Genomic DNA, 121893 nt, shown 5'->3' with positions numbered 1-121893 from the left:
TAAAAATTAATTTTGTTCTGTTGCTATTATTTTTTTAATCACACTTGTATGTATATAGATTTAAAAAATACTATCTTAAAAATACTTTAAGCCTTAAAGTATTTTTAAGATAGTATTTTTTAAATCTATATACATACAAGTGTGATACTGCCCATAGGTAAATATTGTGCGCGTTAACCTTAAAGTTTAAGGTTAACGCGCACAATATTTACCTATGGGCAGTAAAGTAGAGCTTGTGGGATGTGGAGAGTAAGCTAGCGGGCGCTGTATGCACTTTCGTACCCCAAAAACATGGCAGAAAAAAGAAAGAAAACGTATCTCTTTCACAGTGAATGGGAAGAGGAGTTCTTTTTTACGACTGTAAAAGAAACCTGCGTGTGTCTGATTTGCGGGACGACCGTGGCGACAGCAAAACGGCACAATGTGGAGAGACATTTCAATACGTGTCACAAAAGCTACCATGATAAATATCCACCTGCAAGCGCCCTACGGGCAGAAAAAGCCCGTGAGCTAAAGACCGCTCTGGGTAAGCAACAGTCTTTTTTTACGAGGCCGGCCAAAAACTCACAAAAAGCAACCGAAGCCTCGTTTAGAGCTACACATTTTCTGATCAAGAAAAAAAAGGCATTTACAGATGGAGAAGTTGTCAAAGAAGCGATGTTATTAATTGCTAACACTGTATTTAAAGACGAGAAAAATGGAAGCGACCTAATCTCCACTCTTTCCGACGTCCAACTGGGGGCATCTACGATGGCAAGACGAGTATCAGCTATGTCCAGTAACTTGGTCGATCAGTTGGAGCAGGATCTGGCGAAGTGCAAGTGGTTTAGCCTCCAGTGCGATGAGTCCGTGGACAGCAGCAGTACAGCGCAGTTATTGGTTTTTATCCGGATGGTGTTTAATGATTTCTCCACAAAAGAAGAACTCCTGACACTACTGCCCTTAAAGACAACTACGAGAGGAGTTGACATTTATAACACGGTGAAGGAGTTTTTCGTGCAGAAAAAGGTGCCATTGGAAAAGCTGGTAGCGGTGACAACAGACGGGGCTCCTGCTATGGTCGGCCGACAGACAGGTTTCATCGCTCACTGTAAACGTGACCCAGACTTCCCCAAATTTCTGCATTACCATTGCATCATTCACCAGCAGGCGTTGTGTGCGAAAGTGATCGGCTTTGGGCACGTGATGACTCCCGTTGTGAAAATCATAAACAACATCCGCTCCAAAGCAAAGCAGCACAGGATTTTCAAGGTACTATTAGAGGAGATGTCAGCAGAATATGGGGACCTACTGCTACACACAGAAATCAGATGGCTCAGCAGAGGACGAGTTTTGCATCGTTTTTTGTCTCTTTTGCGTGAAATCAAAGAGTTCATGCAGTCCAAAGGCGAAGATGTCTCACTGCTAGAGGACACAGAGTGGACACTTGACCTTGCATTTTTGGTGGACATTACTGGGAAACTAAACCTCCTGAACTGCCAGCTGCAAGGCAAAGGTAAGACTGTTGTCGATATGATAAGTGCTTTAAATGCATTTAAAGCCAAAATGAATGCATTCTCTGCAGATTTACAGAGAAAAAAAGTTCTGCACTTTCCCTCTGTGCAGTCAGTGCTGAAAGACAATGCTTCTGCATCTGAGACATTTGAAAAAGTGGCAGAAAAGTACATTGAAGTAATAAACAGACTTGGGCAAGAGTTTGAGAATAGGTTTTGTGACCTTCATCAGCTTGAACCATGTGTGTTCTTCATTTCCAACCCTTTCATGAATGGGGACACCACATGCTTTGCTGAGCAGTTAAGTGCAACGTTCAACTTGGATGCTGGACAGGTGGAGATTGAAATTATAACATTGCAAAATGATCTCCATCTCAAAGCCTACCAGGCTGCACCAAACTTTTGGCGCCTTGTTGACACAGAGAAGTACAGTGGAGTATGCACAGCAGCCATGAAGGTTGCCAGCCTGTTTGGCTCAACCTATCTCTGTGAATCAGCATTTTCTGACATGAACTTCATCAAAAACAAACACAGAACACGCCTCACTGATGCACATCTGAGAGACTCACTCACAGTTGCAGTGTCAAGTTACACACCAGATTACAACACACTGGTGAACAGCATGCAATGCCAGTCTTCCCACTAACCAAGGACGGATACCAGATGTAGTCAGTGACAACATGGTAGTGCCATGGCAAAGTTGAATTAAAATATTGAAGAATTGTGTTCAATTTAAAAGTGTGTTCATGACATTTAAAAGTTATAATTTTGTTAAACATAACACAGACTTGGCCATTAGTTCAAAATGTGAAATAAAAAATGTATTACATATTTAAAAATATGTAAGTTGATTTTGTTTAACATTACATAATTGTTAACTTTTTGAAACATGTTGCAACATAGTTCATGATTTGTTAACAGGGCATGTCAGTGGCTTGTGCAAATGGGATATTTTTTGCTAAAATGTAGTGATGTAAGTGATCATCTGAAAATGTAACAAATACTGTGATTAATAGAGATAAAGTGTTGAATATTGATATCTGTTTCCCACCTTGTTGTCATTTTTGATAATCATTGTTAGAAATCATTAACATGATCAGTGTCTTTACATAGGTGAGTATTACTAATCATTATAAATAATGTATAACTAAAGGCAAACTGAGCAAATTTGTTATTTCAGAAGAGCGTATCAAACTGGTAGCCCTTCGTATGATTCAGTAACCGTGAAGTAGCTCTCAGTTTCAAAAAGGTTGGTGACCCCTGGTCCAGAGGCTATGGAGGTGCATGGTGTGAATGGTTAAAACAATTTTATTCATGTGTTATGTATTTTACCCATTTTTATGTATTTATTTATTCATTTGTTTTTGTGAACTCTCACTCCAGTTAATTACCACTAACTAATCAATATGACCTTTGACATTTCTCACATTGGTTACCTATCTCCAAGGAGACACGCAGGTCCACAAGGCCAAGACACAAGTCTGGTGAGTTGCAACGCTATTCTATGTTTATTAAATAGTGAATAGTGTATAAATAGTCAGGGGGGTAATAGAGATTAAACCTACAACTTTTTCTGTGTTGCAGCCTATTCTGAAATTCCCCAAAAAAGCTGTAAACTCACCCCAGTCCTGAAGAGGGCACACCAACACAAGGTCTAAGGGAGTTTATACAGTGGCTTTAGTATGTTTTCATTGATTTACTTGTTTGTTCATATGGGCACAATAACATGTAACTTAAGTATTGAACAGTTTTACATTGAGAAATTAACACTATGAAATAATATAACTAAGCCAGGTTCTCTACTCCTCTGTGTATAAGACTTTACTACAACAGGTAAAGCTCCAATTACTCCTGTGAAAAACAAACCATCATTCTCATTAAATGTGCCTGTGAACGCCCAAGGACAGAGTTAGAAGAAAACCATTAGCATTTAGATTGTGCTTATGCTAAAGCAGAATGAGTTTGTCACAGAAAGAGATAATCCTCACACTTTGTTTGAGTTTCTGTGAGATCTTTGTAGGGTTGAGGAGAAGGCTGCAGTAGCCTAGGGAACTATAGAGTATTAGCTGTACAAGGGCATAGGGGATAGACTCAAGAATCACATCTCTAGGATTACACTGTGTTTTAAAGTATGACATTAAACTTTTCTATTGAAATGGAGACAACAAGGTGACTCCACTATGCCAAGTTATAAGTTCAGTCTGTGGAGAGGCAAGCCTGCTTTCAGTAACAATGCCACAATGTTTTCCAAGATTTTTTAGCAATAAAAAACACTTATATTTTATTTAAGTAGGGACTGTATGCAAACAAAAAAACATGACACTTAATTGTTATTTGGCAGGAATGTTCGACAGTGTAGCATTAAATTTAATCTATTTAGCAATTTTTTCCAATTATAAGTGGTACACAGTTAAGAAGTTGTCTCTTGTGAGCTCTTAGACATGTCAAAATGCTGTTACCTCATCAAAAATATACCTGGAGTTGCATTTCATTCACACACATTTGAGTAATTATCAGGACGTCTCCATCTCCAACGCTCAAAATGCTCTGTTCCACCTTGTGATGTCATGAAGTGGTAGTTTTCAAGTTAACAGCTGCCTTCTACCGTCATAATTCCAGGGCTGAGTTTATCCAAATGATTCTAGTGAAGGTGTATGGAGTTTAAAACACATTGGAGCACTTCCTGTATAACCACATGACATCACAAGGTGTTTTCTGTTTGGCAATGTGAATGAAAGTAAAAGCCAAAGTTAAATCTGTCAACTGGACAAAACGTTGTAAGAGTGAAGACATTTCGCTGCTCATCCCAGCCACTTCTTCAGTTCTGGTCAGTTCTGGTTACTATGGATCAGACCTGGACAACTGGGATTACTCAAACAGTGTGAATGAAAGAAAATACAACTCCAATCGCAATAATAGTCTACATTTAGACAGTGGAAGAAATGGCTTGCCCAAGGACACAGTGTCAGAGTAGGTCAAGTGCATGTAGTAAACACTTACAGATGTCAAGACCCTGCATTTCCACGTATTCTTATGCATTTATATATTTATTTGTTTTTTTAATGAACAGTCTCACTCCAGTTAATTACCAACCAACTAAAGCAATATGACCTTTGACCTTTGCCACATTGCTTATTGCATTTCCCCCCCTCACTGGAGAAAGCGCTTGGAATTGTAATTTTAATTTCCTCAAATTGAATAAAACCAACTAAAAATATGAATCATCCAAACTGAAAAATGTGTTAAGTCTGGAAATAACCTGTAGTAATAGCTAATAAATAATAGCCTTTAAGCATTGGAGGAAATGTCTTGCCCAAGGACACACTAACAATAGCATGATGTCTCAACCTTCTAACTGAATGCCCAGTTATATGCCACTATAATAATGTGCTTGTTAAAAGAATGTGAAGGAGCCCACCCAGGCCAGTCCACTGCTTCTGTATTATGGTCTCATTTTGTCTTGTAACAATAAGCCTGCCTCCTTTATTGGATGTATTGACAAAAGTAGCTCTGGCAATCAGGTTGTATGAACCTTGCCATTCATTTTCATTAGTGCCTGGTATTTCTCCAGACAGGCAGTGGAGAGCATACCATCTGTGAGCACTACATATAATAAAGTACAACAAATTTGAAGGATTTGAGTTCGGCAACTCATTTTGGTTTAGATTTTTGATATCTGCTGGTGCCAATATCAACAAAGTATGGGTTTCTTGCGCAAATCTCAGAGTATAAAAGATATTGCATATTACCATATTTGCTCAAATCCATGACCCTTGATGTCACATGCTATTGTCAAAGCATTATTACGCTGCCTATCTGTCTCATTTCGTTTTGATAACAGCCATTTGGACGGAGAATAGAGAAAGATTTGGAGATATAATAGCGTGGCTGCATATTCCACGTCTTTTGAATAGACAGGTTGAATGAAGTGATTGTATCTGTCACTGGAAGCTCATTCAGGAGGCTGCAAGTATCACCCCATCATGAGCCTCATTATAGCACAGCATTTCACTTTCACAGTCAATAGTACTTATTTCTTCTTGTGTAAATCTGATGTTTGGTTTGTTCATTCACGTTTGTTTGTTTGTTGTGTTTTCATTTGTAGTTCATAAAGATTGATGACAATGTAGTGATGTAATATTTCTACAAAGTATCAAACAAATGAAGGCGGATTTGTAGTTTGTGTTTAAACTTCCACACATTTGAGTCGTGTAACTTGATATAACATTATTTTACATATCTTAGTTATTTACCTTAAAGACACAGTATGTTACTTTCTGGAGTCTGGTGCGTCACCTGCATGATTCCATAGAAATAGAAAGTTAAAACTATAATTTGGAAAATTCTCCATGGAGATAAATAAGATATGTTTTATGCCATACTGCGGAAGATTATAGCCAAAGGAATAACATTTCCATGGAAACAAGCAGGAAACGATCCTCCTCCAGGCACAATAAGACTTATGTTTGTGGAGATGCCACCCCGTTCCCAGTAAGGATGCATGTTTTTGGGCTAAAAAGTTACATACAGGTGCTTTACTTTAATTATTTATTTTGGACAAAATGTGTTATGAAATATTCTACAATTGACCACATATAATCCAGCCACAAAGACATCAAAGCATGTCCTTTTTTCCTCTTAGAAACAGATCATTCCACTCACATTCCACATTTTACTAACTATGGGCACATATTGTCATCATGTCTGCAGCTGTCACTGGGCAGAATCACATAAAGCTGCTGTCAGTCAGATTTTTATATGAATGTGAGCAGTAAATTCTACACACTCTGAGACAGCCGGAGTCCTCCCTGGAGACCTGCAAAAGTGAGAACGACTGTCACACATTCTAAAGATATAGAATATACATACACGGCAGAAAAGATGAAGACGACTGAGGACAGGAGGAGACTGGGAGACCACTGTAGAAGTATTGCAGAGTTCTGTTCCTGCAGCAGAGACTGTAAAAAAAAAAATAATTCAGGAAATATTGTTTTATGAGCATATTTCAATCAAATCATTAGTAGACACACAGTACAGTAATCATATAAAGTCAAATCTATGAGGACAGCATTGAAAAAAAAATGGTGACAATATAGTTTTGGTGATAATGTATATATATATGTGTATATAATCACATATGAAATGCATTTGTCACTGTATTTTATTCTTGTATTTTATATGATTTCGCCTTCATGTCATGTCATGTTCATGTCATGTCATGTTTCAGTAATCTAGTGATCTCTCCTGAGCCCTATTTAAACCCTCACTATGGTTAGCTCTGAAATTCTGTCCAATGCTCAGTCCACACGATTGTAGTTTTGGATCAACACAAAAACCTGATAAAAAACTGTACACAACAACTTGACACACCTGATGGAATGTGCAGTAGTTTCATTAGTGAGATGCTCTGGTGATAGTATTGTGATTGCACTCTGAAGGGTGTGTGACTTAACATGGAGAGCGAAGAGACGGGAGACTTAGAGAAAGTGAAACTTATAAAACATATTAACACGTTGTTTTGGGCAAATACAGCATTTTCAAAAAACAAAAGGTAACATGGGGATCTAAATATGTTAAATAAGCAGTTACCATCACATAGAAGTAAAATACCCCCTTTTTATGGTGTTAATTTTATTGTGGTACTGACCTCGTGATGAAGAAAGATATAACCTGTATTTCCTGTCCTGGTCATAATGTTATGCCTGATCTGTGTATGTAAACAGCTCGGTTGGATGAGTGTTGAAATCATTGCTAACTGCACATAGGCCACACTTCTTGCTCTCCCATCTGCTGTTCTTGTTTGTGCAGCTTTGGGGACCTTATGGGTGCTTCTGACAGGTGCCTCCCCTCTCCTTCTCTGCCCGTGCTCAGCTGCCAGTGGATCTGTGTGTAAACAAAGCAGGGGCTGGCATATAAGAGCACACAGCTGGCATGGGCTGAGCTATAGCCTCTGAAGGTTCACATGTGCGGGCTAGACCTCCACGCACATGCTGACGATTTAATCCCAAATCTGGGCTCCACACCTGTGCCTGTAGACCTGCATCCAAATGAGTGGAGCACAAATAGAGCCATGATGTGGGTCATAGTGACAGCAGGAAAACAGTTTGAGAGATGTTCTACAAATAAGAGGAAAAGGTTGAGTTGAGGTGGGTGAAATGGTTATGATGTTGCCTGGCTTGGTTTTTTCAAAGAAAATACAAGCAGCAAAAGAACCTTTATTGTAGCCAACAAAAAGAAGTCTCTGCTTCTTTGATGTCATAGATCAATTCCCTTTCCTAGCAGCATTTTGAGAGATTAAAAAAGTAACATTTTAGTATTTCTCAGGATATACTGATCCAGTTTCTTTGAGTTCTTATACTGATACTAATACTTTGCCTTTAAGTCGTCTGATCTGCTGATGCCATGTCAACCAATACCACTGCAAAGACTGAAAATATAGCATTTATTTCTTTAAGCACAATCCATTAAAGATCAATTATGTTATGTAACTATTATTTATCCATCAAAAAATTACAAACAGCTTTGTGTTTTTACTAAACCAAAAAGAGCTTTGTGTTGCACTAAATTAAGAATTCATCCTGAACTATGTCATCAATGAAATAAGCTTAAGTTAAATGGATTTTGGATTTCACAATTTCCATTGACATCATGTCACTGGCCCCGTCTGATAGAAGCTACAGTGAGCCACAACTAAATTGTAAAAATGTGGTATCATAATTATATACAGACACTACATTGGTTCAGTGCATATGTTGTACATAGAATTCCTAATCCATCTGTCACCTTCATTACCTCATGCCAGGGTTTCAGTACAATTTCCATCTGTAAAGACTAAAATGACTGACACATAGAACCCTTTGTCACAGGGGGAGTCTTGCCATTTCAACACAATTCAGATTTGAATAGGATGCATTGCATATTCCTGAAATGAGATGCATGAGGCTTAAACACCCGTCACCTCCTGGTTTTGTAACCCCACATTGCTGTTCCCAGATAAATGGCAGAGACACCAGTCAAACAGACTGTCTCTATCTGTATTCTCTCCAACTGAGGTCCCGAGCCAGACCCACAGCCCTGTGATGGCACATGAAAGCTGCACCAGTGAGGGGAGTAAGGACAAGAAACTAGGAAGTAGGACACTAAGAAGGAGAGTAGAGAAGTGGACATATTCAAAGATTTCCCAATGCAGATGACTTGTATAGATATATATTTTCTCATATGGACAAACAATTTGACAAGCTGAAGATTTTATCTCTCTTTAGCTTCTTTTTTGTGTCAGCACGCCAATAGCATAAACATTTTAAGCTTGATGCCCTTCTGGTTGCAATCAGCCACACAGAGGGGAAGGTGATGGCAGTGTCTGGAGAACATACAACAGCATGAGCTTGGGCAGGAATAGAACTGGCAACCCTCAAATACTTAACTCACTGTGCCGCCCATAGCATTGGCACTTGTAAATATAATAAAGAGGTAATCTAAGTGAGCCGTTTACACATAAAATTTTGTTTGACTTAGGTAAATATAGTACATTTATTAGATTTTTTTCTCCAGTAGATGGCAGGTGTGATACCTGTTCCCCCTCACCTCACCTGGCCTTTGTTCAGGCTCACAGGAGTTCTTCTGTCAGGCCAAAGTCGGCACAATATCAGACAGAAACAACAGCGACAGCACCTAGTGGTGGTATATGAGAATACAACAGGGCCAGGTTGGCCGGTCTAATTAGAGATGGTAGCTTTACAAGTGCTTTAAGTAAGCTGTCAGGAGGGCATGCGTTCTGTTTGCTATTGCTGTGTCCGGAATGTTCCACAGCACGGCATTAAAGTAATCTATCCTCCATGTATTTACCTCCTTTTATTTAATTACAGGTTTTTATTGCTCAAAAATACTCAGAAAACACACACATTCTTTCAGTGTGTAAGGACACCTTTGCACCGATTTGGCCTGAAACTTGGCATCGTGGCTTCATCTGCTTGTCTCCATGGAGGTAGATACAGTTAATATCATACTGGTTAACATTCTAAGACATAGTGATAACATCTCCATGTAGACAAGCAAATGGTGAGAAAAGTTACATTAAAGCAGTTTTGAAGTTTTTATAGAAAGGAGTCCAAACAAACCAAACCTAATGGCTGTAGTAATCCATGGTGATAAGCTATAGTGTATAGATCTTAATGCAAATCCACCTTTTCTCCTGACAGAATGAAAAGACTGGTATGAAGGAGCATAGAGGAGGACAGTAAACAAGAATTAAATGATGGCTGGTGAGTCTGGCGCCGTGACATTTGTGCTTGGCGAGATTAATAATGAAGGAGATTATAGACACCTCAACTGGGACACACAAGTGAGACCAAACCGGGAAAGATTATTAGAAGAATGACAATGCATGTCAGGAAACACAGCGTTCCAGACAGCTGTTGAGGAATTAATATTTGATTCCCTTCTATCAAAGACTGCGGGGAGGGATATCACTGGGTGGTTGACTTCATATCAACCCAAGTGGAGTGGTGGAGTGTCAGAATGTAAGCTGCCGATCATTCACAGCCGTATAATGAGAGAGAGTTGGGAAGGAACCATGAAGATACAGAAATAATTCATGAGGGTTACAAATGTGATGTGTGAAGCTTTATGTTTGCGGTTGGAGGACTGAAAAGACACAAACATCTAAAGAGGGAAGGGACACCAAAGGACAATGGAGTTAGGGACATATTGTACTGCTCTGTTTCTGGTTAAGTAACTGGCAAACTCCAAATGGATATAACGGCAATGAAAAGAGAAGGATGTGTGATGTTAAGGTTTTGACAGCTGATTTTTAAAGTTGTCCAAAGTTGGGCATAAAACTACTATCCGTTCTTGGACAGTGTATGGAAAAATAGTTATTCTACTAGGTCGTACTGGGTTTCAAGATCAGATACTTGCATGGCTTATTAAATCTGGTTAAAGGGTCAGCTGGAGTGAGGTGGGTGGCACTGCTACACGGTTATTGGCAATTTTGTACATCTGAATAAGTCGTTGATGTTTTCCTCGAGAGATTTCATCCCAAATTTTGAAGCAAAGATGTTACACTGCTCTTTGGCTCATACTCAGAAGTTACAAAATGTGTTGCCCTTCTGTATATGATATATTAAGGATACAGTACAGTTTTTTTTTTGTAAAATCATGTAAAAGCTCAAGATGTGTGTTGTAATGAATGACGTACACCAACACAATAACATCACAGCTTTGTTTTCATATAAAAGAATTCCTCTGAGAACAAATCTATTGTCTCCACACTCTGGGGGTCGCTTGAAAAGTGTTCTCGTGAATATGAGTCCATGAGTTTTCAAGAACACAAGGATCCAATAGATGTGACAAATAAATTCAATTTGCACATTTCAGTTTAGCGCTGAATAACAATGCCGTTCTCCTGCTGACAAACTGCATTACCACCTCCTCACTGTTACAACATGGACATACTGCATACTTTCTTTGATTTGACCAAGAGGTAAGCGGTCATTCGGCTCTTGACTGTACAAGCCAACAGTCAGCAGAGAAATAGTGCATGTTTTGTGGTTGTGGCTCTAGTTTGTGACAGGCTGCTGATGTGTGAACCATTACGGCTCTAGAGCGTGCATGGCATTTGAGAACGAGGAGGCAGCAGTGTAAATTCTAGTGTGAAGCAGAGTCATGTGACACCGCCGAAGGTCATGTGTTCTGACGCGTACAGTTCATCACACTCTGCTCGTGTTGATACGACGAGAGGGGGATTTATAGCCTCTTATTCTTCACTGGTCTATGGGGCATATTTTATATAACATGGAGTATGGCCATTTAAGGGTATATATTGTATGCACAGTTGACAAAATTTGTGCAATCTCAAAAGTTTGGTACTGTTTTGGGGATAACAATGTACTATGTATCCTATGTATTATTGATATTTAATGCCTCTATAGCTATATAATTTAGCAAAACAGATAACATATTTTGGTGGTGCTGTTAGCTTTTAGAATAAACATTTGAGACCTTATCATTTCAAGTATAAATATATTTGAACATCTACAAAAGCTAAATTTAAAATACGCAATTTTTCAGGTTCAGGTTTCAACTTTATTGTCTCCAAAGGGAACAATTATTCTTTGAAAATACTGAAAATGTTAGCTGATTATGCAGATCACACAACACTAGAGTTTTTCCATCTATTTATTACCCCTTTGGTTATATCAAATGTTCAGATACCATTGTGTGCCAACATCTTTGCTGAAAAAGATTTCTATCAACAGCAGCCCAACCATAGGAAATGACATATGGGTTTTCATATTTGAAGAGAATAATAGGCTCTTTGGATCTCTGGTGAAATGAATGTGATGCATTAGTCCAGTATTAGGACCAATCATGAATAGATCAGGTCCCTGTGTGTTTCAGAGCATCAAAGGAAATATTAACCCAACCATTCAGGGAGCACAGTGGAAGGGAGCCTGGTTTACAATGTGCACAAACCCTTTTGAGGTAATGGCACAGACAACAAGAGGAAACATGTCCTGTCTCGGCGCATGTATGGCTTTACAATCTGCTTATTCTGTTACACAAAAAAATATGACAGTGGCTCACAAACCAGGTATCACAAAATTAAATCTTTTTGCCTGGCTAGCCAAGACTGCAGTTTCACTTATAGTTTTCACCTATACTATACCTATAGATCAGGGGTGTCAAACTAATTTTCACCGAAGGCCACAACAACAAAATGGTTGCTCTCAAAGGGCCAGATGTAACTGTAAGATAAATGTCACTACGTTTTAATCTTGTTAATTAACCGTTTCTATATTTATTACTTATTCAAGTTTTTGTTTGGGCAAAAATATTGCATATGGATTTGCATAGACATGAAAAAATGGCTTTTTAACTGTGTATCTTCTGATAAACTGACATTTTAAGACAGTCATACCTTTTAATTTACTTTGTCGCGGGCCACACAAAATGAGATAGTCTGGAACAGTATTCTTTGTCCACAATTATTCTAGAGGAGATGTCTACTGTGTTTGAGCGACATGCACAAATACACAGCTGATTGGATTGTACAGTCTGGTTGAATATAAATTATTCAGCTTTTAAGTGTAATCTTTGTAGAATCCAACAACAATCACTCTAAGTTGCATTTGGATTTGCTGTCTGTCAATGGTCATTAAGTTGTGGTTGATTGTTTCTATGTGCTAGGAATATCTGTACTACTCCGCCACAATAAAATAAGTGAACATTTTACTTCTAATGGGCAAACATGAAAGGAGTTCTATAAATTTGACATTGGTAGTTGGTAGTAGTCTATTAGGCAGTGGGTAGGATAGCACTGATTAATGATCCAATTTTCTAACCAAATATGATAGATCTCGTCCTGCTTATAATTTCAAAGATAAGGAGTAGAGTAAATGATGCAGTATAAAAACGCTAGCCTAAACAAAATCACATGCACTTAAACTAATGAGCTAGATACTTCACTCCGCGCTGGCTGTGTACTCCAATCAGTCTAAAACAGGCCCGCTCCTGCTTCGAGGAATAAGTGCGCAGCTTTTTACTGGCATATAGTACATCTCTTTGTTCTTTTATTTCCTATGGCTAAAAGGGAAGACAATACCTGAGGAGTTTAGGCTCAAGGGCATTTCAGATAATTATTCTAAAAAACTGTCCGCAGGTGACTTCAAGGTTAGATTTGCACATCAATAGCTAGCTCACTACATTCGCTAAATGTTTGGGCAAAAATGTTACAAAAACAATTCCCCTCCAAAATCTAGAATGCATGACTCGTAGTAACCAGTAGATATTGTCAGTGTTCCTGCATATATAAGAAGGGAGAGGTGATTTAAAAATGGTGGCTAGGTTGACAGTGATGTATTGCCTATTTGCTACTGGGAGCATGGTCTTCTTTGTGGCATATAGAGCCAGACTGTCTTACTTTTACAATCTACATTTTTGTTTAAGGTGGGAAGGTTGATATTGAATCCAGTGACATTTTAGCTTGTCTACTACCTGGCCACACATTCACTGACCTTCTCTTTAAAATTATTCAACTTTGGTCCTAAAAGAAAGTACAGCATGTCTAAAGGGCAAGAATATTGTGGTAGCATATGATAAAGTAAGAGATGGAAGCAGTAGTGGTGGTGGGAGTAGTAGAAGTAGTGGTGGTAGCAGCGATGGTAGTAGTAGCAGGAGTAGTGGTAGTAATAGTAGTAGTAGTGGTGGTGGTTGTGGTAGTAGTGGTGGTCGTGGCGGTAGTAGTAGTGGTGGGGTGGTAGTGGTGGTAGTGGTGGTAGTATTAGTAGTTTTGGTAGTGGTGGTGGTGGAAGTGGAAGTAGTAGTTGTAGTAGTGGTGGTAGTAGTAGTGGTGGTAGTAGTGGTGGTAGTAGTAGTAGTTTTGGTAGTGGTGGTGGTGGTGGAAGTGTAAGTAGTAGTTGTAGTAGTGGTGGTGGTAGTAGTAGTAGTAGTAGTAGTGGTGGTGGTAGTAGTAGTAGTGGTGGTAGTGGTGGTGGTAGTAGTGGTGGTGGTAGTAGCGGTGGTAGTAGTAGTGGTGGTAGTAGTAGTGGTGGTGGTAGTAGTAGTAGTTTTGGTAGCGGTGGTGGTGGAAGTGGAAATAGTAGTTGTTGTAGTAGTGGTGGTAGTAGTAGTAGTAGTGGTGGTAGTAGTAGTGATGGTGGTAGTAGTAGTGGTGGTGGTGGTGGTAGTAGTAGTACTGGTGGTAGTAATAGTAGTAGTAGTAGTAGTGGTGGTAGTAGTAGTAGTAGTAGTAGTAATAGTAGTGGTGGTGGTAGTAGTAGTAGTTGTGGTGGTAGTAGTAGTAGTAGTAGTAGTGGTGGTGGTGGTAGTAGTAGTAGTAGTAATGGTTGTGGTGGTGGTAGTAGTAGTAGTAGTAGTAGTAGTCGTCGTAGTAATGGTAGTAGTAGTGGTGGTGGTGGTAGTAGTAGTAGTAGTAGTCGTAGTAATGGTAGTAGTGGTGGTGGTGGTGGTGGTAGTAGTAGTAGTCGTAGTAATGGTAGTAGTGGTGGTGGTGGTGGTGGTAGTAGTAGTAGTCGTAGTAATGGTAGTAGTAGTGGTGGTGGTGGTGGTAGTAGTAGTAGTAGTAGTCGTAGTAATGGTAGTAGTAGTGGTGGTGGTGGTGGTAGTAGTAGTAGTCGTAGTAATGGTAGTAGTAGTGGTGGTGGTGGTGGTAGTAGTAGTAGTAGTAGTCGTAGTAATGGTAGTAGTAGTGGTGGTGGTGGTAGTGGTTGTGCTGGTAATAGTCGTCTCAAGTATATCAAATCACCCTTTAATCAATCAAAGTAATAAGAGGAGATTTTCTAGTAGATGTAGTAGTATCAAGTATCAAGGTTGGACATTGCATTCAAAACCCCAGAAATAATCATAGAAACTGTACTATAGTTAAGATTTCTTTTCCAGCTCTGGTCTTTTCTTACTGAACTTTTTTGACCCCATTAGAAGTTAGAACAATGAAGCCATTATCCTCAATGACTGTAGCCACTCCTCCATTGTGTTGTTTCATTACAATACTCAAGCCTGTCAAATGGGCTGCACAGAACTATCAAATCGCAGTCATGAATCATAAACCTGCCAGACTTCTGTAAGCCCCTGTAATAAAGCCGAATAGAGCACTCCAGTCTCAAGGTTACTCTGAACAAGTCACTGCGGAATGCCTTCCCTTCTCTCCCTTTAGTCATTCAGCAGACATTTGTACTGCACCACAATCAAGACTGGTAATGTCAAGAGCTTCACATTTTCACATACATCTGTGACAAACAGCAGAATGTACTGGGATACAGTTGAAACCAGAAGTTTGCATACACTATATAAAAAGACACATACGCTAGGTCAATTAGGATTAACAAAATTATTTCTATTTGCTAAATGCCAGAATATATATTGTTTTATTTTTCATTACTTAGATAAGTTTATACACATTTAATTAGTATTTGGTTCCACTGCCTTTAAACTCTACAACTTGGGTCATATGTTTTGGATATCCTTCCACAAGCTTCTCACAATAGTTAGCAGGAATTTTGGCCCATTCCTCCTGGCAGAATTGGTGTAACTAAGCCAAGTTTGTAGGCCTTCTTGCTCGCACATGCCTTTTCAATAGGATTGAGATTAGGCCTTTGCGATGGCCACTCACAAAAAAATTGGCTTTGTTATCCTTATCCACTTTGTGACCAGTTTGGCAGTATGCTTTGGGTCATTGTTCATTTGTGCCCAAGCTTTAACTTTCTGGCTGATGTCTTGAAATGTTACTTCAGTATTTCCACATAATGTTCTTTTCTATTCATTTATTTTGTGAAGTGTGCCAATTCCTCCTACAGCAAAACAACCCCACAACATGATGCTGCCCCTGTATTTCACAGTTGGGATGGTGTTCTCAGGATTGCAAGCTTCCCCCCTTTTCCCTCCAAATGTAACAATGCTCATTATGGCTAAACAGTTCAATTTTAGTTTTGTCAGGCCACAGGACATTTCCCAAAAAATGAAGGTCTTTGTCCCTGTATGCATTTACAAGCTGTAATCTGTCTTTTTTAATGTTTCTTTTTGAGTAATGGCTTCTTCCTGGTGAAGTGGGCTTTCAGCCCATGATGGTACAGTACTCGTTTCACTATGGATATTGACACACTCTTACCAGCTTCAGCAGCATCTTCACAAGGCCTTTTGCCTTTATTCTTGAGTTGATATGCGCATTTCAGACCAAAGCAATAAACATGGCACTTTAGGCATCTAGAAATTGCACCCAAGAATGAACCAGACCTGTGCCTGATATCTTGGCTGATTTTACTTTCCTATGATGTTACTGTGTGTACAGAGTGTTTCAGGTTTGCCTTCAAATACATCCACAGGTGTGTCTCTAATGAACTCAAATGTTGTCAATAAACCATAAAACAATAAATCTGCTGTCAACTTCTGACATTGAAGAAAGTAATGAAAAAGTGTCTCAAAAATTCCTTGTCTCATTATTCTGGCATTTAGCTAATAGAAATCATTTTGATAATCCTAACTAACCTAAAACAGGAAAAGTTTAGTCTGAGTTCATGTCAGACAGTGAGAAAAAAAGTGTATGTGTCTTTTTATATACTGGATGTAAACGTCTGGTTTCAACTATGTCACTGAATACTGAATTATAGTAGCTGACACTTCTCACCCTGGACATGGAGTATTTGAGCCACTTCACTCTGGCAGGAGGCTACGGTCCATTGGGACCAGAACCTCTTGTCATAAGAACAGTTTCTTCCCCTCTGCTGTTGGTCTCATGAACACTTTATAATATCTGCACTAAACTGGACATTTATAATACCGGTCACCTTAATAAAGTCAGGTTTGCACTGTTGTTGTGATGTTATTGTATATATCTACCTCAATGACTATTTTATTTTTAAGCATATCTTTTTTAACTTTATGCATGTCTATAATGGAGGTGCTATCAGTTTGCTCGAAATGTTTCACAGTATGGCTTTAAACTTTAAAGTCACAGGTCAGATCTATGGAGAGGTGTTTATAGCAGTAAAAATGCCAGTATGTGAATAAATGCACGATAGATCAATATAATGTCATACTGAGTAACATTCCATTTTAAATAAACCAAAACTTTTCAACAATTTTTAAATTTTTTTCACAAATGATCTGACAAGCCAAAGACATGTCCAGGGGAAGAAACCAATGCTGTCTGTGAATGCTGTCAAAACTATTAACAAGAAATGAATTAGCTACAAGCATGGATATTTGCTTTAGATTCTGAAAAAGGACTTCACCTGATGCGACCAGTGACTTCCAGTGGTAAGCAGCCCACAGTTATTTCTAGAGAAGAGGGTGAAAAACTGCTACTTTCAACTTAAACCAGAGTGATATTGTCTCTTTTCCAAAACTTTGCAAAGACCATAATGTTAAGCCAACGCAGCAAGTGATAAAAGGCGATGCTAATATTGTCACATCACCCAAAATACAGCTTAGAAACAGATTTTTACCACTGTCACAAACTGATGTTAACATACAAACATGAAATGAATTATCATCACAAAGCAAGAGTAAAGAAGTTGGCAAAAGTGCACAGGCAGAAAGGCAATCTGTGCCCAGCATCAAGGTCTGAGATATGCTACTGCTAGGAGACGGTGCTATTAGTGGTACAAGCCACAGAGAAATCCAAATATGCTACTATCCCAGTTATACTTCTGACATTACAAAACTCCTGCCAAAGGTTTTGTAAATCTGAGTACAGCTTTTGGCATTGTCGACCATGGGATCCTCTTACAGAGACTATAGGACTTTTTCTACACTAAACTGGTTCAAGTTCTATCTAGAAGACAGAAAGTACTTTGTTGAAATTGGAAACTGTCTTAGATCACATGGCCCTGACAGTGGGGTGCCCCAGAGGATAATCCTGGGACCCCTTTTGTTCAATTGTGTGCTTTTTTAGGCCAGTTAATGCACTGCAATAAGGTGTCCTGCAACAAAATATGCAGATGACACTCCACTCCGTGGATTCACTCTGCCACTGCATCAAACAGTTCAGTGTGTGGATGCAAAACAACTTTCTCTAGCTAAACTCAGGCTAGACTGAAGTCATAGTCTTTGGCCCATAGAAACAAAGAGAAAGTGTCAGCAGTCACCTCCAGTCTCTCTCTCTGAGATCTTCAAACCATCTAAACACATAGCAGAGATCAAAGGTATACTGTCTAAACCAGACTTGGAGGGACTCATCCATGCGTTTTTCTCCAGCAGGTTAGACTATAGTAACAGCCTGCTCACTGGTTCACATAGTGCCATATGAACCATCTCATACTCTGAGGACCCCAGGGACAGGCCTCCTGCTGGTGCCCAGAGTCAGGACTAAACATGGGGAATCAGTGTTTCAGTTTTATCCAAAAAAATTGGAATAGTCTTCCTAAAGATGTGAGATGGGCCTGTTTAAATCCATGCTCAAACAATTCTGTTTGATTATTTATGGTTTGATTTGTTTGTATTGTGATTTTAATGTATTTCTTATTCTGTAAAGCATTTTGAATTACTTTGTGTATGACTTGTATTATACAAATAAACTTGCCTGCCTTGCCAAAGCAATATAATCTCCATGGAGACAAGCAAGTGGTGAACTTCCTACTTTTAAGATGGTGTATTTCTATGTATAATGTTGTCTTGATTGGCTGCACTCCTCAGAATCACAAGAAAGACCTAGAAGTCTACCTCTCCTCCTTCCTTACAACGCTGTATAATGTAGCCTATGCAATGTAGTCTCAAGGTGTTTTCAAAAAGTAGTATGCTCTGATTATAATTTACAGTTTAGCCTGTCATGATAACTAGAACCATTGCCCTAGAGCTTTGCAATTTAAAACTATAAAGATATATCCTTTGAATGGGAAAAATACTCAAAATGGCACGTATAGCAGGACATTTAAACATGTGCAATATAACAATTAAAAATAATATTGAAACAACTTTATGCCACTTACACAATAACCCTAAAGCCTGATAATTACCAGTAAAAACTGTTTTTTTTATTTCTATTTTTTTCTTGACAAGTGTAATATTACTAAAAAACAGTTGCAAAAAATAAATAGCAGAATGAAGCACTGAAGTATAGTTCATACAACTTACTTCAACCCTCTACAGCTCAAATTTAGTTTACTACAAAAAAGAAACAAAAAATTCCCTGCTGTTGTAGAATAATAATAGTAACTCAAGAGTTGAAGAGATATGATGCTGGAGTTCTAACACAGAACAAGTTTATTTACCATCAGTATGGGACAACACCCAGAGACATGAACCCTGAAGACATGATAGTGTTGTCCAAACCAATCTAGTACAGTCCAGTCTGGCTATGCTTCATTATAGGAAGTATTATACCTCTGATGACATAGACCAAGATAAAAAGGACTGAGCTGGCAGTGTGCCCTCAGTACATCACAGAAAACTGTTGTAGAATAATGTTGTTGTAGCAGCCCAAGAATTGAAGAGGTGAGGTATGATGCTGAGAATTCTAACCCAGTGTGCCCTCAGTACAGTACAGAAATGAAATGTCTCTAACAGTTCTCTCCTGTTAATACTAATACTCCATCTATAATGCTAGCAGTCTCTATAATTGATTCAACTGTATTTCTATTAAGTATTTAGAAACTGACATATTTTAAATCTAATCATAGCACCGACCTGTTTGTCAACATTTATATAGGCTATCCCCTTGTGCTACTTTGCATAATTTTCAAAGTCTTTCCCTCTTAAACACTGTTCCCTCCAAACTGCGCGCGTGCGCAATTGCGCACTGCTGACACAGTCTCCGCGCACAGTAAATCTGTGCTGCGCACAAAAAAATCGAACCGGAATTGAAAATAAAATAAACACACAACAATTCATTCTGCGCTATTTTTCAGTGTGAGTGAGTGTGACCGGGGACGAGCTGCTCCAGCCAATTATGTGATTCACATACGTATTTGCTCAGCTTATCAATGTCATTGACAGGCGTCCTCATGCGCCGCTCCCAGAGTTTTAGCCGATGGCCGTGTCCCAATTCGCCAAACTGGCCTTAGGATCACGATTGGAAGTGTGCGTCGAAGGGCAATAACGTAATTTCCGGCGCGACAAGGGCTGTCCCATTTCAACACACCCTACTGAATGCGCCCACAAACCTGCCCTCCCCTTTCCACCATTTCCATGGAGATCGGACGTGGCCGAAGCGTGCATCTGTGCACACTTCACACACCTCTATATCCCATCATGCACCGCAACTACGCAAAAAAGAGAAGAAAATGGAGTCCACTGCGCAATACACATTCAAATGTTTGTACTTTACCTCATCTACAACAGTGCAACATGAAACTGTTAAATCTGAATAAAGATAAGTACAGGCTGTGTGTTTGATGATTAAAAAGGAGGGGAGTTACATGGAATAAAGGAATGTGCAGTTATTGCTAGACAATAAGAAGACATTATTATCATGAGAAATTATTATTGCAATAAGAATAATGTAAGAATGTTCGTTTCTATTGTAAGCGTCAAAGACCAAGAGACTGAAACATAAAGTCAGAAGAGTTTAATGAGTTCCACACAGGTAATGTGAACAATGAAGCAACGGACTCTCCAGAAAGGACAGAAGAGAGTCCTGAGACGTGCACAAAATCTTCATGTGTTCCAGTACATTCCATACGTCTGCGCCCCTCGTGGGCACGTGTCATTTACCTTAGTGTTAGTAAATCAAGATCCTAGTTTGATGTAGCGCTGCACTGCTAGAAAATACTTTACAATAATAATATGAAAAGAACTGGCACGGCATAGAAGGGAAACAGTGCCCTCTACTGTTATTAAAGTGGTGTAGCCACTGGCCAAAATACCGAATGTTAAACTGCAATATCCCACTTTATGTACAACTAATCAGTGTTCTCTGGTTTATAGACTATGAAAGTAAACATTATATTGTTACCTCTGTCTCTGTTATTACGTTTTCACAAGGTATATTTTGTTAAAGTTATGAAGTAGCTACAATTGAGAAAAAAATCACCTCGAAACTTATATTTGCCTATTGATATTCAATCTAAACAAAAAGAAACGGCTGTGACGACGACATCTTGACTTTTCTTCTATTAAATAATAAATAATTAAAAATAACGTACGTAATGTACGTATCGTACGTTCAAAGACAGCTGTGGAAGTGCGGTCCCTGGTTTAGGCCTGTCCCACTTCAGCAAGATGGCGGCTACACTGAGGAGGACACACTCTCGACCGGAAGCTTGAAACCACACTTTGAGGAGTACGTCGAAGTGTCCCTTCAAAAGGTGCATTTGGCGAATTGAGACACGGCCGATGTGGCCGATGTGGAGAGAAGACTCGCTAATGATTCTAAATGTTTAACCCCTTAACGTTCCCACGGCCCGCCCTCGGGCAAAGATCCGTGCGTAAAATTACGCGCGAGTAATTGCGTAACTTTACGCACTGTTTTGCAGCAGTTTTGCATTTTAAACATGACGAAACGGACAAAACAAAAGAAGTACGCGACCGAGGACACTGTGGATGTTTGTACAAGTTAAACTAGAGGCATCTCGGACCCGGAGCGGTTCGTGGAACCGAGTGAAGATCTCATGGTGGACTCAGGAGCAGAGGACCTTATGTTTTGATGGACTGGATGAAGTTCCTGATCGGTAAGCGTGGTTTATTCTGCTATTGACTTAATTGTGGGTCAAATGTGTATTATGTGTAATCATTAGCCTTAGCGCCCCCCTCCGACCACCAACAATCATCACGCACACACCACTTGGGTGAAGTGTCTTGCTTAAGGACACAATGACAGAAGTTGGTCCGAGCGGGACTCGATCCACCAACCTCTGTCACAGAATGACTGTCACACTGTCACATGTACAGTGTATTTTTAGTTTCCAGTGTTGTGTGTTTGTTTACATTTTGAAGTGTGTGTGTGTTTGTTCACTGTTTGCAGTGTGTGGTTTGTAAATATATATTTATTTCGACCCATACCACTTGTTTTGAATATATTTTATATACAAATACACATTATATATTGTGTTTTGATATGATATGTAAATGTACAGTAATAGAGCAGCTGGGTGTGCAGATACAGATTCCTCTCAGTGTGTATTGGTCATTGATACTGTCACTAGTTTATGAGTTGTAAAAATCAAGCAAAAGCTTCACACAATGGCTTATGCTCATGATACAAGTCAGAGCTTTATCATAAAAATGTTACGTGTGTTTTCAACATTGGAGTTTACAGTTGGCTTGGTTTGGTTCGAAGCTAATGTTTTGCCATAGTTAAAATTAAATATTTATACTTCCAATAGCATTAACATACTACACAGGTCATGAGCAAGATTTTTGTCATTTTCATTGTGTAAGTGCGGTATAAATGCGGTAATTTGATTCTTTTAATAAATCATTTAACTTGGACGGATGCGATGCCGATGACCACAGTGCACAGGTCTGATGTCGCTCACAGTGGTCCATGGGACTGCTCAGGGAGTTTGTGTGTTTGCTGAGACTCGTGAAAAATTAGAGGGAACATTGCTCTTAAAGTTATGAATCCACTTGTAAAAGCTGCGCTCACGCTGCAGTGGATGAGACACAAAAGTTAATGTGACATGTTATTCCCTGGTCATCTCTTATCTCAATTCCCATCTTCACGGCTCCTGTGAACATATGACACATCAACAAGTTACTATCTTCATTATCATCATCCTCTTTTGTATGAATATTAGCAAGTCTTTTGTGACTTCCAGCAGATAGATGGATAAGTATAATCTGTCATAATCACCAGCCTGTGGTCAAAGTTAACCTGGCTCACACCAGATTAATAAGTGTGGCACTCTGAATTGCGTTCTATACATTATCAATCTGGGACGACTCTCGCTGAAAGCAATTGGAAATTGTGGAATGTCATAAGAATTATTAGAATATGATTGGTTGAAGCATAACAACAGTGGAACAAATGAAAAATCTAATTTTTGTTACATCCAGAGAAAAGCACAGACATCTTCCCTGTCCACAAATGCACAAAGCCTTACCTTCTGCAACTTTGTCAAAAACAAAATAGTCCATATTGATGCTAAAATAAGATGAAGTGCCTCTGTCGGTGTTGCCATGTTTGTTTTGGTTGGTTTGAGTGCTTCACCTTTGGCTTATGCACAAACCTCAATGCTGCTCTGTGATTTGTCCGACCACCACATTAACCTTGTGGCGGGAGCACGCCAAGATGAATTCTCATGAGTAACAATAGGAATGTTACTACTTTTTTGCTTTGACCCATCGACCTCTCTCTATATCTGCCATAGAAGTACTGTTCCCTGCATGTTCTACAGCAATTTAGTGTAGTGTTCTGGAGCACAGTGTATTCTGTATGTGTATCCATGCTTGGCTTTGCACATTGGAATACCCAGTTATCCAGTAGTCCCGAAGACCTCATAATCTATCTTTTCTCAGGCAGTAGGTGAACTATAAAAATTAACCAGTTAACCAATTAGAATAACATGCATATAAATTAACCAAATGCAGATTATATATTATTCCTATTATAAACCAGGTAATCTTGCTCTGTACCCTCTGTACAAATAAACACAGGCTCTTTGTCTGAACATGAATCATGTTAACAACAACAGCATCGCCCTCCCTTCTGTCAAAAGAGCATTTGTGCTTACCAGATTAGGCTGTTTGTAGACTTTTGGTTTGTGACACCAACTGTTGTGAAATAAATTGTAGTAGCCTGAGAGTGAATGTTGGAGAGATAGTGTTGTCCATTCCGTTGTAACACAGTCCAGTCTGGCAATGCTTCCGTTGTAGGGAGTATTATATCTTAGATGCTGCTGTCCGTGTGCTCTCAGTATAGGACACAAATGGAATTTCTCTAACACCCACTAATGCAAAGAAAATGTACATGATAAATACTGAGTCAGAAAAAAAAGAAGAAAGGTTGTAGGTAATGCAGAGACATTTTTTAAAATCTATACGGCAACTACCCTAAATCTTCACAAACATTCTCATAATGACTGTAAAGAGACAAGTGTGGGTTTCATGCAAATTGAGGTGCACAACACACATTATGTATCGTACCTTGACTTGCTCAGACCCCTGTTTCTAATGTAACCTGCCCGGAGCAAAGCCTGCGAGCCCTGAAACGCTGATTGCTGACCAGTAAAGCCTCCTGGCAATATTCTCATTACAGTAGGGTACAGACTACACAGAATGCACCTGAGCCAGTGAAGACTCCAGCTGCTCTGATTCTTTACTCTGTCAGTGCACTGCAAAGATGAATGAGCACACTTCACACTTAGCATGAGACAATTTGATTAAAAAACACAGCAGCACTCCAGGAACCAATTAAATCACGGTGTCGACAGGACTGCTCATAAAATCGCAGGAAGACAAAGTAGTAGTAGTAGTTGTACAAATACACAATTTATATACCCACCAGGATGATACACAAGATTCTTGTGTTGTTGAAGGGCTGTTCAAATGTGCTATAATGCTGTAAAGAGGCCAAAACGGCAGTGGGCTATTTATTAACAATCAGCTTAAAGAGTGTGGTTGAGCAAAATTAGTTTTACCCTGTAATGCAGATATATTGCATAAGCACCTCTTAAGGTGGAACTGAGACCACTATGTGCTGTCAGCTAATTATAAAGCACTTTATCCTAAGATCATGAAATGCACTGTTAGCATGCTGGTTGTTATTAGCATTAAAGTGACGGTAAAAATCCTATCTGGCCTCTGGACATTGGAAAACATGCTTATAAACTCATTGTTGTGAATAATTAGGATGCTATAAATATTGAAGTTATGTGAAAAATAAAATAAAGTATTTTTCATGTTTTGAAGACAATAAAAATCAGAAAGTTAAGCTTTCACAGATGCACCATAATTTCTATTGGATACAGACATTGGCTCAGACTAATGAATAAGGAAAACTTTACAAGACTTTTGTTTGGTTTTATAGACAGTGGAAGCTGAAACATGTATGAAACTTTATGATTTTTACATTTTTTATGGCACTTTCAGTAAGTCATGATCCAAATTACAACCCTAATGCCTCTCTCGAAATACTGCTATATTTGGTCTTGTATGCTCCAGTCATGATTGCATAGTTTTGCAGGGATAGGCTGAATGTATTGTAATATGTTGGGAACAATATACTCAAGCTAATTGCTGGCCAAATTACACATGCTTGAAACCAGTGCAATCTGTATGCCAGTTAGGTTCAGGCCCTTATGAATAATGAATTATAATTAGTGCTATAATTAACTTTTAAATACACACACACACACACACAGGGTTTTTCTATTGGCCCATTATCCACCCCTTGTGTGCATGCGAAATAAAATAATGACATATAAACAAGGAAAGAACAGAGAAATTTCCAGATGATTCATTGAAAAATCCGCTGGAAATCAAACACAAATAACCATCTAGAAAATGTTTGGGCCATGATGAAGCAAACATGGCAAAAACAGGATTAGACAGCAGATAATCCTTTGAATTCACAACTTGTCAGCCTCTGTAATTTTCACATTTGGCTTACACTCTTCTTCCACTTGTGCCGGTGAATATTATTGCCTTGCATTTGCAGCAATAACGCTAAATGTACAAAGAGGAGCAATTCTGGTCATTTATAAATTTTGGTTGCTCCTCAGGGATCTTATAGATGAGGAAGTTTATTCTCACAACCACATAGGCTACACAGTCGTTAAAAGTATTGTAGGATAAGCATTTCTTTGTTGCATTTGAAGCTTAATGCTGAGATAAATAATGCCATACTGTGGAACATTCTCCGTAAGAATTACAAGCAGGTGGTGTAGTTCTACCAGTTATAGTGCACCTTAAACATATCTGAAGTGACAACTAGTTAGCGCAAGAATACCATTGCAATTTCAAAAATCAAAATTGTCCTTGTTTTTTCTACTTTCAGAAGAAGAATAGATGCTCTTATCAGTTTGTTCTTTACTAAATAGTATTATGCACCAAGTGGACCTGTACACCAGTCAATACAGATCAAACTGGGAGAATAATGAGACAGAATTTGTAGTTTTCTGTTTAGTGGAGTCCTAAAGGTTATCGTCAAGCCTTCATAGCAGCGTAGTGAGTAGTTCTAGTGTGTGTGGAGCACTGGAATGGAGAGAGGAGCCACTGCTATCTGTTTGACATTTCTGCCCAAGCTGCTGTTTGAACTGCTGCAGAGCGCTGACAAATGCCACGGCTGTCACTAGACTGGCTTTAATTACACCTGACTGACTGTTCCAGAGGCTGGGGATCAGCTTCATTAGATACTGAGCACACCATCTGGATCTGGGCAATTGACACAGTTTCTCCAACTTCGCAATAGTTTTTAAACAGCTGCATATATGCTAGAACTGATACTTTGCTGCTGGTCCGTGTTATTTCACTGTAGCAAGCAGAGGATGATAAATTAGGTATTTTATTAAAAGAAATTGCAGTTAAAGCCCTAAAGCAGATATATTGTATAAGCAGCCCTTGAAGTTAAGATAAATCTGCCTGTTTACTGTTTGCATGTAATTATAATGAATGTTATTGTTGGAGAATCAGGAAGTGCACAGTTAGCATTCTAGTTGTTGTTAGTTTTACTGTGACAACAAAAACTCCGCTCTCATCGCTGAAAGTTGTGAAAACTGCTGTTAGAAATGCATGCAGTATGTGAGCTTTAGACTGCAAACTGTTTAAAATGAACTACTCCTGTTTTTCAAGTTTTTAAATAAGATATTAAAATTAGATACAGCACCTTTTAAGTATAAAGTCATAAACTGGGATAAACGTAGATGAAAACATTTTTTCTAAACACTCATGCCTCAAATGCAGTACAATGCAGAGTTACGCAAACATGCATGAGTAAGTGTATGATAACATGCCTTAAAGCTCTTTACATTTTCATATGTCTTGATTCAGGACAAAGAAACTGAGTTGGGTTTCCCCTTCAATGACCAAACAGACAGTGCCCAAAGTGCATTGGGGGATGAGTGAAGGCACTAGTAGATTTTACGGCCTGTGCCTAAAATGGTGTTCTATCAGCAGTGAGTATTACTGGTGAGTATTACTGTATATGTTATTCCATTTGCACACATTGTTGGCTACAGTTTTGGAATTTGACCTTAGACATAAAAAAAAGAAAATTGTGGGTAATAGAACATGTTAGAGTATAAGTTTGAAATTAAATTGGAAATAAACTTGTAGCATTATCTATGACACTCCAATTCCAGCTATAAAATTGACAACTTAAGATAACAGTGAGAGGCCCCAGTATCCCACTAGCTCTGCCCGGCTGCACACGACAGGCCCATAGTAATGATGAAGAGCAGGGTATGTTTTAATGAACACAAAGCCGTCCAAGTGGAAGGCCATTTTAATTGAAATCTCCTTCTGTTAATAACATATTCCCAGGAGCTGAGAGCAGTGAGCCTCTCCGCCAAAGACAGGCCAATGGAGTTCAGTGGACATGCAATCCTTTTTCCCCCTACTACACTGATCACTGTATGGTTTAACATGAAAGCCCAAAAAACTGGAAACATTTAATAAGAGTTGAGTAAAAAACAATAATTTATTATCAATTTTTGCCAAAGGTCAACATTGTCACACATTTTACCTTGCTACACATTACTTTAAATTTCACATTGACTCAATTAACACAGGGTTAGGTTCAAATGTCCAAATTTACATGATTTAAATTCACTTTACATAAAACAGAATGCAATGTATGCAAACCAAAACCCAATCTAAATGTTTGGTGATAAAAGTATGTGTTCTGAGTCCTGCTCATTGAACACAAGAGGCATGAGTGTACAGTGTCAGCCAACACTGTATGTTGTACTGTATATAATGGGGAATTATACAAAGGTATGTGTAGTGGATAAAGCACTGAGATTGCTACTGCGCTCATTATCAATAAGGCTGAACTGGAAATGTAATGTCCAAATGTAAAGGTATGTAGAAAAACTACATAGAAAATATAAAAATAAAAGATGACATTACTTTTCTGAGACAAATAAAATGATTTAACTAATTTGACTTTCTTTGTTGTATACACCCCCCACTGACCAGGGACTGTTGGTTTAAGAAATCGCAGCATAAAAATTCAACAATCAAAGGTTTTCGGAGAATGCGTACTAAAATACATCACTGATTTTTTTTTTGTATTCCAGAATAATTCAAAACCAGAACTGTATTAGAAATGACTTTCCAGCATTGAGGCCACAGGCCTTTGAAACAAAAATGATGACAAAGTGAAAAGACCTGAGGCTGAACAAACATAAACATTAAGATCTTCAGTTATTAAGGTCAAGAGTGATCATCAGATGGCTATGTATAAAAGTGTCTGTAGTTATGTAACAACACAAACATGACTGAACTGAAGCATGTAAATACACAAGTAAGAAAAATAACAGTATTGTTTTATAGAAAATTGTGATTGTGAATTGATATGAAAAACCTCCTCAGAAACAAACTATTAGATCACTGATAAATCCTTTATAAAATGCTTTTTGAGTTACAAAGTGTGAAAAATATTTCTGTCCTCCTAAAAAGCCACATTGAACGAGGCAAGAATTCCGTACCACATGGGTATCCTGTACAGTAGTTATACAGTAGTCACTGAGAGAAAGGCATTGTTCACTTTAGCGCCCTCTGGTGCCTTGGTGCCATGAGTCATCAGTTCCTGGATGGTCATCCAATTGTCCAGGATCTTCTTGTTACGTTTCTTCATCATTTTCTTCTGACTCAGCTCGATGATGCTGACCTCTTTGCGGGCCTCACTGCTGCTCTGAGGGTTCTCCTTCAGACTCTCCAGGCGACTGCGCTGCATGAACTCACGCCTCTTTTTCTGCTCCTTGGCTCGGACCAGGTGCTGTTTTCTCTCCTCTTTACTCCAGTAGCGGCCCATCTTCATCTCGCTCATGGCGTCATCGTCAGTGGTCATGCCTCCGCTACGTTCCTCTTTGATCTTCAGGGCACGTTCTCTCAGGATCTTGTCCCTCACTGGTCTCTTGGTGATGTAACGAGTGCCGTCACTGCGGATCTTCACCTTCCACTCCATCTTGGGCTCGGGTCTCTGGGGCTCCTTACAGAGGCTGAGCAGACTGAGCTGGCTCTGTGCGTACTCCACAGCTGAGCGCTGCTGGATTAGCTGCATGTAGCTCTGGTAGTGGCGTGCATGGGCTGGGATGGTGGCTTGGCGCTGCTGGGAACTGTGGGACGGAGAGAAATAAGGAATCTGAGAGACAGAGGCTGTGACCTTTGAACTTTGCTTGTCCTCTTCAGCCTGAGGGGCATGGTCAGACTCAGAGGGGTTACTGTGGTCAGGACTACTGCCCTTCCCTAGGACAGGGGCTCTAAGGGCAGGAATAGGGCTTGGCTGGCTCCTGGCTAGCCCACTGCAGAGGTTTCTCTGGTTGGTCAAGCTGATTCTCTGTAGAGAGTGTTCAGGAGAGCGCTCCATCTGTAGAGGTGTGCTGCGGGAGCTCTCAGCTGTGTTGTAGGCACTGGAGCTGTCCTTGTCCGATTTCTCAAGCCGTTCATTTATATCTGTCAGCTTGCTCCTGGTTTGATTCCCTTGCTTTGGACTTTGGTTTTTGCTGCACAGGCCGCTGGAGGGGGACTCCTGGCCTTTGCGGAGCTTATGAGCCTGCATGATGTTCTGACACTCAACTTCGATGCTGCGCAATTCCTCGTTGAGCATGCGCAGCTCGTGTTGCACACTGCCCTGCTCGGCCACGCTGCACTCAATGGTGCTGCGGTGGCTGTAAAAGAGGTCGTACTCTCCACTGTTCCGGATCTGACACTTGAGCTCCAGGAGCTGCTGGAATCGGTCTCCATCTTCATCCTCGTCTTTGTCATCCAGTCGCGTGGAGCCGGGGGGTCGGTGTGTGTCCCTGTCCCGGAGGCACTGGGACAGACGCCTCTGGATCTGAGCCAGGACATTCTCTGCACTGCCTCGACGTTCTCTCCTGTTCGGCACATGGTGTGTGTGGTGAGACAAGGACGAGCAAGATGGCCGCTCATCTTCAGCTCTCTGAAGCACAGACACATTTAGAGATGGTTAAACAGTAGCACAAACACACTTCGGGGTGTAATATATTCACACAGTGATGTTCTTGAGGGATTGTTTCCTCGGTTTTTTCCTTTGATTTTCCATTTATATGGATATGGATATTTTTGCCCAATCCTCAGAACAAAACAGAATTATAAATTGTAATTACAATAAATATGTATTATTGTTATGTATTCAGTAAGTTTGCTTGAGAAAGTTATGCATTATTTATTCAGTTAAAGATTTTTCCCTTGTAAAGAACTTCACCTGTTCTTGGTCCTCCTCTAAGGCAGCCATCTCCATCTCCTCTCTCTGCTGCTCCTCCAGCATCTCCATCTTCAGCTGCTCCAGGAACTCGCTGTGTTCATCATCCAGCCAGGCCTCCTCCAACTACAAGAGAACCACTGTACACTTAATGGGTTTGGTTTGAATGTATGAAGTCCTAGTCTGAAGTAGGACTGCAGTCTCTATTGTGTTCATCTTTGGCCTAAAGCCCCCATACTATTTATCATCTCTTTGTCTGCTGACTCCGGACTTAAGTGGTTTCATATCTTGAGATACAGTTAATTACTCCACACATTTGTACAGTGCACTCTGCTCCAGGCTCCTCTGCACTGCGACAGGACTTCCTCTGCCTCTTTGCCACGGGCCTCCGTCCTGAACGCACTCAACATTAGCATGCCATTAGCTTTTATGGCTCGGAGTTGGAAGTCAATTACAGTGGTGCTACATAAAAATAAAACATGATGAGGTCACAATGGTGGATTTCAGCAGGTCTTGTATAGCAAAGGTGGAGGTGGACACCACTTACTGCTACAGTGACTGCTCTAGATGACAATGTAGTAAATCATTTAACTTTATAATGAATCTCAGACTAATGCTGCACCAGAGCGTGTGTTTTTGTACATTAACTATTTAACAAGCATGTTTACAAGACAATAACAGCTTAATGCATTAGACTTCTAGCTCTTTACACTGTGGAGGACACAGGAGAAGTCACAGATACATAGGCGCACTTTTGTCAGTTATAATGTTTAGTAAAGATACAAATTAGTGACTAAATCTAAAAAGGAATATATTTTTTTCATAAGTCATCACATACCTGCAACTCTGGTCGTGCAACTAGCAGCACGATTCTCCTGCATTCTTCATTAGAGAGAGCCGCCATTGCCTCCTCTCTGTCCTGGACATCCTGGCCATTAATCTAAAGATTAAAAACAAAAACATTGCTTTTTAGTCTAAAGCGAACACACATAAACACACATCAAAATACATCATCGTTGGTGTTAACAGCAATAGCTTAAATATGCACATAGGAGCCCCTTTTATCTGTTAACCTTATGCAAATCTCTTTAGGAAAAACAAACCACCTCAATAAAAGACCCTGAGCATATAATCCTATCTGGTCCGTCCTGGGATACACAGTAAAGAGCCTCTCTAATATAAAGCTTTGATTATGAATGGGACAGTAGCTGTGCACCGGCACTGCTGTTGTATCTCACACCATACATACATCTAACTGTACAATTAACTGGCCACTGACAGGGGGCGTCCATCTTTGTGTGGGGGAGACTAATGGCCCCTGTCACTGGTGGATAATAGCTCTGGAGAACTGGTGGAGCCCGCAAAACACCACCACAACCTCTGTTCTATATATCAGTCATACTCTGTTATAGTAATACATGTGCGAGTATATGCAATTTCTTTCAACCACCACTGAAAAAAAAAATCCATTTAATGACCTAGAAGGAAAATGCACAACATTAAGTGTCCCTGCTAAATCTATTGCTAATATTGTGATATTGGAATTTGTTTTTTTTCATCGTCAGTATGGACAGGCTGTGTCTCATGTGAAAGCCCAGAACCTCCAGAATTCACTCATTGAGGCTGTATTAGCGCTGATTAATCATTGGCATCAATCTAAAATGTAAAAAAATAAAACAGATCATGCCATGTACACAAGTACACTTTTCACTATTTAATCTGACCTTGAATAACTGTACTTCTGCCAACTTTTGAAGGAGAAATGAGCTATTATTCACCTAGCTTGGAAAGGAGCCTGGTGTTGGCCACTAATGTTGGACAGCTCAGATAAATATGGGTCATTAGGCTTATCCAAGTGTTTGTGTGGATTGAGGAAGTTAAATTAACCTGGTTTCTGTGTTTAACTGCTTTTACTGGTGTCTCGAGAGTGTCTCATTAGTGTTCCACTCATTAATGCAAAGCTCATTATGTCCAGCTTGTTATAGAAAAGCCCAATGTGTCATTGAGGAAATGACTTTCTTACCCGCGATCATTTAAAAACATGTAATATAAGTCTGTTCATTTAGTGGAGTTTAGTGGACAACGTAAAGGGTCCACGGCTCAGACAGGACATAAATAAAGAAGCATACCAATAAGTGGTAATTATGGAGAAATAAAATAGGAAGAGCATCGTCTGAGCTAAAATGATCCAAATGATTTCTCTCGTTTACCAATATAGTCAAATGAAAAGTCATAAATAAATACATTATCACTATAATTACCATGGCGGAAAATATTAATGATTAAACATGAGGTCTGATCTTGTCTGTCTTACTAATTAATACATCTTAAAGGGTAATAATCCTAAGGCAACAAATAAGAAGCCATAGTTGAGGAGATGGAATAGGATTAACTGGAGGTAAATGGATTTACAACAACTACTAACACTGTTGTTTCCACAGCCTAAACTGTGTGGAGAGGGAGAAGTGGAGGGAGTACAAGCACAATTCAAAAATGTGTAATTAGTGGAATTAATAATTTGGTGACCAAAAGCATAACAAAACCATTTCTTATGTGTCTAACAGCTAAGAAGCCAGCTCCAAGCCCCTAAACATCATTAAAGGTCATAAAAAGCTGTTTTGCTTTCTTCTTTTCTATTGCACTCATGCAGCGAAAAATAAAGCCATTAGTGCAGATATAGCATCAAAATAAGATTCTCTGACTGGAGCACACAAAACAATGATTGCGCAGGTAACCCACAGGGGGCGCACTACCAAACCCCCACAGATTAATAGCACTCCTGTATCTGGGGCTGATGACAGAGCTGCAGGGCTAAAACTCAGTATCACAGAGAACTACAGCTGTTAGCAAACGCCATTGGTGCTGAGTCTGTAACTACAAGAGCCAGGGGGGCATTTGCTCCCTTATAGCAGACACACAGGGGGTGCACTGCCCCTCTAGTGTGCTTCTGTGAACAGTGAAAAGGCCTGGTACAAGTCAGTGGTAGAGAACAGCACTATAACAGCAGGTTTAATGTTGCTGTGATGGAGGAAACAGTGGTACCTGTAAGATGCGGTCCCCCTCTCGGATGCGCCCGTCTCTGGCTGCAATGCTGTTTGGACTGATCTGTGGAAAATGACACAGAATTTGCATAATTTTATCAAGATAAGACCCATTATGATGAACGTTTCAATGACCATATATGATGTTAAATATAGAGAGTGTTTCTGGACATACAAAGTGTTGCTAACTTTAGATTTACCAACCTACCAGAAAAAAACAATGTAATTTAACAGATGAACATAGACCGAGATTCAAAACTGTGCAATTAATTATGCAATAAGACTAATTGTTACTTAAGGCTCCTAGTTGCCAGGATACAACTATTGTGACTTTAGATATTTGATTTATCATTTGTATTGTAAAATCCTTATGTAAATCTATCAATGTTTTGGGCTGACAGAAAGATGCTGGCTGTTTATTTGAGGTAATAACAATAAAAAATAAATAAAATGATCTCTCCCTTGTCAACTTTCAGTTCTTTCTCTGTACTTTTCACTACACTGTATGCAACCCAACAACATAAAGCACCTGCCCCATGTAAACAATACTCATGGACAAGAGACAGAGCACTGTTTCATGTCTAGTCAATGGCTGTCTGGGCCCATTGGTTTCACTCTCTCCTATCACACTGTGAATCTCTGGAGATGTTTGGAGCGTAGGCACTCCATCTTCATGATGGTCTACTCCCACACAGAGCAACACATTTAACCAGGAGGGGGGTCACAGACTGGAGTCAAGGGTGGAATAGGGACAAAGGAAAAATCTGCTCACTGAACAACATAAGCCTGTGCTGTAGCTGCTCTATGTCCCCCAGACTGATATAATTCTGTAGAAAGTATCATCCTCTCATATTTATGGTTATTGTACACTAGACACTTTCACTTTTTTGATGAGCACGGTATATACACCCTAGTGTAATAAGAGCAAATGACAGGTTAGATGCTTTTTAAAGTTAATTAAAACAGGTCCTATTTTCTATTTGTTTTTATTTTGATGAAGTTTATAAAAATATATAAACAATGTCTCCAATGAATGTTTAAGCTGTCAGAAAAAATGCCATGTGTGCATGTAAAGTGTCCCTGCATTTTGGATGGAATTTTCCATGTTGGTGACATAAGCAGACTCTACTTTCTGCATTTTTGTCTGTCACAACTTATTTCCACAAAGTACCACATCTGATGTAAAACTACTGAGGTACTGTCTCACCAAACCAAGAAATAATTAGAAAATAATTTGAAAACTCATCATATGCACTAGAGACAACCAACTAACCAACAGCAACAGGCCCAGACATGTAAAATAAATTACTGACGTGACATTTAGTGGAGGTGATAAACTTATTTTACATACACTATACAAAAAGACACATACACTTTTTTTCTGACATGAAATCAGACTAAACTTTTCCTGTTTTAGGTCAGTTAGGATGAACAAAATTATTTATGTTTGCTAAAAACCAGAACAATTTTTCTTTACTTTCTTCAAAGTCAGAAGTTTATTTGGTGCCTTTGAACTGTATGACTTGGGTCAAACATTTTGAATATCCTTCCACAAGCTTCTCACAACAGCTGGCAGGAATTTTGGACCATTCCTCCTGACAGAACTGGTGTAACTGAGCTAAGTTTGTAGGGCACCTTACTTGCACATGCATTTTCAGATCTGCCCATAGATTTTCAATAAGATTGAGATCAGACCTTTGTGATGGCCACTCCAAAACACAGACTTTGTTATCCTTTAACCTGTTTGGTTACAAAGTGGCTTTTATATAGTGTATGCAAACTTCTAGTTTCAACTGTAAAGCCCAAGCCAACAAAAGGAACAGGAATCAACACAAGAAACAATACGTAGGGCATCTTAAAGTAAATTTTAGGGTTAAGTGTATTTTCTATCACTATCTGAATAAATTGTTTTCTATGGGCTTCTAGTGTCAGTCATGAAACACCCAAATCCAGTCACCCCGACAACCACAGAGGTCAAGTAAAAGAGAATAAGTGAGGTGACAAATGCACACCTCGTCTTAAAGTGACTTTGTTTTGCTCTTGAAACGATGTGTCCTCCCATGGAATCCAAGCATGTTCCTCCTCCTTACTCCTCCCAGTGTATAGTGTCATTCAGCGCGCTCATCTGCATGCAGCATACTCCGTCTTTTTTGAAAGGCAACATTTAAAGATGCTGCCAGGAGCCACGCACTGAAGTAATTTGTATTCCGCTCAAAGGAAACACCTTGCAGGATCCGAGTCAACTTCAAACGAAATCTAGCACAAAGTTGTACAGAATGGAGTGGCGTTTTCAATGGTTCAAACCGCTGTGAGGAAAATAGAGGGAGGGTAGGAGTCTTTAGGCTATAGGATGTAGTGCCCTGCCAACCTGCTGTTGGAGAGGAAGGGAAAAAAACTGTCTGATTTGAGTAGCTCTTATGTGTGATGAAGGTTCCTGGGTAGTTGGATGCATTTCGCCTTACCAATGCCCACTAAGTCATATAGAGCTGAGTGAGAATGACACAACTGCCAACAATGCACTTGAAAACAATCCATGATAACATATAGCAGACTTGGATAGTTATGAAATTTATGAAAGACAAATTAGTTTTACTTATAGGCAGCATAACTTATAATTAAAATAAGAAATTCATTAAAATATGTAACTACATTATTACAGTAGATGCATATTTTAATGACCATTTCCAGATTGTGCTAATAAGATGGCATTACAGTCTTGAGGCAGTGGCTGTCCTTTTGCAGTGTTCAGCTCTGTAACTTCAAACAGTGTTACGCCTATACATCTTTTCCCATGAGCCTTGATATTTTCATTTGCACACAGCTAGCAGTGCTCTTTCAAAAGATAGAAGGAAAATACAGCATGCAGCACAAGAACACATATCTGATAATTTTTTCAAGTAGACCAAGATGAAAAGATTGAGTGCTGGAGAGGTTTCTCAAGTGCAAAACTTATGAATGTTGTAAATTCTCTGCATAATGATCAGCTGTATCTGAATATAAGTTTTTTGCCATGTGGTTTCATGATTCTGACAGATTTTAAAAACATGAAGATGACAGAGGAAATGTCATTTTTTCCCTGTAAATTTACTCCTTAAGTATGTCCTTAAGCTTCACATCTGCTATACCTGGGTCAAACTGAGTAAAATTTGAATACAGTGGTCCCTCGTGTATCGCGGGGGTTACGTTTTAAAAATAACTCGCAATAAGCAAAATCCGCGAAGTAGTCAGCTTTATTTTTTACAATTATTATGTATGTTTTAAGGCTGTACACCCCCTCACCACACACTTTATACACTTTTCTCAGACAGGCATTAAGATTTTCTCACATTTCTCTCTTGTTTAAACACTCTCAAAGTTCAAACCTTCGTAGGCGTCTTTGTCGGTGCAAAACGTTTCATTGACATTGTGGGTTTTGTCGGGGAGAAAACACAAACACACAGCACTTCAGAGTCACACTGTTAGTGATCGAACATTTATGTAACTTTGGCTGAACCCATTCTGTACTGTACAGGAGACACGGCACAGAGGAGACTGAATGACAATGGTCTACAGTCCCTTAGCCTATCAGGACGCAGAACACAACACGCATTCATACTAAAAATCTGCAAAAACAGCCAGGCTGCGAAAGGTGAACTGCCTTATAGTGAGGAACAACTGCATTCACATACTTTTGGTGTTCTAAACAAATAATCAATTGATAAATAAATGCTGTATTAAACAATTAGCCAAAAATCATGAGTTGCGGCCCTATACACACTACCACTCACACGTTTGGACACTCCCGTTCAAATGTTTTTTTTCTTTATGTTTACAACTTTCTACATTTTAGATACATACAGAAGACATCATATATATGTTGCAACATATACGGAATCATGCAGCAAAGAAAAAAGTAAAAAATAAAAATTATATTCAAATACTCAAGGCTACACTTTGCTTTGTTGACAGCATTGTAAACCCTTGGCCTTCTCTCAATGACCTGTATGATGAAGTTACCTGAAGTGGTTTTAACTTTAACATGTGTGCCTTGTCAGGGTCAAGGAAAGACAATTGTCAAAAGATAAAACCAAAGGGTGGCAAAAGTCTAAAATCTAAAACAAGTTTGATTTATTTATTTTAACTTTTTGTTTACTACATTCCATGTGTCCATTCATAATTGTGATGCTTTCAGTGAGAATGAACAATGTAAATGATCATGGAAATAAAGAAGAAACACAGGAAAAAGTGTGTCTCCAAGCATGTTTTGTTACCTCGCTGACATATATAGCCACATCTTCCTCCTCGTCTGTCCTGTAGCACAACGTCAGCCCCAACTTCTCCTGGCTGGTGAGTCGACACAGCTCCACCTCCTGTGAAAATCAAGATGAAGTTGTGTCATACTTCAAGAAAGAAAAGACAAAAAAAACACCACAAATTTGGCGAGGATTACATCATCCCACACAGAAAGAAATTGTTAAACTCATCTGCACATGAAAGCCAAAGTTTTTATTCATTACAATGGTTGGCCAAACTCTCGGGTCTGTTGGAGTGAACATCAAATAGCCGTATTCTACAGACCCAACAGAAAAGTCCAACTTGTTTTCGAGACGTTTATTGGGTGTGGATTGCCAGTTTTTTTGTTTTGTTTTTTTATACTTTTGTTTGATCATGAAAGGCATTCTCAACTCACACAGTCTGATCGGAGAGAGCTTTGATAAATGTCAGAGGACCTTCTCCCAGTGTTTTTTTCTTTCAACCTAGTGCCAAGTCACAAGATATTAGGCTGTAAATAAAGTATAATTATGCTAATGCTGCCAGATATGTGGTGTGTCTTCGGTATTCATGTCCCTCCCTCAGGTACAAGGAAGAAAAACATTGACTCGCAGATCAGTAATAGAGTTTCCCGTGAGCCCAGTGCAACATAGTTTAGTACCTAAGTGTCGATGGGAGTCATTTTTGCAGGTATAAACAAACAAGTAATCTTTCATACTTAATGTATTCTGTCCCCTCATTTTCCATGTAATGCTATGTGGAGTTTTAGTGACTTGGGTCGTGTTTGATCCACCTTTCTTTTGTTGTTTTTTTTTTTTAGTCTGTTAGCAAAAAGTATATTTATTTTTAATGAATTGAATATTTAAAGAGTGCAAAAATTATTAATTGTGCCAAAACCCAAAAGTACCATTGGGATTAAGGACTAAGCTAACTTTTATTTCTTATTCTCTTTATTTGTGTTTTCCACAAATTGCTCAGAGGACATAAAAAAAAAGAAAAGAAAAAAAAGTGGATTTGTCAAATAAAAATAAAATAAATGTCATCTGGGTATACATGAACACATAAGGAACTGTATGTAAGATGATTCTGATTTGAAATTCCATAAACATGACCTAACTGTGTCCCCAAATATGAGATGGACATGAATAAAATTACTTAGTGGTAATTATAATGCTGATTTATTCTTAATTACAAAAACATTGGACATGATGGCCAAATTATTTATGTTATAATTTGGTGTTTGGTTCCCATGATGATCATCCGATCAGAAGTCAGAATGAGCTTCACATTTAGGATGGTAGCTTCAATTAGGAAAGCACCGATCTAGCTTTTTCAGTGCTGAAATCCAGTCCGGTTACAATCTAAAATGCCTCCGTCTGACCTAAATCCTGCCTACCAGAAAACAAGCACCTCCAGTCATGGATCAGTGCTAGTGCAGCCTCTGCAGCTCAGTGAGCTTTCACATGAGACATGGCCTGTCATATACACTGAGAAAGTCTTATTTGTGTCCTGCGCAGGTTAAGGCACTGGAAACCCAGCTTTAGTTGTATATTATTATTATAGTACCTTTTTAAAACAGTAAGAGTCCAGGTTACCACTCCTTTAAAAGTGTCATATGCTCACGTGTTAATTTAGTACATTCAAAATACAATCTACATTTGGGCATTTTTCACAATGAAATGAGGCCAGTGTCAGGTCTGGATTCTTGTTTTGACTTTTACATTGAGAGTCCAAAAACATTCTTCCATACAAATGGATTCTAATTACACAAACTACACTGCTGTGCTTCCAATGTGTACTTTCTTTTCCAATTTTCTTCAAGTTCAAAAATTGGTTTGTCAACACAATTGGATCCAGGAGAAAATTGAAGTTCTGGTGAAAAGTGCAGCCAAAACTCTATTTTCCAATCTCGGCCGCGGCTCGCCGACAGTTAATGAAGATGAACCACTTTGGACTCTCATTTTCCCACAGTCTAGGCTCTCCCCAGCACCAAAAACATCAGCATTACACCCAAACATATCAAGGGCATTGGGGGTGACTCAAGTGTGAAATGGCCTCTCCACCAGAGATCTTCATTAGACCAGAAACAGCAGAGTGGAGAGAGATGGAGCAGGCAGAAAGACATGGCGGTTTGGGCGGCAGTGGCTCAGGCTCAATGGGGCAGCGCCATAGAAACACAAAAACTCATGTCCTGTCCCATGACAAGCGTGCGCTGTACATTTTTCACTATAGGGATGTAACCACAACCAAAATATCATATTGCCATAGTTTCAAGCTGTTTTGCTTAGATAAAAATACAGTTTTGTTGCAGCAATGTCTAAAATTTGGACGCACCTTTTCATTTAAGGGTTTCTCTTTATTTTCATGACTATTTACAAAGCAGATTCTCAATGAAGGCATCAAAAGTATGAATGAACATGTAATTAATGTAGTAAACAAAAATAATTACATGTTTTGTAGTTTTATATAGGCCTACACTCTTCAGTATAGCCACCCTTTGCTTTGATCACTGCTCTGCACACTCTTGGCACCTGAACAAGGCGCATCATGAAGTTAACTGTGAGAAGGACAAGAGTTTGTAGTGTTAAGAAAGTAAAGGATGGACAAATCTGAATCTAAAATATAAAATATATTTAATTTTTTTTTCTTTGCTACACAATAAGATATATCTTGCTTCATATTGTAATGATCTCATATTTTGTGTTTAGTTCAGAGTTGATACATTTTGTTGTTAATGTAACTGCTTTTGTATGTGGCACTCGGTTGCGATGCCGACAAGTTGATGTGAAGCTTCTATACCTGAGTTACTGGTCTGTGTTGGAGACTGGCTCTAGTGAATTGAGACAGCTGTTGTTTTGCCGTTGTTTTGGTGCGGGTTACGGCCTACAGAAGCCCTTGTGTGCAGAAAATAAACAACCAGAAGAAATTTGGCATGTTTCCTTACACTAGAACCCTACAATATATTTGATGTCTTCAGTATGTGAGTATCTACAATACAAATACAACATAGATACACAAAGGAAAAAACATTGAATGAGATAATGTGTCCAAACTTTTGACTGGTAGTGTAGACCATGATTCTTTGTTCCATTTCAGTGCAGACTACATGAAGAAATAACTATATTCACAATTCTGTTAACCTCTCCAAAATATCACAATAAATAGATTCAGATATCATTATTAGTGATGTGACTTTCGTCTCTTTTACGGATTCTGAATTTTTTAGATCTGTTCATTTCAAAGAGCTCTTCAAAAGACTGGCTCTTTTACTATTTATTTATATGACAGAAGCCGATGTGAGAACTCGTATAACTACAAGCTACAGCAAATCACAGAGAGAATCGACCAAGTCTCAGATCTGTTTAAAATGGTTCAAACTGAGAGTAAACGGCGTGTGTTTACCCTTTGAAATCATGCAGTCTAAATAAAACAGTGCGATAATAATTTTTATGTTATCGTAAACTATTAATATGATGCCAAATATGTTTTTTTTTGTGCACAAAGCTCTTACTCGTGTTGCCTGCATTGCTTCTGTGCTGATTCTTCTGTCGGTTCAATGTTAATCAGTATAAAATGCATACAAATTTTAAAGAAAAATATTTGGCTCTTTAAAAAAATGTTATCTGGATTCAACCATTCACACCAAGGAACCATTCAAAAGAGCCAACTCGTTCATGAAGGTCACATCACCAATCATTACATCCCTACAGTATTTTTCACACACACCACGTCATGGCTTTGAAAAACCTTTTCTTAGCCAACACCTGCCACCACTGGCTACATGTTGTAAGATGTTTACAACATCCTAATTGTTCAGGCACAACTCTCTCTGTTCTGCTGTTTTTTTTTTCTCTCACTTTGGCTGATCACTAAGGAGTTGTGTGCGTGGGGGGCTAAGGGCTGCACACACTTCCATACACAGCTAGTAGTAAATGCACTGTACTGGAGAGAATAGTGCGTCTAAAACTGCAAAAACATCACCAGAGCTTTGAGTTGTCATCTTCTGTCACAGCCAGTACCGTTTCACAATAAAAAGATGTGTTGAACAAATTGTTGAATGCTTTGTCAATGTGTTTACATATTCACATCCTAAAAATAGGTGGGACATGGGTGGTAAATATGCCAAAAAATAAATCACTATTTTTTAAAGATTCATGTACACTTAGCATCTCTACGTTGTATTTTAAATGGTTAAGTAATCTGCTTGTTCTGAAAGTTCATACTCTGTCTCAGGGAGGTCGACCAAAAGGAGGGGTCAGCACATCACTTGCCTAGGATCAGAATGCACACTTCTTCTTCTTCCTATCAGTGATACTAAGCACTAAACCGTTAATCTGAGTTGAGAGAAATGTCATTTTATTTCAAAACAATGGGTGACCAATGAGCTTTTTTGTTTCACGAGTCACTGAAAAATATGCAGGATTATGTTTGGTTCTGGCTCAAGATGCAACAGTGATGACATGATAACATTCTGGATTTGCCAGGCAACCATATCACCAAATCACAAAGCCTTAACAAGTACAATGCATATGCCTAAATACTTTATATTTATACTTCTATAAAACGTGTGTGTTCAGGCTTCGGATTCGTCTATACATTTACAATATTTTTTTTACATGGACAAAAGTAAACCAAACTTACAAAGACCAACTCTGTGTATAATAATGTAAATTAAAATAATCTCAGGGTTCAAAGGATTCAAAGTCTAAACATGCATTGAAGCTTTTATGTACAGCAATCAAGCAATAGCCAAAGGTCCAGTAACCATTATCTTCCTCATCTGTCTAAAATGTGTCTATTGTTGCAAATAGTTTTTAATTAAAATCTTGGGGCAAATTTTTATTCTGAAAAGTAGTGTCAAATGCAACAGCTCGACACAAAATCACTACTATTACTATACTTTCTACAAACTAGTTTTGGCAGCTGACAAACACTTGTTAATTACTTTTCAGGTTATTTCTGACATTATGCCAGATCAACTAATGAGTTTTCAGGGCTTTTGTAGGTATTGTTTTTGTGGCACGTCTCTGGTTTAATGATGCAACAAAGCAGCCAAGGACGTAACCGCCGTAACACAGAAACTGCTCCTCGCATGTTAAGTTGTTTTGATGTTAACTGTGGGAAACATCTTCAAGACATCATCTAAAAATAACCACATTGATGAATTATAAGGTGTGAGTAGCTTCCATATCTATCCCTATGAGACGAAAACAAGCCTGGAGTTATTTCTGACTAATTAATGCCTGGATGGTGCTGCAGACCTGTGGCTAAATGATCAGAGAAAATGGATTGCAACCATTACGGCATGTTGGATGAAAACCATTTTGTGTGTTTTGCCAACGTGCACACAACTTTTTCCCACCAGATGTTCTTTTTACTTTCTTTTGATACTAAAACACCCACTCACACTCCACAGTAAAAAGACTGTCTGAAATCCATTACCCATCTTGGTCTGGCTAGGGAATGTGTGTGAAGCTTTCAAAGCCTTGTGCCGAAAGAGCAGAGACTGGAGTGTGGTGACTGAGGGCTGAGAGTGAATTAATGACCGCCATAGAGTGTTTAGGGGAAAATGGCCTCTCACCATTAAGGCACACTACTGTAGATGCTGCCATAATAATCAAGCCTTTGATTAAGTGAAAAAGCTGCAAATGCACTGGCTGTGGACCATTATGCTGGTAAAGAGAGTAGCACGGCACCACTACAAATTGCAGTAGTTACTTGTCTGACTATATGGAATGTGGCACCAACAAAATGTAGAATATTTGTACTTCACGTAGAGATGGACAAAAAAAAAAAAAAAAGAAGTGTCTGAGTTTTCGGAAAAGCTCACTCTTCACTGTAATTGATAAAATCTACCTGCCACTCACTCAGAGACTTACAGGGGCTGAGCAAAAGAAGGAGCTTGGGTTTAAGCAGACAGATGCATTAAACAGAAAAATTGTGAATCACAGTATGACAATTAGGGGTGTCAAAAGTATCAAAAAGCAGATACTAATTGATGCTAAAATTATAGTAACGAAACTACTCATTTGAGCAGGTATCAATACTAAAAAAAAGTCACATTCACAGGATAGAACCTTTCCTGAATAGCTTTAGCTTCAGAACAAGTATAAGACCACACAGACTACTATACGCCCATGGACCACTATGGAGCCTACCTGAAAATTGTAAATTGCGGTATCGGAATCAGTAATGAGTATCCAGCCTACTCCTTAGCATCAAAATCAAGTTAACACTAAAGACAACCATACCAAAATATCAGATTGTCACAGGAGTCAGATCACAATTACATTTTTATTGCCATATCGCCCTGCCCTAATTTTAAGAGTATGCTGTATTCATTTGGAAAATATTGGTTCCATTAAGGGATTGAACTGCGGAGTGGCAGAGTTGTTAACGCAAGATGTTTTCAGCCAGTGGTTCAAATCCTATGGCAAAGTGGAATCAACATGTTTTCTTGTACCGCTAATGTTCACAGTTTATTCCCTCTACAAAGTCTAAGACCCTAAACAGTACGAGGACAGAAAAAAACAAAAAACAAAATACATACTTGCATTGCACTTGTACCTTTCTAATGTAAGTTTAATATAGTCAATCCACAAGCTGCTCCTGCTCAGTCCCTGTAGCCCTGACCACAGTGTTATGACTCATTCTAATAGCTGTAAACGCGTCTCACGCTGAAGCGGGAAGCTTTAATTACAAACCTCTCAAGTGTGAAAAGAGCCTAAACTTTTAAAGATGCAAAAGCAAATGTCCATGATCCACTGCCTCTGTACTGTTAACCGGATCTTTCTCAGTTTTGTTGTCCTTGTTTAGACTTTATGGTAAAAGTTCTGGAAATGTATCAAACTAATATAACACTTGCAGATTAGTGTGGATTAATGAGCTAATTATATGGTGCTAAATGTTTAAAACTTTGTAAGAAATTGATCGGGGAGCCAAACTAATTAATTCAACCTCGACTTATTCCTACTTAAAATGGATTATGGGTACAGTCAGTTTCATCATTTAGTTTCACATTCTTTCACTTGCGGCACTTTGCAATAAATAATTGGTGGTTTTCAGACTCTACATTGTGATGCCGTACTCCCAGATGGGGGTCAAGAGCCAGTTTTCCCTATTGATAACATACTGTAATGAAATACCTAAAATGTAAATTTACAATTGTTGAACCTGATCACGTATATTACTGATTAGACCAAAGACCTTGCCGTATAACAACAAAAATCAGCATTTTAACCGTATAAACTTAAGATGCTCCGAACTGTATTAAACATTATCAGTCTATAGAATGTTGTGCTGTCTGAAATCCAACAATACAAGCCAGCAAAAATGTTTTACTTTGTCAGAGAGAAATAATAAAAATGTATGTAAATTATGTCGACATACCTTGATGTACTTTTGGGAGTGAAAATGTTTCTACCATTAGGAGTGAATGAGATTGTAGTGGCTCCTCCAGCTCAGAGAGTTGTTTTGTCCAACAATAGGTAACGCAGAAAAATGTATCCCCTCCATTCTCCAGGTTAAAAGCAGCTTGTAAGAGGCTGCATTCTCTCCCCTGGCAGCGCTCTCAGTTGACATACAGTAAGTGGGGTTGCATTAGTCCACAGTCTAACTCACAGAGCATGAAATAAAAGATGGTGGCGGTTACAAAGCATAATAGGATTTGTTAATAGCTTCCATATATTATATTTGCTCAGATTTGACACTGGGGCTGTGCAAATCTCTTTAGGAAACAGCTTTTCGCAGCGGGGGGAATTACTGAGAGCAAATCTAAGAAAAGAAAATTAGCTAAAATTGTTTTGCAAACTGGCATGAAGTTCAATATACAGTACTGTGTAAAGTTAGCAAAAGCAGTGAGGTGGTAAAAGATTGATGCTCAGCTCATGCATCTTCAATAATATATGAATACAGTATTGTTGGAATTTCCCATCACTTATAGTTGCGCCATGGATGCCACCAGTCCTATTAATGTTGACATTTCTTTGCTATTATAGTAGCAAAACTGAAAAAGCGGATTGGATGAGCAGCAAAATGTCTTCACTCCTACCACTTTTTGTCCAGTTGACAGATTTGAATTTTTCTTTTACTATAGACCATACCTGGATGACTGAGGGATTACACATACAGCACAGTTAGGCTACATATCGCTAAAGACAAACCTATAATACAACAGTTTTCTCTGTCAACTCGTCTCACAAAGGCATCGTGTTAATGCAATTCTTAATATGTTGATCCAGGTATGCATAATCCTGTTTAGCTTCCAATATCAGACGAGATTGGGGATTCTGGTACAGCTACGAAAGGTTGAGTTTTCATCTTTCCCAGGTCCCACACTCAATAAATAAACTCCGCCTGCCTCAGACATCCAGAGATCTGTAGATATCTCCCGTCTCCCCCAGTCAAAACAAAGTTGCATTCAACTTTGTCTCCAGACCATAATAATGTTGATATTTTCTATCACAGGTGGACCTATACGTCTACCTAGCTGTGAATGTGTCAGATAACAACAAGCAACACTACCGAGCTGCAGTCACACCTTTCCCTGTTCAGTCTCTGTACCTGAAACGTGTTACAGCACCTGATCCTCACCTCTCTACACGGCAACTTTATCTTTTTCCACAGTTGTTGAATCAGTTCTCAAACTCCATGTAAAAGTGCGGTTGTCTATCTCATAAAAAAAACAGAGAAAAACATGATGGTGTTATGATTATTACGGCGAAAGTTGTCAAGCTGTCTACAGTGTGGCCGATCATCTGTCACAACTGTCCCCTAGAGATGAGCCGGGGGAGTCAATTACAGTTTGTGCTGCTGCTAAATGTTAGGCATCATTAAATATGGAAGGAAGCTGGAGAGGAAGTAGGAAATTATTTGGAGAAGAGACATTTTGATTCCAGCGTGTGGTGCTTGTATTACCAGGTATACCATTAACAATCACAGCTACCAGATGGAGGTAGCCAATGAGGCTAAGTGATGAGGCACATACAGTTTTCTGAATACTTTGCCTTAAATTAGTGATGACAGAAGCTCTGTTGGTGAAAATATTCATCCAAAAAACACAGGATTAGCAGTCCAATCAGATAAAGGGACCTGTGGCCACCCATTTTTTTCATGTGATTGAGTAGGATAAGGTTTGCGACACAGTACAGTATTGTGGATGCATATTTTATCAATAGCAAACCCAAAAATAGTGCTGTGTGTTAGCAGGCTATGGGTAATGAAAGTTAGTAATAAAATGTGCTCAAATTTAGAGGGATCAAGATGTTAAGAATATATTTAGTTTTTTGTTTCAGCCACTGCAATTTAAAATAAAATAAAGTTTTTCACAATCTGAAAATGGTACAGGGCTTCTACATCTCAAGAATAGAAACTCAAACCATCCGAAGAAAAATCATTATTTCCTGATAAACATTTTGGAAACCACTGAAAACTGGACTACATGCATTACAATGAGGCAAACTAATTACCCTGAATATGCGCTATTGAGCCACACAACAGTTCAAATGATTGGTTTGGCTATCTTCCAACAGAAAACTCAACCTACAATTTCAAACAAAAAGCTTAATTTGCAAAAACATTGTCATAATAATTATCATATATTTATTTCTATTATCTATGCCAGTTTTCAAAGTCAGTTTTGTTTTGTTTCATTCACACTTTTAACACACAAAGTCTACACATAATTATTCTCTCAGGAAGTACTCCACTGTGTTTTTAAACTCCATACACCTTTGCGAGAATCATTTTGTTAATTTCTGCCCTGGAATTCCCAATCTCTACTGAACAAAAGAGAAAAGGTAGCTGTTAACTTGAAAACTACCACTACATGACATCATAAGGTGGAACATACTGAGCTTTAGAGATGTAGAAAGAATAATAAAAAGGGTTACTGAAATGTGTGAATGAAACAAAAAACTACTCCTGGTATGTTTTTAAGGCTTAAAGTTCACAAAAGGCAGTTTTGCGTAATATAGGATTTTCAAATGAATCCACAGTTACCCATACCTCATACTCAAAATCCTCTGGTCTCTCTGCGTCTGCTGCTCCCGGGGAGAGGTAGGCCGTCCCGTCGTAGTACTCCTGGTCCATCGTGTGCAGAGAGTGGCAGCTGTCAGAGGAGTAAGAGACAGAAGAGGCGTTAACATCACAGCTTCTTTTAAATCCTTCAGTGTGCTTGCCTTTGTCTTGGCTGGGTAGAATAAAGGATTTGTCAAGGGCTTTCACTTCTGCTCGAGTGCGTGTGGTAAAAGTACAGCCCCTGTTAATAACGGCATATTATTTACTTCATGTACTTGACAGCCTGAACCCCCACATTGTACAGTGTTTGTCAAATGTGCGGCACTCATAACAAAAGGAAATAGCAGCGTGACAAAATGAGCAGCTCGCTTCCCACACACAAGAAGATGACAATAAACTTCTGCTCTCTGTTGGAATTGTTAAGATTTCGCAAAGGGTTTTGTGAAACGTCTTCAAAGATCAACAAAAATACTAAAATAGCAAAAAGTTTGACATTTTAAATTATTAAAGAAGCTTTTATTTGGCATTTTCCCACTCAAAGATATATACAGAATGTGTTAAGAGTAACCGCTAAATCAAAACGCCACACACAACGTTACTGTGAAAAAGAGGGTTAGGGTTGCCTGTTCATAAATCTGACCTTTAACTTGGCCTTGTAATGTCCCCTGCTTGATTCCACTGGGATAAAACTTAAATACATTTAAAACCATACTGTGCAACATTCTAGCAAAACAATAAATTTCCATGGAGGTAAATACGTATTGACCATATATCAGTAAAGATTACATAGTGCACATTTAAGCTCTGCATAATATAATCCAGAACAAAGGAGAATAAAAGGGGTTTATAATTGCCTTTGAGAATAAAGCGTTTGTTGTCGGCGCAAACAAAACTCGATAAAATGTTCCAATATTTTCTTACAGCTCCTTACAATTGCGATCCTCACTTCCATTTTGAACACCATTAAGCATCATTTTACATCTCTCTAATGTTGTTTATTGAAATGCACCTGTTGTCAGACAAAGAGAATTAAATAATATGGGAGTTTTATGGATCGCATTGATTACAAGTGAGCAGAGGCCTGAGGCTGCAGTAACTGGTTATAGTGGCCAATGTGTAGTCTTGTTTATTAGCCCATTCCATATAATCACCTTGTAAAGCTTGTGCGACTGGGAAAAAAATATGCAATGTAACTTCATTTACTGGATGAAGACCCGCGGGGGATAGTTAGATTAGATTGCATATCTTTTGACAATAACACATATTCGAAATGGCATTTGCACCAATGAAAAAAGCAGATGGGAAATTGACTGATATTGCTCTATAAATGCTCAAACAAGTCCCTAAAACACACAAAAACAGAGACTATATAAACGTATTTTAGATGTTTGTCATATTTAGATTTAATTGTATTGAATCACTTTTCTTCTTCCTGTAATAAAACTCTAGCAATGTTCTACTGCCTTGCACCCTGGGGAGGAAGCCTAGATATTTCTTTCCTAAACTTTTTCTCGCACACATTTTAGTTCTCCTTTGAGATGAAAGCAACAGAAACCAAAACGTTGGAAAGGGAATATAAGCCATCTTTCCTGGAAAACCCCTAAAGAAAAATGTAAAAATATCTCTTTGAGCTAAAGCACCAAGGAATAATTTTACAATATGATAATGAGAGTAGATGGTGTAGGCTTTGAAGTAACTTTGAAGATGCAGTGCTGTTGAAAAACTATTTTGCTGTCGATTCTGTTTGTAGCATGTATCATTTATTAATTTGTCTTTACTTGTCTCAGTTGAAAGTTACACATAAATAAGGTTACTCCTGCAACTATGGACTTTAGGCCTGGGACGAAAGTGACGTGAAATGAAGGAGTGAAAGAAGGGCAGTGATACGGAAAATCTGAAGTTAAGATACCAGTACATTGCTAAAAATGCACTCAATTACTGCTGCCAAATTTGTACTTAGGTAAAAGTATAAAGTTTGCATGAAAAATATGACTGGTGATTTTAAATGTAGCTAATTACAATTACAGGGCTAAAACTTTATTAGATTTTTAAACATGTACCTGTACTTGAGTAAAATACAATTACACAAAAAAAAAACACACAAAAAAACCCCCCCAAAAACTACTCATTACATTAACACGAGTGAGTATTTGTAATGAGTTACTTTCTACTCCTGGAGAATAAACATAAGGTATAAGGTATAAACATAAAATATAATTTCTCACCAAACGTTGACTTGATCTTTTGATCTGATAAACCACTGTATTTCCAGTTATGGCAACTTAAACGTTAAGCCAGCATCCTCCACAAAATGAAGTTAGCACGAATGCAACAGCTGTGTCCTGTTTATGGATGCACACCACATGTGTATAAAGATTGGAAATAGAGACACTCAAATATGGCAGAGAGAAATGAAATAAATGCAGAAAAAGCTGACAATAAACGAACTTTGTCTTTACGCTCACTCTAGCTTCATCTCACAGTGCCACAAACTTGGAATTACTAAACGTCTTTGTGTGAATCACCAATTTTGGCCATACAATTATGAGTATAATTCAGATATGATTTAGATTTTATTTATTATGAAAACATGAGTTATATTTGGGTGACATCAGTGTCTCATGTAGCAGAGCCCTGGACCTGGCCCGGAGTCTGGCTCAGGGCATGGAAACGCAACTCTGCTAAAGGGACCCAGACCAAACAGCCGCTCCAAGGCAGCTCAGAGCCAACCGTACCAGTTCAACATTAAATCCTTTTTGTATTTTCAAGACAACCATTTAATTTCTTTAGAATTTGGAGTATTTTACACTGCGTTTCAAATATTTAAGCAAATTGTGTTTAAGTGTTATAAAGGTAACATCTGTTGTTTTCTAGTGAAACTAGATGGTATTGTGTCTCAGGGCTCTTTGGGTCAGTGAAATCAATCTCAGACACCTGTAACAATTAGTTTGCCAGTTAAATCCAATTAAAGGAAAAACTACTGAAGAAGGACGTTCCACATTATTAAGCAGACCACCATTTTCAAGCAATATGGGAAAGAAAAAGGATCTCTCTACTTCCGTAGCGTGAAATTGTTGAATACCTTGGACAAGGTATGAAAACCTTAGCTATTTCATGAAAACTTAAGCGTGATCATCGTACTATTAAAAGATTTGTAACTGATTCAGAGCACCCATGCATTCGTGCAGATGAAGGCACTATGAGGAAGGTTTCTGCCAGACAAATACATCGAATTAAGAGAGCAGCTGCTAAAATACCATTACAAAGCATCAAACAGGTATTTGAAGCTGCTGCTGATTCTGGAGTCCCGCGTCAAGGTGTAGGATCCTCCAGAGGCTTGTATTTATGCGTAAACTTTTTATTCGGCCATACTTAACCAATGCTCACAAACAGAAACAGCTCCAGAGGGCCCTCATGCTGCAAGGAATACCTCTGCATCATTGGCTGCTATTGGCATAAAAGAAGAGAAACTCATGGTGTGGCCCTCATCCTCCTCTGACCTCAACCCCATTGAGAACCTTTGTATCATCCTCAAGTGAAAGATCTATGAGGGCGGGAGACACTATACATCCAAATAGCAGCTCTAGGAGCCTATTCTGACATCCTGCAAAGAAATTCAAGCAGAAACTCTCCACAAACTCACAAGTTCAATGGATGCAAGAATTGTGAAGCTCCTATCAAATAAGGTTCTATGTTAAAATGTAACTTGACATGTTACAATGTTTTCACTGAAATAGCTTTTGATTTCAGTAATATGCAAATACTTCTAATTGAAAAATAAACAAATGACATTTTAAGTTCTTTACAACAATAACATGGTTTGAAACTCTGTTGTGCTTAATAAATTGGAACAGTGCATTTAAGTTTTTATTTTTGAAAAAATATTGTTACCATTGGGAGGTTTGTTCAATAACATTCAGATTGTACTCTAAAGGTTGATGATTTGGAAAATTATGATGACTGTCATTTATACTGAATATTTGGCAAAATCGGAGAAAAATATAATTTCCATAATCATTTGGAACACAGTGTATATCTGGTCAATTTATTCTGCCATTTAGCTGTTTATCAGTGTCAGCAAGTGATCTTAATTTACAGTAAACAAAATGATTGAAACACTCTGAAGCACACTGCCTTCTTATTAATTAGCAGCTTTCAGTGTGTCCTCTATCTGCCAATGATGAGGAGAGCAGAGGATGAAGAACGGTAAAGGGCTCATTTATCAAAATAATATTATTTGTGAGGATTATTTCTGCATGATTTATGCAATTAGTCATTTACACAGATTAACCTTATAATACAAATGTGATTTAGTTTCATTCAATCCATTTACTTAGTTAATATAGGATTTAACCAGGTACACTGTTTCTACTCATGCTGTCCATTAATGTATATTTCGGTAACTATATTTTATCTATATCAACACTTGAATGGTATATACATACACTGGCGAGGTTTACATGCACGGCGGAAATCTAATCTGATTTCTTGAGTTATATGATTTCTGAAATGGTTACATCTGATATGAGTAATCTGACTTCTTCCTGACTGTTCACAACTGGACAGGTTTTCACAAGAAAATGATCATACAAAAAGGGTCAAATGATGTGGTGAGGACAGAAATGAAAGAGAAAATGATAAAGATCGAAAAAGTTATTTTAAAATTCATTGTACTTTGTTTTCCAAATACAACAGTTAAATCAATTGATTAACTGATACTGTTCCCAGGCGTTTTTGATGATAATTTCCTTTGTTTCATGTAAAGACACAACAAAAATCAGGTCTAATCATTGGGGTTACCTGATTATTCTAGTTCAAAGATTTTTACTGCTCAAATGTGATCAAGCATAACTCTAGATACTATAACTATTGCAAAGTAGAAGACAGTGGCACATATCTTTACATCATGGTTATGTGGTAAGAAAGTTACAAGTTATGATGCATTTTTCTGTCAATTATTCAAACTGTGCATTGCTCTTCAACAACAATTTCTGGAAATGATTGCGACACTACACGCATCTTTCTCTTCCAGTGGCAGCCAAAGTCTCCATTTGAAAACAAGAAGGATTTGCCTTGTTTGTCCTTTTGCCAAAGTTACTATTATGAGGGTAGTGATACTCCACTATAAAGCTCTGTGTTGTGTCTTTAGTACCTGTCTGAGAGCAGGAAAGGGCAGACGTCAGGCACTGGGGGCGTGGTGGGGCGGAGCTTGGCCAGAGCCATGATGTGTTCAAAGGTGATGTCGGTCTGTGTGCACACGTCCACCACATGGATCTCCTGAGGTGAGCCGTGAGGGCGGCCGCTCGCCGTCCTGCGGATGACCTGCACCACAACAGGCTCCCGAGCGCTGCAGAAGGACGCCACCGCCTCGTCATGGCTGCACTTGGACAGCTCCTTCCCATTCACCTGCAATCAGAAGGAAATAATCACATGAAGGAGGGCACTGGAGGGCACTGTGGAACTTAACATCTATGCATCCACCATATTGATGAGAAAATTAAAAAACAATTCAGCAATTAATTTCTAAATCTTATGACATTGCAGAAGCTTATTGAAACAATGCCACAGCAAATGCATGCCGTAATCAAAGCTAAAGGTGGTCCAATGAAATATTACAGTGTGTGACCTTTTATTTGGTGGTATTTTTTTTTTTGGCCAGACAGTGTATTTCCAGGTAAGAAATTCACTGAGGGACAGGTACAATCAAAATTGTTTCCTCAAGATGAGCAACAAGTGGGTTCCAAATATTTGAAAAAGTGTTCATAAAACAGGTCTGCAAATCTCTAAGCTTTTCCATTTGTATCAATGACAGCATACAGACACCTTTGAAAGAAAGAGGAGCAGGAGTTGCACTCTCTCAAAATCAGCCTCTTTGTAATCATCATCCCCAGTTCCAATGGTTGCTGCATTTTTGCAGGAATAGTTGTCTGTAAACAGGCAAAGATGGCAAGTCCTGGTGTGGGTGAAAGGGGATTTTTGAGTACAGTCAAATATTTTGGACCAGTCAATGAAGAGCAGGATCAAAAAGCATGGATCAGCAAACTCTGACATTTTATATCTGTCACAAATGGGGGAAGTTGAGAAGTAGATTCTTTGTAGTCTAACTTTAGAGTAATTTAGATGATGGACAATTTTAAATTGTATTAATTGATGTCTGCTGTTAGTGTTAATAGAGCAAGAGTGAATCTTGGATAGACACTGATATAGACACTTATACTTATAGATTCCGATAACTCCATATCGCCACACTCCAAGTATCTCTATCTTTACAGTATGTGCCAATTTTTGATTGGATGTAGCATCTGGCCTGTAACTACCAATAAAATGTGAATGGAATAATTAATATTAATATATCTGTGAAACCCTGCTGCACTTTAATCTATGTTGCATTGTGACTCTGGTACGAGTCTCTTGCTGATAGAGATTCCATGTCTATATACTATATACTATATACTATATACTATAAATCTCTGCAGGATGAAAAGGGGAAAAAATAGTAGAATTGAGCAAATATAAAATAAATATTCAAGGCTGGCAACAGGGTAACAGTGAAAAAGAGCACCCGAGCCACAAAACTTGGAAAAAAACAAAAAACTGACGCATAGAATCTCCTATTCATCCAAACAGTAGCTGTGGGCCAAAAATAAATAATTAGATACATTTGCAACTCTCCACCACAAGATATAGTGAATTGCATAACACTAAGAACCTATGGCTTGGAAAGCTTGGCGCCAACAGGACTGCCCAATTTGTAACATAAGAAACTATACGATTGTTTGAATCATCATATTTGTGAGTTCAAAGGCAGTCTTTAGTGTGGCAACATTAACTGAAATGAACACCCTCACCTTGTATGTGTGTTATAGAGACATCATTGCAGTCAGAATAAAACCGCTATAGAACATATCTTACTCCCTGCCGGGTGCTTTACATCAAGGACCAGGCTGCCTCCTTCAGTTCAGTGAAGATTGCCCATGCTTGCCCATCGTGTCAGTATACACAGAGCCTTGCTGGATGGCGCAGTGTGTGCCCAATCGTCTGCACTCAAAGGGTCTGCATCACATCTCATAAGGCACGACGTTGGCTCATCACTTCGTTGGTGTAGTCAGGGAAAAATCAGGACTTTGTTTCTGTAGTACTCCCATCCTTGTTGTATCCTGCTGTGCCGTAAGATCACTTTTTCTCCTTAGCACCTGCACTACCTGGGGTTGCGGTGCAGTGCGGTGAACGCGATCAACTTTCACTGGAAGGGGAAAGTGCTCTTTTCCCACCAGTTCTGGGATGAGTCTGAAGACAAAATCAGTTGGGTTACCTCCATCTGCCTCTTCTGGAATGCCGACAATCTTGATATTGTGCCTGTGAGAGCAGGCCTCCATATCCAGAAGTTTTGTTTGAGGCTGATTAGCATGCTTAGTTAAAGCCTCACACTTGTTTTATAGTGCTGTCATGCACAAGTCAAGGGCATCTGTGGTCCACTCTTGACTGCCCACAAACTTTTTTCAGGTCAATCTGCACAGAGAGGACAGACTCAAATTTTTCATCAAATGCATCAAAACGTTCATCAATTTTCCCCAAAATGGACATAGAAATGGACATAGACATCTTGCACATTTCCTTGCATATAGCATATGTCTTGTTCTACTTACGGCTAGCCTTTGGTCTAGGAGAAGGTTCACTTAACATTCACTGTGCTGCCAGCATTGGCTAGAATTAGCATTGCTAACATATCCTTCTATGGTTCTTGTCTTGCCCACGGGGTTATTCTTCGGCAGAATTTTCCAGAAAAGTACTGCGCAAAGAGTGAGAGATGTGTACAAACAAAATATCAGCCCATTAACAGTGTATTTCCAGATTTTTCAAGCTTGTGGTGGAGAGCACTTGTTTAGCACATCTACATCCTACGCCTGCGCACTCATGTCACCCAGCAGTTAGACTTTTTAACCAGAGATTTGGACCACATATTCTAATTACAAATTATTTTCACCAAATGTAACTTATTTTATTATTTTGGTGATCATGTTGCACTGAAAGAAGCGTAAAACATGATTATAATTGAATTTAAGATTAACAAACAAAAAACAAATAAACCTGCTTAATCAGCTCTGAAACCGTTGACGTTCTCAAAATAAATTCCAGGGCTCTCATGAAAAGATGTCATCAAGTGGCATCCAATATTTTTGAGTATTATATTGTTAATTTTAAGAGGAAAAAATTACAAAAAAAATCCCACATCTAACACACCAACCACTACCAGCAAAACATTTCCAGGTTCATTTGTATTTCATTTTGAGCATCAACAACAACAGAATGCAATAAAGTGCAAGACTAAAATGTTGTCTTGAATTTGTTCCCAAGAAGAACTGAGAATATATTACAAATTCTGGACACAGACCCAAACCTGCTTTGAAGTGACATTATCCGAGTGCCAGATCAAAGCGTAACCTCTGTTGGGTCCATCTTCATCCTCATCTTCACAAAATGAACTGGCTTCTCCTCCCAGATTGGAAACCCTCCTCACTATTCAGCTGGCACATACAGCGAAAATCATTGCTTCGTTTAGCGCCAGTAATTTCTTTGGAATAAGAAAGGCCTGACTGTGGAATCCCTCAGAGAACATGCTTTGGTCCAAACGCTCAGAATCTGAGATAATGATTTAGATAACGACGAGAGGAAAAAGAAGGAGCTACGGCTCTAGGTAATTATACTCACTATTGTGTTTAAATGTGTTTTGATAGAGAGCATACTGCTTAGACTGCTGACAAGTTCAAATAGCAATCTCAAAGTAAGAGGAGGATTTATATTCAAAAGAGGGGGCTTGGGAAAATACATTGAAATAGTAGAGAGAACAGCTAGCAATTTACGTGAAAAAAGGAAGCTAAAATGTCTATTTGCCGGCATCAGGGAGCTGTTTGCATAGGTGTGCACATACAGAAAAATATACAGTAATGTCTAACAAGGGATGGGTGATAATGTAGGGATCAATTACAATTTAATTTATTAATAACAAATTCATATGTGTAATATAAAAGTTTATGAATGTCAACAATGCAAACTTTTACACAATACAATTTAATACACCCACAAAAATCGGCTTATTATTCCAAAATCTGAACTGCTCAAAACCAGATGCTTTTACTGACAGATATTTGGCTGATAGATCATGTCAATAGCTGATAATTACAATTTGCAAACAAGTGAATAACAATTTGAATAAAAATTGACTCCATGATCCTTTGTTTAAATAAAAATAAATATAAATAAATACATCCATATCAGGCCATAGTGTTAATGGAAAGTGTGTTAGGTTAGAACAGGTTTTAATGCTTTTACATCCATTCTCTGGGACTATTCTCTGTCTCCCGGGACTACCATGCCCTACAAAACCTATTTATTTCCACCATAACATACCACCATTGACATAGCCCCATGTCCATGAAGTCCCGTGGTACAGGTCTGCTCCTCTGCCTCCTCCGCCTCCTCCGCCTCCTCACACGACCTTTGTTTAGAGAGGCGCTGCATTAATCACCAGTGTGCCACATAAACTGGGTCAACACTCCTCTTGAGTATCCATGGAACAATTTGTAGGAAAAAAAAACACCAGACTTCCTTTGTGCCTCTGTACCCCCGTCTCTCTCTCCATCCTGCCCGGAAACCTTTATGGCCAGTCAGCAGATATTAAATACTGCCCCACGTACATTGGTTTTAATATTAAAGAAATGTAGTGGACTATGCCAATAATTCAGGTCCCAATTCCCAGGGCTTCCACTTGGGCAGCCATCTTGGAACAGGAAACAAAGGACTTGGAGCAGACAAATGAGGTGGTCTATGGTGTATGACAAGAGAAAAATGACCGCATTTCCCAGCTATCCCTTTGGTACATCCTGTCAAATCCACGTTACTCCTCCTATATCCGATTTCAAACTACAATAAAACAACTGAACACAAAAACACTGGGCGTTTTTTTTCAATCCAATGGTTTCCACGACAGCCAGATGGAACAATTAATCCACCAATCAAGCGTGGAATATTAAATAGCCTAAACTCTAGCAAAAGGGAGTATCTGGATGGTGTCTTCCAATCTAAATCCCGCACCATCCTTTCTTTGTTTTGCCGTTGTGTACACTCAAAGTCCTATCAGACAGATGGGAAAAAATGGCTACAGCTTTCAAAACACTCTTTGAGATTCTCCCAACAGAAGAAGTGCTTCCAGCGTGGTTTGGAAATGTCTTGATAACAATTTCATTTTCGATTAACCACCTGTTGTAAGGTGCAGGGCAGACACACTTGAGAAGTAATGTGACCAAAAATGTAATAGCCGACGTTAGGCAATGTATATCCAGTATACTAGCCTAGTCTCATACAGGTGTTAATAGACTACATAATAAATGCTAAATGTACTAAACAGGGACAAAGAAAATGGGCATCTGGCTACGGTTGGGCAATGTTGACAAAAACAATCTCTACCAAAGCGCTTTACATCAAGAAACCACTTAGCCTGTTACGATAATACATTTTGCAGTACAATATATATTAGTGAAGAAAATATAGACGATAAACGATAATATTGAATACCATTATGCCCTCAACGCGATAAGACTAAAGCAGGATTTCACCCCAAAACTATTATATATGTACAGTACAGTTAATGAACAGGCGCTGCGAGACCATATATATTTACCTCCAAAAATAATTGTTCCATCTGTCATGTATTGAATCATAAGTCGATATAGTATTTATCATGACAGGCCAAGAAACCACTCATCTATTCACACCATAGATTACGCAGACCCTAGGGGCAAGATGGGTTAAGTGTCTTGCGCAACAGTGTTTATCTGTGGGAACTGGAATCGTACTGCCAACCTGTAGGTCAGTGGTTCTGAACGGTCTACCAATGATGACCTTCAGATCAGTGGACAAACACTCTACCACCTGAGCTACTGTCACTTACTGTTACTGTTTTTTTTATTTTTTATTTTTTATCTCTATACCAATAATACTATGAAAATTAAATTCCAGTTTGGACTATATAATTAACTATACTCTTATTTGAAAGAGTACACTGAAAGTTAACATTTTCATCTTTTTTGGCAGGCTGTTTATCAATCAATTTTTCAAAATGGCACCCACCTTTTCTTCTGACTGTATCAAGACCCTGTAAACTATAAGAAACACTTATTGTTAGCTAGCAAAACCTCATATCATAGATAACATTTATATATTTGTTCGTTTACTCAAACTGCAAAAATAGAAATTTGAAACTAAATCCCCACAAATTATTTAGCAGCTGTAGTGTTTACCAACCCCTTTGCGATCACTCCTCGACCTGCACTTCTCCATCCATACTCACCGTCAACATAAATTACCTGCCTACTCCGGGAAGCCACTATGATAATTATTCATATAAACTGGATTTGCTCTACCCCCGGGCCAGGAAATGATCAGGTAAATGTGAAATTTGGAAAGAAAGAGATGGAGGATGAAGAAATTGGATGAAAGATTCGTATTCTGTCTGTTTACACACGGATATGCAGCAGCTGTAGCCTGGAGAGAGCTGTGTGTTTTCAGTTTAAGCCCTTGAGACCACCAGCAGACTTGCCTCCAAAGCTAACGCACAAAAGCAGCTTAGCAGAGTGAATCGAAAGGGATCAAGCCTCCTTTTTCGCTCCCGGTTTTAAATGTGAGGCATGTGGTATTGATAGAATTCACAAGTTGTGTACTCTTGGGGAGCCTGGGTATAACAAGGTAAAAGTTATTTTTGTGGTACTAAAAGCTGTTGAGGGAAAAATTTAAGACAGCAAATTTGCCAGGAAGGTAAGTAAGTTATTTGAAGAATCTCACCCAGGAAGTTCTGGGTTCAAAATGTTAAAACCCCGCTTTACAGATAAATCGTTTACCAAACTGGACAATGATGAAAGGAGGAATGTCAGTGAAGCATCATTTTCGCCAACTGACTGAAACCACTGTTTTCAAGGTGCGCTTTGTAACTTTTCTGATGGGGTCATCTGCCAACTGCTTGTCTCCATGGCGACGTTATTGCTTTGCCCAAGTTCAACAATATGGCATCAAACTTATCTAACCTGCGTTTATTACTTACACATGTTTTTATTGCTTGGAAATACCTTACTGTGTGCAGGGTCGCTTTTCCACAGACCTGACACTTGGCCATATGTTTATGCCATACTGTGAAGCACTTCAGGCAAAACAATGACATCTTTATGGAGCAGATGATGGACTTCCTACCAGAAAAGTTACACAGTGCAGAAGATAAATGAATGGAGAAAGACTACAAAAACATTTGAAGTAAAGGGTATACAGCCACTTTGCAAGACACACAACTTTTGCTCCAGTAGTACTGTCTTTTAAGCTTCGGGCTTCCATCAATAACCCAGAATGACTCAGGGCAGAATGTAGTGTCAGAGTGAACAAAGACGGGCCAGTTTATCAGTCCAGTGTCAGCTTTGGTCAATGCCTTTTCATGTGCATTATCCCTCTGCCGGCTCACTCGCAGATGCTGGCAGCGGGGAGTTACGGACATCAGTGATTGATGGAGTTCTGGTGTGCAGAGTAAAGGCAGCCCCAGGCAGAAGGCTCTAATAGTCCATTAGCTTTTTATGCCTTCAAATTAACTGCATACATCGCTTCATGGCTGCTGTGTAGCACTTTGAATCTTAATGAAATGTTGATGTTTTTTGGCTTATGGATTTTATGGAGTCAGAATGTCTTCATTCACATCAGAGCTGAGTGAGAGGCAAATCGGTTTAAGGTCATTCACAGCTTTGGCAACAGTTGAAAGCGCATTAGATTGGTGTATTGACAAATAATTACATGAGGACTAATCTAACTCTGCATACAGGGAATTCTCCAGTGTGTGGCCACCTGCTGCTACTTGGGGCTGTGGAGCTGGGTGTTCAGGCAAATGGAGAGGGAGGGAACATGCAGGTCATACAGCCTCAGGAGTGCATTGTTTAGGGATGCTGATTACACGCCTGTTTCATCTCTACTTTTAAGAGCACCAAACATGACCCGCAGTGCTGGGACCTCCTCTGGGCTGTCTGATGTGAGGAGCACTGAGAGAATGGGAGAGCAGAGGTGGTAAGGAATGGGCTATTATTCCATAACCATGAATTTTTTAAGATACCATATTCTAACAAGCAAAGTGGTTTAACACAAAGCAAACTTTAAAACCATGAGGATTTGCTATATTAATTTAGTAGTTAGCAGTGGTGAATCAATTTGTATGTCATTTGTACTAGTCCCAAACAAAAAAACTAACCCCCAGGTCCTGTGATCCTGCCTCAAAATCATGGTGACTAGCACTCACAACTAACAATAAGAAGTTTCCAGGTCCAATTGCTGGACTGTCTGGGCTTCACTGTGTGTGGAGTTTGCATGTTTCTCCCCATGTCTGGGTGGGTGTTCTCCAGGCACTAGTTTCCCCAATAAACCAAACACATGCAGCATAGGATTGGTCAAATTTCCCTACAGGGGACGATAAAGTGTACCTTACCTTAGCCAGCACACTGCCTTATATCATAAGTACCACAAGTTACCATAAGAAGGAATAATATCTCAAAAAGATTGAACATCTACCTGACATAGCTAAACAATAATGCCTGATACAGTAATATATAGTCTATAAACTACATGTTTTAGGGCACATGTCATTTTTAAGATGCCATGACTGCCTTAGCTTGTTCTTCATTATTTGCAGGAACAGCTCTCATTTCCCACTGCCTCTAGCCATTTTATTACCAGTTGATTTCTAACCCTACAGACATAGAACAGAGAGATGGCTGTCTAGAGTGGTCAGTTATTTCACCTCTATTCATGAGGAATTAAATTTGCAATTTCATAAATAAAACCCAAGAGACAATAGAGACACTGGCTGCACAAGTGGATTTGAATATTCCCGGAGGAGAGCAGAAATCTGAAGGGACTGGCTCATCATGGCGGTAAGAAAACGTCTGGAGTCCCTCCTTACACCCAAATGTCTCATTTCAATAAGAAGTGTCAGGATAAAATAATGGGCCAAGGTCCGCCACGGTGCAGCCCTTATGACTTCATAAATCACATAGACAGTGTGTGTGGGACCTACACCGCTCCAACGACATGAAACTAAGAGAGGGCCAGAGAGGGGCACAGGGGAAATCTGACAGTCTCCTCAGCATGTCGACAGGAGCAACGGCAGGACCAATGGCTGGAGCAGAGACAGGAGCAGAGACAGGAGCAGTGGCTGGAGCAGAGACAAGAGCAGCGACCGGGCAGAACAGGGTGGCTGTGTTAACCCCTCCAGCCACATAAAACAGGACCCAGGGTGGCTGTTGCAACGGAGAACCCACATGCCACTGCTCACCTTATTTGATGAATTCTGCCCATTTTATTTAACTCATTTTATTGCTACCTTTTCCAATACTGCTGCTAGTAAAACTTTACAACAGGTTCAGTATCTCAGCGGGTAGAGTGATGCAACCATTAAAAGTTGCTGGGTCTTACCCCTTATAACTTTAGGGTAGTGTAGTATTACCTGAAGAAAAGTTAAAATTAGTTGCAAAAAACAGGACTGAATTTGAGGCCATGCATCAAACATGAAAACATAATGCTTGAGAACAACTTGAGGTATATGCAGTCAAAAACAAAACAAATGTATAATAATGTAAGAAAATATTTCACTTTAATGGGCTTTACTTTCTATTTCTTCAGCATGTCGACAGTATAAAGCAATGCTGTGCTAACTCTCCATCCCATAAACACATTGCCCCAGGGCTTTTCTCACATTAAAGGACCTATGGCACTGTTCAGACTTCATACCGTTGATGAATTCTGTACTCCCTTTACTGCCAGACCAGCTCAGTGTGGATTCCTCCTTTAATCAGTGGTAAAATTCACTGTCTGGGTTTTTATAGTGCGCAGTCACGGCCCAGTCTGAAGCTATAACTTGAACGGAGCAAGGGCAACTTTTACAAAGGACATGGACAGAAGAGATGATCGAAATCAGGTTAAAGGCTGTTCCACATGATGACTTCATAATAAAAGTAGTAGTTGTCGAGGTGGTAGCAAAAAGGTGAGTCTAGTCCAAACTTTTGTCATAAAGCGCGGCATATTAAAACACAGATGAAGCAGAGGGGAATACAAGGGCCATACACTGGTGGTCAATACAATATACAGGAAATATTTCAAATTGGTGCATTACAAACAGGTTAGACTGAGCCATCGAACATGAAATTGGGCAGAGAACTTAAATAACTCAATACAAAGACTCAGGGCCAAGTAAAACTGCTCTGAGGGCTGCACTTGGTCCTCAGGCCATAGTTTGGACAACCCTGGTCTAGATAATATCAAAATCTGCATTCATGACCACACAAGTATAATAACTATAACTCCCTGCCTCTTCTGAGAGTACACACCTCATTGTCAGTATCAAGTTATATTTTCCACTGCAGCATGAAAAATAGACACGCTGATACTTTGTCCTAACTTAATTTGGCTTCTCTCTGCATACTGGATCGTTCTACAATCCTATTTTGGGTAGATTATGAAATTATTCACAGGTTTCCTCATTTGGGAACAGCGAGCAAAGTTAATCAGCACATCCAAGGTTAATGGCACGAGCGGAGAGTATTTGCAAAAGAGATTTAGCAATGCACCGTTAATCTTTGTGCTTAACTTTTAAGATCTCACCGTCTTTGGTCGAGTTTTTGTGTAAAATGGAGGGAGAAAATCAAATTAGTGTAAAAAGGCGCGCTTGGGTGGATGAATAACTAATAGATTAGGTGCCTCGCGCTCGGTGATAACTGGTAATTGGTATTGGGGGAAGAGAGAGGAGACTGGGAGATGCTATATGTGCAGTGTAGATCAGCAAAATGGGTTAGCTGTGTGTGAAGAGATGTTGTAAGGAGTAATGGTGCCGTCCATATGCTGACTGCAGAGAATCACCGGCCCAGTGTTACGGAACTAGACAGGAAAGAGGCAGAATGAATGAAAGTGCCAACGGAGGGACTTTTAATGGGCAAAAGGACGCCACAAATAATCCCAAAGTGTCTGTTCACTGCACTTTGCAGGTACTTATTTCTACAATAATGGCTCAAAGTAAATGATAGGAGCTGGTGTATGAGCAAAAGCATGGATAGTGAATGAACTGAAGATGCTTCGGCCAGTAGTGATAAACTATGGTTAAGGGTTCGTGTTATGAATTTTTGCAACCTGGTAGTAATATCAGATGGTTACTAAGCTGTTCTGAAGTGGAGGTTGTAAGCTTAATGTCAAAATGTGGCCGTATCTGCTTGTTAATGCCTGATCTCCTCAGATCTTGGAAGCTAAGCAAGGCCAGGCCTTATTAGTACTTGGATAGGAGACCACTGGGAAAACGAGGTGCCACTGTGGAGCAGCAGTACTCCAGCGGAAATTGTTTTTGTATTCTTAGGCAAGACACTACACCTACATTTCCTTGTATGAATGGGCTGTGAGGGTGATTGTAGGTGGTGGTCAGAGGGGCTGATGGTGCAGATTGGCAGCCTCACCTCCCGTCAGTCTGCCCCAGGGCAGGTCTAGCTACAACTGTAGCTTATCACCACAGAGTGTGGAGTGAATGAATAATCTACTGTAATGCTCCTTTGAGTGTCCAGAAAGTACTATACAAATCCAGTGCATTTGTGATTCCCAATAAGTATTGTAAGAACTTGTGTGTGTGTAATGTGTAAAATAATTTATGAAAAGCTTAAATTTAGATGCACTTTATTTGACCTCCCTCTGACTCACATTTGAATCCTGACCCACAATATGGAAACCACTAGCGAGAGCATATGGTACATGAGTGAAACCGGTGCCAAATTTTTTGGCTTGTCCCTTCTTGAAATGGCACAGCAAATCATCTGCCTCCTCTGCCATGATGTGCATATTCATTTGGCGTATGTTTGACACCAGATGCTCTCCCTTTTGTTCAGGCTTGGGACAGGTTCAAAGAACAGAGTGTTTGTCAATGGAAATTTAAGCCTTTTTTCCATGATTTTTTATTATTATTATTATTTTTTAAATAAAAACAACCAATAACAAAACAGCATCCCAATACAAAAACACACAGGCATTGCACAAGATCTGGACATGGGTCTTGGGCTGTGCCCACTGCTCCTGACAAGTTGCCCTCAGGTTGCATTTAAGGATGCGTCAAATGCAGAGGACAAATTACCGTATGGGGCATACATTAACATTATAATGTTAGAAATGAAAATGACAAAACAAAACTTCTAGGACATTCTTTTAGGTACAATCTGTGTCTACATTTCAAAAGGGTATTAACAATGATCAGCTGATGCAAGAAATATGTATAGCTATAAGACAGAAATGTTGTTTTCTGCTGTAATCCACAGGGGTATTAGAAGCGTTACATTGTTTTCTGCATATAAATTCTCATCCAAACTGTGGATGCAATTAACAGTGGATCAGCACTATTTGCATAAAGCACCACACACATTGACATAATTGAGTCGTTGCGTGGCACCCTCCCCTCCCTCTACCCCACTGCCCCCTCTTTGTTTGTGCTGCTATCTGCTTTTGGACGGAGCGTTGAGGTCAGTTGGTGCCATGTGGAGCAGCCACAGTGTAAATAATAAACTGAGAGGGTCAGAAAGGTCAGCGAAGACCCCCACAGTGAGCCAATGGGCTGCCTGCTAGCCATTAACCAGGGTAAGGTGGAGGGTGAGAGCAAATACACATATATTAGGGCTGCCAAATGGGGGAAATATGCAATATAAAAGAATTATGTTTTCTAGTAACTTTTCCCAGCAAGTCACTGACCGTGAGGTACTTGCTCATTGAAAACACATAACTAGGGATGTCACAATATCAATCTTTAGTGTTATGAGAAGAAACATTGAAATTTGATTGTCTAACCAAACAATAGTGAAATCCTTGATTAACTTCACATTCACACACTTGTATTATCAAGACAGCATATTAAAACAGATGGAGCAGAGGGAAAATCAAGGGCCATACACTGGTGGTCAACACTTGGAATAGACATACTAACATGTTTGATAATAGATTTATAAAGTTAGATTTTTGAATACTGCAGTTGAAAAGTATTGGTTTTGGTAATTTGAGCCAATTGAGTAGGACGTCTGAGGGCCAAGAAAATTTGTTTGAGTGCTGTAATTGCCCTGTGAGCCATAGTTTGGACATGTCTGGTCTAATAAATTACTATTGTGTATAGTGTATGTGACCAAATGATCAAGTAAATTATTAATGACATAAAGAGCTAGAGAAGGAGCCTTTATATTTTTCAGTTAATTAAAGTGACTTATTTTAGCTTCAACAATTCACACATTTTTTCCGTATGATTATATGTCACTTAATTAATCACAACATTGATTACAAAGGAAGTGCAATATATTGCAGAAGAAATTATAGACAATAAACAGGAAACTATTCTAAATGTATAATAGGGTTAACTGCAATAAATAAAGCAGAATAAAACACATAGTTTGTATCTATAATGAGGCATGGAAGTTATTTGTTCAACCCTCTACAGCTCAAATCTTATAGTACAGAAAAACAACAAAAAGTTCCACACTAGTACAAAGGAAAAGTCCCAACAATAAAAATCTACCCCGAAAATGATTGTTCCACCTGACAAATATTGAACGATAATTCGATATAGAGATATAGCAGCAGGCCTAGATACAAATGGATATAATGGAGGCCTTCTTTACTAATATAGCTAATTATTATTTTGGTCTTGAGTATAGAGTGTGTAATTCTTGTGACACCAAAACCGCTTTGTACCAACTCCCAACCAACACATGCATTCTATTATCACATGATCCTCCCTGCCATCAGTGACTGCATAATATTAACAAGTAGAGTCCAAATATTTCTCAAGTGCCAAAGACAACCCTCTGGAGTGTATCAGCGAGCTCCATATGCTAAACAACAACTAGATTTGGACCAACTTCAAAACTTGGCACAATCATTAGTCAAAGAAGATGGCTGTGTATATTTGGTACATCTTTGAGCTCAGACAACAGCCAAGCCAGCTGTTCATAATCAAGATGAGTTTGTTGCTTGTTTTGTGCATATATTAAAATGCCAGGTGGAGTTTTTTTTCATTAATGTGGTCTCCATCAAGAGCAGAGTAATGTCACGGCTCATTTACTACACGCAGCTTCAGGTCAGACAAAGCTGTTGTGACAGATGTTTCATTACCTTCGGAATAAACTATCACAAACTGTCACAAACTGTCATATTCACTATTACAGAGCATGTTTAATCTGCCTCTTGATGTGATACTGGGGAGCCATGTTTCAGCTATTGTCAACTTCAGATTTAGTGCAAAACATTCAGACTGGTATTTAGTTTGCTACTCCATAATATTTCTTTCTTATACCTTTAACAGTAACTCTATATGTGAGTTATAAAGAAATGGTGCAGAAGTCATATTTCATTCAAACGGAAATTGCAATTTTAAGTGACACATGTAGGTTGCAGTTACTTAGGGAGTCACATTTCCTCATTAAACAACAAAATATCCTGTCTTTTTGTACATCTACAAATATATTCTGAAATTCATGGGATTCTTAGTTTATCAGGTCAGTTATCAGTTGTCCCAAATGTTAATACTCCTGGATTAGTTAAAGATGTGCACTGTGGACTGAAACTTGACTTGAAAACATAGTGAAAGAAAAAAATTCAAATGGACAAAAAGGTTTTAGGAGTGAAGATGTTTCGCTGCTCATCCAAGCCACTTCTTCAGTTCTGGTCAGAAGTGGCTTGGATGAGCAGCAAAATGTCTTCACACATAAAACCTTTGTGTCCAGTTGACAGATTTGATTTATTTTACTATGGATCATACCTGGATGACTGAGGGATTACACAGACATCTTGGCCAAGACCATAGTGGACAGCAAAGTCTCTCTCCACCTCTGTCATATTTTTACTTTAACTTTAAGATACAGAGACGAATGTGTTGTCAAGTTCAACCATCTATGCAAAAAGTAATCATCCAAATATTTACCAATTACAAACATGCCATCAATCACATCCTGAAAATCAACTTTTTCTATTGTGCCTCTGCCTGACAGATACAGATGTACAGGTACTCTCAAGTAGCTCTTGTGAACATCATTTTTCTTGCATTTCTCCCGCTGTGCAATCAGTGCTCTGCAGGAAGCTCAGAATAGCATCCAATTTCCCCTACTTCCTTTTGTTTACTGTGGAAGGGACCTAACATGAAGCGCATCTGTAGTGGAGCCAGGGCAGACAGTAGACTTTCCCTAACCCCTCCGACTGTGTCTAAGTGCTCAGCGGGACCCTGCAGTGGATTGATTACACCAGTGATCAGTCCTACGAGATAATGTCCCTCCCTTAATCATGCATTGTGCCGGCGCTCCGTACAAGGATAAGATTATCATCAGCAGCTTCATCACTGTCTCATTGGGAACGCCGTGCCTAATTGGACCAACTCCTTTAACTCCAGACGACTTACCACTCTGTCCTTTAGCTCACAAACACTTAGCTTGTTTGGGTTTTCACAGCAGAACTATTAATTATATTTGTAAGGATAACAAAAAGTAAATTAGAGAATGTTTAGGATTAATTATCAGAGGTGAAGTAGCCAAAATTAGTAGTGGTACTCGGTCCAAGAAATTACAGGAAAAAGCAGGTGTAATTGTAAGTATAACTGTCTGGACATGACATCTGATTTATAATTTCAAGTTAATGCAAATGGTAGGATAAAACATAATGATGAGCTAAATCTGACAATCACAAAAATATAAAAAAGTAAATCATCTTTTTGACGGAGCAGTGCAAGAAACGGTTCAAATAGTTTTATATGGTCACTATAAAGATATTTGAAAAAAATATATATATTAAACTTCGAGCAAACTACCTGATCCACTCGGCCCTCTGTGAACCAAAATTGAATAGTTCCAAAAAGAAAGATCTTCATTCTTTGCTCAGGCGGCCTTTTCTTTTCAAACCATCAGACAGTGGAATCAGCTTCCAGACAGTCTGAAACAATCTGTAGATCTAAATAATTTTACTAGATAATCAAGTGTGTCCACATCAGTCTAGTTCATTTGAACTGTTCTGTACTGTAAAACTGTGCACATAATGGTTTTTAATATTTTTGTGTCAATGAAACATAATGTATTGGAAATGGTGACATTTTATTGCATTTTACTGCTAACGTTAATGATGAACTGTTAGTCTTATAATATAACTGTAATGAAATGTATGTTTCAATGTGTGTTCACCTGCCCAGGGACTGCAGAATGAAAGTAGCAGTAGCTAAATCTGGTACAAATCATCTTTTCTTTAGTAAGATGAATAAATTTGTACATGGTCTGTGACAAATAAAGAATAAAAAAATAAATATTTGTCACTTACTCAAATGAGAGTACTGTTAAATAAATGTCAAATATATTACTCAAGTAAAAATACAGCATCTTGGAAATGCACAATTTATTTTAAAATGTACTCAAAAATACAGTTTACAGTAACTGAATATCCACATCTGATAATACACTATTTCATTTCCACTGTCATTTTTTTGCCAACCAAAGCCAGTCTGTGACAGTGGTGGTGGAAGAGGCACATGTTTCATATTTTAATTCAAAGCAAATTAAAGACTAATATGCAAATATGTAAATTATTCAAAAAAACAATGTATCTTTGTTTCACTCTAGATGAGAAAAGAAATTAATTGTTCCCAAAATCAAAACAGCCTGTTCCACATCAAATTTCAAAAGGATTCCATGCTGCTATTGTCTCAGGAGCATGTTGACCATTGATTGACCATTACCATTACCCTGCGTGACTTCTTAAAATGACCCTTTAACAAATGAAAGAGGTGGCAGTATGCAGTGTGAAGTGGAGATCCCCATGGTGCTGAGTACAGCCGTCTGCTCCAGAGTCAATAACCCACATTTATTCACACGGCACCTGAGACGGCTGGGTTTTATAAGCATGACACTCCATCCAATACACTATACCTTCCAGACATACCACGCTGTTTGGCTTTTGCTGAAACATTTTCATGGATAAATTAAGATTCAAAGATGAGTTGGTTGCACAGGAAGCTGCATTCAGAGTTCAGTGCACCATGCCTCAGGCTAGCATCCGTAATCCACTTCTTTTGTTCTCTTTGACATTGGCAGAATTGACCAGACTTGCTTGGTGTTAGTCGACAAGGTATTGCGCCGCTCTCATGTCAAGCCCTTTGCGATGGTAGACATTTGTAAAAAGCAAGGTCTTTATTTGCCTCATAAAAGAACTGCAGCCTCAGGCAAAATACACAACGGAATTGTGTGGGTTACATTTCTATTAGGACTCCACAGTGAATTGCTAATGTATCTTTTTTGTGATGACTGGAACAAAAAATGTGGCAACACTTTATAATAAGTTCACTATTTACAATCTTAATAAAGCATGAACAAAGGCTGTATTCATAATAAACAAATCCTTTATTAAGAGTAATTCAGGCTGAACTAGGCACTGCGTAAGGGCTTAAGGTAAGAATTTTTTGAGTAAATGTCATGTCAGATGTCAACACATGTCAGAACATTCAAAGCAAAGCAATAACATCTCCATGAGAAAGAAAGGTGGCGGACGCTTCTCCAAAAAGTTCCATGGTTTACTTTTAAAATGCAACAACTAAAATATGAAAAAGTATAATAATTGAGCTATGGCAGTTATGTTGTATCTCGACCTGCGTGTAACACAGCGACAATGGTAAACATAATAATGTGACAACAACGCTGCTTCACAAGCCCATCTCTGCTGTGAATAATGGCTCTAATAAAGGATTATTCACACTTACTCCTGAGAGAATCTGAAGACCACAACAGCAATCAGCCTCACTCATTATTATTCAGAAGTGGGTTTATTCAAAAACACAGACTGTACAACACCGCACCGAGTCACTATTGTTTAACAAACCAAACAAGACCGAATGTAATCATGGTTATATTTGAATTAGACAGGATTCTAGTGAGGATATGCAGACGGTGTATAGGGACACTGTAATGTATTCTGGCATCTAGACAGGTCTGTACCAGGTCAGGAGAGGAGGACATGAGGGGCATAGACACAAGTGACAGCTGCTCTGCCAGAACTACCCACAGTGGGAAGCATCAAGAAAAAGAAAAAAGACAAGTATGAAAAGAAGACAGAAAAATAAAACTTGGGTTCAGGGTTAACTTTAACATGTAAACGGGAAATCACACCAGTCTGGCAGTGTTTGCGGTTATAATAAATCGTACTGCCTCTGTGGATTTTTCCTCTCCAATACCACGACAGACACAGTGCAAACACAAATTAGTTGAAATGGTTTACCTCATACATAAGCCCTTCAAACAGTGTCCTTGTTTGGGATGTAGTTGCTTATTTGTGTAATTCAGAACTAAATATAACTTCTTTTACTTTTGTTTCGCTTGTTAAAATATGCATTTTTTGACACTAATTGGTCTAATTGGTTAATCAAGCCTGTCAAATCACATCAGGAATCGGGAGACAGGATACAGTCTTTGTTAAGTATTGTAAAAGTGTGTGTCGTCTTGGCTGGCCAGACACGATCGATCCACCAACCTTAAGGTAATTGGACAACAGTAAATACCTGAACTGCTGATGTAAATGGTTGTCTCCCATGGTTATTGTTGGTTAAATGGTTCAAGGTTGCATCATTAACCTCCAGTTTCTCGTTCACCCCCTACTGTCTGTTTGGCTCTCTCCTTCTGCCATAACCAGATGTATAATTGCAACTAAAGGGCTTCCAAGATCAGGTTCAACAACACTGAAGTTATTAGTATTTCTTTATCCCAAAGAATGGAGAGCCAGGCACACACAGACCAGAGAAACCCTCCTTTGTCTGCTGTACAAACACTAGTCTAGATTCTAGCGAGCAATTGGGGTCATTTATATCTCGGCAGGCACTTGGCAAAGACAGTCTCTCCATGTGGATCTTCTGTAACACCAGAACCAGACCAAATGCTTCCCACAACGGCAGACAGAGAGGGGGCCGAGGGCATCTGCTCAACATTTACCTAGTGTTTTATAATTAGTTCGGAGCAACTGCTTGGGAGCGAAGCGTCTGTTCCACTGTGATTTGGACTACAATTCTCGGACTGGGAGCAAGCAGGACCGGCTGTATGGGCAGACAATTAGTGGCTGTAATAAAATATGAACCATATTGTGAGTGGAAATGAAGAAATCTAGGTTCAAGACACACAGATAAGTGGCGGTGTAGAAGTTGGTCATGACAAATGCTAATTGGTCCCAAGCAGCAGAGGAGCAACCTGTTAAAGCGCGAGCTAACATCTGGCACTCGGAGCTCCTCGCACTTTGTTTCACACGTGTAATTTTCTGCCAGTGTTGGTACAAGAGGAGAGCAGCTGAGGGAGAGTCAGTCTGAAGCATGTGGTGAGCTGGGTCAAACTGTAGATGTGCAAGTAGCTAATTAAATAATCACACAGTAAATGGACATAATTTCAGCAACATAATTGTATGGAAATCGCTACAGTGGCTAGGGATGGGCATTTAATTGGTTAGCCTCTGTAAGTCTCTGAGTAAGTGACAAAGGGATTTAATCTGTCACAATGAAGTGTAAACTTTTGTGAGAAGCAGATTACTTTATTTGGACTTTACTAGAATCGTGATATTGATCTGAAATCATGACCTGGCTCCAAGAAAACAGTGATAAGATTTTTTGCCATATTGCCCACTGAGCTGAGCTGTTGAGGGTTGAAAAAGTATCTTCTATGGTTAATTATTGGTTCATTCTGCTATTTATTTGTTGCAGCTCATGTCTTTTAATGATTCTGTATATTTAAATGTTTGTTTACTGGCATAATCTTGCTTTATTGTTATTGTGTCAGTGGCATATAGTAGTAGTATTATCGTTTATTGCAGTATATCTCTGTTGCTATATTGCTGTAAGCCTGTCACAATAACACATTTTGAAGAGCGATATATTGCCATAGTTTTATCATTTAAGAGCGAGGTACAGAGCAACCACCAAGAATAAGATCCAACAGCAGGATGTGATGACCAAAAATAAATCCACAGAGACAGGCAGATGCCTCCATCAAGCCTTGGATCTTTTGGCAATAAAAACTGAAAAATTAATATGTTTATGCCATACTGTGGAACATTCAGACAAAGTAATAACAACCGTGGCAGCGTCCATCACCAACCAGGTGATGGACCAGAAATCTTACATAGTGCAGCTTTAATAACAGATAATACTCATGAGGATGGAAGGTTGCATTGTTGAGGGGTAGTGGCTGCAGGAGATAAAACAAATGATTGTCAATTCTCCCCATATCTGACGTGTCATTTGGCTTTGTGTCACCTGTTTGACTTTATGGAGATCAAGACAAGTTGCAATTCCATGTTGAGGAAGATTAAGGGCAAACCAATACTATTTCCATGGAGACAAAAGTTACATAGTACTGTTAAGATTTTAAAAGTAAATGAACATAAATATTACCAGTGATGCAAAAATGTATTTAGTTACAGAATACTGAATACGCAAATGAAAATGTACATTGTAACATATTCTGTTACATGGTCCAATCATAGTACTGATTTCTGAATAGTTAGAACACTTTCGCATGGAGTTGCATTATACTATCATGTTAAAAAACCATCCATCCATTATCCGGGGCCGGGTCGCAGGGGCAGCAGTCTAAGCAGGGACACCCAGATTGCCCTCACCTCAGATACGTGTCAAGTTTCTCGGTGTTCCTAGGCCAGCCAAGAGACATAGTTCCTTCAGTGTTCCTGGGTCTCCCAGCACCTACCCAGAGAGGCGTCCAGGAGGCATCCAGAACAGATGCCTGAGCCACTTCAGCTGGCTCCTCTCGACGTGGAGGAGTCTCTACTCCGAGGTCCTGCCATGTGCTATCTACCTATCTCTAAGAGAGCACCCAGCCACCCTGCGGAGGAAATTCATTTCAACCGAGATCTTGTCCTTTCAGTTATTACACAACGCTCATGGCCATTCGCGAGGGTAGCAACGTAGATTGACCAGTGACTTGAGAGCTTTGCCTTTTCGAATCAGCTCCTTTTTACCACAACATGCAGTTGAGTGTAAAGTGGCTGGAATAAGAATCAGCTTATGGCCTCAACAAATCTGAGGCCATGATTCTCAACTGGTAAAAGGTGGCTTGCCCTCTCCAGGTGGGTGGAGAGTCCCTGCCTGAAGTGGAGGAGTTCAAGTATCTCAGGGTCTTGTTCATGAGTGAGGGAAGGATGAGGCATGGCACTGGCAGGTGTTGTGGTTGTGGTGTTAAAAAACATGACATATAATTTTAAACTATTTTATTTTGTTGGACTGTTTGTTATGCATTAATGTATGACGAAAAATCACACATGCCTGCACTGCAAGACCTGTGTTTTATTTTTTTCTCACTAAAATCATGCAGTTCAAAGCCAAAATAGCACAATGAAGTACCGTCATATAGTTCTTTGATTTTAGGAAAGTAATTGTATTCTGAATACCACCAATGAAAGACTAACAGAATACAGTTACTCAAAATTTGTATTCTGAATCAGTCTTTTTGATACATGTATTCAGTTATTTCCCAACATTGACTATTACATTTTAAAAACTGTACAATACCGGCAGCTCTTCAACTTGAGGCCTATTTTGACAGAAGAAGACATGTGGTGTGTGCTGCGTTCACCTGGGGCTATCACAGCTCCTCTGTCGACAAAGAGACAGAGCTAGAGGATAGAGAATCTCCCCTCAATAATGTGCCTGCCAAATTCATTCTTTAACAAAATAAAAAATAGAAGCGGGAATACATTTTCCCCAAGCAACCAGGATATTCCAGTCCTCTGTGCGTTTCCTGAAATACAACCTTCCCTAGAGCTAGATACGCTGTCTCAGTGTGCAAACAGCATCACATGTACTTGCATAACCTTCCCCTGTGGACCGTGTATAAGCTCGGAAGCACAATTGCTATTCCCCTATGAATAGGAGCCCCCAGGTAAAAGAATGGAGCTGACCCCGTCCTGCAACTCCCTTTGTGTTTTAAAACATACTCCACTATTGATTAATTCCATCCAAATGCACTGTCTAAAAACAGACATCCCTTTATTGATTGGTCCTCCCTTAGGCGCTGACAGCTACAAGGAAAACACAAATCAACTTCACTTGCTCGTCTCATCTGCACAAAATAATGCGGTATTTTTAAAGACATTTCAAGCCCTTTTATGTGGCTGTCTAGACTAAGTTCCAAATTATTATGCAAATTGTGTTTAAGTGTCATAAAGGGTTTTTTTTGTTGTTTTTTTTCCAATGAAATGGATGGTATTGTGTCTCAGGGCTCTTTGGGTCAGTGAAATCAATCTCAGACACCTGTGACAATTAGTTTGCCAGGTAAGTCCAATTAAAGGAAAAACTACTTAAAAAGGACGTTCAATAACATTTGAATTGTACTCTAAAGGTTGTTGACTTGTAAATTATGACTGCTATTTATATTGACAATGTGGCAAAATCTGAGAAAAATATAATTTGCAAAATAGTTTTGAATGCAGTGTATACTGCATGTAAATCAAACTCTACAGGGATGGTATTTGTTGGAGACTTGGTGTCGCTTTTTGTGTGATGACAGAAGCACCGCCCCTTTCACATTGGACAAGTGTTGGAAAGAAAACAGCACGATTGATGACACTCTGGGGTGGTGACGTGCCGTTGACACTAATGGACTGGCATTTGGCACTCCCAGGACACTACCCAGACTGCACTGCTCTCACAAGCCCGCAGCACAGGCGGGCTGACGGACAGGGTCGTCCTCAAACACACCGTGTGCACTTACACTGTGGTGGGAGAAGGCACTTGAGAAGAGGCACTGGGTGAGATTAGGCTCTTCATATTCAAGTGCATGGTAATATACTCCTCTGGTTGTCTGCTAGCCATTTCAATTTAGAGGATTCAGAGTCCAAAGCCGGCATTAATGAGCAGTTGACCTTGGAACCATATGAAGTTTCACAAGCTCTCACACTTGACATCATTTTACATGAATTGGTGAAATATGACCCATTAATAACTAAATGAAGCATAGCTGGTGCAGTATTTTCAACAGAAATAGACTTAGACTGATGTGTAAAAAGGTGAATGAGTAAAATTACTACTTTTTAAAATATGATTTTATAGCGCAGTATAATACTGTTAGGGCTCAGCGAGATGGTGATGATGTAATTGTGATCTCATCCCTGTCACAATCTGCTATTCTGGTCATATTGTAATTCACTACATCTCTATTTAATGGAGCTGTTTTTCGTCTTTTCATATTAGTTAGCCTCTGAGTCTAGTCTTGGTTAGTGACAGCAGGATTTAACCAATGACAATGAAGTGTGACCTTCCAGAAGGTGTAGATGAATTTATTTACCTCTTAATAGCAAATAGGAATGGAAAAATGCAAAGTATAGATGGATCGTGATAAAATCTAAATTGTGAGCTGACTCAAAAATGGTGATAATTTTTTGCCATATCTCTCACCCTCTAAGTGCCGATTCCAAATGGTAACATTGTTTAGAAGTTTTCCATCAGATGAAAAACATAGCAGTACTGACAAACATATTAAAACTACTACAATCACCAAATTAACCATCACCACACCAAACACACTTGCTATACTCTAAAAAGTTAGTAAAGAATAAGTTTCTCCGTGGATTTTGACTTCAAATCGAAATATTCCTCGTTGTGAGTAGCAACACATTTTCCAGAGTAGTGTCAGTAAAAACAGCTAAACTGTGTTGCCTGAGCTGCATATGGCAGGTGGCCCTCCTGAGTGTCAGTGTGAGGCTGTGTGGGAGGTGTGGGGCTGACTGCACAGCTGAGGGGAAGAACGCTCCCAGAGCTTAGGCTTCCTACTGTGATCCTGTGCTATCTGCGCTTTCACTGCATCTCCATCTAATGCTTTATGTGAACAATTACCGAACACATCCCAAGTAAACATCCTATAATGACAGCAAAACAATTAAAGTGGTTGTACCCAGTTTTCACAACAAAATGTGTCATGCTCCAGTACAGAGATATATTGTAAAAGCAACTCTTGGGGTAAATATCTGACTTAGGTGTATTGTCTACATCTAATTATAAGGTGTTTTTGTTTTGTGCGAGAATCAGGAAATCGTTAGTTGTTGTTAGCATTACTGTGATGGCAAAACTCACCTCTGGCCTCAGAAAGTAAGTAAGTAACTGCAGTGTATAGTTAGGGTGCTAATACGTAAGGTAATCACGGAATAACTTTGGGCTGCAGCAAAGCATTTCAAACAAACCTCATCTGTTTTTCACGTTTTTAAAGGCAATAGAAGTACGGTACAGCGCCTTTACCTCTTGGTTCTGAAAATGGTAAGCTATTAGGGATTTAAATAGACTTTACAATCCAATTAAATTACATTAACGCTGGAGTGTCAACAAAAGCGCCCCAGCAGTGATGAGGCATTGATTTGATTGTGTTTTTCTAAAGCTATTGTTGTGCTCTCATTGTGAATGCAGCTCATTAAAAGCAGGGCCTTTGTAAGTGTGTCAGTGTGTCAGTGTCACAGCAAAGGCACAGACCACAGGCTGGACCGCAGCATAAACACCACTGCCAATACTGAACAATGGACTGTGCTGTGTGTAGTCCCTGGTTGTTTGGTAGAGATAATATAATCCAATGAAAAACAGGAAACCGTCGCAGTGTTGTTTATAAGGTTTTAGCTTAAGACGATGGTTAAACTTCATCTTTAGTTGCAAATAATAAGGGTGTAATTCATTAGATAATAGCATGCCATCTACTCAAAAAAAAAAAAAAAAAAAAAAAGACTTAGTTTATCAGTTCATATTTCAGTCTTTGACGTTGATGCTCTTGGAGTTGTTTATAAAGTGTAATCTGAACAGAATCCTACTTTTTAAACATATATTCCAAATCTAGTAGCAGTACTTAGATGATACTGTATAAAGGTCTTTTGGCTCTGTTTTGCATTTAATCACCCCATTATCAATTAATCAAAGATATCCAAATGAGACCATACTCTCTTTGTAATGGGTAAAAAAAAAAAAAATTAAAAGAATCAGAATAAAAACTTGCAGGGCCTACATAAAGTCCACCATAGATTATATCCATTCAAGATGCCATCTTGAATAGGAAACAACACTATCAGCTTTTGTTTACAGCAAGAGATGTACATTAATTTAGGAGGCACTGGCCCGGCACAGCTGTCAGACTCACCCGGCTGATTTAAGAAAAAATTGCATGAGTTCCTTTTCCAGGGCAATATTTAATGGTGTGGTATCTCAGTTTTGACGCACATTTATAAAGGTCCTTATCACTCTGGTCATAGCGAATGGACAAGGTTGGAGGCGTGTCGCATTACAGTCACAGCTCCCTTATCTCGCCTGCAGCAGGGGGCGCTCTCTGACCTGTGCAGTGACACTCACCTCCCCAAGGGTCTGAGTGTCACCCATCCATCCGAGGAGCACCCATCCCCCGCTCCACACCACCAGACAGACCTATCCCAGATACAGAGTCATTCTTCTACACAAAGGCAAACTCTGACCGTAGCACCTTCAAAGGATTCCTGTAGTATACAACCAAAGCTATAGAAGAAAGAATTGGTAAAATATTACAAAGCCAGACGGAATACAGAGAGACCAGAACAAGAACCTGAGGCTTTTGTCATATGTTTTTATCGGCTATAGATCACAGCACAGCCTCTGCCCTGGCACCGGCCCATTTTTCCAAATGTCAGCAGCGATGTAAGAACTGATATCTCAGGGCGAGCAGCAGCCGAACCCAGAACACACTGTGGAGTGTAGATAAGGGAAAGATTGTGTATTCCTCTGCTCACTGTAGTCGAAGTTTTAAATGTATAGGATGCACACAAAGATTACAAAACTAACATTAACTACATTCATGAAAGTAAATATGACTGTACATATCACTTATTATATATAAACTATTCTAGGAAACACTTTGGCCAAGGAATAACTGTCCACTATTTGGCAGCTCATTTAAACAAGAAAAACAACTCAAAATTTTTGGTCAAATGATTGGATTTTAACTCAAAGCAAAACCAGTAGCTGCTCTCAGTGGCAGCTCCTATTGGTAATTAGTGCTATTCAAGCAGAAGTGTTTATAGCTGAAGACCCCTTGTTTCTTGCAGAATCCAGAGCTCCCTAATTGGAAGCAGGGAAGATGTTGTGTTGTTTTTTTTTTTTTTTGAATAGTAATAAATTAATGAGGGCCCTTCTGTCTGCTTAAACACAGATAATCAACTCTGAGGCACCCGGGGTCTTGCACACAGCCTCTCACGAGCTCCACAGCTCTTTGTTTCCTCCATTGTTTGTAGTGGAAAACACAAGCTGTCCAGTCTGCTCAGTGAAACACAAACATCCCACTTAAACACTCAATACACGTAAATATTATGCATAGGACTCAATTCATTTGCTCCGATAAGCCTTGTTTCAATGGGTTCACGTTGGAGCGGATCGATACAGTTTGTAGTGAATTGAATACTGGCCCATTTGAAGGGTCCAAGCTGCCCTTAGCCTTAGCAAAACAACACAAGTAAAAACACAAGTGCATGTGGCATAGACATGGAAGTATTTTCATGTTTACTCTAGCGTTCCACCTCATGATTAAAAAACATAATTCGGATACAGTTCAGATTTTAAATTATCGAGAAAACATTTGTTATATTTGTCTGCCCTGGGATCTAGAGCCCTGCACAGAGCATGGAAACTGATTCCAGCATTCAAAACACTGAGCCAAACAGCCAGTCAAAACATGGCTACAGCAGAGTTTCGACAACAGTCCAGGTTCCATGCCCAGACAATAGGGTGGACAGGGTAAGACAGAGCCAATAATTGTATACCATGAAGAATATCTTATTGTCTCACATATTTATGGAAAAAACGTGCATTCCTAGCTCGAATCAAATTGATCTGCACACTAGTAGGTAAACGATTTTCTGTAGGGTCCTCTCCACGTTGGAAAAACCTGTGTATCACAATTAATATAAAGGAAACAAAATAATATACACTTGTCCTTTATAGGCAATTCGATATAAGATAAAAGAGTAGGATCTCCAAGCACACACAACTAGTGAGTCATATGATACTGACATTAATTCATTAGAGAGATGCTGTGCTTCACTGGAGATCGGCATTAAGATAGTCAGCCGTGTAGTTCAATCTCTCCATTGCCCTTTAAACCTGATTGATGCTGCCACGTTTTGATCCCAATGTGAATATAAAACAAGAACTGGGTGTTACTCACGAATGACGGCACGGTTATGTCATCTGCCAAACAAGAGGGAAACCCAGGGCGACTCTTACCCTAATGGATTAATGAAGCAATCGATATAAAAAAGAACCTATGCCCTTGATACATAAGACTTTGTACAATTGCTCTTTCGAAACACGCACAACACAAGATAACCCAGCCGTGCAGAGATCCTTGTCGGAAATACTTTAAATCCTGCAACCAGCTACAAGAAGATGTCTGACATCCGGTGGAGACGAGGAGGAATTTGTTTTCTGATAAAAAGCTATATGTCATGGTGTGCACTTTGGTGGTAAGAGAAATGCTACAGAAAGAAGTCCACGAGGGACACAAAGCTGCTTTTGAAGAGGTGCATTGGCTCAGAGAGGAGACAAGAGGAGTTTAGGGGTTTTTGATGTGTGTCTGAAAAGGTCGAGCAGGTTGTTATTGAGATAAGAAACAGACAAAAGGAAAAGGTCAATTTATCAAGTTCATTTAGCACCTTTGCAGTGGGATGTTGATGTGAACTAACAGGTCGTTATGGTGGTAGTTGTTTATATGCATAAATGATTATCCAATTAAACCGATTTTAAGGTGCACTATGTAACTTTTTTGCCACACGCTTGTCTCCATTGAAATATTTTTGCTTGCTATTAATGCTTCTCAGTGTAACAGTTATTTAAATACAGTTTGTTTGTTTTTTTAATTAAGGCCTACTCAAAAATACCTTGAGTAATATGTATTCTTACTGAATGGATGAATGAAGCCATCAGACTGAAGCGTGAACTCTAGGAAATACCACATAAACAATTTAACTAAGTGCAGTGTCTGTAGTTTTGCACAATACTGATATGGAAATGCCTTGCCAAAACAGCACTTGTACCAATAGCTTTTTCCTAAACAAACACTTAAGCTTCCCCAATCTGGTGTAGAGAAGCAGACAGCATGTGTGTGTGCGATCCATGCCAAATGAGACTGTGAAATCCACAATTATACAGTCAGTGAGGGTCCACGGTTATGCAACACACTGCAGTCTTCCATCAAAACAACGTGGGGAATATAGCCGAAGACAGGGGCTATACAATGTGGAGGTAAATACGGCTTCTTTGTAAACAGCCTAAATGGGAATAGATCATCTCAGCATATTTGCGTCTCAATTCGGACTCTAGGGAACGGGGAGAGACAGCGGCAGAGAGCACAGACGTCCATTTGTGTTGTAATCAAACATGGTTCTGTTGACAGATCCGGCATCTGGTTAGGAGCTATACAGCACAGAAATTGATGATGGGGAAAAGGGGGGACCGCCTGAGCAAAAGAAATGGTTCCTTTTACAAGAAATAAAATGGATTTGTGTTTGGATTTGTGTTTGGATTTGTGTGTCCCATATGTTTGTTTGGGAATGCCGCAGACAAATTAGTACTTTTATTGTCAAAGCGAGTGCAGGGAGCCAGAGCAATATTTCAGGCTAATATTTCCGCTGGACACAAGATCAATCAAGCACTATACGCCTGTTCACTGCCCCCACCCAATTCTGTGGCTTCTATCAATTTTAATGGCTGAGGGACAGCCTTCAAAAACTATAATGGGACAGAAAGATGGATGGGAGTGTTTGGAGGTAACTGCCTGCAGATAGAGCAGGAGATGTGGTGCAGTTAAATACATGGGATCAACAGCTACGTCAGTTTAAATTGGTATAAGGGATAACAATTGAGGAATATGGTATTGTTTTGAATTGATTGGGCACTTTAAACAATTCAACATGAAAACTGAAACATGAAGTTTTATGTTATATACAGCGGCAGAAAGTGGCTTTGGGACCTAGGTGCCCACATTTATATAACTATCCATAAGATATAACTATCCATAGGCCTATAGATGCTGAAGGAACCATATACAACCATATACAACCTCTGAGCCCATGTGCTCACCTGCAGAGGTGCACCCGCTTTAATGCATGTAGAGCATGCATTGGTAACTACTATACAACTATAATGGACACATTTTCTCATTAGGCTATAATCCAAGATGCGGCACATAGACCGTATGACGACACCAGCACTTCGCTCACCGCTGCTGTCTTCACCAGGCGAGTACTTTAACATGTTGGCTACATGTTGCTGTCCAATGTGTAATAGAACCATGGAAGTATAAATCCATGAATCCTATGGTTCATTCATTCTGTGTTCAGTGAGGTCCGAGTGTCAGTAAATCCTTGACTAGTAGCCTGGTTGTTTTAGATGCTCTTCTGAATGTTTCAAAACAACTAACTTAGGGAATACGCAAACTGCTTCTCTTTGAAAAATAATTCCATTATTTGTCCACAAAGAAAGTCCAAATGACAGCGTACTCTATATTTTTCTTTCAAACTCCGTCAAATAGAAACCGACTAAGCTAGCGCTAGTCGCTCAGACAAACAACAATCTGGAGCCAACTGGTGGCCTGTGCAGTGATGACACGAGTGTGCCAGGCCCAGCGCAGAGCAAACAGCTGGCCTGGGCGGGACTAAGCCAACGCAGCAGTGCTGGTGTTTGCCTGTCAATCAACTGCAAAGGGACTGTCTGATTGGCCAGTTTTAACGCTAGGGCCAGCAGCTTGCAGACAAAAGGAAAGAGAGGGCATTTCTGAACATGCAGTCACCGTAATAACACCAAATCTAATAGGATACTCGTATTTATGTTATGTTTGAGAGAATTTTAGATCTAAATAACTAAATTGTGATTTAATTGATGTAATAAAATCATAAGTTTTACATTTTTTTGCTGAAATGTCAGTACCAGCAGCAAAGGCCCCGCTGGCCCTGACGGCACACCAGTGGTTATATTTTAGCAACAACTGCATCTACAACTGCAGATCTAATGAGACACAATGCGAATGCATTTAAAACACTTTCACAATTTACGAAGTACAAATCATATAGTGAATATAAAAAGATTGATGTTTAGACTGCGCAATATCATTTATGCTATACTATTAACATATTATTACACTTTACACTGCTGATAAAAGCTGGTAGTTTAATATGATGCAGCAATATAGTCAAATATCTCCAAAGGCTGTCAGGAGTCCAGCACCAGTCCTCCCTAATGTGATTTAATGAGCAAGTAATATATGGCCCTTAATAATAGCTTCATTGGTTAGTTGATTGGTGAGAGACTTGAGCTTTTGTCTACACTTATTGCCAGTCAATTCATGCTGAAGGGCTACAAGATAAGCTGCTTTTTATTGATTTTAAATACTCTTTATGTTTCAGTTAAATGCTCCCACGATGGTGTTACATTTGAACATGTGATCACAACCGTCAGTGCATGTTGCAGTAATAGATTTGTTGCTAGCTGGTCAATATGGTTAAACTATTTTTACACTCACTCAAAGTTTTAGTGATTCTTGCTTGTTTGAGTAATCTTTATTCTCCTGCATCCAACACACCCTTGTTTCAAAAATTCTCATTCCTTTACCCCCCATTTGCTCTCTCATACATGCTGCCTGTTCTGTATGATCTCCGGTGATTCACTACGATGAACTATAGCTATCCGTTGGAGGGACAGTACATATGGTTGGGCCCATGATCTTGATGTGATGTTTACTATACATTTATATATGTTCTTTAAACTATGATTTGCCATTTATTTGGAGTAACGTGAAAAGTTTTTTTTATGCATAATCCCATATTTTCCACATATTTTTCAGGCAGATGTTTCCCTGTTGGGTGACTTTAATGTTGTACTTTCTGTGCAAGCTGTATTTCACCCTTCAGTGACTCTGTAAACTTGAGCCTAACACCAGTCTTGCTTTGTGGACTTGGCGATCCGTGCAGCTGGTAAAGACAGCCAGCGCTTTCTTCAGATGGCCGGTCTCTGGTGTTAGCTGTTCAAGCTTCAAATGAATGAGTGCATTTCCATTACACACACACACGGGCTCCATGTGTGTGGAGCAGAGAGGCAACTGGTCTATGTCCCCTCTGCTTCTGGAGTCCACGGGTTTTACTTGAGCCAGAGGGAAATCACCAAGCAGCAGATCACACAGGAAACAACTTCCATAGAACGAAATACACTGTGGTTTGCATCTTCGACTTATCAAACCTTCGGCCAGGTAACTTTTGTGGCTTTTAGTTCAACTTTTTTGCTGGGGTATTTGCAAAAAACAAATGTTAGTTTGATAGGTTTATTACTTACAGCATGTGCTGTGGTAAAGGACAAGATTTTTGTTGAAGAAACAAGCCTTGTAGAGACCAGAAAGTTATTACCATTTAATTTTCAAATTGCTGTTTCACCAAGATCAAACCAAAAATGTCTTCAATGCCTTAAAACAAAAAAAAAACAAAAACAAAAACAAAACAAAAAAAAAAACACTAAACATAGGGCTGCAAGATTAATCACAATTAAACTAAAATTCAAAAATTGAAGTCAACCACATGACTGCATTTTTTGAAGTACCATTATTTCCTCCACAAATAAAATATTCTGCAAACATATTCTTAGAGGTAATTTTCATATTAGTTTGCCAGTTCATAATAGACTCTTTTTGTACGTGTTTTGGACATGTTGTGAAACTTTGACAAATGTGAACTTTGTTCAGAATCCTATTATCCTATTAACATAAATCCCAAATGAAATCACAATCGCAACACATGTCAGAAAAGTTTTTAACCAAATAGTTCAACCATATGAACCACTCTACAGCTTGACTTTTACAACAAGAATAAGTTAAAAAGAACTCAATATTTTTTAAAATAAATTATTAGTATCCAAGAATTGTACCTTGCAATCATGGTAAGCCTCACTGTTACAAACTATATTGCACCATACGGCTGGCCTCTTGAACCTATCACACATAAATGCATGAAATTTGTGGTGAAATGACCAAAATGTTCACCAACTGTTTTTGTTTTCAGAGTCGGGATGTGCGGACATGACTGTGCTTTGGGTGCTCCTCTCATTCATATGCATCAGGAGCTTATCAGGGACCGCTGTGCCTCATTGCACTGGGAAGAAACTGCTTTGCATTTATTTCTCCAATGCTCAATTCCACTGAAAAGTTATGAAACTGACTGCCATTTTGAAAACTTTCTGCAAAAAAGGTAAAAGCAAGGATACAGAAAAATCATCTTGGAAATTCAATTACGAGCACTTACTACGAATCCTTGACATTCACGCTCTTGGGAGTCCTTTTGTTTTGATTTGCTAAAGAGGCGACTGTCAAAATCAAATGCATTTTATCAATGCATGGTCACACCCGCAGACAGCATCTGACTTGTAGCATCCGGAGTTGTACTGTGTTCATCAACATCTGCTGTGCTGCTAATTAGCCACAAAAAGACACACATCGCTGAGCTGTGGCGGCGCAAACAAGTGGCACCACAGGGTACAGTATGAGAATGACAAACTCAAGACAATCAATGACTATTGAACGGGATTAAAACACAAGATGGGTTAAGTCTACAAAGTTCTTTAAATCTTAGTATTTAGTATATTGGAAATCTGTTGTTAGATGCTTGGCTCTAAGTATGTATGGGACGTCAGATACACATTTTCTCACAAGGAAGATAACCCATCTCTCAACAAAAATGAAAGATGGATTATGATGAGGGTCAACCATTTACATCACAATCCTCAGACCTAAACACAGAAAGCTGTAAGGCTCATAAGACTATGCTAACAGGAGCTACATGATTCACCTTTACACCTCAGGGGAATTCAATGTGTGTTAGTTTCAGAGTAGTTAGCCTTCCATGTTTAAAGGCATGAAGTGACTTAAATCAAACAGAAAACACACACCAATATCTTTGAAGATGTGCTAATGCAAGGAGCAGCAACTTCAAAAAAAAATCTAAACTGCATAGCACGCTCAGATGGTCAATGTCCAAAACATTTTTTATTTTGAGATTACGTTTCATCCAATCTTTTTTTTTCTTTCTTTTTGAGCGCAGTACACAAGGCAGTAAGACAGATTTCAAGAAGCTATTTGGAGATTTTATATATTATATATATATATATATATATATACACACATACATACAGAGAGAGAGAGAGAGAGAGAGAGAGAGAGATGCCTATGCACTACAACTACTCCATGTCCTGGGCTGGCTGTGTCCTTACATGCCAAATTGGTGTAAAAACACATCTATGAAAACATGTCCAAGTCCATAGAAATGTAATCAGAAATGTGCAATGAGAAGAACTTCAAAGATTAGATTCCAGTTCAGACAAGAAAGCTACAGACTATATAAAGCATGGGTCTATAGCGGAGATAGTGAGAGGTGAGCACATCTCCATGCATCTCCGAGGTGAGAACAGGCAGTGCCCGCTCCTCATAAATCTCCCATAGTGCCGGGGTCAGGCCCAAGCTGAGCGTGTCAAAACAGTCTGTAACAGTGTGTTGGTGTGAAGGAAAGAGGAAAAGACGTCTGATAACTCACCACTAAGACAGAGACCAGCCAGCTGTCCGGACACAACTGCCACAAACCAGTCCAACTGCATCTTTTTAAACATAGCATCCCCTTCCAATTATAGTGTTCTATTTGATCCTTTTGTCGAGTTACTCTTTTGTTCCTAAATACTTTCTGGATGCGTTTAACAATATTTTGTAGTTTGTTTTTTCTGAAGTTTATAAGAGTAAAAACCCACTGCCCAATTCCATTGTTTTCTATGCACTTTCAAGGTGTTGGATGTCACATTACACGTGAAGAATTTGAATCATATGGCAACACATAGGCACACTGTGTGATGGTGCACACGATTGGACGTGGCTATGACCAAAAATTGGTTTCTGTAATTGTACCGGTTAGGCTTGAGCTACATGCTAGTAGTGTTTCTGTGCTTCCGTGCCACAAAAAACAACAACACTGAGAGCAGAGCATGACAGATGAGAAGTCGCAGAAGAAAAATAAAACAAGATGTTGCTGGTAGTGATAGTGTAGGACTATGAATCCTGCAGCCGTCATCACGTTCTTGTGGCCACCAGACAAAGCCACACTCTGTAGCTGCAGGGAGAGTTCAGTTACATGTATAGGACCATTCTTTCTCACAGTATGTACGTGTATTCCAGAACAGATGCTGTTGAGGTCTAGCTCAGTGACACTCAAACTTTTCGCCAAGAAACACTACCTAGAAACACATATGCTATACACCATTGCTACATTAGTTCCAACCAGGGCTAACACGAAGGAGGACAAAAATGGACAAAATGGACTTAAAACTAACCAAACATTAGAGATACATATACCATAATATGAGAAGTACTGGTTTAGATAGTCAGAGGACTTTAAATTATTTGTCTTGGAGAATCTTCGACAGCAATTATGGGGTGGGGATCATTTGGGACATTAGCCAGTTAATTATACAGACTCATTCTGATTCTTCTCATATTAATCATTTAAACTTTATTTCAGTACCAGGAAGACCAACTATGAACTACTCTCATAATAATACAATTTCAAACTTGATTTCAATCCTAAAGAATTGGCTTGTAATCAACCTGTTCTATTTCTATTTCGATACCACAATCATGATTTAAAAACACAAAAATTCGCACAATCTTTATGTTACCATGTGGTCTTTTACTAGTTCAAGCTCAAGACCATTTCAAAAATATTCAGCAAAGTTAAAATGTTATCCTGTTTAATGTGTCTAGTTTCTATATTAGTTTGAGTTTAAATTAGTCTCAGATTTCTACACGTTTACAGAAAGCAAACAAACTGGATAAAAGCGCTCTTTAAAACTACTCCTTCTTACGGTCAATACATCCACCTCCCTCTCCATCTCACATGACCCCTAACTCCTAACTGCTCTCTTAGCTTGCTAGCCTCTTTCTAACCACTGTATTTTAATAACCCCCCTATTCCCACTCGTGTCCTTATCCCTCCACGCTCCATCTCCTCCGCACGGCCCTCCCACTGCTCGCCTCTGTCCATGGTGCTGATGCTGCAGCCTGCTCACAGCTCCAGTGGGTGGACACAGGGACTACGAGAGCTTTTGTCAAATTTCAGTGCGCCCCCGAGACTAGCCCCCCTCGGTGTACTGATCCCACTGTTAAACCCATAGCAGGACTTAAGTACGTCTTAACAATTCATGCAGAGAGAGTAAAAAAGCAAAGGTAAGAGCAATAGGCAGCACTATTTTTATCACCCCTTTGAGAGTGTAAAGGCAGCACGTTTATGCTTTTGTTTCTTGTTATAATCGTAGCTGGAAAACGACAGGACACTGCCAGGCTTGTCGAGATATATACTAAATTGACTTCAAATAATGATGGAAGTCATTTTTGAAAGTCTATTAACTTTTATTAACAAAAGGGTTGAATAACTAAGTTTCATGAGCCATAACTTGTTTAATTCTGCTATTTATTGATTGCTGCTCATGTCATTTTTGGGGGTACTAGTCTGCTATAGGGTTATTGTGTTATCTTTTACCCTTTTTACAGCTGTAACTTGATTAAATTGAAGAAGATCTGGGTCTGCTACATTAGTGTCTCCATGGTGATGTTAATGGGTTGTACAGAATGTTCTGCACTGACATAAATTTATTTGTCTCCATGGAGAAAAATAAGTGACACCAAATGATCGTCATGTTACAGGTCAGATCTGTGATGAGACATCCCCACTCACGCTAAGAATGTTTGTTTTTTTTTGTGTGTTTTTTTTTGTTAGGCACCTGTAATTGGGGGAAAAAAAGCAAGACATGTTGACATCTCCATGGTGACAAGCAAGTCGCAGATCCTACACCAGAAAAAGTTGTATAGTGCATCTTTAACATCTGAGAATGTAAACAAAATATGGTCTGATATGATTTTTACTTTCAGAATTTTCCTTTAACTACTCAGTTGAAAATAAGCCGGTCACAATAACAAATTTTGAAGTAAGATATATTGTTACTGAGATATACCGTGATAAACGATAACAACGAAACTACTTTATGCCACTGATACAAGACAAGGCAAGTTTATTTGTATAGCACAATTTGTACACAAAGTAATTCAAAGTGCTTTACAAAAAAGTATAAAAAGTATCATAATGTGTCACATAAATAACAAAATGAAGCACTAATTAACCACAGAAGCCACATATTCAACCCTCCACAGCTCAAATCTTATAAAAAAAATACCCCAAATCTCCCCAATTTTGCAAAGAAACTGTACACGATACATTTTCAGCCCCCAAAAATATCGTCCCACCTTTCATATACTGAACGATAAGTCGATATAGTCATTATCGTGACAGGTCTAGTTGAAAGCCCAACCCGAAACAGGCACTGGTTAACCCGGGTCTTGTTTTCTGCCCCCAATGCCTCTGATCTGTCTCCTCACAAGGGTAAAGTAGAGACATTTCACGTCTAATGAATGCACGGGACGCTTGTATAAAACAGTTAATGAGGCTGTGAGCAGAGCAGCGTGAAGTGTAGGCAGGACCCAGTGCAGCGGGGAAACACTTGACTTCCAGGAGACTTACGGTTATTATGCTGTCATAAGGAGAAGGCTGATGTGTGGAGCGGGGCACGACCAATGAACAGGAGGCTCACTATGTTTGTTTTTCCAATATAGTTTCACCATAACGGCTTAATGCGTTTATAATAAATAAGCAGGCAATTTGTGATGAGCTCCAATATTGCGTTAGGAATTTGATGCATATTTTGACATAAAAAGATTAATTTCATTTGAGGGAAAATCGACAGTACTCAGTTGGTTGAGTGTTTGTGATTCACTGACTGACACGTTGGCGGTTCAATTCCAACTCCCAAAGATGAATGCTGTCATGCTCTTGAGCAAAGCACTTAATACACCTCTTCCCTGGTGTCTGTGTGAATGGTGAGTGGTTCCTTGATGTAAAGTGCTTTGAGTGGCTTCAAGGTGGAAAAGTGCTATATAAAAATGTGAGCTTTTACCATTTACCAAATCTAAAACTTAAAGGATGCTAGACGCAACTTTTCTTGTCTCCATGGATACGTTAATGCTTTTTCTTTAAGAACATTCCACAGTATGGTATTAAATGTATCCATCTTTATGAAGACAAGCAAATGATGCCACCAAATGAAGTTATAGGTCAGATCTGTGGAGAGACAACTTCGCTCACAGTAAGAATGCATGTTTTTCAAGGTATTTTGAGCAGTAAAAACACTCGTAATTGATTAAAATGAGCTGCCTTACTGTGGAACATCCCAAGCAAAGCAATAAAATCTTAATGTAGACAAGCAACTGAAGGAAATCTAGCAGAAATGTTACATAGTCCACCTTTAATTTCAACTAAACTGAAAAAACAAAAAAAAACAAAACTCTGACAGTGTAAAACGGTTGACAAAAGTGTCAATTCATAGATCCTTATCAGTGCAAAAATAGTGTCAAAACTAGACACTTTTTAAAACAAGAATCGATAAATAGGACAAAGCCGGATCCTTCCTGAATAGTTTTCTAATGGCACGATCAATATGAGAACTACTGAACCACGAGGCAATATTACTATAATTTTGTATTAAAAATCACAGTTTATTCAGTGTCGCATCAATTCTCAAGCATTTTCCCTGGTAACAGCATTTTAAGTTGGAAATTTTAGTATCTAGTCTAGTCTACATCAGATTGTTTCTCGCACTCTCACAGATGCTATTACACTTGAATATCGCATAACTGATCAATATTGTGCTCCTCTGGGTGTGAGATTTAAGGGGGAAAAAACAAAGAAACACACCTGGGGACTGTTATAAATGAGCACTAAATATAACAGAGCTCAGGTGTGGGGTGGAAGCCCATAAAAAGTTGCCCTCTCAGCATAGCCTCCTGCAGATGAATGGGTTCTTCACATTAGCTCTACACAAAACTATCCATTACTCACAGGTTACACACCAGCGAGCAGTGAAAAGCTCCCATGTTATCCTGCCATTTGAATAACCCCCATTGTCATTTCTTTTGGCAACACAGCAGCGATTCGCGAAAGTGTCATACCAAATGCCATCTCAGAAAATACCTGACTTCCCATTTATTTCCCTACATTAGGACTGTTTAAAGTGCAGAAAATCTAAGCAAACAAGTATTGAAAGTAAATATTAATTTGAGCCGATATAGATAAAATAAAAAAAAAATCAAACAGGACAAAATTTGACAGTTTTAAAATGATCTTGCGCATGAACAAATACAAGACCACATGTTACCACCAGCCAGCTTAATCCTAAAGAACCATTCCCCATTAATAGGTCTGTCCTCCGTGCTGCCACTCACCTGTGCGATCTCATACAGCAGCTTGTAGTGTTCCTCGCGCTTCTGTAAAGTGCACAGATTGCAGCCCATTATAGTCGCTGTGGAAACGTCCAAATCTCCCCGAGTCTTCACCCTCCACTGTGGTTCTCATCGGTCACTCCTCCTCTGCCAGCATGTCCCCATTCATTTATACAGAAGGATTTAACGTTTAGAGTAAGATGAGGGGAGAGAGAGAGAGGAAGAGTATGTGAAGGTCGTGAGCAGCAGCACCAGTCTATCCCCGCTCTCCTCCGTGCTCCGTCTTTTTCACACACGCTGGAGTTGTGGTTCGCTCTCGTGTGCAGGGACACTCCCCCTTTCTGCCACAGTGAAGGCACATGACTACACCGGGAGCTCCTGAATAATGGTAAGGAAGAGTGATCGCATATTCATGAGGTGGGATGGGCAGGAGGTGGAGTCAGTGAGAGAGAGAAAGGGAGAGAGAAAGAAAGAGGGAAAGCGTTGGATTCTTGTTACATAGTGTACTAGCAGTGAGCAGTGGTGCACAACCAGTGTGTTGCATCTTTAAGGTTTAGATCTCATTAAAATAATTATTAATTGAAAATATAATGATTCATTTTAATTGCAAATGAGAGTGTTATTAGTGTGTCTCATATGTTAAATGCTATGACTGCTATTGCTGGTTATACCAATAACTGTCACTTACATAAAGCAGAATATTAAAGGTGCTCTATATGACCATTTTCTGGTGGATGGTCAGTTACTTATTCCTCATACAAACCAAATGTTATTGCTTTGGTTTTTGGTTCCACATATATCTTTAATTTATTCACGTGTTTTTATTGCCAAAAAATACTTTATTTGGTGGTGTAACCTGCTTGTCTCCATGGAGATTGTTGGGTTTTAAGCCATTCGGTTGAATATTCCAGGCGAAACATCTCCATGGTGAAAAGAAGGTTGTTGACCCTCCACCAGAAAACTACATAGTGCCTTTTTAAAGCAACAAAGTTATTTTGTTTTTATACTCCCTTACTTACTATTCAATATGCATGCTAAGTAACTGCAAAATGAGTTCACGTTCACCATTTCCCGAGCATTTATGATTGTTGAGAAGCCTATTAAAGTCCAAATATAATTCATGATGAACACAGACTAAATGGGAGTTATAGCATAGCAAATAAGAATAGGGCTTTTATTACAGAGACTTATGGTTAACGGCAAAAACATAGTATAGTAACCATGTCCTCAATAACTGACACTATGTACCTTGTGTGTACCATTGTAGTCCAATAATGAACAGTAATAGTTAACAAATAGTCCAGTGAGCAACCGGCGGGGGGCGAGCCACAGAATCCAGAGCTCATCAGCTGCTCAGGGCATCCCTCCTCCAGGGACATTATAATCCCATTTTCTGGACTTTAATTTTGCTCCAGTGCCTCAAGGCAGACCAAACAGAGCTTCACATGAACCACAGTGTGGTTGTACACATCCTCCACCCAGCTCTCCACTTCTGTCTCCTCTGCCCCAAACATCCACTGGAGCATCCTCAAGAAGCTCACAACAAGTGAGTTTTCTGCCGTTGCCAGGCAATATCTCATCCAAGTGTTCCTCACTAAAGTGTCAATTTCACATCAAAGGATCTTGTAGCTGGACCACGGAGCACAATATAGTATAGCATTTTGTGAAGAGGGACACACTTTGAAACCAAACAAGATCATTCAACTCAAACTGAACGCATCTGGCAAACCTAAAAACACCATTTTCTAATACAGTCTATGTGAAATATATGAACTAAAATATATAATCAGCTTACCAGACTACTTACCATGGTAAAAAGGTTTCAAATGTAGTCATATAAGCACAAACAATTAATGCTGTATTCCAGTTTGTCTTGGAGGTCAGATTTTCCAGGACACCCTTCCATCTCAAAATTCCTACTTGGAAACTCTGCAAACGTTTCAGAACCCACTTACAAAACATAGAAAATGGCTGCACTCCGCATTTGATGAAAATTAAAAGTCAAAAAGTCAAAAGATAAAATAATTATAGTATAGAGCTATTTTCCCTTTAGTTGCTCCACTGTCTGTGAACCTGCTCCTGCGGTCAGTGAATCTCTGCAATTATAAATGCGACATTATGCTCTGTTATACTGACGTTAATGCACTGTGCTAATGTCAACAAATGCAAATATCCACTCTCAAATGTTGCTTTATAAACAATAAATGTAATAACAATGTCCGGATTAATAAATTAACTTAAATGGATCTGCATTTTTGGTAATTCAAGCACTCGGCTCTGACCTCCCAGGATAACCAGAATGCAGCATTAAACCAAGCATTATTTAGTTTCACCGTGAAGCACTATACATGGGGATTGCTTTGAGTAGTTTGCAGTCAGGAGTCAAAACAAGGCTCAGAATCACGCACGCAGAAGGACAAGACGATCGTAAAGTTGATTGAAAATGCTCTGACAGTTTTCAATAGGAGACCGGACCAAAGAAGCGGTGAGCATAACAGCAGCGGCGGTGGACTCACTGACCCCGAAAGGTTAAGATGCTCATTGGTCAGCCAAATGGACTCTCATCATCATCTGTGAAGCATGACTGATACAGTAACCAGGCCCGCGGTCAGCCAGCCCGTCCTGATGGGATGTCCGGAGTGAGGGATGGTCTCAGAGGAGAGCATCAAACAGTGATAAAAGCCTGCGCCCATTGCTTTATGATCCTGCATTTTACTACGTGATAGAGTGGATTTACCTCATGCTGCATTTTCAACACAGCTCAGGGCAAGACTGGCACATTATACTTACATTTAGTGAAGCCATTTACTTTGACAAAGATTTGTTTCTCGCATTGTCAGCTTTGTGTGTGGCTCTAGGAGATGTACTGATACATTGTACAAAAGTATAGTATTAGAAAAGAGGTTCTAAATGGAGAATGGAAAAGCCTATAGCTAAAATGATAGATTGTTTATCATGTTCGGAAGAAATGTACTTTATGAACATCTAGACATATAGTCATTCAAGTTCAATTATTATTCATGAGGTTAAAATGTTCAAACTGTGGCAAAACAGACTGAAAGTGAACGAAAATAAACATTTATCATGTTATGCTTTACGGTACAACACCAAAAACATCATCTTTCAACACGCTGATGGACCATGCTGACGGACCATGCTGACGGCCACGCTATGTTTCACAGTAGCGAGCAGTATATACTTTTTCATTTGTGCCAAAATGGTTATGCGACGCGGCTGAATCCTACGCGTATCACCATTTAAGAAAAAAAAAAGAGAAAGTAAGCACAGAGCAGTGAGTGTATATGGAGGGTAGAGGAAAACTGGATTTTTCGGAACAATGGTGTTTTGAATGCAGGAGTATAAAGATTATTCAAACATGCATGAATACAAAGCTAAATAATTTGGCATAAGAGGTCTTCTAGTTTGGCCATGCAAATTTTAACCATAAAGTTCATCAGCAGGATCTGAATATTGTGTTTACCAACACTGCAAAAACAGACGATAGTTGCCACATTGTCTTCTCAGTAAAATCCAAGACCACAAAAATATATTGCCAACTGGGTATCCCCTGAAACCTACCACAGAGCGATTGAGGATTCTATAGTCTCCTCTAACCCTGTGATTGTAAACCCAGCCCTGCAGCCTGGATAAAGACTATCCGGAGACCTTAAGGATATTTTATAGCATCATGACTTTGTCCTTTTGACTTTGGCTGTGTCTTTCCCACTTGTCCACTGGTCATTCATCATAGAGGTGCCCTTTGCCTGCTCAGGTAGAAACAGCTCTTCAATCCTACTCGTTCTTTCTGTTAATGGGCCTCACACCTGAAGCATTGAGGAGACATTTTTCCTTTGTGTCATAGATGTATTTGAAGGTTTCTTTAATTGCATTTCTGACAAACCAATAATTGAACACACATTAAACCTCCAGCTGCAACCTCCAGCCAAGTATGTCACAAAGTTGGATCACTAGGCTTTTTCTGTAGGCTACAAAAGGACTTGACTAAATGTGTAACAAAACACAACAACATAGTTACAGTGCTGTCAATATCAAATATGAAATCGTAATCAGAGGCCACAAAGTCTGTTTGCATTGATTTCATGTCGTGGGATAAAGACCACTGTCTGTCATTTACTACACTGCACAAGTTGGATCAATTTAATATTCCACTGTGCATTCAGTGCATAAGAATGTCTTATACATGTCAAAAGGAAAAACATGCTCAGTCTGTAATTCCAGTGCAATGAACAACATGCCACTAGGACATCATTTGGATGATTATGGTGGTTGGAGTTATATAGCGCCTTTCATGACACCCAAAGCACTTGACAGGGCATTATTCATTCACCCCAGACTCGCTGTGGGGGTAAGTTACGACTGTAGTCACAGCTGCCCTGGGGTCAATAATGAAAGCAAGGCCGCCAATCTGCGCAATCGGCCCCTCCGACCACGATCAATCACTGGCAGAAACACTACATTTATACTAGGCAAGATGGGTGAAGAGTCTTGCTTATGGTCGCACTATACCGTACAATAGTGGTGCAAAGATCTTCCAGCACTTGTCAATGTTCAAAATACTTTTCCTGATATGTAATTTTCCACAAGGAGCGTAAAGTATAAAGACATGGACAATCAACACAATATAACGAACCATTTTAAAAGAGCACACTGATCTGATTGCAGTGGTCAGACATTAACTCTTAAACCACTCAGGACGCTGTTTCCCACACTTGCGTAAGCTTACGGTAACCTTGACAACAAACAGTGGAGCTTCGTAAAGAGCTGGAGCTTTAATCAGACGTTATGATGTGATTACTGATCTAAGACGGTCCCAGTGGTGTGGACTACATAAGCTGTTTATTAGGCCAAAGCATCCTCGTCTTTACATGGAAGTATGAGGACAGAATGTGACATGTACCGTTCATTCAGTCACCCTGCTGATCCTCCTGGGGCTCACGTGACCACATTGGGAATCACATGACCCGCTCGGGGAGTAATTAAATGAGAGTCTTTTATGAATGAATCACTGTGAGCAGTGTGGTGCTCTCTGACAGCTCTGACAGCTGTGGTTCCAGCGCATACTACATACTTCATACTACACAGGTGGGCGCTTCAAAGACCGTGCGCCCAGACCGTGGGAAGCCTACCAAAATACCTCTCTCAATGACAGTAAATTATTAAAAAGGTTCAAATCTTTAATGCATGCGGGAACCTGACCATAGCTAAAAATAGAACAATGTAGAGCTGATTTGTATGATAACATATGCAGTGTTGGTGTACAGGGATTCAAGAGCACACAGCACCTCCAATGCGAAAATACTTGATGCTTACGTACTTACTTACTTCAATACTGAGGAAAGAGGTTGCTTCTGATTTAGATACCACTTCATAAAAACAAAATCATCATTGCAAATTTACCACATGTGCTTTACCAGGTCAAGATCATTGATTAAGATGTCTCTCCAACTATTATTATTATTATTTTTTATTTTTTTTACAACTCAAAAACTAACTAATTACTGACTTTAAATATTAATTACTACTGTATGGCAATGGAATTGAATCTGACAAGTTGACAGGGCAAATAAAGCCTTGATTAAACACATTGCATATCAACACCAGAGAGAGGTTAGACATAAATGATTAATACTAGACCTGCAGTATTGTTTGCGTAGAAATGCACTCTGCTGTTCCATTTCTAACCTTTACAAATCTAATTACCAAAGCGAGACAAGAAAAAAGCAAAACTTGAAGTGTAATAATTGTGATAAAAAGGCATGCATCAAAGCCTTACCGATTGTGTAAATATCACTTCATGTGTCAAACGGGCAACGCTAGCTCCGTCAGGTGAACACATGTAAGAGCTGTGACCTTTTCAGCCATACACTGTCTAAAGAAGAATGAGACAAGAGGGATAAAGGACAACACTACAACACTATTTATTCAGTCACTGTTAAGCAAACCGTTTTGTGTTATTGATTACAGTAGAAGAAACACAACCATTTAACAATTATTAAAAGATCACCATTTCTCTGGTATGTGGCCAGCTTTATGAAATCAAACTTTCTGATTATAGCGTGACATACAGCTAAATAAAAATACACCTTTATTTTGACTCTAGCCTATCACCAGTTTGTTGTTAACTAGATAGACGATCTTGGATTAACCAAATTATTCCTACATGTGACAGGAAATAAACATTGTTGGTATGGAACTGCAAAGGATTAGTTTATACAAATGTGTGTGATACGTCCAAAATAAATAAATAAATGAATAAAATCTGATGATAATTATCTAGAACCAAAATCAAAAATAAAATAATACTTTTAACCAGTCCTTGCATGTCTAAGAACAATAACAGGTCACTCATTTGTGATTGTGGCAGAAGCTCAAGCCACACACACCACCCGTGTACTACAGCATGTCATTGATCGGAGACCCAACACTCTGCAGCTGAGCGCTTGTCAATACTCGCTCGATACACCTTTGATTGTGGATGAAAGTTTTGTGCTCATGAAGAGACGGTCTGGATCTATAGGAACAATCATCTCGCAGGGCACACAGCACAGCAGTTCTCCGAGAAAATGTTCACGTTTATCTATTTTGTCTACAACCTCCAACCAATTCTGATTCTGGAGTAAACAAGAGCGCTGCATCGTGTCCCACAAGGGGCAAAGACGAGACAAGGGTCAAGCTTTCTCCAAACACAATGTCTGTCCTCACGTTCTCTTCCAATGTCACATACTATAGATCCATAAACACAATTGGTTAGGATCAACCTTTGTATCCACGCAGGTAAATGTGCACTATGTAACTTTTCTGCATTAGGGCCCACCTCCTGCTTGTCTCCATGGAGATGTTATTGCTTTACCTGGGATTTTCTACAGTATGGCATTAAACTTATCTTGAAACTATTCCTTAGGTGTTTTAATTACTCAGAGATAACCTAGAAAAAAAAAAATAATTCTCTGCTTAGATCTGATCTGTAACTAGGCCTGGGGACATCACTTGGTTGTCTCTAGAGAGATGTGTCCTTTGCTTGGAACATTCCAGGCAAAGCAATAACATCTCTATGGATATAAGCGGGTGGCAGACTTGCCACCAGAAAAGTTACATAGTGCAGAATGATGAATTAATGCTTGTTGTTTGTGTCCACATGAGCCACTGGGGAAAATGGGACACTGTCATTTGAGTGGCTGCAGCAGTGCTCCTGGGGAATCCTGCATGTACTCTATAATTTGTGTTGTATCGGTTTTGTTTACCTACACACTGTTGAGGGTTTCAGGTACCTGCTGCAAAAACACATCCTTTCCAATACTACAATGAATGGGGCAACATGCCTGAGGATCAGCTTAACAGTGCCACCTAAACTGGACCGCTCCGGAATGAGAATAGCTCCAATCTGCCGGTAATAACGGGATGGAGGACGGATCACATGGCTGCTGCTCTGTGCAAAGATTAGCTGGGAATTATGATGATACCCACGGGCCAAGAATCTTATTTTCTGTCCTCCTGATAAGAAAACAAGAGCAGAAGACAAGAGGGAGGGCGGTTCTGTGATTTAACATGCTGGGCCTCTCGTGCCGTGGTGGCTCTCCTATTAAACAGACAGGGGCTGATATGGTGCGACAGCTACTGTGTCAATGCTGGTTCTGAAAATTTACAACCATGTTCTAATCTAGAAGTCAGGTATCTGGCCATTTACTGAGGAGATTTCTGCTTGTGTCATAGCAAATTGTCAAGGAAAACCAAATTTATTGTTTTGTATTTTCTCTACAAATTCACACCTAAATGACTGTCAATATTGCTAAACAACTAATCGCATTTTAATTGAATTGAGATCCAATCAAATTTATAATTGACAATCTATCAACCAATCCTGTAGCAGTAAAAACATGTGGTTTGGAGCATATTTCAGATTGTGGATAAATACACTGGAAATTAGACTTGAATAACAAAAGTCTGTCTTGTTTATACTGATGACATGAAAATAAAACCACATTTACTAGTCTTATTAGCTACACCAGATGCCATGTGTAACACAGACAGATGGGTACAGGCAAAAGGAGAACATATTTGTGGGGTTAGATTAAAGCAAGATGTTAAGAAATATTCATGACATGTTTGGCCAGAAATATTATACTTAAAAGTTGCAGAAAAGATTGCATTCTTCGACAATTTACAACCCCTTTTGTATTCAAAAGAAAAACGTATCCAGCAGAGCCATTAATGGACTTTTTATGAAGATAAAACCGCCCTTCTGTCTACAATCTGTTGGAGGAAACTGATAATTTCACCAAACATGTGCTTGTGCATGTGTTAAAGAAAATGTCCACAAAAGATAAGAAAAAAACAATTTCACAAACCAGTGAAAAGTCTGATTACACACAGAGAAGTAGCCCCCCTGTGTTATCTCCCACAGACCAAGATGAATGTGTGCACGGCCTCATATACAACAGTCTGATCCTCATCACAGACACACAAATGAGCTACATGTTTCACACTGTGTCACATTCATAATCACAGTGTCACATTCTCACGCATGGCTTACTTTTGCAAACAGCTCAACAACTCTACTTTTTAATAATGGAACAAAGCCGCAAATGCACATCCACAAAACACCTAAGTTATGCAGTATGATGTTTGGGGGACAGGATTCTGAGTTGATGTTTTTTATGGCCAATTGAGCTCAGTAAGGTTTTAAAGGTGCACTTTCCTGACAGTTTCCACCACCTGCAAAGATGTGATTGTTATGTAACAAAATGTTCCACTGTCCAGTATTAAACATATCTATTTTGCATTCATTCAATTCAACAGACTTTCCTCTTTAAAAACATTGATTCTTACTGTTATCTGTGCCTTGACCTGGTGGTGTCATCTGATTGTCTCCATGGAGATAGATAAGTTCAATGTCTTGCTGCAAAACATTCTAGGTTAAAGCAATATTAATATTAACATCATTGGAGACAAGCAAGCAGCAGGCCCTCCACTGGAAAAGTTACATAGTGCACCTTTAATATAACACAGATATCTGTCTATATGCTACTTAGATAAGATTATTTACCTGCATAAATAAGTATATATAAAAACATGAGGACACAGTCACTATTTTAACACTTATACCTTAAAAGACTTATATTGACTTCACCCTTACAATCACCAAATTATTGATTGTCACATGATGAAGAGTGGAGGATCGTGAGCAGTTCTCAGAGATAAGATTTCTGAACCTTGTCGTCATGGTAACGGGGTCTGTTTGACAAAGTGCTTGTGATAAAGAGTCACTGTGCCCAGATTCATCCTGGAAATGAGAGTCTTTTTCTGCTGAAGGCTCGACCAGGTCACCCCCTCCCCAGACAGCTCACATACACCTTACAGGCACTTTTATTGTGCACGCTGACGTTTGTATAACAGCATTGGACACTTCATTTGTCCAGCCCGCCAGAGAAAACTTTTTCACTTTTAAAACTTTTCCCCAAATAAGAAAAGGACGTTTCTGTTCCATATCATGCTGTACTCTATGTTACGCCAACACAGCCAAGCATTAAAATGGATTTTGCAGGTAAAACTGGGTGGTCAGGAATAAGCTCTAACAATATATTCAGGTTTTCCATAGCCAAAGAGAGTATACTTTTACTTACATATAATATAAGGCCATCTTTTTTACATACAGGTAATCAAGGAGTTGCAGTATCTGTTGTAACATCAGCACAGCTGGTAGATAATCTAAAGTCACACAGGAGGTGCTCAGAGTAGAACTGCTGCTCCTTCACGTCAAGAGGAGACCAGCTGAGGTGCCGCGGGCATCTGTTCTAGATGCCTCCTGGAAGACGACTCTGGACACACTAGAGGGACTATGCCCCCAGAGGACCTGGAGGGAATTCTGGAAGTCCCTGCATTCTTATTCTTCCCCAGAAAAGTGGAAGAAAATGAATGGATGGTAATACTTTATTATAACTACACTTATTTAGCTCTATAATGAAGACATATTTTATTAAGAATGATTCAGGCTTAGAAACTACTTAATACCCCTACCCCTTAATTTGATAACTTAACTAGAACTTTAACTAATTAGTCTTGCTAAAGATTTCAAAACTTTATATTGATATAAGCAATGCAAAATGCCATAACAGCAAATTAAAATAATACAAATTAAACATAAATAAAATACATGTAAGCAGGCGATAACAGCGCTATTGGTTCCATAAAATGAGTGCATTGGTCAGATTGAAAACCTCATGAGAGTTGACCTCCAGCAAATAAGATACCTGTAACAGCAGCCCCTGGGTCAGGTGGAGGGTTGGACCATAAGAGTTACACATATTTTTAATAACCAGGCTCATCCTTTAATATCGTCCATTTCAAGGTTTGTGGGTCAGTGCAGGTCAGAACTTTCACGTTTACTGGGATGTGGAGGTCGGGTGCCAGGCCTGTGCTAATACTCAGGAGATGAATTAAGATCCCCCCGTGAGCCGCCTTCTGGGAATAGTTTCTGCCTCACAGCACACTGCAGATTAAACCAAAGGGGAAACTGTATTCACAAATCAGACAGTGGTTATGGGCCAAGAGGCAACACTATCAGCCTGACAGCTCCTCTCTTCTACTGCCCCAACATCGCCTCAAACTATATGCTGCCACTGTTTTGCTTTTGGCACAATGACCAGGTGCTATGAGGACTATCGATATGTGCTTGTTAAATGCAGAAGTGAGTTGCTTTAAGTGGCCATTAAATAAAGGTATTGGATAATACGGCAGTTGTGTAAACAAAACTTGTCCCACAACAGCCAATTACAGCTTGGTTGTCTGCAATTATAGGGCAATTATGTGGTAGTTTTGTATTTCACCAGACTGATAGAGCTTTATTTGCTATATAATGGGAACCGGGATAAAAAGGCTTATACAACAAGAGCGCAAATGTTATACCAAAACCAAGGAGCTTTGTTGTTACAAATGTATGCAAAATAAGCATAAACCTATAAGAAAAAATGCCATCACACAAATTTACATAGTATATGACAAAATACACACACCTATAACTGAGGTCCTTTAAGAAGTATTTTATAAATGAAATTGTGTGTAACTGTCACTTCCTATAATTGTTTAGTTAACTTAATTGTAATATAATTGTATTTAATCTATTATTCACATCACAGACCAATAAAAACATGACCAGTAACAATCAAATAAAAACTCACACAATCCACCCAATAATTGGATCGGATTATTGTTTGTTTACATGTCTAATCTGATCTGCAAAAACACCTGGTGACATGTGTCAGTTGATCAGTGAATTTTTAAGTAGTAATTTATTTGCTATGTTTGGAAAACAAAATACAATAACTTTTAAAATAACTCTTTCTATTGTTAATATGTTTTTTTTTTTTTTGTTTTTTTTTTTAATATGTTTACTTTAATTTTATCTGTCTTTTTTTGCCACATTAGTTTGTCCTTTTTTGCCCTTTATATTATTTTTTACAGGTGGGAAAATCAGAAAGAAATCTGATTAAAGATTACTCCCATCAAATATAACGGTTTAGATGACATTTCCATAATCTGATAACTCTAGAAATCAGACAATGATCAGATTTTTGGTGACTCATTATACGGTATATTTCAACTATAATCCTACTTTTTAAAGCATCCACCAGAGCAGTATGTAGTCCCCTGGAGATTTCCGAGGTGCATCCTTGCCCCTTTTTCACCCAGTTCAGCTCCTCACATCATAAAGTGCTGTTAGCTAATACTGTGAGTGCTGTTACCTAATACCGTGTGCTTAATTCCTCATTGTGGAGCTCACCTCGGGGTGGACCTGCCAAACTCTAGCTCCGGGAGATTTACTGTCAGCCATTTTGTGGACTAATTGCCCGGTGCAAGAGCAGAGAGGTCAGCCGTATAGCCAGCAGTGAGACGGCTCTGCACCTGGTATGAGGCAAGACACTGCTACGAGGCAACACAACAGGCCAGGAGTCTTCTTCAGCCATTTCTGTGTGACATATCAGATAAGATTAGACTACTCATCACTGTTTGGAGATAAATAAGCGAAACAGCATTTATCTCTTTGAACGTGTGTTAATGAAAATTAGATAAGAAGAAAGGGAGACGTGAGCCACCGTCGTGTTGATACTGATCTAATCTCTTCACTATAGATCAAATTTGATTCATCTTCTTCATCTTGTCTCCAACTGCACGTTTAATGACAATGAATACTAAAGTGATGGGCGAAATAACTGGAAGTGAAGACAATTTACTTTCAAAACTCTTAAAGCAGACTTATTATGCAAAATCGACTTTTCAGAGCTTTTAACCATGTTGTAGTTGTTACTCATTTACCTTCTTGAAGTAGTTTTTGGATAGATGTGTGCATGTCTGAGTAGTGTTCAATCACAATCTTTGTTTTCACTGCCACTGGTGCACACCCACTGCTCTGTACTCTGTTCTCCAGTTTTATTTTCTTAATTAGTGATACACATAGGATTCGGCAGGGTTGCATAGTCATTTTAGTACAGAAGAAAAAAAAAAATCTGGTACTCGCTACTGTGATGTGCAGTCATCCATAGGAGAGGCCGACAGCTACACGGCTCTTTGTTGTGATGACATTTTATTAAGTTGTTGAAGAATATTACGGTTTAAAATGTAACATAATCCACCGGTGTTGTACATTATAACTATATGGCAGACACAAGCAGAATGTGTGCTCTTTAAACAACAAAAGCCCTCAAAGCACAGCACATTATGACGGGAGCGTTTCACTTTTTTCAACAATATCAGCAGCACAGCAGTTTAGCTTGATATTTGAGCAACATTTTAGAACGCCACAAATAACAGTTGTGTGAAAATGGCTCTGACCCACAAGTCCCCAGACCATCCACTCTTCTTACACTGTCTGAAGAAGAGGAATTTATTCACAGACAGTTAAGAACACTTACTTTTTTTTCATCTTAATAGATCTTGATGACTATTACAGTCCACAACAGGCCCCACACTGCTCTGAGTGCTCTGTTTGATTAGCTGTATCACATACCCACATCATTCAACGGCTCCCTGGACTTTCTCACCCCCATCACCCTGTAATCTGTCTAATTAAGCACAATTTACTCATCAGAAAGGCCACGGCCGCCCGAGCAGGGACAAAGGCTCATTACCAGGGCCTCCCCACTACCCCAAGAGCTCCTGAGCTCCACGAGGCATGTGATACGGAGCCAACATTCTGTCAGGGCAGGTAATATGGAACAATGCCAAAACACTACAAAAGATTTATCTTCACATTATCACTCTGTAATCAACACAAGACCCATAAATATGTATCAAAGTGAACAAATGGATTCGTATAATGAAGCAGTGTCGTCACAATACTAAAATTTCAAGATCGACTTCTATAATAAGGAATACACTCGATAGATAATAGAATATAATTTTCAACATTAAATAATAGTACTTTCTTCTAGATCACCATATGACCTTATATCAGTGTAATGCCTCAGTCATCCAGATGGTTCTATGAGCGTATACGAGTCTATGTGGTCTTATACTTACTCTTATAGGAAAGTCACATTTCTGTCCTATGAATTTTTTAGTATCGATACTTGCTCAAATGACTATCTAGCTTTGATACTGGTTTATTATCAATTAGTATCTGATTTTCATTACTTTTGACAGCAATATAATGACTGCATAATCAATTACACTTAATAAGTATTTGTAATTTTCAGAACTACATATGCTTAAAGTATATATATAAAAAACATGCATTTACATCTTTATTATGTACATTAGTATTTAGAAACATATACAGTCTGTAAACTAAAGCAACTTCTTATGAAAAAGGAACATCTGCTTTCTGGAGTCTCACATATAAAGTAATATAAATCACCTGGAGCAGAGTTTGTTGGTAGCAGCAAAAAGGAGAAAACAGGGGTAGGTGCAATTTCAGGTTTCATTTTACACCAAGACCTGAAAAAATCGATATGTTGAATGTTGGTTTATTGCCAACTCTCTGAAGGAAAAATGAGACACTAACCACAAGCAGCAGATAGTTTTTTTCTTCTCGCAAAGCTCTTACTTACAATATTACGTCCCACAGTGGACTACAGCAGTGCATTACGACCATATAGTTTATTTTTGGACTTAACTTTGAGATAAATGGATCCAGTGTACCCACCTTTTGTGCTGATGTTGTGAGATTCTTCTGTCTGCTGTACATTATATGGATTCCTTAAGTTCACTGTACTCACTTAAAGAACAGAATGACTAGTTTATATGCTCCCAGTTAAGCATCCTTGTTTATTTCACTTTACTGCGAGACAAAGAGAGACAAAGAAGACTGCAACTGATTGAATGTCACTGATTGCAATTGTGGAAACCTTTTCTTATTAAAACTTATGAAGAAAAATTTACTTTTACCTTTTAAACTTTTATAATACTCCCTAGCTCGTTTCAAAACATTCTCGGCCAATTCACCAGTTCATTAAATTGCTGTGACTGGCGTTAAATACAATCCAAGCCATTACGGGCTTTATGAGGTTCACAGATCATACACGTTTGCATTATAATTGTTCCAACTTTTTGACATAACAGTGGTACTATACATGGTAATGCCTGACTGAGCCTCACTATAATGGCTATAAGTGAAGTATACCATTTTCCAGTGCGTTTCCATAGCTGAGTGAGTGCAATGGTGTTCTCCACATTAGAAAGTAAAAGCCTAACCCAGAACAGCAGCTCATGGGTGACAGGCATCAATAACCAGCCAGGCCCTTGCGCTTCATAACTGTACTCCAGGGGTCACAATGGGGTCACGGTGGGGGTCAGTCGGGCCTTGTCTAATGAAGGGAGTGCTCCAATACTGCACATAGCCATCTCCAATCCCAGGCCCCATTGCCTCTGTCAATCACAGCATCACTACAGTATGCATCGCTCTGTCACTGGGTACACCGCTCGGAGCAGAGAATATATAGTGCCACAGCTGAGGGGAAATGACTGGAAAAATGTTGTCAGTTTTTGCAGGGCTTGATCAGAATGAAAATAAATGTGGCTGAGGTATAAATGTGAAATGAACATAGTCTGTTATGTAAACAATTCATAATGGTGCACGAGAACTGTGCAACTCCCAACTCCAAAGCAGAAGAAAATACGAACCTTGTAATTTCTTGTCATGGATTTATACCTAGACACCATAAAAGTCATTTCTTAGTTTTTGCTGACAGACAAGATGTCGAACTTTGTGTTAGATTTTGTGGATAGGCCCAGTCAGGTCATTCAGGTTGTATAACTTTGCATGGGGCTCCCAATCTTGACAGTAAATTAGTTCTACACGGACTACAAATATGTTTTAAAGCCCATCAGAGAATCGGTGCAGTGTTGACTTGCTGGTCACATGAACATTGAACATTTTACACAAATGTATTTATCATATTTTAGTAAAGCATTCAAATTCTCCATCTAAAAGAGTCAGATTCCCACTTAACCGTAGGTGCCACCACAAAGAGTTAGGAGCATTTAGAGGGAAAAGTGGGAGGGGCAGAATGACGTCAATACTCCAGGTCAAGACATGTATTTTGACATTTAACGGAACTTGAAACTATGAGCACTTTAAAATGTTATGACGTCACATAAATACAAACTATGGCGTATGTTGTTGATGCCTTCTTTACTTTATACAACATAAAAACATACTGAACATTTTAGTATGTTCTTTGTCCAGTGTACAGTGTTCATTCATCTATCCCTTAAAGACAACCCCATGCAGCCATAGCTTCTTATTTCTGATGCATTTGTGGCCATTAATCGGAAGTGGCCCATACTAGGGCTGAACTATCAGGGAAAAAATATCTAATTGCAAGCCTTGTGACTGTGATTAGATGTTCAATGGATGTTTTAATAATATGATTCTGTTCAAAGTTACATTTTAAATGCATCCAGACGAACTGACAAAGATTGAAATATGAATTGACAAACTAATAGAGAAAACACAATTCAGAACATGCTTATATGGATCTAAACTATATAATTTGTGATTTCGATTGGATTGCGATTAAACTTGCAGGCCTAGCCCATGACCCCAAATATCCCCACTTTTCAAACATACCTCAAGAACACACCAAGACAAGACCAATATTCCTAAAATCGAATTAGACTTTGTGAGCCTTAAATCTACAAAGCTTACTTTGTTAAAAGTTTGTCCTCCATTACACCCTGAGGTATAATGAGATTTGTCATGCTGTGGAACTCTCAGTAATGACTTTGTTAGATGATGAATTAATTGCAAGATAAGCACAGAGAAATGCGTGTAAAAATGTTCCCGTATATATCCATATCCTGACTCAATTTTCATTTGCCCCCGACTGAAGCACCGTCGATTGAGGTAGGAGTCAAGCTGAAATTGAATTAGCACAAAGTGAATGGTTTCTGTTGCAAGAGGCACAAGCTGTGTCCAATCAGTGTCTCTTTCCTCAGTAAGCCTCCAAAACAGCAGTCAATTACAATGGGTTTTAATAGTGAGGAGCGTGCCGGGGAGCGAAACGAGAGGAAAGAGTAAATGAAGAAATGTTATGATGCTACGGGAGGTGAGTTATATCCACGGAGAAGAAAATATTAGGGCTGAAATGATTAATCAAGTAAACAGACAATAATTTAAGTAATTTGATTTGTAAAAAGCTTCAGTTCTTATTTTATTGCCTTAATGATTTGTTTAGTTATTGTAATTAGTTAAAACCATGTTCAAGCTGAAGTGCACAGAGCACAAGGAACCATTGCAGCACTTGTCTCTCCATGGAGCATTGGCAAGGAGCCTGCACAGCACTGACTGCACAAGAGTGAAGAGAGCGGGGCGTTTTGGGTCCATAAGTGAATTTAGGGAGTGGAGTTTAGCTGTGTGCGAGAGCACGGAGGAGCGTGATGATAAAAACAAACCAGTTCAATGAAAGAGCACAACAAGACAAGAGGAGAGGGCATGGAGGCTAAAGTCAACAACACACAGAGCTAGCGCTGCAAAATGACAGAGCTCAAAGCAGAACACATACAACATAAAACTTCACTGAAATGAAATGAATGCATATAAACTGTAACTATAGTGCACATTGAATGTGGCCTTACAGTACAGTCTATTAACTACTAAACTGGTAATAAATATTCTAGGGACATTTTGATCTGGTCTGTCATTTAAGTGAATTTTTTTGTTTTGGGGACATACTGATGTGCAATTAAGAATATATAAGTTATTACAAGCAGAAAAATTACTTATTTGTTTTAACTATGAACCATAACTCAAAAAAAGTAATATGCTTTTAAGAATATTTTATGGAAAGTTAAAAATGAATAGATTACTGGATTCAATGAAGTAAATAATTGATAGATTACTCACTAAAATAATCAATATCCGCAGTCCTGGAAGATATATGTCAGAAACCAGCCAGATGCCAGAAATGTGCAGAAATAACTTTCCTAGCTTTTCTATATGATGCTCGCAATTTGCTACCAAAAAAATACCACAACATCCTCCCCACCTTTGTAACAGTAATATTTTCTGCTCATTATTTGCACAATTTCTGATAACGTGCCAGTCCACTGTTATAATGACAAATTGTTTTGTCAATACTGGATGGCTAAAGTCAGATAGCCTTGTGCCAAATGACTTCCTAGTTTACAGTAAAAGTGTGTTTAATGCTTTTGTGAGAATATACTCTATCTGCAGTTTCTATTATTCATTTAAAAGGCTGTAAAAAATGGATCTCTTTCTATAATTGAGCTCATATAGCAAGACAGCATGGATCATAAACTTTAAGTCAATAGCCATAGCTTGGTTAGAGAGAGATAATGCCTCTTAAATGAAAGGTGTGTTATGACACTGTTCTGGTGCAGGACACATCACAAGCTTGTCTCCATGTTACTGCTTTGATTGTTCCACAGTATGAAACTATCAAACACTAATCTTATCTCAGGTGGTTTATTGCTCAAAAATACCTTAAAACACAATCTTATCGTCTTACTCTCCACAGATCTGACCTGTAACTTTGCCTAGTAGCATTGCTTGTCTCTATTCAAATAAATGAGTTTAATTTCATACTGTGGAACATTCCAGGCAAAGCAATAACATGTCGGTGGAGTCAAGATGGTGACAGAACCACCATCAGCAAAAAGTTGCATAATGCTTTTAAAGTATAGATAGATCACTTTCCAGACAAGGTTAAAAGTATGTATTCTTCAAGCTGTGGACCACTTTAACCATTAGTTCATCAGCCTATTACATTCAAGGCATGCAGTAATTGGCTATTTCACACATGCAAAGGCTGAGCTGGCAGAGGGTAAAGGCCAGACAACAGAACTGTCACTGTCCAGCACCAAAGCCATCCATCAATTATTATCAGGCATCAGGAGAGCCACTGTGAACCTGCAGCACTCTGTCAGAACAGAGCCAGGTCCAGCTGTTAGCGTCTGCGAGCTAAGTCAAGCCCATTAGGAACAATGGCGCTGAACTAGCAATAGCATAGCACTAACATTATCATACTAAATAGAAAGGAGTAAAAATTTTGCAAACATGACCTATCTGAGCCCCCAGATGTGAGGTAAACATGTTCAAATCAAATATTGCCTTTACTGATAACAATTGTAATGTTATGTTAATCTTTATTATAAAAATGTAAGCTAAATTGTTGATGTTTTATTTTGGTGGTTTGGTTCTCATGTAGATTATCCAATCAGAAGGCAGTGGGAGCCTCAAATTTGGGTTGACAGATCGTACGATTAAAAACAAGTGGGAACAAACCTAAAAAGCCTCTCTCTGATCTAAAAAAGGCTAAACCCCAGCACCTGCACACAATCATTGATCAGTGCTAATTCAGCCTCTGCAGCTCAGTGAGTGGAGGTTCTGAGCTTTCACACAAGGCATAGCCTGTCCATTTACTGAGAATAAGAAAAACTTGTGTCCTCATTATACACGTATATACAAACCAGAGGCATAGAGGAGGCTACATACTCTCCATTTTAAAACATTGCAAACTGCCTATTTCTACTAATGTACTCCAATGCAACTTCTGCTCATTACATTTAATTTGCTGACATTCCATTTTTCCCTGCAGGTGATCTTAAGGGTACAAAACAGCCCACCTCAGCATGCATCTTGATATTCATAAAAGCCAATGAATCACTCCGTTCTTTCCTCTCCCTCCATCTCTCCATATAGAGCGCAGGGGTGCAAAATAAAGGACGCCAGGCTTATGGTGGGCTGGGTGGGTTGGCTGCCGGGTCCCTGCTGACAGGTTGTGATAGGTGTCATCTATCACCTATGAGAAGGCCCGAATGCTCACCACACCAATCATAGCTCTGCCAGATGTTACAGCCGCCACAGCACACATTTACACACACTACCTCATGTATGCAGGCATATATCAGACGCAAACAAACAACCTGCCACTCAGATACATGCAGAGTGGGGCTGTTGTTATTCAGTAAAACTGTACATATAAACACAAATACCAGGTTATTCTTAACAGGTAAGCAGAGTTTGTGTCAGTGGTATGGCCTTTACCTGACTCGGGATGATGCATTAGAGCTGCATAATATCACAGAGTTACACGACCAACTAGAACAATTTCTAAATATCATGAGGACGATGGTGAAGAAGACTGACCTTATCAAATTATCAGTAATCATTACACTTTTTTGTTTGTTCAATTGAAAATTCTAACATTTCTAACAATTTGCTTTTTGAGCTTTTAACCATGTTATCTTGTTGTCTCCTCATCAAAAACAAATCAGGAGTGGTATTTTGCTTTATTCATGTTTGTTTCATTAATCCATTCACCCAAAGTCACTAAAGAGGCTGTTTGCATTTGGCCAGGATTGTTGTGTCACAAGTGAAAATCCAAACTTCTTCTGTGCAGTTTTTAAGTGCATGAACCATCACCGGACTATGGTCAAATTGTGTTCACAACAAATGCATGGCTCTGTCAACATAGCAGTCACACGGTCTAAGGGTCACAGGGTCATTTGTTTTATTTATGGTCAATTGTTTATTTTCTCATTGTGCATTCCCGTTGCTGACAGCAGAGGGCACTCTAATGCCTAAATACCTATTTGAAATGGAAGTTTAGCTTATAAAGTATGTTTTTTAATGGTAGACATTAATATAAGTTAGAACATATGAAACACTAATCCTAATTTAAGTGTCCAAAAACATGTTTAAACAGAAAATAAAGCCACAAGAATGAAGAATATGTGTTCTTTAATGTAATTCCTGATGTGACTTTTATCTTTATTCGTTCTTGTGATATTAGGTTTGGCACAAAGTCTCTTGCTTTGTGACCGTCTGTGTTACAATTACACAATTTGAGAGGAATTATGGTTACACACAATCATTGTAACACTGGCTCCAGACAAAGGGGAAAGACCACAGCACATGAGCAATTACTGCAACAACTTCACATGTCCCTCCAACCCCCAAAGGAGCTCAGACGTTATGAGCCCACCTGTCAAATACATACACTTTTCCTCCAGCCTACACCAAGGTAGTAACTCTCAATTAGATGGACACAGCTGAAACTAGGCTTGGCAAAAACTCCAATTAAAGGGCAGGGAGAAAAACCAACTTCAATCTTAACATGCTCGAGCTCTCTTGAGGCAAAGAGGGTTTAGACTATTTGAATTAGCTTAATGACATGCAATTACCAATGATGTCTTTAATCACAATACAATAAAATGCTTTTTAATGGGGCTACATAATATATTACAAAAGGTCTGATATCGCAATTTTAGCTGACGCAATAATCAATATCGCATCCAACTAAATACATTGCATAAATGTGTCTCGATTTAACCTTGGTTTTGTCTATGTTAAGTCTTTTTGACAGAGTTTGACTTAGACTGTGGCATGTACATACAACATGAAAATATTGTGTCAAAACATATATTAAAATGTCTCAGTGATGTCAATATCACAGTCGATATAATTATCCTATATATACAATTTAAGTCCTAGTTTTGAATATATACTTGCCATTGTTTGTGTTTATAGAGTCTACATACTTTTCCATTGAAGTTTTCCATATTATTTCCTTGGTGTGGATGGAGAGTGGAGCGTGGAGGAGGGGCAGGCAGGGCAGTGGCTGGGGTAATGGACCTGTTCACGCTGTGCAGTCCAAACATATGGGTGAAGTATGACGGGCGATCCTGAGGCTGCCTCTACATCACACCCTGGGATACGGAGCAGCAGTCACACAGAGAAATGCTAATGTTGATTCTCCAGGATTGATAGTGATAATAGAATCCAACTGGGCCTCACTGCGAGGAGTTTGTCCAACATAACACCACATGACCTGCGGGAGAACAAATGGATCCCTGCACCTTCAACACAGTTTGTTCTGTTCTTAACTATTTTTGGGGGGAAATCGGCCTGTAAAATTTTGGATTAGAAACAACCAAAAACAACAATGTCTCTTGCTCAAGTTATTTGTGGAAGTATTCAAATTGACACGAGTCTTCAGTCTGAACAGTGTGGCTGGTCTAATAGATGGATAAAAGAAAGCATAGCGTTTTTACAGTGTCACCCTAGATGTAAATTAACTGAGTTGGCTGAGGTCCTGTACCTGCACGGGTCTGGGATAGGTTCAGGTTTGCAGAAAGAATCCACGAGGAGTCTATATTTCGCAGACATCACAGTGGTCTGGAGCAGTTTTCAGGTAATTGAACGTGTATTATCGCGTGAACCCAGGTGAAACCGCGCTGCCTTGGTTCAATATGCATTGCAATTGGTGTACGCAAGTAACTTGCCCAAAATACATACTGAACCTGCCCTGCATTAAGAGTAAATCCAGCGTAAAATAAGTAGCATCATTTCATGCATACAGATTTTTTTTTGTAGAGATGTTAAATGATACATTTGAATAGGTGCATTTTAGCAGGACTCAGTGTTTCTAATTGTTCATGTGAGGTGTGAGAAAAATCCTCTGACAGCAGAGGAACAGCAGAGCTCAATAAGTGATGTGGGCTTCCATTGTGGTGACAAAATAAATTTCAATTACAGCCATGTGAGATTGGATTTCCTTGGAGCATTAGGGGAAAGAGAATCATTGAGTGGCTTCACACAGTGGCTCTTTTCTTCTAGATTACTGGTCAAAGGTAGACTAGTGTGTTACTTGGTTTCACTATGAGCTTGACTAGCAGTCTTATGAAATCAATAAGTCACTTTGGACAGAATTGTTTGCTCTTGTAACAGCAAAGGGGGATTAAAGCACATGATTACAGGGTGCAGACAATAGGTGACTGTGTGTTGCATCAGTGACAACCACTCATAACCATTTTTTTAAACTGCATATCACCACAAATAAATTCAGTATTACAGTAGTATTACTTAACAGCTTACTGAAGAGTCATGGCACAAATTCTGAGGCCTAAATGGTCCAGGCCTATCAAGGTAGATTTGATATTTTTTATTTTTTGAGCTGATACCGATATGTCTGGCTGCAGTTTGATATTACGCTTTTAAAATCCATAGCAAGGACCATAAATGCATATTAAGATAAAGTTCATTTGTGAAATTTACTGTATCATCATGAACTTTATCATCAATATCATTGATAACCCACAACCCATTCTTACGTCAAATAGCAGATGTATGGTTCAATTTTCAAACTGGAAATGTGGCATTTGAAAGTTCTATACCAGGGTTCGGGAACCTATGGCTCGCGAGCCCGACATGGCTCTTTTGATGACTGCATTTGGCTCTCAGATAAATCTTAGCTGACATTTGTTAACACAATAAGTAATGAATAAATTACACATAAATACAGAAGTAATCAAATCAAGTAATTCTCAAAAATAAACAATACTACGGTAAGAAAACCATTTGGCTCCGTCTTCATACGCTGCCTCAACTAACATGTTCTCACAGCGCGTGCTGTTTTCCCTCGTGCGCGCTATCGCTCTTAAAGTGACTAACATATTTACGTAAAACTTCAATAATGACAATCCTAAGATATTTTCCAAAATCAACATTAATGCAATAAAACAAGTGTAGCTTATACATATAAATCAAATATTAACATAAAACATAATTTATTAACATTAAAATATTAACACTCTGAATTTGCATGCACTACCAAATGTAAACCAAAACTTGGCTCCCACAGATGTTATTAAAAAAAAATATTAACAATATATTCAGAGAATTCTTATACTCTAAAATTGTTGGTCTTGTTTAAAAATCCACACACTTAGTTGTATTCAGAGTTAAAAAATATTATATGGCTCTCACAGAAAGACATTTTAAAATATGTGACTTTTTTTTGACTCCCTCGGCTAAAAAGGTTCCCGACCCCTGTTCTATACAATAGTGATACAGTCCCTCCTGTTGATTTACACAACATAAAGGCTCTGTATAGTCCTCTTACCATGACCCTCACTGTAGATCTGGGATAGAGTTCAAGGGTACTCCAGCTATAAGAGGAGATAGCCTTGGTCAAGTGCAGAAAACTTTCCCTACAAGGATAGTAGCAACAGAGACATGAGACATCATTGCACCTTGGAAAAGTTTTGATTAAAAGTTTCAGTAGAGGCTTTGATTAGTTCACATGCAAACTTCATATTTATTGATGCATAACCAAGGCCTGCAGTGGCCCCTGATTGCTGTGCGCCCTTAAACATTTGCAGCCAGCCTTCTTCTTGTGTGCAAATAAGATTATGCACATCCTGAATAGGAATGCACAATACGAGTCGATATCCCATTTTGGTTTACAAATTGGTGTAATAGCATGATATACTGGACAATGTTGCCCCAAAACGCCTCGAAGAGTTGTTCTGTAGTTACTCTAACAAAACACATTTGGATTTTTTTTTTTTACCATACACTGTTTGTATTTAAAGCAATAGATGATATTTTCAGTGTCTACCCTAGTATTGTTTAGTATCGGATATTGGCAAATAGTTAAAGCCAACATATGGACATCAGTTTCAGAACAGAAAAGGCTAGAACGGTGCATCCCTAATCCTGATGACATTTGGCTTTAAGAGCCTTCTTCTTCAGTCTGCTGCACACCTTCACTGTTCAATGGTTTCCCTGAATGAACCCAAATGTGCTAGGCTCCGCTGACAGGCTCATTTTCACAACAGGCCATAATGATAAGAAATATCCCATTTGAGCTCCGCTGTGTATAGGCTGCAGTGTGGGGATCAGTCTTGTTGAAAGCAGGCATTACTGTCAGTAAAGACACACTCAGTGCCACTGGGGCATCCATCAGCTCTAGCAGAGAGGCTCACAGATAAGTGAACCCCAATGAAGGGAGAAATCTGTAATGCTTTTGCCACATCTGTTTTAGAAATAAATATTGGGCTTATCTCTCCATGGGCCATAGACAAAGGTGCTCGGCTTGTTTGGTCTACCCATATACTTAGTTATGTCACGTCTAAGGTTGTACAATGAATAAAAGATACCCAAACACTAATCAGTATTTCAGATACTAGATACTAACTCAATAAATACAAGAAGTAAAGCTGAATCTTTCTTGAATTGTTTTAAAAATAACTTATATCAGAACAAGACCTCATGGTAAGAATTCTTTTGAGTTATTTTGATTATTTTCAGTTGAACATTTTAGAATCTTGACAGCACAGTCAAGTCTACTATTACAGCCAATAAAAAACAATGTTATCTTTCAGTTTTCATTCCACCAAAGCATGTAAATTGTCCTTGCTGGTCAGTCCTGTACAGTATATGTAAATATGCACTGAATATGCACAGGTGTTTAAATTTTAGTTATGCAGCACTTATTAAAAGAACATTCCAGCTCAGGTGTTGTCTTGTAATTAATTCATGTCTTTTCCATTCTAACTACAGGCAGCTTTGATATGAATCTCACCTTTCCTGGTTCAGCGCCCCAGCCTGTGTATGATCAGACTCTGACTCTTGATTACACTCCTTACTGAGAGCCTTCAAAAGATACAACTGTGAGTAATCTACAATGATACACCATGACGAACAGACCATCGAAACAGTGTCTGTATCTTTACAACACAGATCATTGATGTGCATTTATGTGATTTAAGTGGTGTTCAAATGTGAATGCATATCTAGATAGTGTTGTTGCCATTTAAGAATACAGCACAATATTTTTTTTTAGTTTTGCAGTTATTCAAGAAAAGTTTAATTATTGTCATTTTGTTATGTATGTGATATTTTAAAATATCAATACTTGTTCAAAGGAGTATTTCATTGATATATTATAGTTTTAGTACTGATTAGAATCTCTGTAGCAATTAAATTAACTTTTTACCCCTTTTTGCTTGAATTGTGATGTTTTATTATTTTTAACTGTGTTTTGTGATTTGTATTTGTGATTCTGAGATAAAATATATCTACTGTACCGAATGTAAAATGAAGCCTGTTTTCACACACTGTGCATGCATATTCAAACTCCCCTGTATGTGCCCAGTCAGTGTAATATATAATGTGTATTCAGTCCTTACAGATGGCTCTCAGAACACCTTCCATCGGGATTATGTAAGAGGGGTGGGAGACAGCAGTACCAGGCAGGCAGGACTATGTTTATGCAGCAGTCCTAGCTCCAGATGAACAGGGGAGAGGTCAGTCTAGGTACTAATGAGCTTTATCAGAACATATAAGACCACACAGTAAAATAAAGGAAGCATGAATATTTACTTACTGTGGTCTAAGAAACTGTGAGTTGTATCATTGTCATATCAAAACTGGTATCGAGTCTAAGCCATAGCATTAGTTTAGAAGATAGTTCAAAAGATTCTAGTGAAGGTGCATGGAGTTTAAAAACAGAGTGGAGCACTGTATTACAAAATGACATCACAAAGTTTGAGAGAAGAACTCAGCCTACATATGCAGTTTAAACATGTGTGAATGACAGCACTACTTCAATCCAAAGTCACTTTACTTTAAAAAGTTTCAAAATGTTTCTAACTGTTTCTGTGTTTCCATGTGTCCTAATTAAAGGAGCAAAATACTCCAAATCACTACTTCTTAATAAGTTCAAAGTTTTAAATTGTGTTTTTTTTCCAAGAACTTCCAACCTAGAAAATACATGAACAAATCCTTACTTTTTAATATTCCTATTTTAAAGTGTACTTGATTTGACTGAAAGCATCCATTTACTCTACCACCAGATTCTCTACCACCAGATAATTAGTGGCTCTAAAATCAGTCAGAAGTGCTGCAAACGAACATATGCCTTTGATTCCTTGCCTGCCAGGAAATACTTGAAGACATCTGAGACAGAGCTGTAGACAACAATTTTGTATGCAGATCTGTTAATGTGCAAAGGCAGAATGGCTTATCAAAATATGCCTGAGGCTGGAAAATCCACAGGGAATTCAAGCATGCCTGAAATTGACAACAGTTTTCAAAAGAAGGGCTCAGGAAATCGGAAGCAGCAAACTTGAAAAGCTTTGATAAGAAAAATAATAAAGCATGTTTGTGTAATACTTTTCATTTTACTGCAAAGAAACTCCGAATAGAAATATGAAATGCATTAAGATTAAAAGAACATAATTCAAAAAAGTTTTAATCTGACTTCAGTTCGAACTTGGTAAAGAATTGTATACTATTTCTATCTGTTCATGTCATGATAGAGCGCACCATCGCTGTAACTTTAGGTCTCATATGGTAAACATCTTCTCAATGACAAGTTACTTTCCCCAAATAAATACAACTGACAAACTGTACAACTTATCACTTTTATCTCTTGTATTTTCTATAGATGTATTGTACGTAGTCGTCCCAAACATTTTAATCTCAAGTCCCCGCTACTTTGTCTCACACTCCAAGTACCTTCTAACTTGTGTGTTGGTGAGTCTTTCATATCTGTTTACTGATGTCAATTATTTATATGATAATGATGTCCAAATCCTCCTACAAAAACATTCTTCAATTTGTAATTAGATTGGACTCCTCCTGGTTGGGAAACACTGGAGAATTGAACCTTCAACCTCTTTGCTCAGGCGCAGACAAAAGCATCAGCCACTTGTAATAACATTGTTACTTGGCAGAAGAACATTTAAAACAACAATTTAAAAACAAACTATATAATAATAATAGTGATAATTAACATATGACTTTATTTACTCTAAAAATAAATGTGCTACCAAACCTTGCATTCCTAGTCTGATTGGATTTACCTAAAAACATTTTTGTCCTTAGAAATAACATTATGCAAATGTATTCAGATCCAATACACACACGGTCTTTGCATTATTTGTGCCTCCATCAAAAGGTTTTCAAAGGTTCGACGATGTGTCATTTGGACGTCGGGTTGAGTTAAAACGGAGGCACAAATCAGATCCGGGCCGATGAGTGATGCCCCCTATCTGCCCCCTCCTCTCAGCGCATTGATAAAGGGCATGGGCGGCATAAATTTGGTGCTAAATGGCCACCTGTCATGTAGAGGCTGAGGGATCACATGACCCAGCAGGCACGAGCAGATGCGTGTGAAGGTCTGCTGAGGGTGACCGGCTAACCTCTGCATCCTGTGCGCCATAACGTGTGTGTAAGGTCAAATATCAGACGCACTGCCCACACTCACACACACCCACGCTCCAGACGATAGACTGCAGACACTGTATTAAACACGTAATACGCAATCTAGCTGAGTTAATATGTCTGAGAGCGGTGGTTTTAATATGGAAAAAAGCTGAGAAAGAGCGAATGATGGATGCGCAAGGAGGTTGGGGGGGTGATACATAGCTCACAATTCGATAATATCATGATATGGCACATGATATAGAACCAGAAACACATGCATTTGTACAAGTATTTCATTGTTAAACCACTACTTCCACATTCAGTTCATGAAAATCTTTATAATGCAAATACTAGTCATTTGGCATAGTCAAGAAGCAAAATAATAACACATATCACTTCAGTTATGGCTGTAGTTTATCGCATAAATTGTAGTGTAGAAAATAAACTTTTGCCGACTACATTGCATAAGAATATTTTCCCTCTGTAAGAAAGTAGTGGTGATGTATGGATACAGTAGCATGCAATATCAATACTGTTTTCAACAAATTAACTACAACATATATATATATATATATATATATATATATATATATATATATATATATATATATATATATATATATATATATATTTTATATATCCGCACACCACACAGACCCTATATAATCTTTCTGTGTGTTCTCCCTGTGTTTCTGCTGTGAATTCACCCTAATTTGGTCCCAACACCACCAAAAAAACACCTTTTTGATAGTTTTATAAATATGAACTTGCAACTATTAGCCAAATGTGTTGTATCCACTATAGGCCCATATGGTTTTTGGACTTCATCCTAATGTAACCTTTGCCTGTAATAAACAAATGGGGGATGAATGAAAAACAGAGTGCAGTGCTTAGACCTAACAACATGTAAATCCCATTTGTAATTTAGAAGAGCTGCTGAGGTCAGGCAGAGTCGCTGACGTAATGTGCCTTTAGTTAATTGAATACAACTTTGCTTACAGTATCAAGGTGACATAGGCTATAATTAGATGCATTGTACTGGGCTGGCAGAGGTATTTGTTTAGGGCTAATGTGTGTGCAATGTTAAAGTGACAAAAGAAAGAAGAGTGCATTAAAACAACATCAATCATGAGGCCAACTGGAGCCTGGATTAGAGCTAATGTGAACCAGACATGGAGCTTCATCTGAATTAAAGGCAGACCTACTATGTTTAAAAAAAAAAAAAAAAAAGTTTTTTTTTTATGAGGTTTTATGAGCTTTTAACCATGTTATAGCAGTGTTCTCTCATTATTTGTTTAATCACAGTTGTATTTCGTTTGATTCATGCATGTTTGAGTAATCCGGTTTTGCTGGTGTAGAGATGAGTGCTCAGAAAAAAGTTCAGTTTTTGCCTACCCCCTATTTCAGCTCACTCCTTTGCATTTTTTTGAATAGTTGCAAGTAAGTACAGATTTCAAGTCAAACATGTAGTGGTCAAAAATGTCACGTAGTCAACAATGAAAACACAAGTACTCACATAACAAAGTATCAAAAATCAGATACTAAGACTAGTATTGAAACTAGATACTCATTTGAACAGGAATCAATAAAAAAGTCACATCCACACAGCAGAAATAAATGTTTCCTGAACAGAGTTAGAATGATCTTGAGCTGTATAAGAACAAATATAAGACCACATAGACTGGTACACACATGGACCACTATGGAACCTATGGACAACTGACGGATGACATAGATAAGGCCACATGGTAATATAAAAAGTAATCACACTCTATTGTCTAAAGAAAGAGTGTTTTAAATCATCAACATGGTATCGGTATCAAGTATTGAGCCTATTCCTTAGTACTGAATAGAGTTTGGTCTGACAAAAAAGTGTAAATTTAGCAAGACAAAATAAATCTGATACCAAACTTTCTACGCAAGCTAATGAAGCCCACACTTTGAGGTTAATGATCTGAATTACTAAGATGGTTATTTTAGTTCACAAGATGTTTGCTTTAAAAACTAAGTGTTCAACCTCACCTTGAATAGATTTGCATCCATTACACAGAGCCACCTTGTGTGAGAGGACAAAGAAAAGTGTGCCTTTCTTTTGTCTTTCCCCCTGTGCACAAGTCGCTGGTGGTATCTGGGGGATAAGCACATTCATTAGCAGCTCCTGGCAGCACCGAGGCAGGATTAACAATCCCCTTATGCTAAAATGTAATTGAAAATATGACCTGGCCCATTTTTCAGTGAAAAGTGATTGGATATGCTCATGTTGTGGTGAAAGTAGCCTCAGACGAGATTTGATATTAAAACCATAAAGGACAACAGGATTACAGTTGCCTTTTAAAGATAATGATGAGATATACTATTGAGATCAATTATAAAACAATTTCACAGTTGAAAAAAAAAACATTTATTGCACTTATACTGCCGCAATTTTTCTTTGACCAAATGAGTAACAACCTACATTCTTCATATACATATCTACATTAATATTGTATTATTTAGGCTTGACCAAGAGAGTAAACTGGATTGAAAAACTGAAAGAGTTGAATAGCAGAGTGAGACGATTTCAATATTTTATTCATAGCTTTTATATTATGTAGTAAGGTCAAATATGCGTCAAATAGAATCGAAGACTGTTCCCATTGCAATGTTGTCATATATTACCACTTACATTGAGCCAGTAAAATATGCTACGATGACGCTCCCAATCCCAATCAATGTGCCACTGGGTACAGCATATGAGCACTGCGAGGTCGAAAAGAGGACATATACTGTGTAATATATGACATGCAGACGCCTGTGTAGCATTATGTGATGGGAGATGCTCGAGAAATCAATGGAGAGACGAGAAATAAGGGTCTTTTAAAATGCCCTTCAAAGTGATAACACAACATGCCGAGGACATAGTGACCAAAAATCCATTTCCATATGCTGTCAGTGTTATAAATGAAGATTTATAGGGTGTGATACATCAGAATAGAAAATGTATTGACACACATACTTAAGCTTGACTATCTCCAGAGACAACACTGTGACGCTACCAGGCCGAGTTACTGGTCGGATTTGTGGAGTGGCTCCCCTCACAGTAAGAATACATTCACGTTTGTCACGGTACTTCAAAGCAATAAAAACACCTGCAAATAATTCAAAATAGATATGTTTAATTCCAAACTGTGGGACATTAAAACAGAAGCTGAAATTAAAGCAGAAACTGAAAAAGTACTATGTAAATATTTCAAATATTTTAAAACTAACCAAAGAGGCTCAAATGATGACATTTTTGGTCCAATTATACAAAATACTATTAATCAGCATAGATTTTCAGCAGTAGGATCAAGTGAAACGATTTTCTGTCAGTGTGACCTACATGTATCTTTACTTATTTTTTTTAAATATCATCACAATG

The 121893-nt window shown here is 38.9% G+C and overlaps 1 protein-coding gene across 1 annotated transcript; it reads right to left on the bottom strand.

The window, feature by feature from the left end:
* Positions 1–27553: 27553 nt before the first annotated feature.
* On the bottom strand, positions 27554–91326 carry LOC117372064 (PDZ domain-containing RING finger protein 4-like). Its single transcript, XM_055222378.1, has 8 exons — positions 91025–91326; positions 52732–52985; positions 47568–47670; positions 37562–37660; positions 33313–33375; positions 31109–31210; positions 30274–30396; positions 27554–29988 (listed from the first exon to the last, which is right to left on the bottom strand). Exons 1-8 carry the CDS (start codon positions 91091–91093, stop codon positions 28558–28560), a joined length of 2244 nt encoding a protein of 747 aa, XP_055078353.1. The 5' UTR covers positions 91094–91326; the 3' UTR covers positions 27554–28557.
* Positions 91327–121893: the final 30567 nt, after the last annotated feature.

This window comes from Periophthalmus magnuspinnatus, chromosome 6, assembly GCF_009829125.3.
Source record: "Periophthalmus magnuspinnatus isolate fPerMag1 chromosome 6, fPerMag1.2.pri, whole genome shotgun sequence".
NCBI lineage: Eukaryota > Metazoa > Chordata > Actinopteri > Gobiiformes > Gobiidae > Periophthalmus > Periophthalmus magnuspinnatus.
Note: the sequence above shows the minus strand (reverse complement) of the source record. Positions and strands in the feature narration are given on the sequence as shown.

Bases quoted from the DNA above. Each gene is read 5' to 3' on its own strand.
- LOC117372064 (XM_055222378.1), bottom strand. From the start codon at position 91,093: ATGGGCTGCAATCTGTGCACTTTACAGAAGCGCGAGGAACACTACAAG. The intron at 37,661-47,567 runs GTATGGGTAACT...TGATTTTCACAG, and splicing joins CAGAGGATTTTGAGTATGAG to GAGGTGGAGCTGTGTCGACT. The intron at 33,376-37,561 runs GTAACAAAACAT...CATTTTCCACAG, and splicing joins TGGCTATATATGTCAGCGAG to ATCAGTCCAAACAGCATTGC.